This window comes from Cavia porcellus, unplaced genomic scaffold (assembly GCF_034190915.1).
Source record: "Cavia porcellus strain 051 isolate PalLab524CR breed Dunkin Hartley unplaced genomic scaffold, mCavPor4.1 scaffold_18, whole genome shotgun sequence".
In the NCBI taxonomy this organism is placed as follows: domain Eukaryota; kingdom Metazoa; phylum Chordata; class Mammalia; order Rodentia; family Caviidae; genus Cavia; species Cavia porcellus.
The window spans coordinates 65,366,405-65,510,583 of NW_026947501.1; the positions used below are offsets into that span (position 1 = coordinate 65,366,405).

Below are 144,179 nucleotides of genomic sequence, written 5' to 3' on the forward strand. Positions count from 1 at the left end.
GACACAAAGAGGAGATCTGGTAGAGAATCTTATACCAAATTTTGCTCACTACACTTGAAAGATACATTGAATTGTGTCTTCGTCCACTGGGCTGCGGGGACAGCGCGGCGTTTCCTATCTCCTGTTTGGACACCCCTCGCTGCCATTATGGTCTTGCCCGTCCGAGAGACTCGCGATCAGCGCGCTCATCGGCGTAGGGGGCGGTGCAGCCCGCTGACGTCAGGCTCAGGGGCGGGGCCGCGCGCCGGGTCGGGGGGCGGGGAGGCGGGCAAAATGGCGCTGAGCGAGTGATTGTCCTGGATCCCCCAGCGGCTGGAGCGACGCCGGGGCGAGGGTTAGATCCTCACTGCCCATCTTCCTCGCTTCCCTGCCCCCGAAAGTCTCTCCTTCGCTTCTTCCCTCCACGTTGGGGGGCGGGCCAGATTCTCGGGACAACATGTCGGACTCTGAGGAGGACAGCCAGGACCGGCAACTGAAAATCGTCGTGCTGGGGGACGGCACCTCCGGGAAGGTCAGTCCTCGAACGGGCGCGGCCCCGCCGGCCCCGCTGCCTCCCCGCCGCCCAGAGTCGCCTGACCACCCTGTGCCCGGCTGCTTTAGGCCCGGGCCAACCTAGTGGTGGCCGAGGGCGGCCGGAAGTGGGCGCGTGGTGGAGGCCGAGGGCAGCCGTCCTGCGCCCCTGTAAGAAAAACGGAACAGTGGATCCCCAATCCCTGCCTGCATCATGCTTTCCTACAAGACTCGGGCCGGCGTCGCCTCCCGGGGAGGCTTTCCCGCTTCTTCCCTGGAAGGACTCGCGGAGATCGGCCAAAGCTTCTTCCCTCCTGTCCTTGCAGCCCGGTCACACCTGCGCCCCCGCCCCTCTCCCATTTCTGATGCCTGCACTGCACCTTGAGCTCCCAAGAGCTTTGCCCCGGAATCAGATTCCCTGGGCGATTATTAGGGATCCTTTACTGCTCCAGTCACTGGAGGGCACATCGCGGGCCTGCGCGCGATTCCTCTGTAAGATACCTATCAATAGGGGTCCCCACAAAGGGCGAAAAGTGAAAATACGTGAAAATGCACATAAAGCGTCTAGAGTACGGTGTACACTCAATAAATGTTGTTTGGGATTTTAGTACCACGCGTGTTGTTCATCTCTGCCCCCAGCACAGCTCCGGTCAGTACCAGCATGCATTCAGCAGATGTGTTTGGCGCTCGTGTTGGGCTAGGATGCTGAGGGTCAAGTTGCCAGCTTGGTGGAGGCAGCCTTGCCTTCAGATCTAGCTGGCGGCCGTTGTTTCAGCGAACAGCGACTTGAGAATAGCCTGCTGCCAGGCGATCTCCTTAGCTGCTAGGCAAGGAGCACTTGTGGACCTCCTGGAGTGTAATAAACTGCCCTGTCCTTGCTCTAGGGAGAATGTGCGTAGGATCTCAGAGGCGCTGGCACCCAGTGTCCCAGTCCAGTGAAGAGCCTCTGTCCAGGGTGCCTGCACACCTGTCGCTTGTGTCAAGGGCGCCAGTTCCCGTAGATGTTGGTAGCTGGCTGCCTTGTATATATGTTTTCCAGCCTGAGTGTTCAGACGCGCTGGTTCTTTCTGCTGCGTTTCCCATCTTTGGATTCGCATTTGATGTAGTTGGAACTGTGGTTTCTGCGATGCTCACTTTTCTTTGCATCCTCTGGCAGCTAGCACTGCCCATGAGCTGCTGCTGCTGCTTTTGGTTCTGAAATTTGAATTTCTAGTGGTCCTGGGGAAGATGGATTTATATGCAAAATTTGGATGTTCTGTTGACTTTTGTCTTTGCAGTGTACTTTGTTGAGGAAGCAATTTAATATGCTGTGATTACCTTTTAAATATTTTAGGGGAAGAAAAGAACTTGGGGACAGTTTGTGAATATTCTAAGAGGTTTTATGCACTTAAAAACCTTTTAGAGTAAGTAAATTGTTATAAATAAATGATCTTTTTAATGGTTTGGCCAGCAAAAATTTTGTTAGATTTTTATTGTTTTCCCATTTATTTTTTTAGATTTTAATTTAAATTTAATTTTTATTATGATTTGATTGAGGTAGGATCTCCCTGTGTATCCTAGGATTGCCTTTGAGCTGTGCAGTCCTCTTCCGTCAGCCTCTGGAGTGCTGGGATTACAGGCCTGAACCATAATGCCCAGCTTCTTTAGATTTTCTCATGACATGCAGCTAATTTTTTTGTTTTCCAAAATTTATTGGTTTCAATTAATGACTGAGCTTCTTTCTCACTTAAAATTATAACAATCTACAGTACTAATACATTTGTAAAAAGACTCTTAGAATTATCTGTTATCCTATATCCTTTCATATTTCTTTAAACTTTTGTTCATTTTCCTTCTAGTACTTGTGTACTGTACATGTTACTTAGAATTTGTTAATTTTTTCTAGTTTTTTAAAAAAATTTAGACCATCACACTTGTTTTCCCTTTGTTACTAGTTTACTGTGAATAATTACGATTTTTCATCTCTATTTAAATCTAAGTCTAGCACAGAACAAAGCATATGTATTTTTTAATTCCTATATTATTGAATCAGGACTGACATTCTGCACCAAAAGAGTAACAGTGATTTTTTATGGTGCTCTAACTTAAGTGTTTATCTTGTCTAGTCTCTTCAAACTGAAACAACCTTTTCTGCCAGAAATTTACTGAAATGAACATAACCTTCTGTTAGTTATATAGCAAGCATTTTTTCTCCATCCTTTATTCAGCTTTCAAGTTATCAGCAGCTACCAGCATTTCCTATTCCCTTTCTTGTACTGTCCTTTTATGAACAGCTTCTCTATCATTCGTGTATGTATCTTGATTTACTGCACCTCCATTTTTTAGCGTTAGTTTTCCCTGGTGGTTTCAACACTGAGTGTTTTTGTGTTCACTGACAGAAGCAGTGGAGGAAAGTACTGAGATGACCACTGGCTCCTCCCTCCAGTAACACGTGTTTCTGTTTCTTCCTGTTCTGATTCATAACTTTGATTTTAATGTACGTTTTCTTAAGATCTTTTTTGAGGCAAAAGCATTCTTTTTTGTTGTGATATCAGTGTTTGTAAATGTAGTTTGATAAAAAGTTAGAAATTTCCCAAATCTATACAAAAATCAGTTAAAAATGTTTTCGATGTGAGAGCTGTTTGCTTACTTTATAATAATTTTGGAAGATTATTTGTGCGGGGAATTGTGAGAAATTCACTGAATGTGGAAGATGGCATGAAGGCTAGGTAGTTGGAAAGGAAGTGCCAGCTCCTGATTCAGTTACTTCTCTGTGTGATTTCTGTAGCAAGATGTCGAGACAATAAAACAATTTTAATATTCTGTGTGTTCCCTGGACTTTGAGTTTTGACAGTTTATACTCCATTCCCATTAAAAAATCGTGTGATTTTGAGGCTTTATGTTTGCCTCAAACATTTGAGGGAAGGGCTTTAAAAAATCTCATAGTCCTGTTTCTAAGAAAAAAACCTTATTCTGGATTTTTCTGAATTGTAATTTATAGAAAAAAATAAATTTTGACTTCTAAAGTGAAAAATTATCTTAAATGACATTATACTGGTGTTATGTGAACCATGAATTTTGCTTTAACTTTTAAATATCCCAGCCATCTATGTATTAAATATTTGAAATAGCGTAAGTGTTTTTAGTTATTTTTCTGAGATTCTTCACAAATGATTTTGTACGTTAAGTTAGACAAGTTCAATGTCATCACTGAAGCTAAATGAAACCCAAAAGGTATTTAAAAAGAAACGGTAAATTCTTTTATTTTCATTTCTCAGTTTTCATATTGTTATGTTTGAAGAACGTAACAAATCTGTGCATTTATTTCTAAGTGTCTAAAGGAACATCTTTCACATGATAATTCTCAATAAGTACTTGATCATATACAAATTTTGATATTTTAATACAAAAGATTTGGAGTTAGGCTATGCAGATTTGCTGTTTGTATGATTCAAAATACTATCTTGTGTATTTACATTATCTTGGTAAAATGAAGCGAAATTTGATGTTTTTCTTTTGTACTGTTTTACTTACATCATAATTAAAGCTAGTAAGATATCTTAGAAATTGTATTTCAGTTTTCACCATTTTAAGAGTTGACATCTCATTTAACTTTTAAAATAAAGAGTGCCTCCTAATTTTGGCATTCTGTCTTGAGTGTAAAGACTTAGTGAAACTTTATTTTCTTTTCAGAAGATTTTAAAATAAGAATAGTGTACTTAAAATGTTTCAGATGTCTTACTTTACTTATTTTTTGTTTTATTAAAATGATTATTCTTTTGCTTTCATAAAAACGTGGTAGTCTAAAAGCTCTAGAATTTTGGAGTCAAACTTTTGAGTTTTCAGTTTAAAAACTAAATAAATATCTGCTCTGCTTATACTGTGGCCTGTTAGCATTGTAGTTCTTGGATGGGAAATACTTTACTTACATTAATTTAAAAAATACTACCTTGTTATTTAAAAGATGCATATTATAAAGATCATTCTACATAATTGTTTTGTTAATATCTTTTAAGGTAGAGAAAAATTTAAAAATTAAGATGATTTTCCATACAGGAAAAAAAATCCCAAAAGCAGTTCCCCTTCATTATTTAGTGCTTATTATTAGCTGAGAGCACAGCTATCCTCAAGAATATATAATCTAAAAGCAAAACTTAAGAGTTTTCTGAAATTTTTGAACTTATTTGTTAAGATTCAGATGATTAATCATGTTGCTTTAGTTTTTTCCATTGATAATTCCTAAATTCTAATTCCATCAAGGAGAAGGAACTTGACAACCGGGATTTAAAGAGATCTAACTTAATAGTTTGTCTTCCCCATTGCTAGCTGCTTGCAGTTGAAGACTCACTACCTAGTGGTAGGTATAAGGTCCCTCCTCCCCTTGTGCATGATTAGAGCTGTTTACAGTTGTTTGTTGGATTAATTGGAGTGTAAATATTAAGGTTGCTTAATAAGATTTAGTAGTGATGTTTATATTTTTTTAAACAAATTAATTTTGATATTCTGTACATCAATTTTTTTTTAGACCTCCTTAGCCACATGTTTTACTCAAGAAACTTTTGAGAAACAGTACAAACAGACTATAGGACTGGATTTCTTTTTGAGAAGGATAATTTTGCCAGGTAAGAGACTAAAAAGTCTTAATGTAGACAATTGTGTAAGTCTTACAATAAGAGATATAAGTCAGAAATGTGTAAAATATATATTGGGGCTGCTTTTGCATGAAAATATATGTAATTCATCATTTCCTTATGAGGTTACTTTCACTGCCATCTGCTATAAGCATATATTGTGCATGAGTGTGAAAAAGCCACCACCAGCCTCTGTTTTTGACCTCTGTACATTTCTTGAGGATAAACAATTGCTTATGTAATTTTAAAAGTCCTTAAAAAATTAAATGCTATGCATTTGTAGCAGATGTTAACTATATGTGAAAAGATTGGGAAGGATTATTTTTTAAATATTATTTTGATTAGCTTCTGCTTCAGTTTTTTTGTTTGAAAGTTGGAACAGGAGTATAATGTAGCCGTGGAACTTCAGTGCTCTAATATGTGAATGCTGTTTTATGCAAGGCAGCATGAAATTGCTGGCATTTAATAGACCACTAAAATTTAGGGTCCCTAGGCACTCATAAAAATACAGTTTGAGCATTCAAGATGTTTCAGTTCACCATGCAAAGAAACTATTTAGATGCCAGTTGCAGCACATTTTGTGGGAAATACAGGGAAATAATAACATAAAACGAGTGGTTTATGTTTTAAGTTAGTTTCTTGAACAATTGGGGCTTTAAAATGCCCCATCTTTTCAATTTCAATGGTTAAATTATGTTTAAAGTATTTATTAACAGCAGTTTATCTTGATTGACTTTATAAACATCCACCTTCTTCGGTGTGAGAACACATACTTGAATAAAATTGTTCCAAGTATAATGTCAGATTCATATATTGGAATTCAAAGAGTGGAAAGGGGCTTATTAAATTCCAGTATTATTGAATAAATTAACATCTCAAACACCGTCTCATGAAATTATATAGAAGCTAAGGAAAACTCTTTGTAATCAGAGGCATTCTTCAGATTGTACTAATATACTATGTTCTATTTTGTGATCGTTTGCATTATCAAGAAGAATATATTGGGAGATATAGCATGAGGATAAAAGAATTCTGATTATTCTGATTTTTTTATGACTAAAGTTATAGTTCAGCAAGGTTTGATAAGAAATAGAGGTGTATTTTATTTCATTTGTGTTTTCTTTTAATATGTTGAATACTGAAAATATGATTTATTTATATTTCTCTTATTGATAGATTAATGCTACTTTCAGAATAATTACAGCAGTCTGTTGTAGAATGTGTACAAGTTGTAAGATGTAAATGCCAAAAACTTAATTCTGCAATGTTTTTTACAGAAACACTAGTTGTATATGGAGAACTTCCATCTAATATTTAGTTGTCAGCTATTTTAATATTTAACAAATCATCAATTTTTCTATTTAGTTTAATTTTTCTGACTTTAGTTGAAGGGCTTAACTCAAATATGATAAAAAGGGTGGTTTGGGGTATTTTATGTATGTAATATTTGTGATGATTGCTGATATGTTACATCTTACTACCGATTTTAAAATTTTGATTACTTTGTAAAAAATTTTGAAGTTCTCAGAATCCAAACTTGTAGTATAAAATCTTAGAAAGTTTTTAGGTTACAAAAGGAAGTGTATACTTAATGAATATGTATTTTAGTTTTGTTAATGTTTTTATTTTGATATATTGTATTTCAAAAAAATTTTATCTTTTTAAAAGACAGTTGGTTTTCTACAGATGATAGACTGAAATAAACTCAAAATTATGGTAGAAATTTCAATGTGAAAAATTGTTTTAGTCTATCTCAATGTTATACAATTGCCATTATTGAAATGAGATGAATAAATTACAGGGTTCCTAGTCATTATAAGTGTCAGTATAATGATTAATAATGTTTGTACCATTTGCTAAATAAAGCACAGGCAGCATTTTTGTATTTATAATAAAGTAGCATAATATGTAAGCATAGTATTTGTTACTAGTTTAGTAAGCTTGTTAGGGGTGCAAAGTGCCTGTCCACCCACTTACATTCTCTTCAAGCAGATTTTCGAGGTCCTTACTTTGCAGAGACTCATCGTTTTAGTGTGTTTCACGATCTGGCATGCTGTATAGTCTGGATGCAAACACTGTGCAGATTTTACTGCTGAAAGGAGTGTATCTGTTAGTCAGAGATTCTGCTGATAGAGTTTCTTAAGAGCCTTAGTCAAAATACTTTCAGGAAGCTTGTGGGTATAGTCCAGTAAACAGCGTTCTACTGTGAAAAGGATTTCTAAGTCCTTAGTGCAAAAAGTAGGCAGTCTTGTGTTTTTAGTTCCATCCTGACTATGCGGTACTTTAGCTTAGGTTAACCAAGGCACCAGGAGTGTTTTACAGGGTCACTGTAGCAGCCTCTTGGTAGCTTTGATTGTACTAAAGCCAACTACATGTATTTTGTCACCTATTTTTTTTCTAGTTACTTGTTACTTTTAGAGGAGCAGGGTTTTATACCAAACTGTTAGATGGATTCTTGTTTCATTTTTAAGAAATTATAATGTTATTTGATTACTCTTGTATAGCTTTATAGTTATGTCATTTTGAAAATATATAATAGGAGATTTCATATGTTTATTCCTGCAAAACAGAAAATTGACTTGAACTGTATCTTTTTTTGGTTTTATCCTTTAGATTAGAGAATCTTCCCTGTTTTAGTTTTATGTGCTAATAAGCCTAAAATTCAAATGTAAAAGAAATATATTTCTAGGTATATGAAATAACTATGAAGTTCAGATCATTTGTTTGTGGTATAATATTAATGACCTTTTTACTAGAATGCGAGGAAATGTGCATCAGTGACAGTTGTACTGGATTATCATTATGGCGTAGTATTTTCACGTCTGAGTCACTGGAACTTATATCTTTTTTCAGTTAAGTTTATTGGTACATTTTAGGTGTATAATGATCATATTTATCATAGGGAATTCATACCTGGAATTTACATTTTAAAAAGCAAAAACAAGCAAACAATAGTTTTTGTTTGGAATGGTATATTTAAATGTATACCCTGGACATTGAATGTACATCGAATAGTTGATTCAGGGTGTTGGAAGAATTGTAGTCAGAATTGGCAATGCATTAAGAAGTGTTCATAATACCTAATTTTGATGGGATTTGAAGATCAGAACATAAGGAAGGGAAAGAAACTACATGTTATCTTGATACAAAGATAAACAATAGGGATTATACTGGCCCTACGGAAATGAGATTAAATACTTACTAGTAATTATTAAGTATTGCTTAAAATCTTACTCTATAAAAGTTACTATTATTAAGCCCTGTCTTTTAATGGGTACAAATGACACAAAGAGCTTTCCAAATATTTGTTTATCTAGGGGCTTCTGAAACTATTTTAATGTATCCATGCTGATGGCAAGCCTTCTCACCTGCTTAATTTCAGATGATATTGTGGGAGTATAATTTCAGTTTTGAATCTCACAAATTTAGAGTTTTGTTTTTTTTTTTACACTTTTTTTTTTCTTATTATCGGTACAAGGGGTCAAACTCACGACTGCGTGCTTGCAAGGCAGGTGCTTATGCCGCTGAGCTAAATCCCCAGCCCCCACAAATTTAGAGTTTTAAGACATTGTGTTTATTGAAGTTGTTGGACAGATCTTAGTTTGTGACATTTGCTTCTTCAGATTCACAGGGCTCTAACAGCATTTGGTTGTTCTTCTGTGAGCATGGAAGGTGTGGTCATGGGAAATGGCGTTAAATTTCAGTAGCTTTTGTTAATGCTAATTGGAAGCTCTTTCTGGAGTCCTCTGTACTGTGGCAGGTGGAACAGCCCTGTATCTGTGTAATGAAAAGATTGTAATAAAAATTCACCAGACTTACATTTAAGGGTGAAACTTCACTGGTGGATCCAGTGTCGTACTTTCTTTTCAGATGTATAGTTATTGTCTGACTTTAGTGTTTTACACTGGCGTACATTCCCTTTTGCTTTTGAAATGAGATCGTTTTTCCAGTTTTATTTTGAATTTTCCTGATTTGCAAATCACTCAGAAGGTACTAGTTGAGACTTTGGCGAAAACTACATAGTTTTGTGAGGAGAAATAGTTTGAAATATTAATCTAAAATGCACATTGGATATGTTATTTGACTTTTATAGCTCAATCATTAGTTGCATTGATAAAAATAGTTTATCTCTAATATTCGCTTTAGTCAGATATTTTGCAAAATGCACCAATGAATTTTAAAGACTGTCTTTCAGTGTTTTAGAATGCTTTTGTTTTTGCTTATATGGGGAAAAAGATTAATTACACTATTTTATGAGGGCTTTGATAGTCCTATAATTATTTCAGTGTATATTCTTCGAATGGATATGAATGCATCAAATATTTACGGAGATGTTGGGTCTCTGAATCCTACATCTTTTCCGGGCAAGACTATCAAACATGATTTTATTTTAGAGGTTAAATTTAAAATATAACTTTTGATTGTTTACCTTTACATGTCACAGTTAACATTAAAATTAAAAACAGTTCATTCATTTGGGTTGAAATTGTGGGTGCATCTTTGTAATCTGTTACTATTCTGGGAGATGTAGAATTCAGAGTTTAGAGCGGACAGCAAAATTCCTATGTATGGTTGATGGGTTAGTATATCAAGCTTCAGTTTTTATTTTTAAAGTGCATTTCTCACTCCATGCCTATGCGCTTTATTGTTTTTTTCCCCTGAGATTCAGTGTTTCTTCCCTCACTCCCTTTTTTCTCTCTTTCTGCCTGCCTTCTATTCTTCCTTCCTTATTTTGCTTTCTAAGGCATAAGTTTTTAAATTATGGGTAACTTTACTTTCTTTTTTGTTTTGAGGGATGTTGTAAATACTGTTCTATGGACGTAAAAAAAGAAATCTTGATTCCCAACTATGATTTCTTTGACATTATTTTAACAATTGCAAATATATGATCATATGAGTTTGTAGAATAAAAGGCAAATTGGGTTCAGTGTATCACTGTGATGTGGTATTTTTGTGAATACTCACAACTCAGCTGTTGCATTGTTATTTATGTGCTTTTTTTATTTTAGGAAATTTGAATGTTACTCTGCAAGTTTTGGATATAGGAGGGCAGACATTAGGTGGAAAAATGTTGGATAAATATATCTATGGAGCACAGGTATAGTATGAATTCTGATTACTGTAGAATTGAATTCATCCCTTACCAAAACATGTGCGCTTGTGTACATACATACAGGTGCCTGGGCACACACGTTCTTCCGCATCTTAATTTTATCTGATATGTAGAGAGATCATTTTACATTTATGCTAGTTCTTTGGTTTTATTCTCCCCAGATTATGTGTGGGATGGTATTTATGTGTGAATGGGTGGCATTGATTGGTTGGAACTGGAAATCTCTTTAACAGTTTTCATATGCTGCTTATATTACTAGATATTATTTTCAACAGTTGAATAAGTACAATGATAAGTGATATTTTGATGTTAACTGATTTCCTTATAGTGTCCACTGTTAGGTGACTAAATGAAAAATGGAAATTTAATTTCATTTTAAATTGCAAGTGATTTTGGTCTGTGACTTGGTCTGGCAAATAATTACAGTTCTTCAAATTGAGCTGGGCATGGTGGCAAATGCCTGTAATTCCATGTTTGTGAGTCTTAGGCAGCCAGGCTGGGCTATATAGCAAGATCATGAAAAACCCAAAACTAGTTTCCTCTGTAGGAATCTTCCCAAGAGTTCCAAGTCATATTACAGGGATACGTGGATACCCATTTTATAGCAGCATAATTTATAATTGCTAAATCTTGAAAACAGTGTATATGTCCATCAGTAGACGAATGGGTAAAGACAATGTGGTATTTATAAACAATGGAGTACTACTCTGCCATAAACAAAGATAAGCTTGAGGCGTGTGTTGGCAGTTGGATACAACTTGAGAACATAATGTTGGGTGGAATAAATCAAACACGCAAGCTTAAGTATTGCATGGTTTCTCTTATGTGAATATGGAGAGGATGCAAAGTAAAAGACTGATAAGTAGGAATCAGGGAGAGAAGTTAAAATATGTAATTGCACAAATTGTCTATTCTGATGTTTCAAAAATATTTTGAGATGCATGCTAATTTGTTTCATTGTACTACTAGTTTCTTTTTGTTTGCTGGAAAGAAAGATTGGTCCTTTGGTTTTCTTCTTTGTAAGAGTTGTTTTTCATTTCTCTTGGTTATTTTAAGGTCATGATATATATAATGTTGACTGTTGTCATTTTTATTTTGTTATGAAATGTTTTTCATAGAAGCAATAAGCATTTTTTGTATTTTTATTACTTTCTTGCATTATTAAAAGTAAAAAGAAATAACTAAAACCAAAATATATTTAATAGCCATATCTATATTTTATATCAGATAAGAAAGTACTACAATATGTATAAAGGAGATACAGTAAACTAATATGATAATGATGTCTTTTCAGGAGAAAATCTATGTAGAGCAAGAAAATCACCTGAATAATTACATAAAAATTATTTGGCAACATGAGCTTGCAATAGATATAGTTTATAAGTTTTTAGGTAAAATCAGTACAAAGAAACAATATCTATGGTTGTAATGTACTTTAAAAAGTTTATTACTGTGAGCATGTTCAGTGAAGAAGTTGCCATTTTAATGCTTTGACACATTGGTGTTGATTTAATAATTAGGATCTAAGAATACCATAATGCCATTGAGTATAATTATTTGATGAAGTAGAGTACTATATGTGGTGGAAACTGAAAATGAGGTCCACGATGCCTGCTAAGCTCTGTGTTTAATACTGTTTGGTGTGGTCTTTGTTTTTTTCTTACGCTTTAAATTAGTGCACAAGACAAAAAATAAAATAAAATAAATTAGTGCACATCTCTCACCTCATCACCAGACATGTGAGCACAGTGCTCAAAATCTTCATTCAATTTTTTATTGAAGTTTGGTGTTTGAGTAGCAGAAATGTAACTTTGGATTTGGAAGTGTGTTTCTTCATAAAACATGAATCTATAGAACAGAGAAGATGTTGACACTTTCCTGTACAAAATTGGGTTCTTGACAAAAATCAATTCCATACTTTTTTTTTGTTGTTGTCTTTTTTTTGAGATGGGGTCTCCCTATGCAGTTCAGGCTGGCCTTGAGCTCCCTTTGTAGCCCAGGCTGGTCTCGAACTTGCAATGATCCTCCTGCCTCATCCTCCCGAGTGCTGGGATTACAGGTGTGAGCCACCACACCTGGCTAATTCCATACTTTTAAATGGAAAATAGATTCTAATTTATTTTGTAAAATATTTAAAGGATGACAGAGGAGCTTAGTATGATTCTAATCACCTGTAAAGACCCTAGAGATTTAAAAAAATTGTTCATGTACATATTTGACTCTTAAAATTTTCTCCTGTGTCTTTTCTTCTACATTGTCTTTTGTCTCCTACAAAATATTTCCGCTCATATTTAACATTTAAATTTGTGATCAGATGAGTGTGTTTTTATGTATACTTACTTTTAAAACCTATATATCAGACCTTTGTGTCTGAATACTTGCTATTGTTTTAATTTTTAAAAATTAATTGTAGTATATATTATGCTGAAGAAAACTGGACAGAGATGTAGGAAACAAAAATCAATGTTTGACTTACGTGGTTCGTGAAATGTGATTTGAAGATAATTCTTTTTCTTTTTTGTACCATAAAAGTCTTTATTCAGGCCACATATAGGAGTTTTTACTTACTTATTTTTCTTCTTTTTTTGAGATAGAGTTTTGCTATGCAGGTAAGGCTGGTCTTGAACTCACTTTGTAGCCCAGGCTGGCCTCAAACTCCCAGGAACCCTCTTGCCTCAGCTCCTGAGTGCTGGGATTACATGCGTGCGCCACAATGCCTGGCCTAGGACTTTTAAAAAATAAACATTAAGAGTAGTCTGACTTCTGTGATACTTGATTCTAGGTGTCAGATAAAATGACTTTTCATAGTATAGCTAGAGTTAGTGAAAGGGGAGTACTTTACACATTTCAGGGTAAAAATAGAAAATTTAATTAAATTTAGAGGATTATAATGTTCATGAATTGGATCCTGTAATTCTCCTTTACTTAAAATAATTTAAAATTATTTGTGTATTTATTTATTTTGAGCTTTTAAAAGATAGGTTTCAGTAAGTAGTTCAGGGTGACCTTGCACTCACTTTGTAGCTCAGGCTGGATTGAATTTGCAGTAATCCTCCTGCCTCAGCCTTCTGAGTGCTGAGTGCTGAGATTACAGGTATGTACCACCATACCCAGCCTTAAAATTTATTGTTTAATTTATTTAAATTACTTGAAATTTATTTGTAGCATGTAAAAATAAACATTGCTATATAAGTCACATAATGTAAAATAAAGCCATTCAATTTTTCCCTGTTCTCCTACCCTTCCTTCAAACCTTCCCCATTTATAAAAACTTTATTTTCATGTTTTCCTTTTCTCATTTTTTAAAATTTAAAAACATTTTTCTTTATTTTTATCTTCTTTCCTTTCCTCCTCCCTTTTTCTTTATTCCCCTCACCATTTGGACATTTTTCCTATTTCGCAATATCTTTGAATTAACCATTCTGAAATGTATATAATCAGTGGCATTTCGTACATTGACAATATTGTGTAATAATTTTAAATCACTACATATTTGATATTACTACATAGCTCCTTACAATCAGCAGGCATTAATGTGAACTTCAAGACACTTCAAGAATTTTCATGTTTTTTAAGAATGGTGGGATACACTTTTAGTATACTTCGTTTCTTCAGAGAAAGTGAACATTATATTCCTTTGTAGAACTTGTCCTGTGTGGCTTCTGTGTTGAAGTATGTATCGACGTTTTTCTTTTGCTGATTATGCATTGTTTTTAAACTTTATAATTTCTGCGACTTTTGTAAGTAGATGATAATGTAGCATAGTGTTTTGAGAAATTCTTGAATATTTTATAAAATTATCCTAGAAAATTAGGAATTCTGACATGATGAAATGAGGTTGGCATAAATTGATGATGATGCAGTAACTTCTGCTTCCAAAGAGATTACAAACTAAGTGCTGTGGTAAAGCACATGCAGTACATTTGTCACTAGTTTATTTTGTTATGGTGTATAGAGACAGTGCTGCGTGAAGCTCAGTAATAGAATGAGTGGAGCTCTCATTGTTTATAACAGTAACTCAGAGGAAATTGCTGCTTCTCAAAAGCAATGCCTTTGAAAATTCTAATATACTTAATAATTACAAAAAAAAATGTATTTTTCAAGGTAGAACTCATTTGCTTCTAGAGTTGTAGATATTTGGAAATAGAAAGTAATACTGTGGATTTCGGCCAATGTTAGAGCTCATGATGAAATCTTTTACAAATAATGTTTTGACATGCTATTTGGAGAGCATCAGTTTAAAGTATTATTTAAGATTAAAAATTTTTAAATATATATTTTAATTAGTGTGTTTGTAGTATCTAATAGTTAAATTCATTTTGGGATACTGTTACTTGTATATAGTATATCTTGATAGTTTTGGATTCCTCTGTCTGACTCCCATCCCTAAGCCCAGGAATTTTAGATTTTCTATCTTCTGAATTGTGTGTGTGAGAATTATTTTATACATATATGGTCTATTAAAGTAGAAAATTACTTTTTTGAGTCATTTACAAAAGGAAGAAACTTACTTGTAGGTTAGACATTAATTTAGGTCTAGCTAAAGCTGATTATTTTACTTTCTTTACTTTTCTAACTGATAACATTAAACTTTAGCAATAGACGGTTGAACAGTGTTGGTTGAAAACAAATTGAATTTACACCCAAAAAGAATTAGTGAGATATTTTGGAAAGAACTAGTTCTAAGAATTGAAATTTATGCCAGTTATGTTCCTAGATTTTAAATTAACTTAACATTTTCTAGAAGTCTTCAGAAGGATGTTATAGGCTGTTTTTCCTAGCGGTTAGGAGCAAACACACAGTGCATAGTGTTTAGTGCCCTGGAACCTGTGGCTAACAGAGGCTAACAGCACACCTCAGAGGAGGACTGGATGTTTCAGTTTTGTAGGTCTTTCCGTCCTGGAATCTAAGTGGTTTGCAAACACTGCTCCACTGAGCATAAACTCAATGAAGTGCAGTCATTTGTGAGGTAGAACACAACGGCTATTGTGTGCCACTGCCCCACACAGATGAGCCTGTCCCTTAACTACCAACCAAATGGTTTGGTGCCGGTGCGACAGCTGACGTGTTAGCATGTCTGGAAACGACTCCCTGACAACCTCTGTTATTTTTTACTTTGAAGTGTTTAGTTGGGTATTTGCCAATTTATGACTGATTATATTTATAGACCTCTTTCGCATTAGTGTTCCTTATAGTTTGTACTTACACAGGTAAATATTTTGTTCTTATGGCTACTGTATTATATATTCTGTGTGATTTAATTACTCCTTTATGTAACTAAAAACTAAGATATATTATTTCTCTTACAGTTCAGGAAGAAAAAAATTACCTGTATTTTGAAAATGAGGGGATCTTTCATTTTTGTGGTTAAATATTGTATGTACTGGTCTTAGTGCATGTTGAATTGTATAATTAAGTCTGTGTAATATTTTACTGTTAAAACTGTTACGTGTTGCCATCAGTATTTGCTGCTTCAAAGCTGCTATCAATTTAATTTTGAAATGGCCAGTTGGCTTGTTGGTCAGCTCCTCCCAGTCCCAGCCTGTATTTTAATATTTTTAATTCTTTAATCTTTCTGTTTCAGAATTTTACCGTAGTAGTAAAGATCAAAACCAGGACAAATTATGGCTGTAAGAACAATGAAAAAATAGTTTTTACATTAAATTGCATTGAGTATTTGAAGATAATTGTTTAGGTTGGCAGAAGGCAAGATAAATGGGAATTTATCCTCCTGTATTTTTGTATGCCCTCTATCTGGACATGTTGGTGTAGACCAGGGATTGGCAGAGTTTTCCTAGAAAGAACTTGACAGTAAATGCTCTCGGCCTCGCAAGACATACTGTCACTGTTAACAGCTATTGAACTCTGTAGTTGTAGCACAAAAGCAGCCATTGATCATGCTTAAGTAAACATGTATGACTATATTTTAATCAAGTTTACCTAAGTTTATCTACAAATACAGCCTGTGGCCTGGACTTCATTCATGAGGTTTACAAACCTCTTGTTTAGAACAGTGTTTTTAAATTTTCATTCCACGTTACTGATCTAGCATCAGTCATTAGATGGTGGTCATGTTTTATTTCCATATATTTTATCATATTCAGGTGTTATACTGTTGGGATGAAGATTCTCATATATTAATCTGTAAAGTTCCAAAAATCTCAAAGGTTAGGCATCATTGGTCTTTGCTTTAATGACTAAACTATATCTTAAAATTGTTATGTAAATATGAGTATTGTCTATTCAGAAGAATAATAAAAACGAAACATCCTGTGCAGTTGTATGTACATTAATTTTAAGTGAATTACTTAATGTCTGTGCTTTTTTTCCTGTGTGTGCACTGGGGAGCTGGTGATTGAGCATAGGACTTTGTGAATTCTGGAAAAGCACTGCATCATGAGCTGCATGCTTCAGCCTTTCTTATTGTGCATTTTTATTATTTCACTTTGTCATCTCGACTTGTTATTTTTAAAGTGAGATAACAGAATCTTTCTCCAAGGTTGATATATGATGGGTCCAAGACTGGAGTCTAAGAGTAGTGGTCTTTCAACATATATCCATAGCAACTGGAGCAGGGTTAGTAGAAGACTAGTTATCATGAGGTGAGTTTTGGAGCTTTATCTTTAGGTAAAGTGAACTTATGCCCTTATTTCAGATAATTATATATTGGGAATTATTTCTGAGTATCTCAAAGACGGACAGAAATAGGTCCCAAGTTAATGGAATGAATAAGACAAATAGTTTTGTGTAAAAATTATAGAATATTTAAACTGAAAAGAATCTTAGAGACTAACTTAAAACTCTACTTTGAAAGACAAGAAATCTGCCCAAAGAAGATAGTTTAAGGTCCAGTGATTCAACTAAAGAGCATAGTATTAGAGTATTCTAAGAGCTGTATTCTAGAGTCAGCTGTTCTGTCTTCACAAAGGCAGCTGGTAAAATTTCAGTAATTTTTGTGAGCCAATTATTGAATATACTAATGATTAAAATTTTTATATAAATTTACCAGTTATAGTAAAACAAAACCATTTTGTGCCCAAATGCACCATTTACCAATTATTTTGTTATGTATTTTTGTTAATCATAGTCTTGGAGTTATTTCCGTTAGTATATCTGTACAGTAGAAATTCTCTATGATTTAATGGTATCCTCACGAGCTTGTGCTTAGTGATGTCATGCTGATGGCTTGAAAATGGCTGCAGAGCAGTACTTACCCGATGAAAATTGTGTGTGTAACAAATAATACGCACCTCCCCACTGAGCCCAAGCCATTTGATTAATATTTACCAACCTGTTACAGGCTATGATGATTCTGTTGTGTATTTGCCTGTTTATGTGGCTGATTCTGCTGCAAAACTGTGTTCTATGAGGTTTGGAACTTGCATGCTTAGTGTCCAGCCTAAGGATTAGTGTACTGTTGGCAGACAGTGTTTTCAGTCACTTAATCTATGATTTAAGTCTTCTCTCTCATGTAATCTGAATGTGTGATCTTGTTTTTGTAACCTTTGTGTATCAGTTACGTGGGAATAATATTGGTAATCTCCTGTGATTGCTGTGAGGATTAGTAAAAATACATAGATGTACATCTGATGCATAGACTGTATAAAAAAGTGGTTGACTTTTCTTTTTATATCAGAAGTAGACATGAACACCATTTTAGAGTTCCAACTTATATTTCTTGCAGAAGTTAGTATTAAGTATTTGACCACAAACTGGATGAGAATCAAGAATGTTATTTTTGTGTATGTATGTACTCCTTATTCTTTCCCCACAAAATAATGGGATAAATTAAAAGGAATGTGATATATAAGAGACAGGAAACAATCCTTCTGTTGTATTTGGCTCTGCTTAGACTCTTATTACAGTATCATATCCAGTTTTACAGTGCTCATTTTAAAGAGGATGTCAAAAAACTATATGTGGTGTGTCCTGGAAAGAATCAACAACTATGATTAAAGACACAGAAAATAGGCCCTTTGAGGCAAGTTTAAGGAACTACATTTATTTACTCTGGAAAGCAGACTGTAAAGGACTTTCTTAACTATCTTCAAGTATATGAAGGGTTATTATAAAGAAGATACTCTCAAGTTGTCCTCCAAATGCACAGAGGACCAAAAGAGGAAATCGACATTTTATTTAAAGAAAATTGTGTTAAACACTTAAATTGACTATCAAGGGATGGTATGGAATATCCATTTTTGAAAATATTTAAAAAGAGAGCCAGCAGATGGTTATTGAAAAATTTAAATGTTTGATCTCATGAAAGTGAGGATTGTAGACTTTGTAGCTTTTTCTACCTCTGTAGTAGCATTTTCTTACATTTACTGCAATTTATGAAACACATCTCTTGTGTCTTAATGGAAACAACTTATAATGTTGATAAAATTGTGTCTTGCCTACACCTTAATTGCTGGATGTGTCTTGAATGGAACCACTGCAGATCATTTATTTGCTAGGAAATAATTTAAATTGAAGTCAATTTGTATGCAAAAACTCCACAGTTGTGTTTTTACACTTTGCCTGACATACCTGAAACCTCACTTGAGTGTTTATTATTAATATTTTTTCAAGTAGTACATTACAGAATTCTGTACCTCTTTCATGACAGGGAATCCTCTTGGTGTATGATATCACAAATTATCAAAGCTTTGAGAATTTAGAAGACTGGTATTCTGTGGTGAAGAAAGTGAGTGAGGAGTCAGAAACTCAGCCACTGGTTGCATTGGTAGGCAATAAAAGTGAGTACTCTTATTTATGTGAAGTTCATCTGCTGCTGTGGGAGCAATGTTTGTGTCCCCCTGGTGATTTGTATGTTGAACCTCGAAACATCAGGATGGTGGAAATTGGAGGAGGCGCTTTGGAGAGGTAAGTAGGTCTTCCTTGAATGGGATCAGTGCCTTTTTAAGAAGCGGTGCATTATGAGAGAGATGATCTCTGTATCTGCCATGAGAGGATATAGCACGTTGGTGGCTGTGTATGAACTGGTAAAGGGGTGTTCTTCAGCAGACACTGGATCTACCTACTGGCATCTTGAGCTTGGACTGCTTAGTCTCTGGAGTTGGGGAGAAATAATGTTGATTAGGCTGTCAGTCTGAGGTAGTTTGGTATAGTGGCCGGAACAGAGAATTTATTAGGACATTTGCCTATTCTATGTTTTTTATAACTGAGGAAAGGATTTGGTATTCGGAAATATTTTTTTTTTTTAGCTGTTTCCAAATTGAGTTGAGCAAATTGAATAGAAAGTTCTGATGGGTACATACAGTCTTCTCAATAACTTTTTCATAAATGATAGCCTTTGAATTTCATAAATTATATAATGTACATTACATTCTGAGAAACATCTTTTAGGCATGTTAAGCCCCTCATTTCAGGAGTGAGTGTGGTATAGACTCACCTTCACTGAATCTACACTGTTTCGTAACTGTTTTGATGCTTTCTGTCTCATAATACGTTGGTGCTTTTGACCCATTCTTGTGAAGCTAAGTTCCGTTTTGGCAGCGTGTGTTTTGGCTTCCTGTGGCCTAAGGAAGAAGCATAGGCTGTTAACAGCAGCACAGCTGTAGGTTTTATGGTACTGCATTGCAGCGTCAGCTCTGTCCCAGAGGCTTTGAGACAAATTTCATCAAATGATCTTTGGTCTAGAGAAGGAACCAGTGTCTTTGTGGAATTTTATATGCATTGTTTCTTGTTCCCATCTCTTAAACTCCCTTTTTTGAATTTTTGTGGTTTGTCTTAAAATACAGATGATTTTGTAAGAATATATTAAGGAAAGGACTGGTCCTTGGTTAAAAAAAAGTGGATAAGTAATTTTTGAGATCTGGTTTTGGTTTATGATAGCACATAAATGTTTTAAAGTGCAGCTCAGGATTGGGCTGCTATCTGGTTCATAATCTTATAAGCGGTAACTTCAGAAAGGAGACATTAATAAAGGTTTACAAATAATGAAATCATATGATATGACCTAATAGTTCCCAACTTTTTTTGGGTCAGCAAAAGAGACAATGAATTAAAATTATACCATGGAGGATTTAGGTCAAGAATTGCTTCCTGAGTACAAAAATTGTTAAATCAATACCCATGTATACTACCAAGAGAATTATCTTTTCCAAAGTTGTTTAAAAAATAGTATGATTTTTCCTCCCTGAAATTTTTAGGAAATAATATGTCCTAAAGGGCCAAACTAAGATTTAGGCATTATGTGGTTTTGCACACTGAGATGAACGTTTCCTAAATCTAAGCTTTAATTTAAAAGTATTATAAAACAGGTGTGAATTTCTCTGAAGAGTTAGAAACACTGATATTACTCCCAAGAAAACTGTAACAAATCACAGAGTGGCGTGGCTTGGGATAAACTGGTGGTTTTTGTTTTTTAAAGGTTTAAATTTTATTTATGTATGTTACAAGCAATGTTTAAAATAAGATGGTTTTCAATTTATTGAAACCTTCCTTACAAATCACAAGATTTGATGATGTTCTGTTTCTGGATCCAGATTTTCATTTAAGTAGGTCATTTCTTAGTGAGTTGTCATGTTACAAAAGCATTGGCTCATACTCTGGTTCAATTTATGCCTGTTGGACGTTTCCCATCACCTTATGGGAAGTTATTGAGGACGATGGGGAGTTTGACTTTGTTTTCATTCCTTTCAGAGTATAATCTAACCGCCGCCTGAGAAAATGATGTAGTGGTACATGATCATATCCTCTGTGTGTTGTGTTTATGGTGTCCTGTTAGGTATCCACCAATGAACACAATCAGAAGCAGAATGTCAGACTAGAGAAGCTGGTGGACTGGACTGTGGTGTCACTCCTCAGGTTGTAAAAATAAATATTTGAATTTCTGCAGAAAATGAATACAACGTTGTGTATGGTATTAAATAGTATAAAAGTCAAGATTTTTTCGCTTTGGTTTAGCTACTTAGAACTCCTTTCTGACATGTATTTGTAATATTCTCTTCCAGAACAAGATCACAGAGCAGAGTATGCAGTCACATAGAATGTTACATATGTAGAGTGAACAGATTATAGATAAACATTTTCTGAGATATTTGGTACATAATCTCTCACTGGCCCAGTTTCATTAGGTCATATAGTGAAAGAATAGTCTGCTGTTAAACCTATTAGGGCTTTACCTCTGAGTCTCCTGAATATTTTACAGTTTGTTTCTGTATTGATGTTATGTTGTTATAGTATAGTGGTATGCACTCATTTTCTCTTTGAGTATATAACTTCATAAAGGCGGCTTGCAGTAGTAAGATTTATATAGGTATCTTACAGTCATTCAAAGCAGATGAAACACAGCAAGAGATCTGAAACCGGATTATGCTTAGTGTCAAACATAGTCATCTTCTGCTTAAGTGTTTTTAAATCCATTATTGTGTCCTACTTGCAAGTGAAGTAGAAAGCATATATTGAAAACAAATGTGTAGTCTGTGAAAATATTAACAGCAGTACTCAAATTTTAGCTAAATTTAGTAGAAGGAAAATGTGTGTATGCATTTATTCTATACTATATTATTATTTGCGTTTTACTAAAAATATTACACTTAAAAATGTGGGCAGATGATAGAGAATAGTCTGAAATAGAGAATAGAGAATAGATACAAAGATGAATTATGTTTTTATTTTTATGGAAAATTAAGTTTTATTATGTTTAAATGTAACGAGTAAGTGGAGCAAGTTCATGAAGTAGCCAGGAGAGAAGGAACTTGGACAGAGTAATTTGAAGTTAGCACATAAATTATTTCAGTATGCAATTATTAAAATCATAAGATATGTACAATAAAATTTTTTTTTCTGTTGTCTATTCTGAAGGTCTACCAGATATTAGTGATATTTCTTTTTATGATTTGGGATATTAAGTGACATATTAAGTAATAGTTAAGATTACAATGCTTTGAATTTAGATGCATTTTATTTACAAATCCTGTTTCTTCATATAGCAGAAATATGACATCAGAGAAGTTACTTTACATCTTTAAATCTTAATTTCCCTCATCTGGAAATGAGGGTAATAGTTTCTGTTTGATAAAGTTGGTTTAAAAATATAATGAGATACTGCATGAAAAGCACTGACTGTGTGGTTATATGCATGTAAACATTCAATAATGTTTATTATTATTAATCATAATAGCCTTTAAAAAGTACTGTTATTCAGTTTCAGTTTGAATCATCATAAATTACAAATTAGTAGAGCTGAAATGATTTCATGAAGCCAGCTGGGAGGAATTTGTTTCCTAGAGGATTCCCTTGTCACTCTCTTGTTCCTTTGCTTTTTTTTTTTCTTCAGATTGAGTTTTCATAGTATGTTGTGAGTAGTGTTTTACTGTCTGCTCTGCTTATTTAGTAAGCTATTGTTAATTTGCCGAGAGATTTTACCAGAGAAAGTTCTTAAGAACTGATTAGAGTGTGCCAACCCTGGTCTTAATTTTATTCTTTTTCTTTGCCATATTCTATTCTTCTAAAAATTTAAGTCCTTTCCTTTGGAGTGTCTGACTATTGAGGTTAATATATACGGCTATGTCCAAATCTTCTTGGAAAGTCATGCTTTTACTTGGTGAGATAAACAAGAAATTCCTGATAGGGAAGTATCTATCTGTCTATAGCTATGTAGTTTATATATTTATATATTTTATATATTTGCGTAGGTCTTGCTATATAGTTTAGTCTGATCTTGAATTCATTATACTGGCCGGGAACTGTCCACCATCCTCCTGTCTCAGCCTCCTGTGTGCTGTGATTATAGGCATGTGCTACCATGCCTGGCCTTGTAGAGAAATTTCAAAATGGGGAAGAGGTTATATCCCTATTTTGTGCACAGCAGTTGTTCACCTGAAATGTGGTGAGCTCTGTAGCCTCATGTGGATCCCCGGTTCTGCCATGTGCACCTGGAAACAGTTAAATGTTGCTGTATAAGGCTACTTCTGCAGGGGAGGGAGCCGAATCGCCAGGCCTAAGCGCTGGTTTCTGGCTTCGCTCTTCCAGCAGCGGGGTGCTCTCACTTGATCAGAGCCTTAAGGCTCCTGAGTTTATGACCACTTGAGGGTTTCCACAGGTGACCCTGGCTGTGTTAGCACACCGCTGTCACCTCTCGTAGCAGCTGCTCCATACTCTCCTGACTGCCTGCCTGCTCCTCACTGTGTTCCTCTACAGTCCAGCTCCCAAATGACACGTCATGTTACGTGATTCTTCAGTACTTTTTCATCATGTTTACGATGAGAACCAGACTCCTCCTCCAGGTTTGCCGTATCTTCCTGACGTGGCTCTTGCTCCCTCTGGTCTTGTGCATACTCCCACTGTGTGCTCAAGGGTTTTTTTTTCCTCCTAAAACATTGTAAGTTCATTTTTACCTTAGAGTTTTTCTATTTCAGATCCTTTTTCCTCTGACTTTACCTTTGTCTCCATTGTGTCATTTTTATCTCATCTTAATGTCATCTTGAAGTTGCCCTCCTTGACCCCTCATTCTCAGTCAGTGGGCCAGTCCTTCTGGAAGGCCAGTGTATTTCAGTTATGTGCATAGTCTCACTGCCATCTGGTACTTTTTTTGTTGGTCTTTCCCCATTAAACCTAAGCTTTATGAAAGCTAAGAAATTCATCATTTAGAATAGTGCCTGAATGAACAGATTAAAAAGTCTTGATGAAGATGGTTTCAGTAAGAAGTGTTTATGGCCAAGAATTTTTAAACAGAGATCATTTTCTTAATGAGGAAAATGAATATTTAGATGGTATAAGGAGTCTATTAAGTGGCCTTCAGGCCTCACTTGTCCACTGAATCTCACTGTAACGAATAATGTAAGTGACAGCTTCTCAGGAAATATAGCTACATTATGCTGGACTGTTATTGAAATAAGATGCCATAGATTTTATACTATAATTTGAGGTTAAAAATTTAAAAAAGTATTAAAAAGCCAAATAATCCATGAAAGATTGCTTGTTGTTTCTAACTTTTGACTTTTACATAGTAAAGTTAGGCGTGATGGTACACGCTTTTCATTCTCCCACTTTAGAGGCTGAAGCAAGATGATCGCTGTAAATTTGAGGCCACACTAGGCTACATAGTGAATTCAAGAGCAGCCTAACCTACACTGACTCTGCCTCAAAGAACAAGTTACTTAACAGACTTTTGCATAATGTTAGAAACTTAGAGACTTTTCCATTATGTTACCCTTTTTATTTGCACGCCATTTATTTTTATCTGTAATTTAAAAAGCCATGATATGCACTGAAGTAATTTTAATTTTTCTTCAGTGTTTCAGATAAAGGTATAATCAAATGTAATGAAAACATAGGAATATTAACGTTTTAAAGATTAATTTTAAATTGAGTTCACGTTTTGTAACCATATGTCACTTTGGTTTTTCATTTTGTTATTTTTTATCTTTAATCTGTTGTGCCTTTCTATTATCTGATCCATCAGCTCGTTTCCTCCCTGACTAGCCAACATTCTCAGTTGGATAGATTGTAAACAGAATTAACCGGGGTTGCATAGGAGCTGCCCTCTTTTTGATTTATAGCTTCTTAGTTAGTGGTGGGGTGGTGGTTATCAGTAACTTGTACTGGGGGTAGGAATTATCATGCTCCAGTAGAGAGTGGATGGATGAATGATTTCTGCTCTTAAAGATATTAACCAGATCCTTTCCCAAATAAAGACTAATAACTCAGATTTTTAAACAATCTTCATGACAGATGAGGGCATAGAGAAGAGTGCATCAGCACTAATTAACAATGTGGAGTGTATACTCTTCTTAACACTGATTGATTGTTCCTGGAGTACTATCTCTGTCCAGGAAGTGATGTTTTACATTGAGAGGTTTAAAGGTTACATTTTAATGTACCCTGAAAGTTATGTTCCCTGAACTTAGTGGAAATGTACTAGTAAAAGAAGTAAATTTTAACTTGAAAATTTTATTGATGCTCTCAATAAAATTATCACAAGCCTTTTAAAAGACTGTTATTTTTTTCTCAGTAATAGAGGAATATAAGAAATGGATATGTCAAGTTTGAAAATTTCATTGGAATTTACATAATAGTATTTTCCTATACTGTGATTCTTTGGAATTTCAAAAGTTATCTAGAGAGTAGAAATGTGAAGCTATTAAGTAGATAAAATTTAATTTGATTCTTATCTTGAAGAGTTAATATCAACTACTATAAAATTTATCACCTGCCATATCATACCAATGTGAAAAAGGCATTGTTACCAGTTTAAGAGAGCTATAAATTATAAGGCATAAACAACTCTTTTGAAGAATTAAAAAGTTCATTCTGTTTATACATTCTAATTTCTGTTTTCTTTCCCATTTCTTTTGTTTCTCTGCTTCTTTTTTGTTTTAGAGAGTAGTAAATCCAAACTAGGAAACCCATGTGTCCTTTTCAGATGGGCTAATGTTTTTGTTTTTTGGTTGTTTTGTTTCTTTTCCGTTACTTTTTGGACCTATGAATTTTTCAGAAACCTGTGGTTATTTACTTACTGAGAGATGCTGGTAGTGTTTCTATATAATGAGTGAGAAAGTATGTTAGTGTGTACCCAGAACTGTTCTCTTACATGAGTAACTCTGTACATTCTGCATTTAAAGGACATGTTGATAGCATTTCAGGTTTAAGTGGTTGAATAACATCTCCAAGTCTAATGTATAAACTTGTCTTCAGACTGGCATTGTGACTGGTAGTTGTTAGGGAAGAAAATATCAAATGAGTGCTCTTTTATAACATTAATCAAAAACTATTTCATCTAACGGTTGTTGCAGTGGTGTTATTTCATTATTTCATAGTTAATCTTTTTAGATAGCCTACCTTAACCCAGCTTGACTGTAATGTAATTAAAGTGTTACAGTTTATTTTATTTTATTTTATTTTGGAGGAGTTATGCAAGCATTTTGTTCATAACAATCTGCTTATAGCTTTTCTATTCATCTCTATCACAGCATAAAGGGTGGTTAAATATGAAAGAAAGCATAGTTAACCTTATTTTTGTTTCTTTTATGATGATTGTCTAATTTTACCTTTAGAAGAAACTTAAAGGAAACAGCTATAAAAAGATTTCCTTGTCAAAGGATTTGAAATTTTCATTAACTTAAGTGCATTGTAATTGCTGTAATTTGTATTTGTAGAGATTGTGAGAGGAGCCTTAGACTGGGGAGAGGAAAGCTTCAGCTATTCTCTTGGTGCTCTTATTTTCTCTAGCTGTGTGACTTGAACAGTTAGTCTAACCCTTCAGATCACCTTCATCCATGAAAGGAGGGGATTGTAGTGACCAACAGTGCCTAAGCACTCACACTTCTAAAATTTGATGACACAAACCACATTCAGTTGTAATAAGTGGGTTGAACATATTTATTGCCATACAATTTTGGGAGAGTTTTAAGTGAGGTTGAAACTTGTCTTCTTGGCAGTAATGTCTCTGGTTCTGTTTATTATTCTGCTATTAGATTGTTAAAAATCACATTTCTGTGTACACTGATGAACATATGTAGATAATAATTCTAGCTAAGGTTTATTGAATTCTTATTATTTGGTAGGGATACCCCTAAAATATGGCCAATTCTGGAGCGTTTTAGGGGGCTATAAAATAGCATTTAAAAAAATCTTAAATTATTTCTGAACTTACAATTTGAGTGATTTTCATTTTATATTACATAATTTTCTCAAATTCTAAGTGAATGTTCCATCTTTTCTTTTCCTTCCTTTTTCAGTACTGGGGCTTGAGCATAGAGCCCTACATGGTAGGCATGCATTCCTAGGAAGTCAGCAGAGTTACATCCTCAGCCTACATGTCTAGTTTTGCAGCATAAATAAAGAAGTTCAACAGATATTTTGTTTCTTTACTTTCTAATAATCTTTTTTCTGTTCTTCATTAAACAAATAGTGATTGAGCACGTACCAGTGTAGGTATTAAGCATATAGATATGAACAGGAAAAAACCCTTGTCCTCATCTAGCTGTGTTCCATTAGGGAAGACAGGCAATAAAGTAAAATCCTTGCTGGATGCTAGAACTAACATAAAGATAGATGAAACATGAAAGGGAGAAAAAGAAAGTTTGGGGTATGGTGTTTAGTTTTTAAATGATAGAAAAAAAGGCCTTCAATGTCACAAGAGCAAAGAAGTAAAAGAAAGAATCATAGGTGAGTTATAGCCAAGCAGAGGGAAACAGTAAATGCAAAGACTGTGAGGTAGGATTTTGTTTCTGTTTGCTCTAGGAATCACAAAGAAACCCGTCTGTGTTCATGTGCGTATGTGGGTATGTATAGCAGTGTGTGTGTGTGTGTGTGTGTGTGTGTGTGTGTGTGTGTGTAGTTATGTGTAGGGGGTAAAGATGTAGTATAGGAGATGAAGTTAAGCGACGTAGAGAGAAGGATCTGGGAAAAGGCCAGATCAAGGAAGACTTTGTAAGTCACTTAAGGGCTTTGGGCTTTTGCTTGATGAGATGGAAAGGCACCAAGAGTTTTAAGTAACAATGAAATAATTTAATTTGTATTTGAAAGGATTAGTAGAGCTCTTGTTTTGAGAATATGATCTGATGGTTTAAGAGTGAAAGCAAGGGAACCAGATTTTGGAGGTGTTTGACGTAATTCAGGTGAGCATGGTAGTGTGGGCCAGGAGAAAACAGGGGAGGTAATGAGAAATAGTTGATTTCTGTGTATATTTAAAGGTGGGGCTGACGGATTTACTCGTAGGTTGATTGTGTGCCAAGACTCCAGGATTAAGTATGTGGAAACCTGAAGTTTCATTTACTGAGATGAGGAAGACAGTGGAAACAGTAAGTCTGGGTGAGGATCAAAAGCTTGGTTTTGGACATATTAAATCTGAGATGCTTACTAGGCAGCTGTGTAGATTTTAGAAGGCACATTGGATGAAGGAGTGTGGAATACAGGACAAGTGTGGTCTAGAGATAAAAGCTGCAGTCAACAGCATGTGGATAATTATTTATTAAGTTTATTGGTACGATTTAGATACATATAAGGATCATATTCATCAGAGTGTGGGTGACAGTCAAACCTGTGAGTCTGGGTGAACTTTACCACAGAAGTGAGTGTAAACAGAGAAGGGTCTGATCTCAGTTAGACCGGATTGAGAGAGAGGGTGGTAATTGGATGAGGGGCATTGTACTCAGCAGTGAGTTCATTCCCTGGTGTTCACAGCTGAACATGCTGGTAGGAGCAGGGGTCCCTCTGAGGGTGGATCTCTCTCTGTGGTCTGGTTTCTGGCTGCTGTGAGGTGAGCCATTTAACTCTGTCACGCCCTTCTGCCAGTGCTGCTCCAGGTTGCCTTGAAGCCAACTGAGGCTGGACCAAAACTTGTGAACCTATGAACCAAACTGAACCTATCCTTTAAACTGCAGAGTATTTTTGTCCTGGTTATGTGAAAACTGATCAATACACAGTCCAAAGAGTGAGCATTGAGTTACATCCATTTTTAAGAGTTATCTGTCAGCAGGGGAATTGAAAAATAGCAGGCAGAGGTAGGAGGAAAACCAGGAGAGTGAAGTATTGTGGAAGCCAAATGGAAAGGTGTTGTAAAGAAAAGGAAGGGAGTCATCAGTAGATGAGGACTGAGAATGGTGGTTAGCTCAGCTAGTGGGGGTATTGGTGGTGCTTTTCCCATGCGGGTGCACTGAAGTGGGGTGAGTGTGAGCACTGAGTAGAGCCTGGGGAAAAGGAGGAGAGTATTTCAGACAAGGAACACAAGCAACGTGTGTACCGCTGCTGCTGCTAATGGAGCAGTATTTGGAGGGAATGTGAGTTAGCACTTGCTCTCTCCCTGTCCCTGTCCCTGTCCCTGTCCCTGTCGCTCTCGCTCTCTCTCTCTCTCTCTCTCTCTCTCTCTCTCTCTCTCTCTGTCCCTCTCAAGGGTGGGAGATACTATAGCATGCTTTACACTGATGGGACTTAGAGAAGAGGTTGGGGAGAGAAGGGGAGAGTGGAACACCTAATGATATAAAATGCATGCCTTGTAATAGTTTTCAAACTTGTTTCATTTTAAAATATGATTTTGAGTTATTTCTATGTTTTATTTTAAAAAGCAAAACAAAAAAGTGTAGAAATAATACGGAATTTCAAAAAAGAAAAAAATAGGGAATTAGCACTAGGTAATATATTGCATATTGTTATCTCAACTAGTTATTAAGGTTACAAGATCTATACACAAAAGTGATCAGTCAAACAATGACAGTACATGTTCTTTTTGATGAACTAAAGAGTTTAGTAGTATAATTGTCTAGCATACGTATACGCACAGACATTTATATGTTTTCCTACATACATATAGTCCTTTCCTTTCTTCTTTTTTCTCTTTCCCCTCTCCCAGTAGCTTTGTCCTTTTGAGCACTTACTTTCCCTTTCATTATTACAATATATATTGTATATTTTCAATCTTATTACTCTTTCAGATTTTTATTTTTTATACTAGTGAGACAGTATGATATTTATAAATGTGAGTTTGATTTATTTCACTTACAAGTATGATCTCAAGTTGCCTCCACTTCCTATAAAAGCCTCAAGATTATCCTTTTTTATAGCTGAATAATATTCCATCATATAAAAATAGTACATCTTTTAAATCTATTCTGCAGTTGATGGGCATTTTGGTTGTCAGGGCTGTGAGGAAAAAGGAATATGTCTCCACTGATAGTGGTAGTGTAGACTAGTGCAACTACTATGGAAATCAGCGTGGAGATTCCTCAAAAAACTAGGATTAGAAGTCCCATTTAATCCAGCTATTTCCCTTCTGGGTATTTTCCCAGAAAACTTGAAAATATTATGTCACAGCAGTATGTGCACCCATGTTTATAGCAGCATGATTTGTAATAGCCAAATCTTGGAAATAGTCATCTCTATTCTTTTTCTGCATAGATCCAGATTAACTGAGAAGATAGAAATGAGAAGTCTTAGTCTTTCCTCCTTCCTGAAGTAAATGAACAAGTAGAAGCAGGCTGAGATAGCTAGTTCTGTCACTAGTTTTATATAATTCTCAGCTTTTTTTCTTTTTTTTAATAAGCCCTGTGGTTATTCTGAAAAAGTTATCTTTCAGGGATTTTTTTGTGGACCTAGATAGCGTTTAAATTGTGCTCCATGAAGGCAGAGTCGTTCGGCTTGTTCACTGATGTTGCTTCAATATTGAGCTCAGTCTTTGGCTCATAGAAATTGTTCAATAAGTATTTGTTATATGGGTAATTAGAAAATTACTTTTCTATCTGTAAAAGGTGAAACTATAGACTTTATAGATGACAGAGTGAAAATAAAATAGTTCTGCTCTTTTTCTGGATTTTGTGTAACTTTTTTTAATCCTTAAAGGAGTTTAGTATTAGCAGACAGTACTGAAGATAAACTGAGCATATATGTGTGCATTAATTTACATGTTCTTTTACTCTGTTGTGCTGGTCTTTTAAAAATGCCACCATAGTTGAGTATATCTAACTAGAAAATCTGAAACCTGAAATGATCCAAAATCCAACTCTTTTGAGTGCTGACGTGACATGGAAAATTCCACACTATGAAGTTTCCTTTAATGCAGAAAATAATTAAAAACATAATATAGAATTATCTTCAAGCTTTGTATATATGTTGTGTATGAAACATAAATAAGTTTTGTGTTTACACTTGGATACTATCCCCTAGAGATCCCTTATATATGTTATATCCAGATATTCTAAATATCTTATCCCAAATCTGAAATACTTTTGGTGCCAAGCATTTTGGATGAAGGATATTCAACATGTGTCATGCTGTTTGATTATATATAGCTTTGTAATATATTTTGAAAACAGATTGTGTGTTGACTCATTTTTATTTAAGATTGTTTTAGTGTTTTTTTTTTTGTGTGTGTGGTTCTATACAAATTTTATGTTTTTTTTTCAATTTGTAGAAGATGTCATTGAAATTTTGATAGGGACTGTATCGAATCTGTAAATCACTTTGGATACTATAGACATTTTAACTATAGAATTCTTTCAGTCCATGCACATACAACATCTTTCCATTTGTTTATGTCTTCTTTAATTTGTTTCGTCAATATTATACAGTTTTTATTGTACTTTTCTTTCACCTCCATAAGTTTATTCCTAAATATTTTATGTTTTGATGCTATTTTATATTTTTGTTTTGTTGATTTCTTTTCTGAATAGCATGTTCTTGGTATATAATGTAAATACTATTGAATTTTGTCATTTCGTTTTGTATCTTGTAACTTTATTGGATTCATGAGTTGGTGTTTTTTGCTGGAGTTGTTAAGGTTCTTTATATATAAGACCCTGTCATTTGTAAACAGAGACAATTTTATTTATTCCTTTTCCATTGTGATCTCTTTTGTTTCTCTTCTGTCTAGTTTTTCTGACTGTGACCTCCAGTACTCCAGTGATACAAATGGGAAGATTATCTTTGCCTTGTTTCTGATCTTAGAAGAATAGCCTTTAGCTTTTCAATGTTGACTATGCTGTCAGCTCTGGTTTTAGCATATGTAGCCTTCCTCATTTTGAAGACTATTTTATACCCAGGTTTTTGAGAGTTTTTATCATGAAAGGATGTTTAATTTACTTCTATATGTATCAGCATAATCATATGATTTTAATCCTTCTGTTACTGTGGAATATCATACTTACTGATTTACATATGTTGAGCATGTCAGGGATAAATTCTACCTCATTATGGTTTTTTTTTTTTATGTGCTATTGAATTTGGTTTTGCTAGTATTTTGTTGTGGAATTTTACATCTGTATGTTCATCAGGGCTATTGACCTCTGGTTATCTTTCCTTGTAGTATTTTTGGCTTTCATTTCAAGGTAATGCTGGCCTTAGAGAATTGAGTCTGGTAGTATTCTCCCTACTTCAGTTTTTTGGGACAGTTGGAAAAGCATTGGCACTAATTCTTCCTTTAGTGGCTGGTAGTACTCAATAGTGAAACCATTAGGTCTTGGGTTTTCTTGGGGGGCAGATTTTGATTACTGATGAAATTTCACTTATTGTTCTGTTTAGGTTTTCTTTTCTTCATGATTGACTCCATATTTACAGAAATATTTACAGTGTATATTTACAGAAATTTGTCGATTTCTTCTGAGTTACACATTTTGTTGATGTGTTATTGATCCTAATTGCTAATTTTTGGATTTTTATTATATCAGTTGTAATGTCTTCTCTTTCTCAATTTTATTTATTTGACACATAATGGAGAAAGGACACTGTCTTTAATAAATGGTCTTGGGAAAACTATATTCACATACCAAAGAATGAAATTTTACACTATTTACAAAAGTCAACTCAAAATGGATGAAAGACTTATAATAACAGAAACTATAAAGCTACAAGTGGGAATATAGATATAGGTATAGATGTCTATTTCTATATCCCAAAACTTCCTTGCATTCATCTGGTAAGTGGTTTCTTGGCTGTTACCCCCAAAGTGCAAGCAACTAAAGCAAAAATAGAAAAATGAAATTTTATCAAGCTGAAAAGCTTCTTCTCAACAAGGGAAATGATCAATGACAAAGAGATATTCTATAGATTGGTGGAAATATTTGTAAACTATTGTCTTTGTTACTTTTTACTCGTTGCTGAGACAAAATACCTGAAGCCCAAAGTTGGGAAAGGTAAGGTGTATTTCTTTACAGTTTTTTTGGAGGTTTCAGTCCATACTCACTTGGCTCCAAGGGAGGTGGGCATGGCTGGGCCGCAGGTCATGGTGGCTACAAACAGCAAACAGGAACCAGCAAAGAGCAAGACACACCTTCTTCCTGCCATTACATCACATCTTGGCCCCACCCCTTTGCCCCACACTGACACCATCAATCCAAGTACTAGACAATGAACTATTACAAATACACAATGCAAACTCATGAAGCCTGGGGGACACAGACATAAACCATGACAACTATATATCTAAAAAAGAGTTAATATCCAAAATACTTAAGAAACTGAACTCAATACAAGAAAATAAGAAACTTGATTTAAACACCAAGGCAAAGGACCTGAATAGGCATTTTTCTAAAGGGAATATATAAATTGTCAATGGATATGTGAAAACATTCTGTATATCACTAATCATCAGAGAAGTGCAAGTTAAAACCACAGAAAGATGACTTCAAAGGCTCCCTTGTAAGGACTGCTACTATCGCAAAGGCAAAGGTAAGTGTTGGCAAGGAGGCAGAGAAAAGGAAACCTTTGTACACTTTTGTGGGTGTAATTTAGTACTGCTGTTGTGGAAAGTAGCTTGGAAGTCCCTCAGAAAATTAGAAATATGGTCCAATAGCTCCACTTTTGGGTAGTTAGCTAAAGGAAATAAAGTCAGAAGAAACAGTTATATTCCCATGTTCATTCCAATGTTATTCGCAGTAACTAACGTACAGGAGTCAATCTCTATGTCCATCAGTAGGTAAAGAAAACGAAATGTGGAGATCTGTGTGTGCATACACACACACACACACACACACACACACACACAAATACACACAGTGGAATATTATTCAGACTTAGAAAAGAAATACATTCTGTCATTTGTGTCAGCACAGATGGATTTGGAAGGCATTATGGTAAATGAAAGAAGCCAGGTACAGAAAGACAAATATTATATGATATTGTTTATATTTAGACCTAAAAAACATTGAACTCATAGAAACAGACAGTAAAATATTGGTTATCAGGTTCTAGAGGGGAGGAAGGTGGTGAAGATATATTGGTCAAATGTTACAAACTTTCAGTAAGACAGGGTGAATACATTCTGGGATGCTATTGCACATTGTGATTATTCTAGTTAATAACATATACAACAACCTTCCATGTCTGTAAGTTATGTATTCCCAAATTCAACCAACTCTGGATCAAAAATATTCGAAAAAATTTTTACCTGCAATGAACATGTTGCAGCATTTTATTCACTGAGCATCAGCCTATAACAACTACGTCAAAGACATTTACACTGTGTGAGGTATTATAAGTAATCTAGACATGATAGCAGTGTATAAGAAAATATGCATACATGAAGTAAAATACTGCATCTTGTTATATAAGGACTTGAGCATGTTGGGATTTTGGAATCTGCAAGAGGTCCCAGGACCGGTGTTCGTAGGTGCTCAGGAGGCAGGCACTGTGCGTGAATATTGCTTGAGAGAGTAGAGTTTAAGTGTTTTCATCACCAAAAGGTAATTCCCAGTATGTGCTGCGATGGAGGTGTTAGGTTGATTGTATCATTTGCAAGTAGACATATACCAAACATCGTTTTCTGTACTGCATATGTATACAATTTTCATGTGTCATTTACACCTTAATGAAGTTGGGTAAAAATAACCACAGCCGTACTTGATGCTTATGCATTGGTGCCGTGGATGACCACATTTAAAAAACATTTTCCATTGCTCATGTCATGTTTTGATAACTAAACTCTTAGTTTCTTAATTTTTACTCAAAATAATCAAATTTAGAAAAATGAGAAATTGTATTTTTCCTTAAGGATATTTGATTTATAGCATGTTTTTGTCACTTTAATATGTTGTATAGAGGTGGGCAGTATGAATAGTTGTTAAGGGTATAGACTCCTAACCAAGATCACTTAGCTTCAGATGTGGACTCTAGTTTTCGCATCTGTATAATGGCGCTAATAACAGTATCCACCACATAAGGCAGTAAATAGAATCGGTTTCAAGAATTAAATATTTGTAAAAGGCTAGAACCTTGCCAGTAATATAATTACTGCTACACGTTAGCAGTTGTTTTTGTCTTTCCCATTCTCCCTTAAAAAGACAGTAAGAGGAGACCTTGCCAAATGTATGTGTCTTTCTAATGTAAGCATTTAAAAATCACCAGTTGAAAAGTTTAGGAAACATCTTTCAAATACATAATAATTAAAATTTTGGCTATAGTTGAAGTTTGGAAACCAAATCTTTTTAACTTGAAGTTTAGAAATACACTCTTTGGAAAATTGTTTTAAATTCAATTGATAGAAGAGATAGAATTTTGATATGTAATCTGAATGGTGAAAGTTGTACTCTTTATGAATTTTTATCTCGCTTATTTTGCTATGTAGACCTGTGTCTAATAAAAAAAGATGCTACATAAAGCATCGTTTGAGTTTGAATGTGCTTCTGTTTTTGGTTGAGGTATAAATGTTATTTCTGGCTGTGTTCTTCATACTTAACTCTTCTTATAACAAATGGAAACTTCTTAATTGTACCTAAGGGAATAGTTAATTCACGATGGACATATGGTGGACAAAAGCTAAGTCTGATAAATGAAATAAAATTATAAATGGCAAATATGTGAATGCCTGCAAAGTTTGGCAAATATGAAAGGTAAAGTATTTGAGATTAGCAGATTTTGTGTAGCATAATTCTCTTTTTGGCAGTTTGTGTTGTGCATGCATACATAAATTTAATTAAGAGACATGCTGTCAAGTTGTGTGCAAAGCATATACTTCTTTTTTATTGTTTGTTGAGTTCTGAAATGTGACTTGGTTGCCAATAATAGGGGCCGATGATCTCACATTTTTGGAAAGTGACTGCTCTTTGATTGGAAGCAGTTAATTAGTGTTAACCCAAAACAGCTCTTGGACTTTATGGATTTGAGTGTTCTGTGGTTGCATTGCTCCAGCAAAAGGTTAAGTATTAATGGAAAATGGTCACAGCCCTTTTACTTAAAGAAAACATGTTACTTGTAAGTTTTCTTTTGATTTCACCTTTACAGTTACATTGAATGTCTTCTTTCATTTAGCCATCCATAAAGCAAATATTGTTGCACATGCAATGGATAATAAGTCTTTTTAGGACTACTTGTGTGGTGAGTCACAGGTCATTAACTGCAAGTAACCACCTGATTTGAGGGATGCCTGGAAGCATCATTAGAGTGAAATAAGCTTTCATTTAGGTATCATTGCAGCACATTGATTTATAGAAATGTCGTAGATTGCTACTGTGAAAATATATTCTCATTATCATTCAGGGAATAGTAGAGATTAACTGCTGACTATAAAGAGATATATTACTAATAATGGTGAAAAGAATAATAAAAATTATGCTTTATATTTTATCTAATAATTACTTTAAAGAACTATTAATTAGACTATATGAGGTGGTTCTTTTTTATATTAAAGGGAAAACAAAAATCAGCAAGCAAACAATCAAAAAAGAACAACAAAAGCAAACTGACAGCAACAACAAAAACAATAGCAATGTAGGTTTTCAAAACAAGATGGTAGAAATTTAACAATGGTTGTTACATTGAATATTGTTATCTTCAAAATAGTTGCTTAGGTTACCAGATACAGGCATGCAAGATTGATCAAGCAATATAATTTCTGTCTGGGCAGCTTTCCTTTTTTACTGTATCTCTTGTAACTTTTGGGACTTATTTGCTCTTTCAGTTTCTTACACTAGCAAGACAATATGATGTTTACACAGGCTAGTTTGATTTATTTCACTTGTGAGTATGCTTTCTAGTTGAATCCATTTACCTATAAAATCCTTGAGTTTTATGGCTGAGTAGTACTCCATTGTATAAAATACATCTTTTTTTTAAACTACTTTTTTTTTTTTTAATCGGTACTGGGGATCGAACTCACGACCACCTGCTTGCAAGGCAGGTGCTTATGCCGCTGAGCTATATCCCCAGCCCTAAAATACATCTTTTTAATTAATTCCTCAGTTGATGTGCATTTAAGTTGTTTCCAAGATTTAGCTATTCCAAATTGTGCAGCTATAAGCATTGGTGCATGTATATTGCTGTGGTATGAGGTTTTCAGTTCTTCTGGGAAAGTACTCAAAAAGGGAATAGCTGAATTAAATGGAGCCTCTAATCCTTTTTTGAGGAACCTCCACACTGATTTCCACAATGTTGGTACCGTCTACACTCCCACCAACAATGGAGAAAGGTTCCTTTTTCCGCCAGCCCCACCAGCATTTGTTACTGGTTGATTTCTTGATGTCAGCCATTCTTTCTGGGGGTGAGACGATATCTCAGTGTTGTTTCCATTTACATTTATAGAAAGTTTTTGAATTTATGATTCTGTACACATATTAAAGGTATGTTCTGAGTTCTCCATGCTTTGAAGTACATATAAGTTAAGCAGCAAGTAAGGAATAGCAAACTTTACATAACCATTTAACGTAATCAGTGCTTAAGCACTATTTTCTATGTGTCAGTAGCTGGCTACTGTTTATGATCTTGCCTGCAGGAAACTTTAAGTCTTGATATTTGTGTCCATTGTGCTTATCTTCCATAATAAAAACACAAAATAAATGTAGCATTTAATCAACCCTGTGCATATAGTAAGCTTGGACTTCCATCCTCCTGTAGTATAAGAAGGTTAAGTCACTCAGGGGAAGTTGAGAACAGGGAAAAATTATCAACCAAGGATTAAGAAATAGAACTTAGAACTTTGAAAATTAGTAGAGATTGGATAATAAGTGGAAGTGTTGAATTTCAGGCATAATGTTACATTTTAAAATAATAAGAGTGAATGAGAAAAAATCTTGAACATTTCTTAAATATTTGATTCATGAAATAGTCTATGCCAATTATTTACCGTTTTTAGTAACTTTTAAGTTACTAAAACTGTTGTGTTTATGCTGATTTTATTTGGGTTTTATTATTTAAATTATATGGCAGTAAATATCTCTGTCTGTCTATATTAGCACTTGGTACATTGGTACAATTTTTTTCCCAATAGTGTTTGGGTAGCTAGTTTGCTATTTCTTTTAGGCTAGTGCTGAGTTTTTCATATATGATGATGAAAAGATGTCCCTTGTTACAAAGCTTCTGTGATGGACTTCCTGAGAACATGGCGGACAGACAGCAGCAGCTACTGAAGGCTCTCTAAAGGCTCGGCTCAGAGGCCAGGAAGGATGCGGACTAAGGAGATACGAACCAGTAGAGATATGCTCTGCTGACTCAGGAACGAACTGGGCTGAGAGAATCTAACTTAGAATACAGTCCTGGCGCTAAAATAGGAACAGAAAAATCTCGGTGTGGAGGCTCGACCCCGCGCCATTGGAAACCGCGGTTTGGATTTCCCGCCGCCCAGCGGCTGGCTGCCTCCACAGCGGCTCGGCAAGGAGAGACGCGCCGAGCTCTGGGAATGGGAGTCTGCGAATGGAGTCGGAAACAGGACGGACAAGGAGGAAAACTGACTGGTGGCGAGGTGAGCAAGTAACTGATCCCCTACCACAGTTTGACTCCAGCGGAGGTTTTTCTGGGCTCAGGCAGTCCTGTAAGAGCAGGGCGCGGTGACAACTCCAGCCGCACATTCCCCTCTCGGACGGGATTGGTGAAAGGTGCCTGGCCTGAGTGACGCTGCTGGCGGACTCCCTAGGCTGGCCTAACCCAGATCCCAGAGCCTGACGGTGGCCCGGAGGAGCGACCGACTCCCGCGTAGGCTGCCTCCTCCGCAACTCCCTGGGGCGCAGCGGTGGGCGGGAACAACTAGCCCGCGCAATTTGATCAGGCTGTGGCTGACAGGCAGGGAAGCCAGGCCTCCTATGTAAGATTGCATTTTATAAGGAACAGAAAATATGGGGAAGGGAAGCAACAAAAAAGGCTCCTCGGCCCCCAATCCTGAGAAACAGGCAATAGTGGACACCGCACCAATATACATTAAGCGCTATCTAGAGAGCCTCATAGACCAATTCAGGAATGAAGTTATCAACGACCTGAAGCTAGAAGTATGCAGAATAGTTAGAGAAATGCTAAGCACCACCCAGGAAAAAGCAGATGGTGGAATGGAAGAACAGAAAAAGAGGGGAGAATTGCTTGATGGAGAAAACAGAGAAAGCATTGAGTATGTGAAGCAGGTTCAAAGAGACTATCAAGAAATTAAGAAGTCTATCCAAGACTGGCATAACAGCTTGAAAGAAACTAAGGACAGACTATCTGAATTGGAGGGCAGACTTGAAACATGGGAGAATGAAATGAAAAACTTCTTAAAAATAACAAAGAAACACACAGCAATAATACAAAGACAAGAAGATGATAAGAGGAGCCATAACTTAAGGATTAAGAACATAAAAGAAGAAGTAGGGACACAAACAAGTGAACTACAAAAGCTACTCACAGAAATAATCCAGGAGAATTTTCCTAATTTAGCAAAAGGTAAAGATACTCAAATGTATGAGGCATACAGGACCCCAGCTACCTACAACCCTAACAGAGAAACACCCAGGAATATAATAATAAAAATTCCAGAAATTCAATACAAGAACAGAATATTAAAAGCTGTCAGAGACAAGAAACAGACCACTTACAAGGGAACACCCATCAGAATTACAGCAGATTTCTCTGCACAAACCATCAAATCACGAAGAGCATGGGGGGAAATAATTCAAGCTTTGAAAGATAATAATCTCCAGCCAAGATTGAGATATCCTGCACAACTGTCCCTGGAAATTGATGGAAAAACGAGGTGCTTCCAGGATAAAGAGGAACTGGGGGAATTTGCAACCACCAATTCAACTCTACAGAGAGTATTGCAGGGTATTCTAAAAAAAGAAAAATACAAAGAATCCAGAAATAGTGGCGGGGAGGCCACAACGAATGGAGCAGAGAACAAAATGAAGAAGACAAACTGACAGCTACTGACAGAAAAAGAGCTCAACAGAAATGAGGCAGAGAAGATTGGATGATAGGAACAGCTATTTTAGAGAAAATGACATCTTAATAGGTAATACTGATTTAGTATCATCCTGTTTTGAAGTCTCATCTAGCTTTTGTTCTTCTGTCTCCAATGGTCTAAATAGGTTGTATCTTATTGGATTTTATTATGTACGATAGTATAAGCAAAAACCTTTTAAAGACAAGGAGATTATACAGAAACCATTGTTCATTTTCTGTTAGTCGATTCTAAATACTCTGTAATGCTGTCATTCTCTTAAATGGTTTTACATTGTTTTGATATACTTAATGCTACAGTATACGAAGTTGTACTCAAGGATTTCAAGGAAAGAGACAATATGGTAACTACTTTTAGGTCAGGATTATCTGGTGGTGAAACACTATTCTGCTTAAATGGTTGTTTTGATCTGCTCTGTTTTGCTGTTATGCCCTCTTTTATCTCAATCTCCACTCCATTATTTACTTTTTTATTTTTATCCTTTTAATTAAAGGAAAAAAATAGCAGGATATATTATAGTAACCCACTTTGACTTTCCATTATCTCGATTTGAAGCCCTGTATTGCTCTCACCATCTTGTTTTTGACTGATGTTCCCCTATTCTGTTTTGCTGGATAGTATCAGGTTCGAAAGTTTAGGCATCAGCTGTGAAGATAATGAGATTCATTATAATGCCCATTCTCGTTGACTTTTACCTACTTTTGAAGACCTACAATGTCTCCAATGTTTTGGTTTTGTCGGTTTTGTTCTTTACTGTTTTGTTCAATTGTATTATGACTAATGATATAGGCAATTCTATTAGAGATAGCGGGAGGCATTATGGTAACCATTGTTGATCACCTTGTATTGTTTTTACATTATCTATTATGTCCACCCTTTTGACTTGACCGATTCTGTTCTGTTATGTCACATTTGGTTTTACTCTCTTCCAAAAAAGTAATAAGAACCGTGGGAGCAATGAAACCCAAAATGTGTAATAGTCATTGTACAAAAGAGAGGAAAAGAAAGTGCTCTAAACTATATAACTGCATGTATATTTAAGTGTATAAGATAGAAAATGATATCACAGAGTTTTATTGGATCATTGAACAGAACTGTTTGCAGTATCATTGTTGGAATGTCCACTTAACAAGCTTTAATTTTGTGACTTGAACAATTATTTCTAAGATGACAATATGTAATCCACTAACTAGTGATTTCCTACTGTTTATTTTTTTTCTATAAATCTGTATAACTTGTACCCTTTCTCTGCTTTTTTTCTTTTCTCCTTAAATAAAATTTAAAAAAATAATTTGAAAAATAATTAAAAAAAAAAAAGAAGAGCCTGGAGTGAAATATTACAAGCCCTGAAAGAAAATAACCTACAACCCATATTGATATACACTGATAAACTGTCTCTAGAAATTAATGGAGAAACAAGATGCTTCCTAGACAGAAGAACTTGGGAAATTTGCAGCCCCCAATCCAACTCTACAGAGAATACTGCACAGCATTCTAGAGAGAGAGAAAAGTACTAGGATTCCAGGGACAGTAGCAGAGAAGCCTCAATGAATAGAAAACAGAATGAAAAAGATAAGCAGACAATTGATGGCAAAAAAAGAACGTAACAAAAATGCAGCAGAGAAGGTTGGTTATAATCTGTAATATAGATGGCCTTGATACACTAAATTAAAAAAAAATCACACATGGAGTAGATCAGGAGGCAGGCTCCACTGAAATGCTATTTATAGGAAATATAATTAACATGAAAAAGAGTCTATGGACTTAAAATCAAATATGAGAAAACAGTGCTCTTTGTGACAGAACCAGAGTAATAGGGGCAAGTAGACCAGTATTTGTGGATAGGTTGGAAAGACAAGCTTTAATAAGTAAAGGAATACAATTAGAGATCAAGTCCAGTAGAGAAAAGGTTCAGAATCACTTAGGTAAATAGCAGGTTACCCACCCCCCAATTTAAAACCAAGGGTGTTGGTGAGACCCAAAAATGCACAGTGCACCCTGGGAAGTATTTCCCATGAGGTTTGATTCTTGTTCATGAATTCTCTACCTACCCCTATGTCTTTGAGATTTTCACCTAATTTTTCTTCCAACAGATTTAGTGTTTCTGTTTTAATATTCAGATCTTTGATCCATTTAGATTTTAGTTTAGTACATGGTGATAGGCATGGGTCTAGTTTTAGTTTTTGACATATGGAGAGCCAGTTTTTCCAACACCATTTATTAAAGAGATTGTCGTTCTTCCAGTGAACATGTCTGGCCCCTTTATCAAAGATAAGGTGGTTGAGTGTGTTTGTAGTTGTAGATCTTCAGCTCTGTTTTGATTCCAGTACCATGTTGATTTTACTACAGTTGTTTTGTAGTATAACTTCAAGTTAGGGATTGTGATGCCTCCTGCCTTGCCTTTACTGCTTAGAACTGTCCTTGCTACTGTAGGTCTCTTCTCGCTCCAGATGAATTTTAGGAGTGATTTCTCAAGATCTATGAGGTATGTTGATGGTATTTTTATCGAGATTGCATTGAATCTGTATAACAGTTTTTGGAGAATGGCCATTTTCACAATATTTATTCTTCCTATCCATGAGCAAGGGATGTCTTTCCATTTTCTCAGATCATCTTCAAGTTCATTTTTCAGTGTATTATAATTTTCCTTGTATAGGTCTTTCACTTCTTTTGTGAGCATAATTCCTAAATATTTCATTTTTTTGGTTGCTAATGTGAAGGATGTGGCTTCTCTTATTTCTGTCTCTGTTCTTTTGTTGTTAGTGTATAGGAATGCTATTGATTTTTGAGTATTGATTTTATATCTAGCCACATTGCTGAATTTATTATATCTAGGAGTCTTTCAATTGAGTTTTGGGGGTCTTCTATGTAGAGTATCATATCATCTACAAATAATGATAATTTAACTTCTTTTCCTGTCTTTATGCCTTTTATTTCTCTCTCTTGTCTAATTGCTCTGACTAGTATTTCCAGTACTATATTGAATAGGAGCAGTGATAAGGGACATACTTGTCTTGTGCTTGATTTTAAAGTAAAGGCCTTCAATTTTTGGCCATTTAGTATGATATTGGCTGTTGGTTTCTCATAGACTGCCTTTATTATATTGAGGTAAAGACCATGCCTGGGATGAATCCCACTTGCTCATGGTGTATGATCTTCTTGACTATTTGCTGCATCCTATTTGCCAGTATTTTATTGAAGATTTTTGCATCTGTGTTCATTAGGGAGATTGGTCTGTAGTTCTCTTTTTTCAGTTGGGTCCTTCTCAGGTTTTGGTACTAGAGTCATACTTGCTTCTAGGAACGATTTAGGAAGGATTGCTTCCCTTTCAATTTCACTGAAGAGTTTGAGGAGTGTTGGCATTAGGTCTTCTTTGTATTTCTTATGGAATTCTGCAGTGAATCTGTCTGGGCCTGGGCTCTTCTTTGTAGGTAAGGACTTAATTACATTTTCAATTTCATTAATAGAAATTGGGTTATTCAGCAGTTTTACATCTTCATGACCTAGCTTTGGTACTTCATATGCTTCTAGGAATTTGTCTATTTCCTCTGTATTATCAAACCTTTGAGAATAGAGGTTTTTGAGATAGGTGTTGATGATCTTCTGTATTTCTATAGGGTCTGTAGAGATTTTGTCTTTATCATTGCTTATTGCATGAATTTGAGCTTTTTCTTCCCTTTTTAAAAATAAGGTTGGCTAGGGGCTTATCGATTTTATTTATTCTTTCAAAGAACCAACTCTTTGATTCATTGATTTTTTTGGATTATTTTCTTAGTCTCTATTGCACTGATTTCTGCTCATTTTATAATTTCCTCTCATTTGGCTTTGGGCTTGACTTGTCTTTTTTTTTCTAGATGTTTGAAGTGTAACATCAGGTTATTTATTTGTATTCGTTCTGTTTTCCTGATGTGGGAACTCAATGCAATAAATTTTCCTCTGAGGACAGCTTTCATTGCATCCCACAGATTCCACTAAGTTGTATTTGTGTTTTCATTTGTTTGTAGGTATTGTTTAAGTTCTTCTTTAATTTCCTCTGTGACCCACTGATTACTCAAGAGTGTGTTATTCAGTTTCCATGTGTTTCTGGGAATTTTGAGTATCTTTTATCATTAATTTCTAATTTCAGAGTGCTATGATCTGTTGTACTTTACTCAAAAAACAAGGCCCTATGATGAAAAACGGGGCAAGACCCCAAGATGACAAACGGGTCAAGACGTCTTTTTAAAAGAAGTGCTTTTATTTTAGCTGGCCCAGCAACACAGTGCAGATGGAATTTGCAAAGCTCTGCAACTGAGTTAGAGTTTTGACTGATTTTTATAGTTCATTTATGATTAGCTCACTGATCATTAAGTACATAGTGATGTGAAACAGAAATAAGGTGTGCCTTTGTTCCCCTTTGCTTATGGTCAGAGGCATTTCACAGTGGGTAGTTAGCCAATTCATAGCCCTTGGTCTGCCAATTCCAGGAACATTTGTCTCTCATGAAGGGAACAATGGTTGACACAGCATTATTTGTCTCTTACAAGGGGAACAAAAGTTGACATAGCACACAGGTCACTAAGGTGGGGGGGATGACGCATTACAGAATAGCAGAACGACGCGGTCAGTTAATTTATAACTATGTGGTTGGTGCTTGGTTACTAGGGTAATGAGCTCAGTACAGAATGACAGTATTACTAATAACTATCTTTTTAAGTAACTATTTTTGTTAATTATCTTTTAATCAATTATTTTAATTTTTAGCATCTTAGTATAACATGATCCAATAGCATGCAAGGGATAATTTCAAACCTTTTGCATTTATACATGTTCTGTGAGTTAATATATGGTGTATTTTAGAGAATGACTCATGTACTGCTGAGAAGAATGTGTATTCTGTTGTTGTTGGGGGGAATACTCTGTATGTGTCTATCAAGTCCTTTTGTTCACAGGTGTGATTCAGTTCTTTTTTTTCTTTACTGATTTTCTGTCTGGTTGATCTGTCCATTGGTGTCAATGGTGTGCTAAGATTTCCTGTTACAATTGTATTACTGCTAATTTGGTTTTTCATTTCTGTTAATACTTATTTTATAAAACTGGGTGCTCTGGAATTTGGTGCATATATATTTAAGGTAGTTATCTCTTCCTCTTGAAGTTTTCCCCTAACCAGTGTGTAGTGACCTTCTTTATCCTTTCTGATCATTATTGCTTTGAAGTTCACATTGTCTGCAAACAGAATAGCTACCCCCACTTTTCTTTGGGTTCCTGTTGCATGAAGTATTGTTTTCCATCCTTTGACTTTCAGTCTGTAAATATCCTTTTGGGTTAGATGGGTTTCTTGTAGACAGCATAAGGTTGGATTTTGTATCTTGATCCATTCGGCCAGTCTGTTTCTTTTAATTAGTGCATTGAGAACATTTACATTAATGGTTATAGCTGTTATATGTTGGTTTATTGTTGATATGTTATCTTTCTGCCGTTGCATCTTTATCTTTCTGTTCTGTTTAATTGTCTGCTTTGTTTAGTGGTTTTTTCCTGAATGTATCTAGGCTGTCTTTCAGTATTCTTTGCAGGGTTGGCTTGGTGATCATGAAGTTCTTCCGCTGTTCTTTGTCATGGAAGTATCTTATTTCTCCATTGATTTGAAGGACAGTTTTTCAGGGTACATCAGTCTAGGTTGGAAATCATTTTCCTTTAGGATCTGAAACACTTCACTCCATGCTCTTCTTGTCTTTATTGTTTTTGCTGAGAAGTCTGCTGTGATTCTGATAGGTTTTCCTTTATAGGTGATTTGTCTTTTCTCTCTGACAGCTTTTAATATTCAATTCTTTTGTTCAATTTGTGGCATAGCGATTATTATATGTCTGGGTGTAGTTTTATTTTGGTTATGGCTGTTTGGAGTTCTATATGCTTAATTGATCTTGATATCCATTTTCAAACTTATGTTTGGGAAATTTTCAGCTATTACTTCTCTAAATATCCTCTTGACATCATTTATGTTGTCTCTTCTTTTTTTTTTTTTTATCCCTATCAACCTTATGTTGTTTCTCTGCGTCATCTTGCAGGTGTTGAATTGTTATTTCCTGATTTCTTGTTATTTTTAAAAGCTCTTTCCTTTCCTGTTCACTAGCTGCAATCTTGTCTTCGAGGTCTGAAATTCTATCTGCATATTCATTGAGGTGGTTTTTACAACTTTCAATGGAATTTTTGATTTCCTGTATATCTCTTTGCATCTGCTTTATGTATTCAGTTTGTTTCTTATATTGTTCATCTAGGGATTCTATCTTTTTGTTTAGTTCTTCCAATTTTTTAACTGTGTCTTCTTTAGATATGTTCAGAATCTCCTTCATTTCTTTTATCATTTCTTCTTTTACCTGAGAGATTATTTCTAGTTTGAATTCCTTTAAGGCTTCCCGGAGTTGCTTCTTTATTTCAGTTACTATTATTTCAGGTATTTCAGGTATGTGGCATGTATTTTTTTCTATGTACATGGCTCCTAGGCTTTCTTGGGATGGGCTAGATATTTGAAATTGCATTTTTGTCTTTTGTTTTGTCATTTTCCTATATTTCAGAGCTTCAAGTATTATTCCAAGCTTCCCCTGGGCATGTTGGAAATTGTCTCTTATGTCCTGGATTCCTGGGACTACTCTGGTAGTATAGCTCCCTCCTTGGGCAATGAAACCCCCAGATTAAGAGAAGGTTGCCAGGCTCCTCTCAGGTAGAGCTAAAGCCTCCTCAAGCTACACAGCTCCCCCAGGTGGCAGCAAAGCTTCCTTCCTCAGTAGGGCTGCTCCCTCCTCCAGGCGGTGGCAGTAGTGCTTGAGCTCTCCATGTCGAAAGAAGGTCTCAGGCAAGGTTGGAGCAGTTTCCTGCTGCTTGGCTCCTTGAGGTGGGGCAGCTGCCGTGTGCCCTCCAGGTGAGACAGGGTGGTTTGGCAAGGCTGGAACGTGGTCCCAAGGCTTGGCCCACCTCACTCTTCCCTGCAGGCAGCCGCAGGGTGGCCTCCAGGTGAGAGAGAGCAGTCTACCAGGCTGGAAAGGGGTCCCGCGGCTTGGCCCACCTCACTCTTCCCAGCAGGCAACTGCGGCGTGGCCCCCAGGCAAGAGTGAGGCGGTCCACCAGGCTGCCTGTTTAGTCTTTCTTTAAATAAAATTTTTTTAAAAATGTGAAAAAAAGGAAAGAGAACTCCAATAGCTGCAGTGCCTTTATTTAAACACCTGGGAAATTGCATATAATGTGAAACTCCTCTGCCTATGAGTTTATCCACGTGGAGTGGCTTGACTCAGGTGTCTCTTGGATTACAGTTTAGCCATGTGCCTTGCCTCAGGTATTCTCTGTTCTTGAGCTGAGCCTTGCTTTGACCCCACATGTCGTGTCATTGTTCCTCAGCTTCAGCCACAAGTAGACTCGGATTGCTTCCTGCGTCCCTGGGGAAAGGTACTGAGGCAAACGTCTGGCTACTACTATGCTAAAGTAGAAAGTTCCATAGAAAAGTAAGGGTTGAGTCTGTTAGATCCAGTTTTATGCTCCCACTCGTATTAGTAGATATTAATCAAACTAAAAACTGAGTACCATAAAAACGTTGCAAAACAAAAAGCAATGTCTTAGACACAGATAAAGCATCATTTGATATCTTATGAAAGCATGGAATGTTTTTTCACATTGTTTTTATGACAAATCTTAGAGAGTCCTTTCTAAGTATCTGTTTTCATTCCTTCATGAATATTATCAGATAAGATGAGATCAGATAGGAACCTTAAACTCCAAAATCAATGAATTCTGCTCTGCTGCATTTTGTCCAGTAAGGTTTTTCGTTGAATTTTTATGAAAATCTCTTGAAATTTTGTCAGATGAAGACTCTGTGTTGAAACTAAACAGGTAGGCACATTTTTGCCTTCTTCATTTTAAAACATTTTCTCAAGTTTAAATCTCCAGAGATAAACTTGATAGTAGTATAACAAATGTAACACAAGTTGATGTTATTAATGTATCATTTTAAGTCTCCTCTTGCTTCTAACCTAAATTTTAATGTCATTCTTTTACATTTTATTGCTGTAACGTAAGTATTGAACAGGCATGGAAATGAGGGATAGTACCTCAAAGTGTTAACCCTGAGGATAATCACTGGTGAACTGTTGAGAATTGATGGCTCCAAAATGTGATCACTGTCAGATTACTGTCAAATTTTTGTTGCCACAGAACTCTGTAGAAATGAATTAAATTAAAACAAAACAAAATTGCTGAGACCTATAAAAGCTAAGAACTTTGCCAGTTGTTTAAAGTTCCTATCAAATCCTAAAATTTCAAAATTGTCAAGATCTTTAAAAAAATTATTTACACCAAATTTGGCTTTCTATAAGAATTCCTCTTCCTTAATTGCATGTGCACACATGCCCTCATGGAAATATGCACCCAGACAAACATAACATGTATACACACAACTCTGAAGCAAGATCTTGAAGCCTTTCATGGTAACTATAGATTTTATTTACTAATATTGGAGTTTCTGAAATATCTATATTAAATTACACTGGAATAGTAAAACAACAACATAAGATTTTAGTATCATTTTGTATTTCATAATTCATGTAGCTTTCTGCTTTTTAAAAGCTTTATCTTCATGTCTTTTTCTTTTACACATGTCATTAATTCATTTATTATAGTGTATTTGATCTAATTTTTTCACATTATTTTGGTAAATCCATTTTCTTTTTTTTCCCATCCTCTTTCTTGTCATTTGTAGATCAGTTAACATTGTTAAAACTATTTTTTTCTAGAGATCTGAATCTTTTAGTAATTTCCTTATTTTCTAATTATAGTCTAATTTTTTTATTTAAAGAGGAAACAAAAAATACATGGAGATAAAAAGGGTAGAAATAATACAGAATTACAGAAAAATAAATGGTAAGAAATCACCAGTTGATAAGTTACATATTGTCATCTTAGAAATAGCTGTTCAGGTTACAATATTAAAATATGTAAATGACATTCAAATAGTGACACTGCAAACAGTTCTGCTCAATGAGCTAACAAAAACTTAGTAATATGGTTATCAGTCCTACACACTTGTTTTATATCTTAAAGAGGGTAAGATTAAACATATCAAAACAGAACAAAACAGTTAAAAAAAAAAACACTTTAAAGAAATACAGATTTCAAAGCAAGTCCACCGGAGATCTTCACTGTCTATCTAATTGTCTCTAGTTTCTTCCAAATAGTTGTCCCCATATTCACACACATTAAATACATACTGCATATTATAGAAATAATCAAATCATTACAGGATGATGAAGACTTTTTAGGTCTTCCAGATCTGACATTGGGGAAGACAATAATAACTACCATGGCATTTCTCATTCTCTTCGTAGTAGCTGTCCTTATCTTTACATATGCTGATATTGAACTTAGGAGACTAGACTAATATCACTCTGATCATTGAATAATAGTATTGCTAGATTTTATATCATAATGCTACAGAATTAGCATTGGGTTTCTTAGTGTCTCTTCTTCAGAGTATCTGTTCATTACATATTGCATTATATAATCTGTTCCCGTAAATAGTTTTTTAAAAGAATCTTCTCGTGTGAATTTCTACATGTATATCTATCCTCTCCGTATTATAGGGGAAAACAAATCATAACTAGACAGCAAAACAAATTCCTAGAAAAACATGCAGTAAAAAAGACACATAAGACCACAATATTAGATGATCTACTGTAGTTACTATGCTTTCTCTTGTTATTTTCCTTAGTCTCGTCCACATCATCGGGCTTAATATAGTTGAACATAGTATTTCCTAACTATTTTTATAATAACACAACTTTGAAAGCATTGTAGGACTTGAGAGCTGTTAATAATACTGGTATGGATATCTTTTACATCATGTCATCTTCAGAGTAGTTGCCTCTACTTTTAGGGTTGATACTATCAAGCATATCAAATTCAAATAAGATCAGCCAAGGCAAAACCACAGTCTTATGAATCAGATTCAAATAAGATCAGTCATAGTAAGACAATATAAGTAGTACAGAATTTCAGCTCAAGTTAATAGGAAATTAAGGATAGTTACCATGGTATAACCTGCTATGTTTGGGTCAGATGTCTGTGAACTCAAATCCAATATGAGTGGACAGACCAGAACAAATTAAATTCAAACTAAACAGGGCGATAAGGCTACTGTGACTTTTAAATCCTGATACACTATTAACAATGACCTCTACCTTTTTTTTGGTAGTGTATCAAAGCTATCTATACTAAAGCCTATAGCTTACTGTCTCTGCCCCATGTCTGCTACTCCACTTTACTGCTATAATTTGTCCACCTTACTCCCTCTTTGCACTGTCTGCCCCATTCATTGAGGCCTCTCTGCCAGTGTTGCTGGAATGTTGGTATCCCTTCTTCTCTTTCTCTGTAATGTCCTTCAGCACTCTCTGTAGGGTTGGGTTGGTGGCCACGAACTCCCACAGTTCCTCCTTGTCTTGGAAGCATCTTATTTCTCCATTAATTTTAAGAGAGAGTTTTGATGGGTATATGAGTCTTGGTTGCATATTATTTTCTTTCAGGACTTGGAATATTTCTCCCCATTCCCTTCTTGATTTAAGAGTTTGTGTTGATAAGTCTGTTGTTATTTTGATAATTTTCCCATTGTAGGTAATCTGCTCTTTTTCTCTGGTTGCTTTTAATATTCTGTTCTTTTGGTGGATTTCTGGAATCTTGATTATTATATGTCTGGGTGTAGATCTGTTTTGGTTGTAGGTAGTTGGTGTTCTGTATGCCTCTTTTATCTGGATATCATTTCTTTTTGCTATACGTGGGAAATTTTGCTTTAATATATCTGTGAATATTCTTTGTATTTCATTTTTGGTTGCTCCTGCTTCCTCACTCACATTCTTTATTCTTAAGTTATGTATCCTTTTCTCATTTTCTAGCCTTTGAATTGTTTCTTTCTGATTCTTTGCTATTTTTAAGAGGCCCTTTCTTTCACTATCATATATGTTAAATCTCTCTTCAAGTTTCAAAAGGCTGACTTTAGTTTCTGTCAAGGCATTTTGCCAGTGTTCAATGGAGTTTTCAGTCTCCTGGTAATCTCTTTGGATCTGTTTCATGTATTCTAAGTTATGTTTAAACTCTTCTTCAGAAGTTTCTCTTTCTTTTCTGATTTCCTCAGTTCTTCCATCTGTGTTCTCTTGGGTGGGGCTTGTCACTTCTTTAATTAATCTCTTTATATCTTGCCTCACTTGGATTAGGAGTACAGCTTTAAATTCATCTATGAGGTCATGGAGTTATTTTTTTATTTCGGCTGATGCTGTGTCCAGTATTGGATGGTTACTGCGCTTGTTCTCTTCAGTGTTTACTTCTCATGGACTTATTTTCTCATGTTGGGCAGCTGGAGATTTTTTTTATTTCTGTCTCTTGTCATGTTTCTGGTTTCTTTCAGACTGGAGTGTCCTGGGGGTCTCTCCGTATTGCTTAGGGTCTTTCAGAAGTGTGTTGACTTGAGTTTTTGCTGCCTCCCCAATTTGCTGTTATCTGGGGTAGGCAGGGATGCAGGGACAGTGCAGGCTAGCCTCTAGCCTCTGTGCCAGTCAATCTGCAAATTAGGCTGTACTTTGTGGGTGTCACAGAATCATGACTATTTTTTATCTGCTTATTGGGTCCCAGCCAGAGGCTTGGTTCAGCCCCAGCAGGTCCTGCCACTTCTCTCTGTGTCAGAAGCAGCTGGCTAATGTCACCATGGCACAGGGCTCTGCCCAAATCCCAGCTGTCCTCTTCCAGACCTCTCTGTGTCAGGAGCAACTATGTAATGTCCCCACGGCTGCGGGTCTACCCAATTCCAACATGTCTTCCACTAGTCTATGTCGCTGACACTAATACGGCGCTGGGTTCTGCATACTTTCAAGATGTCCTCCACCAGACCTCTCTACGCCAGGGGTGACTGTCTGATGTCACTGAGCCGCATGCTCTGCCCAACTCCAAGATGTCTTCCACCAGACTCTCTGTGTTATTGATGTCGCTATGGTGGCGTGCTCTGCCCAGTTTAAGATGTCTTCTAGCCAGCCACAACAGCCGCGGGACCCAGTCCCCAGTACTCACCAGGACTCAGAGTCTACTGCACTCTACGCCACTTGCCTTCACTGAGTTCCTCACACAGGGCAGAACGGTCAGAAAACTGCACGGTGCCCGGCCTTGGAACTCCGGACCTTTTCACAATCTCCTGCGGCGCAGCCGGGCAGCCCTGCCTGCTTTGCGGAGTCCTGGGTCTCAATTTCCAGCAGTCACCAAAAGCCAATACAGCTTTTCCTCTTGGGTCCACTGGTCAGTTTGCCGCATTAAAGGCGCGGGATTTGGAGACTCCCGTTATCAGCCATCGCAATCTCAGCACGACCTTAAATTCTCTAGCTGTGCTGTCTTGGTTAAAAAGAATCGTTGTCCATTCATCTGGCCCTGTCCATGTTGTCATATTCTAGCATCTAATATGATTTCTCCAGAGAGACTCTCCGCCCAATCTCCTAGCAAGCTGCCATTTTTGAAACTCCCTATAGTCTAATTTTATGTTTAAAGTGTATTAAAAGTTATTCTTAAAAGTTAAATATTTAATGTTGGCCTTAAGCTATTAAATTTAATATTTACTCTAGAATGTCTCTAGTAACATAAACAATCACTCTATCCATTTGACACAAGTATTGTACTTTTAACCCTTCTACTTCTTGATCTTTGGATTCTTTTAACTTTACATTTCTGTGTCAGATTATTATTTATTTTATTTTAGTTTTATAGTGTGCTATATATCATAGTCACATTTCACTGGGGTTTCCCAGCTTCAGTTTTTAAAAACATTTTTAAAATAATAAAAATCAAAAATGATATAGATTTACAAAACAACATAATAGGAAACTAACCATGGTTAATATATTGCATATTGTTATCTTCAAAGTAGTTGATCAGATTACAAGATTTAGGCATGAAAAACTGAACAACGAAAGCACGAACTTCTTTTTGATGAGGTAACAGAGATTAGTAGTATAATTATCTATCATACATATATATTACAATCTTCCCCCTTCTTTTCTCATTTTCCTCATTCTTTCTTTCTGAGCAATTTCTTTCCCTTTCCTTTTCAGAATTTTTTGTCAGCTTTTTTTGCACCTATTAAATTCTTTAATGGACCAGTTTTTTGTTTTGTCTTATTTATTACCTTAATCAGGCATTTATTCACAAAAGTTTTATTAGATGGGAAACCTTGCATCTTTAATGGGTAAAATTTCATTATTTTGCCAGTATTTGAACAGTTTTTTGCCTGTTCTTAATTTCTTTCTATAACTGTTTAGGTTACAACATTATCCCATTGTTTTGATATTTACTGTTGAAACTATCAGAATTGAAAGCAGATATCAGTGAACAGTTCTGCATTTTTCCTCGTCGTTTTTGTAGGATTTTACTAAAAAATTTTGGAGTATTGGAAACTTGTTTAGATGATGGTGATGGTGGCGATGATGATGATGATGATGATGGTGATGGTTACTAGTAGTTCTGAGAATTCAAACTTCAGTCTTTGCACTGAGCTGGATCCCCAAACCTTTTTTTAATTTTTTGAGACATTGCTTCTAAATTGCTAGTTTGCTTTGGCTGAGCTCAAATTTGAGGTACTCCTGCCTCAGTCTCCCAGACAGTAGATTATCGGTTTGTGCCTGATTAGTATAACCTGATGACTTAGATTTTTAAAGATTTGTGGTACTTTATCAACCTTAAAATAGTACTTATTAATAGTTGAAAAATGTGTTTAGTTATTCTTTTCCCTTCCTGTTTTTCCGCTTGGTAGATATTTGAACTGCATCATACACTTTTGCCAGCTTACGTTCTTTTTGTCAGAACCACAGTCTCTTTGGATTTTATCTTTCTTTGTGTCTGAGAGTCACATTTGTTTTTCCTTATGGCTGTCACTATTTAGACAGTTTCTTATTCTGAAAATTGTATTTTAAGCTTTTCAGAATGCTTCTTTACTTTCCCATGTTCTTCCCTGTATCTTAGCCTATTCTTGCTCTGTGTCTAGCACACGGAGTGTAAGGCTACCACATGCACATGGTTGTATAGCTTTTTTCACTTTTATGCTGTTTTGCTCTTTTTTTTTTTTTTTTGCTTATATTTGTATTGTCCATTGTCTTTGTTGCCATATTTTAAAAATCAGTAGCTCTGCGGCCTTGCATTCATACTTTTTATCTTAACCTTGTTCCTATTTGAATTTGAAGACATTATTTAATAATACTAGTTACTGATTTGGGCTTTTAAATTTCTTACAGTTACTGTTGAATTTTCTTAGCAGTGCTTACCTTCAGCATGAATTTTTAAATCTTTACTGTAAAACAATCCTGGATTTCAAATTATAGTACAAAGCTGCTGTGATAAAAACAGCACAGTACTGGTATAAAAACAGACATATGGCTCAATGGAACAGAATAGAGGACACAGGGACAACCGAGGCACATTCACCCGTCTGCTCTTTGACAGAGAAGCCAAAAACATACCCTGGAGGAAAGGTAGCCCCTTTAACAGATGGTGCTGGGACAAATGGCTGTGCACAGGCAGAAGATTGATTCTAGATTGTTACCATGTGCTAAAGTATAATCAAAATGGATCAAAGATCTAAATATTTAAAACAGAAACACTTTGCTTGCTGGAAGATAAAATAGGTAAAACCCCTGGAAACATAGATGCGGGAAAGAACTATCTAAACAGAACCCCTGCTGTATAAGAAATAACCTCCAAAATCAACAAATGGATTACTATTTAATATAAAATGGAAAAAGCTAAGGAAACAACTGAGTGAAGAGGCAGTCTATAGAATGAAAGGCAATTTTTGCCAGCTTTCAAACAAAACATTGATATCTGTAACTTGTAGAAAGAACTAAAATAAAAATTAGACCTCCTCCCCTAAAATAAAAGTCACAGTCAAGAAATGGGCAACTGAAAGTAATAGACACTGCAGGTGAAGTACAGATGGCCTGTAGATACATGAAAAGATGTTTAACAGCTCTGGCTGATAGAGAAACATAAAACAACATGAAGGTTTGTCCTACTACAGAAAGAATGGCCATCATCAAGAAATCAAAAAGTAAAATAAAATAACATGCTGATGAGACTGGGAGTGGGTCAGGGAGGAACCCTTACACATTGCTGGTGAGACAGTAAACTAGTACAATAACTATGGAAATCAATATGGAGATTAGTCATAAACTGAGAACTACAAAGTTACTTCATTTCTCTGTACCTTCTTGAAAGAGTTAAAAACATGCATACCCATGTTACAGCAGCACAGCTCAGAATAGCTAAATTTGGAAATGGTTTGTATGTCCTTCCCCTGGCAAGTGGATAAAGGAAACGTGGTGTTTATACATGGTAGAAACATGCTGTGCTGTAAAAAAGGGTGAAATTGAGTCATTTGTAGGAAAATGGATGTACCAGGAGGCAACAATGTTAAGTGAAATAAAGTTTAAATAATGTATAGTTTCTCTTACATGAGAAACCCAAAGTATAAATAATTTAAAGTGCAAAAGAACAGATAGGGAGATAGATCTTTTGCAAATGATAAGGGGACCAAGAGATGGAGGGAGGGAAAGGGATAAGAAATTAAGATGTGTTATGTGCATGTACCAGTTTCCCACAGTGAACGTCACCACTGGGCATGTATTAATAAAAAAGTTCTGACCTGAATCCAAACTTTGCCTGAACTATACAGTGTCAGTGTTGTGTCGGTACACAGGTTCCCTGCCCGTGAAGTATAGTGTATGCATTTCACACACTGGTTGTTCTTTGTAGATGTAAAGGAACCTTAGACTGAGTTCGGGGATTTTCCTGTTATATCTGTTTGACTTCCTTTCTCTCTTCATACCTCTCAAGGTCGTGCAGAGCATTGATCTGTTCCTTTTTTCTGTGGTATTAGAAATAGATTTCTTCAGATTTCCTTCTTTTGCACGAGATTTGTAGAGAAAGTGATGTATTAGATACACTTTTTACCTCCTAGTCATCAGTGCAGCCCCCTAAGCACAACTTGCAGTGACCTTGAAGGTGTGGGAGAGCCCATGTGGGGAAGCAAAGCATGTGAACCAGCAGTTGTTTAGGCTCCTGTCATGTCCCACCTTCAGCTGGGATACTAGGACCTGCCCTCAGTGTGTGACTTCTTACTGACGAGTGCAGCCTTCTCCCATAGATCACACTTGGCGTTGGGATTGGCATTAGAAACGGCGAGTCTAGCTGAGGACTCCTAGTTCCTCTAGGTTGTTCTTATGCTGTTTGCCATTCCAGGTTATCCTCACCAGTTCCACTTTGTCCTTATCTTCTCTCTTGTCCTGTTCCCTCTCTGAATGCCATTTTGGGTGATCTGCAGTGACTCAGATTCAGTAACAGATGTAGCAGTGGTAGCCTACCCTGGCAGCACTACTGGCTTTCACAGCTGTGGAAGATCTGACTCTCATACTGAGACCTTCTGTATCATTCATGGTGATTCTTGCTTCTTTATTTTCAGGGTTCATATTAGAAGTTTTTCACACTCGATTCCATAGTTAGAGAGTTATTTCCACTGGCTCATTTTATCTTGCAGAAAATTTTTCTATGATGTTCTTCTACGCTTCATACTTTTTCCTTTTATTCTTTCTTTTCTTGCTGCTGTATATTTTCATTAATATTTTATTTGACTTATCAGTAGTATTTTGAACATTTAATAGTTTGGATTAAAAATTTTATTGTGAGTATTAGTTTTAAATATATTTAAACAGACTTAATCTTTTAAAAACAATAGTTGTACTTTTACCATAAAGACTTATTTTATAGACCAGAGAACTGGAGAGTGTTTAAAGAAACCTGAAGAGGTTTTTGCATTTATATGACCTAGGCTGAGCCATAGTGTTATTTCAAATCATCAGTGGAGTAAAGGCATAGCGAGATATGTATGACAACAACATACAGACATCTAGTCACATTATATATAGACACATGGTAATATTATGTGATCTATTATCAAGTAACATCTGAAACTTTTCTTTTAGGTAATTTCTGAGTTTAAACCCTGTTTTAGCCTACATCTTGGTGCCCCCCACAAACTCATGTGCTCATAGATGGGACTGTGAAAACTGGTTGGATCGTGAGGGCAAGATATTGGCAAATTAGTGTGTGGATGAGCTTATAGCTAATCGACCTTATAGCCTGGTTGGAGGAGATGGGTTACTGGGGGCATGGCCTGCAGTGCTGTCTCCCTCCATCCTCTGTTTTTAATTTTTTTTTTATTTAAAGAGAAAAAAGAAAAGAACACAACAGAAAGAGGGTAGAAATAATACACAATTTCAAAAAAAAATAAGCAGTAAGAAATCACTAGTTGATAAATTACATATTGTCCTCTTAGAAATAGTTGTTCAAGTTATAAAAGTAAAGCACACAAAGTGGACATTCAGTGAGACTGCAAACATTTCTGTTCAACGATCCAACAAAAACTTAGTAATATGGTTATCAATCCTACATACTTAAACATACATGCAGTTATATCCTTTTGAGCACTTTCTTTTCCTCTCTTTTTTACAATAGCAATTACACATTTAGGATGATGTTACTCCTACATTTCTGATTTCTTTTTACACTAGAGACACAATGTGATATTTATAACTATGATTCTTATTTATTTCACTAATGAGGATAGTCTTAAGTTGTCTCCATTTGCCTATGAAGACCTCATGGTCATCTTTTTAATGGCTGAATAATATTCCATTGCATAAAAGTGCCACAGCTTCCAAGATTAGGTATTACAAATTGTGCTGCTATGAACATGGGTGCACATATATCACTGTGATATGACCTTTTCAGTTTTTCTGGGAAAATACCCAGAAGGGGAATAGTTGGGTTGAATGGAACTTCGAATCCTAGTCTTCTGAGAAATCTCCACTCTGCACTCCCACCAACAGTGGAGCAGTGATCCTTTTTCTCTACAGCCTCACCAACATTTGTTATCAGATGGTTTCTTGATGGCAGCTACTCTTTCTGGAGTGAGATGAAATCTCAGTGCTGTTTTAATTTGCATTTCTCGAATGACCATAGATGGTGAACATTTCTTCCTGTATTTATTTGCCATTTGTATTTCTTCATCTAAGGAATATGTGTTCATCTCAGATGCCCATTTTTGGAGAGAGTCTTTGAATTTGGGGGGCTTGATGTTTTTCAGTTCTTTATATGTTCTGGATATAAGTCCTTTGAGGGGTTGCTGGCTAAAATTCTTTCCCATTCTGTGGTTTTTCTTTTCACTCTGTTGGCGATTTCTTTTGAAGTGCAAAAACTTTTCAATAATATGAGATCCCAGTTGTTGATTCTTTGAAGTGTTTCCCATGCAGTTTGTGTTTTGTTCATGAATTCTCTGCCTACCGCTATGTCTCCAAGACTTCTACCTACCTTGTCTTCCAGTAGGCTTAGTGTTTCTCTTTTAATATTTAGATCTTTGATCCATTTAGATCCATTTAGTTTCATGCATGGTGATAGGCATGGATCTAGTTTCAGTTTTCAGCGTGTGAAGAGCCAGTTTTTCCAACACCATTTATTAAAGAGGCTATCCTTCTAGTGAACATATTTAGCCCCTTTGTCAAACATAAGGTGGCTGAGTGTCTTTGTAGTTGTGCTTGCATCTTTTAATCTGTTCCTTTGATCCTCAGGTCTATTTCTTTGCCAGTACCATGCTGATTTTATCACTGTGGCTTTGTAGTATAGTTTCAAGTCAGGAATTGCGATGCCTCCTGCCTTACCTTTGTTTCCCAGAATTGCCTTCGCTATTCTAGGTTTCTTCTGGTTCCAAATGAATTTTAGGAGTGTTTTCTCTAGTGAGGTATGTTAATGGTATTTTGATTGCGATTGCGTTAAATCTGTGTAAGAGTTTTGGGAGTATGGCCATTTTCACAGTGTTGGTTCTTCCTAGCCAAGAGCAAGGAATATCCTTCCATTTTCTAATATCCTCTTCAATCTCCCTTTCAGAGTAGCATAATTTTCAGCATATAGGTCTTTTACATTCTTAGTTAGGTTGATTCCTAAGTATTTTACCTCCATCCTCTCTTGATATCTCTTTGCTTCCAGTCCTCCATTTCAGGAGTAATCCTCTCCGGTCAGGCCCATCTGTCCTGCCCCTCTACCACCTCCTTGCCCGCTTTCTGCATGGAGCCAGCTGGTTTGGGACTGAAACCTGTACAAACTGAGCTAAAATAAACCTCTAATTTGCAGGTGTCAGGTGTCTTGTCTCAGCTACTAGAAAGTAACGAAGACAAACAGCTATTTCAATGATGTCTGATTCTTCACCGGATCAGTGTTTCTTTGTGTTTAATACAATTCTTTACAATCAAAAGCAATGTATTTTTGATTTACATTTTATTTTCATCATTTCATATATATTACATTGAAGTGTTCACATAATGAAGTCTTTAAAACATCTTTTATGCAATATATTTCAAGATATTAAAGTAGTTGGAATTTTCCTCAAATTCTGTGTTTTACATACATATATATGCACACATATACTAGGATTTTAAAGTAGAGAATGATTAATATGTATTTATGAAAATGGGAAGATGTAGAAATCAATGAAGAAAAAATTGACACATTTTATCTTAAGGAACTAAACTTTACTTTTTAATACATGAATGTGTTCTTTCAATCTTTTTCCATTTAACTTTTTTCAGTCTATATATTTTTTATTATAAAGTTTTTAAAAAAAAGATTTGTTTTGAAGATCTACCCGAAATATGCATTAATGAGATTGCTTATAGTTTACTGATTTTCTGTTTGTGATTATTTCTGAATTAGAAGTGAATTTTACAATGTCTTACAAGGAAAAATGAATCAGGAGTCAAACAAAGAATAATAGATTTTAGTAAACTGAGAAAGTGAGAGAATTGGCTGCTGAGGAATGGAAAATTCTTGTTAGTGCTATAGCCTGAAAAGCTGTAACACTTATTTATTCCAAATTCCTCTAGTGTAGTCTTCTTCTGTTCTTCAAATAGTGAGCATTCTGAAAAACTGGGAATCAGACTGAAGAATTCTCTTTTCATCGCTGTATGAATTCTGAGCTTATGAGTGTTATCAAGAAACACTGTATTTACCTTGTCTGATTACATTTTTCTAATTGTCAACCAAGGAAGTGTATTACATGGCAGTTCATTAATACAAGGCAGCTGCCTGTCCACAGAGCTGTAGTATTCAGTAATGTCTTTAACACACAATATATTACTCCAGTAGGCTGCCACTTTATTTGCTTCCTTTAGGTGTAAACTCTTATGTTTATTGTTTCAGCTTCATAGATTGTACTATATTTGTGAGATACACTTCTGGGTTTTATTTTAAATAAGAAGTACATATGATATATTAGAATGTATTTCAAAGTTAAAATTTTAGCACACCCCAGTAAAAGAAAGACTGCTGGTTTTAAGTCAGATATTCTTAGGCCAGGTGTTTGGCCACTTTATATTTGTCTCCTTCCAAGTCAAGACACTTCAGTCTTACACTACAGGCGCTTGCTCTTCAAACATGGGCTTAACTTCTCATTAGGAGAGAGAGACATTCTGCACAAAAGTGCTAAATCTTTTGAAAATGAGTACCTGAATGTGGAATTTTAAAAAATCCTCAGCAGTGATTCTGAAACCTTGTTTTAGAATTTTATGTAATTTAGGATTAACCAAAAAGTATAGAGTGGTCAGTTTAGCCTTAAGAAAAACATAGCTGAATGGCAGGTGTCTGAAAATAAACAAAAAATAGGTGGGTATTGTTAAAACTTATCAGCTGAACTCATCCATTTTAGTTTCTAAATAAAAGTACTTGTTGGTTTAAAACTGAATGCCAAAGTCAGTTGGTATAATTTTGTTTCCTTACTTATTCCAGCCTCTTTCCCACCAGTGCCATTTATATCCATAGAGTTATAATTTGATATGCTAATACATTGGGACTGTGAACTGAATCCTTTGCAGTGGAGAATATTTTTGAAGTTTGAAATTAAATTCCCTCTGCAGAATCTCTCCTTTTAAGCACTGAAGTTTCAGATCACTTTTGTTTGGGTCTGTAAGAATTGATGAATATTGATTGAATTTTGTATTTAATCTTCCATTCATTCAAGAATAGATTTTTCTTTTAAAAGAAAATATGTTAGGATTTACATTGTGCCTTTCCTTAAGTACATCTTTGTTTTCTTTTTCTAAAGGGAGCATTTTTTTTGAAGTAGTCATTTTATTTCTGCTGTGTTAGGCTTACTGCCATGTTAGGTTACCACTGGCTTCCAAAAGTTTGTTATGGTTTAACACTAAAATCTTAGAATATTTTATATTTGACAAAAGCGACACTGGTTTTATTAGAGTTAGCATCGGACTCGTGTGTTGTAAATATTTGCACACAGTTTCCTCTCATATTTTAAGTATTTGTTGACTCATTGATTCACTCATGCTGCCCATTTCACACCAAGCACAGTGGTGGGGAGACAGCACGACAGTGGTGTCCTGCCGTGATGGAACAGAATCTCCGGGTGGGCAGGAGTATTCTTCAAAGAGACAATGAAAGAAGGCAGTCCAAGTAGAAGAAGAATGAAAATTGTCTGACTCTGACGTGTAAGAGGAATTTACAGCATTTGCCATAGCTGAAACCTGGGGTACAAGGCAGAAAGAATTGAGAAACAGACAAAATGATCATTAAAAAGTGCTTCAGCTGAGCACTGATTTGAGCAGTGGTGTGGAGTAAAGGTGAAAAACTACAGCTCATAACTTGTTGTATGTGACCCACTATATAAGAGTGGTTTTACATTTAAGAAATACCTGGAAAAGTCAGAAGATGGGCAATAATACATGATGCTTGAAAATTATATGGATTAAATATGAGTGTCCAAAAATAGTTTTATTGGAACAGAACCACATCTTGTCTGTAGCTACTTGTTCTCTAAAATGGTAGTTGAGTAATTGCTTCAAAGAATGTTCAACACACAAGACTGAAATACTTACTAGCTGGACCTTTATAGAAATCATTTGCAGATACTTGGTCTAAATATACCAATGAAAACGTAGAGATAATTGGATTAAAAAATAATCCTCCTTGTTGCGTCTCTAAGGGACCTACTTACACAGATAGATTAACAGTGAAAAGATGAAAAGCCGTGTCTTCCACAAACACACTCAGAAGGAGATACGTTACCATCAGAAACAAAGAATTTAGTAGAGGTAAAGGGGACATTACATAGTGATCAAAGGGTCAATTCACAAAAAGGAATAACAACTCTAAATGTGTGTTAATGCATCAACAGAATTGTAAAATACCAGCAAACACCGATAGACTAAAAAGAGAAATGGGCTGGCCAGGCCATCTGACTAACGGAGGATGACCTTCTCCTGAGAGAATGTATTTCTGACCCAGAAAAAGAAGAATTAACACATTTAAAGGCACTGAATTTTTCTGTGATGGAATTGATTTAGAAACCAGTAGTAGAAAAATGTTTATAGTATCGCCAAATACTCAGAAATTGACCAGCTCACTTCTAAATAGTCTGAAACAGATAATCACAAAAATTATTTTGAATTGAACAAATATTAAAACACCACATATGGAAAATTTATGGCATACAGCTTAAAGCAATGTTTAAAGAGAACACGTTTAACGTGCTTATGTTTAAAAAGTTCTCAGAATCCACCTTACAATACAGAATGAAAGGCAAATTAAAGCCAAAGTAAGCAGAAGGAAGGAGAAAATAAAGATTAAGAGTAGAAATTTAGGTGTTGCACACCTGTAATTCCGGCACTCAGGAAGCTGAGGCTAGAAAATTGCCCTGACTTCAAGGCTGGCCTGAACTACTTAGCAAGATTTGTCTCAAAAATTCAAAACAAAACAAAAATGCAGAAATTGAAAAACACAATGAAGTTAGGGAAACTAAAAGCTGGTATTTTGAAGTGATCAGTAAAAGTGATAAACCCCTAGCCAGATTAGAAAAGAGAGAAGATAAAAATTATGTTAATCAGAAATAAAAGATGGGAAATCATTATAAATTCTTTAGGCATTAGAAGAGAATAATGAAATATGAAACATTTTATCTCCACTAATTAGACAATTTAGGTTACATGAGCAAGTTTTTTTGAAGACACAGCTACAAAATCCTTTCAAGAAGAAATAGGTGTTAATGCAATACTGCTATAATTGTGAAAGATCAGATTCATAATTTTAAATATTTCTGTAAAGAAACTTACAAGTATAGGTAGTTTTACTGGTAAATTCTACTAGAATTTGTGGAAGATACAGTAACAGTTGAATTCAAGCTTTCAGAGGACTTTTATGTATGTATGAACATATTCACAGTACTGAGGACTGAAACTAAGGCCTTTACACTGAGCTACACCTGACACTTTTATGTTTTATTTTGAGGCAGGATCTTGGTAAGTTTGGCCCACCTCCCCAGCCTCACAATTTGAGAGTCCAGGCCTGTACCATCCCTAGGTCCAACTCATTATTCTGAAGTCACAATCTGATATGAAAACTAGTTGACTAAAGAATAGTATCATTCATAAGTAAGACACAATAAAATCCATAACAAAATATAGCAAATTGAGCCCAGCAATTGGTACCAGGAATTGAACGCAGGACCTTGCATTTGTCAGGCAGGCACTGTGTCACTGAGCTATATCCCTGGCCCTGAGTCCAGCAATATTTTAAAAGAATATTATGTCATTGCCAAGTGGGTTTATCCTGGGAACATTAGTTTCACAGTTTCATATTTGAAATCAATTAGTGTAACTTACCATAGGTAGAGGCTAAAGAACAAAAGCCATACTGTGATTTCAATGAATGCATGGAGGCACTGGATAAAATTTAACGCTCTGCAAACTAGAAATGAGAACAACTTAGTCCAGTAAATGGCATTTTGAAACCCTAAAGTTATTATCATACTTAATGGTGGGAGAATTAATGCTTTTTAAGGCAAAGAAATTTACTTTTACCACTCATCTTCAGCACTATTCTTAAGGTCCTAGGTATTACAAACACCAAGGAAAAGATATGTAAAACTTACAGACTGAAAAGGAAGACATAAACTACTGCAGTCATAGGTGATATAATTGGTTACATATAAATCCTATATGGGAAGAAACAAAATACCTATGTGAAAAATAGCAAAGCCACATTCAAGAACACAAAACCTAAATATAAATACGTCCTGCTACCTCCATTGTTTCAATGTATTCCAAGATGGTCTTGAACTCATTTTGTGCCCAGGTTAGCCTTGAATTCTCTTCCTGAGTGTTGGGATTACAAGCCTGCATCACCGTAGTCAACTCAATAAGAATGCTGGTTCTCTTCATTGATTTAGAGTAGTTTCAGTCAACTCCCAAATGATATTTCAGAGATTTCTCAGTTTTCGGAGCTTTCAGTCCATAATCATTTGGCTCCTCTGCTTCTGAGTTCAGGGTGAGGCAGAAGAAATGGTGGAAATGCATGGCAGAGGAAATCTGCTTTCCTCATGGCACCAGAAAGCAGAGAGCATGACAGAGCAGAGATCACTAGAGGGGAGGTCGGGATTCACGGTCACACTCCATGACCTACTCCTGTGGACTGACCCCACCTCCTGTTCCCATCAGTTCCCACTTATGTTACCAAATAATCTCACCACCTGGTTAATCCATATGAGGGTTGAAGCCCTCATGATCCAGTCACTTTGCAAAAGCCTGCCAGCTGCTCACTGAATCTTTTAACATGATGAGAGGATGCATGAGATAACTGTGATAACACAAACTGAGTTCGAAATGTGTATGGACGAGTGCAGGGCCATGAAGTAGCCATTGTATTTCTGCAGTGCAAGGTGAGAAGTGTTTACCAGGCCACTTAGTAACTCATTATACCCAGCTTGTTATAAAGACAATATGAAATTCACCTGGGGGAGTAGAGATGCGACACAGGAAATAAATCTTACTGTGAATGAAACTTATTACAATAATGAAGATGGTATTGAAGGTATTTGGGAAGCAAGAGGTGCTGAACATATAATCCTGGGATTGTTGTTTGTTTTTATAGGGAAAAAAGGAAATGGATCTGTGTATTACTCCATAGATAAAAATCAGGCAATGTATTATAAAGACAGCAGTGTTAGCACAACTTTTCAGAACAGGAGGAAGAGGAAGAAGAAACACAGGCAGAGAAATGTTTTCTACATTGGAGTGTAGAAGAATTTTATACACAGGTCGTCATTACTAAATTGAAGTGTTGAATATGTCCGCCTCATAAGATAAGTACATTTATTTCTATGAAATGACAAAGTAAACAGTTAAAAAAGACAGACTGTGAACTGGGAAAAAGTGTATGTAATACGGCTGACAAAAGATTCTACTTTTACAAGCTACAAGAAAAAAGAAACTCATTCAAAATAAACAAAAACTTAAATGGAATTTCATGAAAGAAAGACAAATAGCCCCAAGACATATGAAAAGAAAATGCAAAATAAGTCCATGGTGAGATAATGACCAGAGCTTTCTAGATTAATCCAGTCGAGAAACCTAAGAATAAAAATGGAGTAATAATGTGAATCTGTTGGAACTCATTCTCAGCTAGATTGATTGTAAATTGTTACAATTACATTAAATACAGTGTAGTAGTATTCTGTAAAGTTGGGCCTTCAAATAGCATGATTGATCATTTCTGTCCTGTGATAGGTGTTAGAGAGACCCCTACACATGTTATGAGGTGACATACATTAAGAATACAGCTTTAATGTTGATAGTAGATAGCTGGATGCAACTTGAGAGTCCATCAAGTGGGAGAAAAGATGTATAGATTGTGGTAAATCCATATAAAGTTATGTCTTAAGCAATCAAAATGAATGAACTGTATTTCATCTGCATGACACATGGGAAACAATACAGTGTGAGAAATGGCAGTCCCGGATGACTGCAGAAGGAGAAAGGGGTGTGGAGTTAAGAATGTGAACTCTGGAGTTAAACTGCCTGGAGGTTCAGTTCTGGCTCTCTACTGACTAGATGTGTGGTCTTACAGAAGTCATTTGTCTTCTCTACACTTGCATTCTCTCATCTGTCACTTCCGAGTATTAAATGATTTAATACAGGTAAAGCGTCTGTGAAACAGAGAGGCTCTATTGTATACAAGTGTTCATTACTACTCTGAATCCTTTTGCTACCGGGAGGATTTTCTATTTACTTTCTACTGTTTGTTTTTATTTTTCGTCACATTGTATTGCTTTCCCACTTTAGTATTTTTATTATGTGATCATTATTGGTAATTGCAAAGTAGGAAATATTAAGGATTTAAAGAACCACAATACTGTTATGTAATCAAGGCAGTTCTTTCTATGACTTATGTTCTTTACAAGATGCCAGGGTTTGCTAGTGTTTGAAGGACAAATACTCTTCTTTTTCATGCAAGTTTTTGTATGTGAGTCTGGATTATTATATGTACATATTATACAGAAATTTTCTGATAACTCTGTACAAAACATGAATTAAAATAAGGAAAGTTTATTAATATTTCAATTCCTTTAGGCTTGTGGACATATGTTCATCCTCATAATTGGTTTGTGCACAGATGTTACAGAAAGCAAGAGTTGTAGTCAGCTGTCAAGATTTTTCTTATTAAATAGTTCTGTGCCTTCATTTAGAACCATGATTTTATTTTTTAAAATCTTTTATTTTAAAGAGAAAAAAAAACCCCAAATCAAGAAGCAAACAATTAAAAAGTAGCAACAAAAGCAAATGATGATAACAACAACAGCAGCAAAATTGGCAATACAGGATTTCAAAACAAGATGATAGGAATTTTTGTTATCCTCAGACTAATTGCTCAGGCTACCATATGCAGGCATGCAAGATTGATTAGACAATACAGTTTCTCTTTGAGCAGTTTCTTTCCCTTTTGCTATGTCTATTGTAACTTTTGGATCTTATTTACTCTTTCTGTTTTTTATACTTGAGAGGCAACTCAAATGTCCATCATCTCAGGAATGGATAAAAAAGATGTGATATTTTTATATAGAGTATTGCTCAGCCAAAATAAACTCGAGGTTTTTGTAAGTAAATAGATTCAACTAGAAATGATACTCGTAAGTGAAATAAATCAGACTTGCCTGTGTAAACATGGAATTGCCTCACTAGTGTAAAAGACATGGTTCCATTTTAATCGAGGTTACGGGAGAAGTAGTTCCACATTACCCATCACCAGAGGGACGTTAGATCATCTAACCAATGCTAAATAAGGTAAGGAAATCATATGAATTCTTACATTCTCCTACTTGTCCGCTTGATACAGGTTAATGTCGATGTTTTGGTGACTCACAGAGTTAAGATTTTTTATTATCCATCAGAATCTTTGTAAATTGGTTTGTGAATATGTATATGACTATACAATATAAGCACAGTGAAAACTGTTTAGGCAAAATCAGTGAAAGCTGAGAGGCAAAGAAATAATGATACCCTAGCATACTTAGCTGATAAATAATTAAAAATTCCACAAGATTCATGATATATTGGTAGGCCAAAAAGAGAATGATTGGATGATTAAAAGATTAATACAAATCATGAGGAAAAAATCATGAAACCTCAGACTATTTTTGCGACAAAGCTTGATCTTTAAGATTATATGACAAATTAGGTTTTAAGAAAATATCATATCATCATAATTTTAATGGAAATTTTTAATGAAATGAAGTAAACATTTGAGAGTATGCAAAATATATGTATAGTTTAAAGATTTGTTCCTAAACTGGCAAATAGAGCACAACAGGGCCTCAGAGGCCTAGCAGGTGCGTTTCTTTATCCATTTTCTTTCTACCCTCAAGGGAACTTTTATCTTTTGTCCTGATCTTTTCTTTACTTTCATTTTGCTTTACTATCTCTATATGCTTCACCAAGTGCTATTTACTTTTGCCATTTTAACTTTTATAAATGTATTAATTTTTGTATAGTCTTTACATCTTATAATGTCACAATTATGAGCTTATTTTTACTGTGGTGTGAAACTACTTCATTAATTTTCAATCCTACATGGATCCCTATAAAAAATAAAAAAATAAATATTATTTTAGACACAAGTGATTGTTTTGTGTTTTAAGACTATAATTTGAGTAGTCACATTATGCATTTTTGTTCATTTGTGTTTTTTATTTTGGTTGCAAGTTACAAAAGAACCAAATAAACAACTGAAAACAATAATAAGCCTATTATCTCAGAATATTTTACTTCATAAAAACAATTCTTGAATTATTTCTCAAAACTACCATGAAATGCTTAAAAGGAAAACCATAAGGGAAATGTTTGGAGCAAATATGGCAAGTGTCCTTTTTTTTTACATACTTGTAAGATAAACACTTAAAACCCAGGAGAAAGTGGAGAGGCAGGAGAAGACATTTCAGAAAGAAATATAAAAGCTAGCTCCATCGAGGTCTTTAAATTTACTCAAGATTTTAGTTTCTTTAATGCTACATTTGGAATCCAGTGATTTTCAGGCAGCTAATTTTTAAAAAAGTTGGTTTGAAAATTTGCAAATTCAAAGTCAAGTTCTGATAATTTTTTATTTTCTTGGATTAGCAATTTTTCTAATTCGACATGATTTACTGTGTCATCATAGAAAGACAGCATTAGAGTGTGTACATGGCAGTGTAAAATTAAACACATGCTCACAATCAAATTAATGTATTTCATCTGTCTTCAACTAATAACAATCTGTCATGTTATCTATCTGAGTAGGGGCATAAACAGTTTATTTTGTGTTTGGAGTAACTTCCTGGAGGTAGTTAATGTGACAAGTAGTTTGTTTGAATTGAGTATAACCAGATCAACACTCTAGATGTTTCCTTGATAACCTAAAAATTACTGTGAAAAATCTCTACAAGTACTATATTTATATTTTGCTTTTACTCCTTTTAAGTTAGACAGCAACATTTTTTACAATCATTTCACTGAGAGCAATTCTGTTCCTGTTGTTATGTGTAGACTGAAGGGCAAAAATTATTCATACTTTTTTTTCCATAGACAGGGAATAGACATGAATAATGTAATTAATTAGCATCATATAGTACTTTCAAAACACATAACATTGTTTGAATAAAAAATCATACATATTTTATATATATTCATACAGAATATATGAATTGAAAAAGACATACTTGGGGAAATGGAAACACTGTAAAGTCTCAAAATATTTAAAATGTGATGGACGTACTATTGTGCTTTTGAATTTGAAAAGTTAAATATTTACATCATTTAGTCTGATCAGCTCTAATTATGATGTATTTTAGGAATCTAGTTTTTAGTCTGTCCATTATTATTGGTAGTCATATTAGGTGTATGTAGTTGAAGTTCTGGATAAGGAATCCTGAATGGCAACAAACAAATACGACTTTAAAAATGAAGTTGTTATATAGTTGGACTATTAGTATTAGAGTGTGCTTTAAAAGTCAAGATACATGCATTTTTAAAGCACATGTAAATCAAACTTAATCCATAGTAAGGAAATTTGACTTGTCATATTTGGGCTAATCATGATGGATGGTTTTTAAACCTTAGCAATTACACAACTGGTGTGTACAGCTGCAAGTACTTTGTAAAGGAATTTATATAATCAAGCGCTAAGGCAAAGCATATCTGAGGTTCTATAGTGCTTATAGGCTCAGTTTTATGACTTCTTGTTAGTAATGCTTCAGAGTATTAACTAGCTGTGTGACTGTTTACTTTTTAAAATAATAGTGACTGTTTGAAGTTGTTTGTCTTCATCATTTTATTTAGAATTTGTAAAGAAAGACTATTAAGAGATTATCTCCAGTGCTGGTGCCTTCTTTGGAAGACTGTGTTTTGAATTGGGTACCATTGTGATATCACTGACTAACTTTGGAATTTTGGTCAGCTCACTCTGAAGGTTTTTTCCTGTTCTGCGTGTGTGTGTCTGTGTGTATATGTGTGTGTGTGAAATTAAAATAAAGCTTATGTGTTCCCTAGGATTGTTTTGATGCCCCCAAAGTGTTTTGTAAATTTTGAAACATAATTTAGTTTTGTAAATTTTGAAATGAAGTTTAGGTTGTTTCAAAAGTCCTCTTTTTTTTTTTTTGGTACAGAGGATAGAACTCATGACCTTGTGCTTGCCAGGCAAGCACTTGCAGTTGAGCTAAATCCCTAGGCCCTCAGAAGTCTTCTGATGTTTTTGTCTGCTGCTTCTTTTGCTCTTCAACATTGTTACTTCTTAAAAAGCCAGAGCATTTTTTCCCCGAATTCAAAGGCAGTCTTGTGCTGTCAGCTACAGTCTCCTGGCGGCTTCCCATTAAGGGCTTGAGGGATTCCCTCATTGTACTGCAGGCTCCCGCTCTAGCTGGTTAGCTTTCTTCATTTTCCTCAGTTCTCAACCCTTTTCTTTTCCGGTTTGTGGTTCTGTTGTTCCAGTGACAAAAACATTCGTTTTCTTCACCCTCCTTTTTTGTGTCTGATCTTTGTACTTTAGATCTTAGATAGAGAAGTTTTCCTATATAAAATTGTAGTAATTTTTATCCTAGTACCTGGTGGTACCTATTCTACTCTGTTGTTCTACCTTGTCACCTTTTTGCTTCCCCATTTCCAGTTGGGAGTGTCGCAATTTTTTTTCATTTACATACACATTTATTATTCTTTCTCTTGCATGTGAAGGAGAGATAATGTTTTATTTTGCTCTGTTTATTGGTTCTTTTTAGCACAGTGCTTGACGTATAATAGGTGCTCATATTGATTCACTTTGCGGTTGTTTTACCTTCTTTAAAGAAGTGCATCAACTTTGTTGTTCTTGTCTGTGATTTTCATAACCTTATATTTAGTATTTAAGGTTGATTAATGTGTAGGATTGTAATGACTTTCAGGAGGAAGAAGAAATCAGCTGCCTGTGCTTCTATTTTAAATTTTGGTATCGATAGTGATAACTACATGTACAACATGGATAAACAGAAAAGTGTAATATTCATAATGTCTTTAGGAATGCAAATTTTTTATCATTTGTAATTTTCTTCAGAGTGAATTTAGAAACAGTTATCTGTATTGGAAGATCTTGGAATCAAGTGAGAAAATTGAAGGTTTTCTTATATATATTTATATATTGTAAAGATCTCACTTATATGCAGTTCTTTTTTCTTTTTTTTTGCTCAAGTGGACTGATTTGTGAGGTGGATGAAAAGGGTAGCAATAACTACCAATGCTCATAGGTTCTTAGTTCTCATACAGCAGCTTCATGCCTGGCCCTTCCATTCACCGGCACAGGTCCTTCTAGATGCTTCTGCACATGGTCTTTCTGTAAGAAATGTATGTCCTCTTTGCCCAAAAGGCTGCTCTAAGTTTTCCTTACCCCTCATAATTGTATTATTACTTTCTGGGGATCTTTCCCATCTTCCCAAGAGGCTTTAGTTTTAGAAATTTTCTTTGTCAGTACTCCTGTTGTGTCTTATACCAGCTAGACAAATCAGATTTCTTGTTGCTGGAAATAGCTGACACCTGAAACTTAATGGAGATGTTTAATTTGACACATGGTTCCAGAAGTTTCAGTCCATGATCAACTGACTCCAAAGGCAGCAACACAACAGAGGGCGTGGTGGGGCAAAGCTATGCACTTCATTGTGACAGGGAGGCAGGACCCAGGGGAGGAGAAGCATCGGGAGAGACATCTCTACAGGAGTTCCCAAGTGAACTACCTCCTCCGGGGGCCTCACCTCCTACAGCGCATTCAGCTGCGAACAGAGATGAGCATATCATCTCCATGGGGCAGCCACTTGTGCAGAACTCTTAATCCAGTCAGGCTGACAATTCAGACTAACTGGCACAGGACTCAGATCCTCTGTTGGTTTCAGCATTTCACTGGATAGGCCTTTTAAACATGTGTTCTTTGCAGCCTTCCCCAAGTGTAATGCTTCAAATTGAGTAGCTGATAAGTGAACACAGGGACAAACTCATACTACTAGCTAATGCTGGTGATGTCTCTGTCACATAGTATACTGCACCTTTGCACAAGCCAGTCACTGTTGTCTTTGCTTTGTATGTATCTACTCTTTTTGATCTACTTTAGCAACCTTACAAAAAAATTTATTAGTGTTACCATTTTACACATGAGAAATCTGAAAAAAAAAAAGCTTAAGTGATTTACCCAAGGTCCCATTGATAGTAACAGCAGGGATCAAATCTAGGCTGTAAAGCTCTGGATAGTGCATTTTTAAGTCTCTATTTGTAATTAGTTTGACTAATAAAAATTATATATATAAACTATTATATAAAAAATTGTATGAATAATATGGTGTATGTACACACAATTGTATAGATTGTGGAATGACTAAATCAAGCTGATTAACTTGTGTATTACCTTGCAAACATCATTTTCTTATGGTTAGAACACTTCAAAATCTACTTTATTAATAATTTTCAAGAGTAGAATACATTGTTATTAATAAAATGAGGAAACATCTTCTGGTGAAGATCTGGAGGGCAAGGAGCCTTGTAATTCTTGGGGAATCTGTTCTTTACTGTCACATCTATTTCCTCTCCACGTGAACCAGTGACAAGAATCTTGACTGTATCCAACCCAAGTTTCTTCTGTAGTCATCATAATAAAAACAATTGAGAAGCTGAGAAAACTTTTCTTGTGTATAGTCATTCTTATATATATTCTACCATCATTCTTATATATATTCTACCATCTCTAGATCCCAAATGTAAGCAATACAGATCTTTTTTTGGAATAGTGAAATTTTTCTGTTGTGATGATGCTTTTTGGTGACATATGATATAATATGATTTTTAATCAGAATTGTTTGTTTATTTATTTGTTTATTTGGTACCAGGGATCAAACTCATGACCTTGCGCCTGCCAGGCAAGCGCTTATATTACTGAGCCAAATCCCCAACCCCGGAATTGTTTATTGTTAATAAACACCATTTACTTTAGTTTCTCATCAAAATCTGGCTGTATCCTAAATATAAGCTATTTTTTTTGAGAAATTATCTATAAAAATGCATTGGAATGTCACATAAACGTAGGACTCAGTGTTCCAGTAGAGTCCTTGGGGTCAAATTTAGATGACAGTGACAGCTTTAAATTGAAATTTCCAGTTCAGTTTGCTGCTTCTGAATCAAAGTTGTAAACCTGAATAAAATAAAATATTGTTTTCGGAATACATAATACTGAAATATTTCAGATGAGGTGATATACAAAGTGCTAAATCTGGGAGTACAGTGGGGATGAAATAATCTTGGTTATGATTTGTCAGCTGTTGAGGTTGAGTAAAGGTGTGTGAAGAGGCACTGTAGTATTTATTTTTCCACTAAAGTAGTTTAGAGTGGCTGATAATCAAAGTTCTAGATTTGGGTATCTGTGTTTGTTTTATTGTGTGATACAGACATACAGCACAGTTTACCACCTTAATCACTTTAAGTTTATAGCTCAATTAGTAATATATTCTTGTTCCTCTAAAACAGATCTCCAGAACTTTTTAATCTTGCAAATCTGGAACTGTGTCAGTTAAACAACTAACCTTTTCTCTGTCCTCACACCCCTAGGAATCACCATTTATTTTCTGTTGCTCTAAAATTTAACTGTTTTTGTTTCTTTCTATGCCTGTAGAGTTGCTGTCTTTTGAGGATTGACTCCTTCACATAGTTGCAATATCCTCAGGATTCATTTATCTTGTAGTGAGTGATAAGATTTCCTGTTTGAGAATGAATATTGATAATAGTTCATTGTACCTGAATGCCACATTTTGTTTATTGCGCATCAGTGCGCATTTGAGTTTTTCCTCTACCTCCTGGCTGTTGTGTCTTGGGGAATTATGAACATGGGTGTACAAAAATTTCTGAGACCCAGCTTTCAGTTCTGTGGGATATATACTTGGAGGTGAGATTGCTGGGTCGTATGCTAGTTCTGTTTCAGGTGTTTTGAGGGTTGTCCACACTTTGTCTATGAGAATTTGTGCCATTTTACAGTTCCACCTGTAGTGCCCAGGGATTCCAGTGCTTGTAATCTCCGCTATTGTCAACATTTTTGTTTCACTTTGTTTTTAATGTTGTCCATTCCACTTGATGTGCTGTTTCTTTATGATTTTGATTTGCATTTTCTGGTGACATATCATCTTGGAAGAAAAAATCTATATAAATCCTTTGCCTGCTTTTGAGGGATTTTATTTGTACATGTTTAACATTCCTAAAGAAAGAATCTCAAGATTTCTCCCTCTTGTGTGTTTTTGTCTTTTATGTATTGAGAAAATTTAATTCTATTTTAAAAAATAAAATGTAATGGGAAAAAATGATATGAGTAGTTCAAGCACATGTGGAAATTAATTCATTATAACAGTGTGCTATCAGACATATGATATATGGATGCTATCAGTAGTTTTAAGAATTCCTTCCTTCCTTAAAAATAGAAGGAAGGTGTTTACCAGTGTAAAGGTCTCAGCATAATTTTGTCTTCATAATTTACATCTCTATTTTCTTTAGAATGAATTACTGTAGTGTCATAGTTGGTTAGTGCCGTGATAGCAAAATACTTGAAAGTGAGTAATTCATAAACAACTAAAATTTATTTCTCATGGTTCTGGAGCCCGAGGCATTTAACAGTAAGGCAATGGCAGGACCAGTGTCTGGTCAGGGTCTCGTCTGTGCTTCCAAGATGGCTATGTCCCCACATTAGAGAGGTGGAAAGGCAAGAAGAGATGGGTGGAAGGGCAGAAAAGAACACACCGAGCCCCTCACAGGTTCTAATCTTTTCCACAAAGGCTCAGTTCTCATGACCCGCCTACCTACTAGAGACCTCACTTCTTAATGCTATCACACTGGCAAAGTTTCTTTGTTAAAAATTTTAAACAGAAAAAGTAAAAGTAACGACAAAACAGCTTCAAAACAGGCTAGCAGGAGAGTAGCATTAATGAATACCTTGCATATTGCTACATTCATAGTGGTTATTCAGAGTATCTGATATAGGCATGAAATACTGTCCAAAAAATTAGCACGAAACTTTCAAGGAGCTAAGAGAAACTAGCTGTATCTTAACTGTCTTGTGTGTGTATGTATATAAATTTTTCTTTTCTTTCCTTTCCCATTTCTCGCATCACAGTTTTTCTTTTCTTTTGAACAGTTTTTCCTCAATCTCTATTGTATATTTTAGATTTTATTTATTATTTCAGTTTCTCACACTAATGAGACAGTATGTCTACTCATGTGGGTCTGATTGATTTCATTTATGGGTATGGGTCTCAAGTTGTGTCCATTTGCCTATGAAAGTGTCAAGTTTATCTTTCTTTATGGTTAAGTAGTATTCCATTATATAAAAAACCACATCATTTTTATCCATTTCTTGGTTGATGGGCATTTGGGTTGTTTCCAAGATTTAGCTATTGCAAATTACATTACTATAAACATAAGATGCACATATCACTGTGGTAGGATGTTTTTAATTTTTATGGGAAGATACCCAGAAGGAGAATGGCTGGGTAAAATGTGGCCTCTAATCCTTGTTTCTTAAGGAATCTGCACAGCAATTTCAACAGTGGTTGCACCAGTGTGCACTCCCACCAACAGTAGAGCAGTGTTCCTTTTCCCCACAGCTCTATCAGCATGTATTATTGGTTGATTCCTTGATGACAACCATTCTATCTGGAGTGGGATGGAATCTTAGTGTTGTTACAATTTGCATTTCTTGAATGACAAATGAAGTTGAACATTTTTTTTATATATTTATTTGTGTTTCTTCATCTGAGAAGGATATATTCATCTCAAATGCCCATTTTTAGATTGAGTCTTTGAATTTGGGGGACCTTATTCTTTTCAGTTCTTTATATGTTCTAGATATAAGTCCTTTGTCTGAGGGCCAGCCAGCCATAATTTTTTCAAACTCCATGGATTGTCTTTGTACTTACTCTCTGTTATTGATTTCTTTTGTTGTGCAAGCTTTTTAATAAGGTGAGGTCTCAGTTGATGATTTTTTGTAGTGTTTCCATGCAGTGTGTGTTTTGTTCCGCCTATACCGATGTCTTTAAGATTTCTACTTAATTTCTCCTCCATCATATTTAGTGTTTCTGTTTTAATACATAGATCTTGCCCCATTTTGACCTGAGTTTAGTGCATGGTGATAGGCATGAGTCTAGTTTTAGTCTTTGGCATGTGGAAAGCTAGTTTTTCCAGCACCACTTATTAAAGAGACTATTTATCTTTCACTGAACACATTGGGCTCCTTTGTTGAAGATAAGGTGGTTTAATCATTCAGAGTTGCATCTGCATTTTTTGTTTTGTTCTACTGATCTGCACATCCTTTTTTTTTTTTTTTTTGCCAATATCATGGTGATTTTATCACAGTAGTATAATGTCACGTCGGGATTGTGATACTTCCTGACCTGACTTTGTTACCTAGAATTGCTTTTGCTGTTCTAGGTCTCTTCTGATTCCAAATGAATTTTAGGACTATTTTCTCTAGTTTTATGATGTTATTTTGATTGGGATTGCATTGAATCTGTATCACAGTTTTGGGTTTATGGCCATTTTCACTGTGTTGGTTATTCTTATTCATGAGCAAGGGCTTACTTTCCATTTTCTGGTATCTTTGATGTTTTTCAGGTTACTGTAGTTTTCAATGTATAGATCTTTTGCTTCTTTTTTTAGATTGATTCATAAGTATTTCATTGCTATTTGCTAGTATGCTATTATAAAGGGTATATTTTCCCTAATTTCTCTCTCTGCTTGATGTTCATGTACAAGAATGCTATTTTTTTTTAGTGCTGACTTTGTATCCACTAAATTTCATTATTAAATCTGCAAGCCTTCTGCTAGATCTTTTGGGTCTTTGACATAGAAGAATGTCATGTCATCTGCACATAATGGTGACTTGACTTCTTCCTTTCCTATCCTTATTCCTTTTATTTTAGCTCTTGTCTAATTGCTCTGCTAATGTTTCCAGAGCATATTGAATAGGAGAGGTGATAGTGAACATTTCTTTTTCCTGCTTTTACAATGAAAGTTTTCATTTATCAGATTATGCTTTTATCAGATTATGATAGAGACCCTCTATTCCATTTTTTTTTAAATCATGAATGAGTGTTGGATTTTGTCAGGTTTTTTTTTTTTTGGTGCATCTATTGAAATGATCATGGGATTTTTGTCTTTGGTTCTGTTAGTATGGTATCTTACATTTATTGATTTACATATGTTGAGCCATCCCTGCATCCCTCAGATCAATTCTACTTGATATTTTGCTGCATTCTGTTTGCCAGAATATTTTTTATTTAAAGAAAAAAGAACAGAAAAAAAGGTAGAAATAGTACAGAATTTCAAAATAAATACTAACACTAAGAAATCACTGGTTGATAAATTACATATTTAGAATTAGTTGTTCAAGTTACAAAATCAGAGCATGAAAAGTGGATGACATTCAAACATTGACATTGCAAACTATTCTGTTCAATGATCCAATGAAAACTTAGTAATATAGTCATCTATCTTAAACACTTAAGCATACATACAATTATATCCTTTATAACTGCATGTATATTTAAGAGGGTAGGATAGAAAACCACGTTACTGAGTTTTTGATGGATCATTGAACAGAACTGTCTGCAGTCTCACTGTATGAATGTCCACTTTGTATGCTTTAATTTTGTAATTTGGACAACTGTTTCTAAAATGACAATATGTAATCTATTAACTAGTGATTTCTTAACTGTATATTTTTTCTTGAAATTCTGTGTTACTTGTACCTTCATACTGCTTTTTTTCCTTTATTTTTACTCTTTAAATAAAAACAATTATATCCTTTAGAGCACTTTCCTTCACTTTCATTTTTATAATATCTATTATATATTTTGGATCTTATTACTCTTTCAGTTTTTATTATTTTTTTACACTAGAGAGACAATGTGATATTTACAAATGTGAGTCATTTATTTCACTTGTGAGGATATTTTAAAGTTGCTTCCATTTACTTTATAAAGGCCTCAAGATCGTCCTTTTTATTAGCTAAGTAATATTCCATTGCATAAAAATAACACATCTTTTTCATTCACTCTGCGATTGATGGGCATTTTGGTTGCTTCCAAGATTTAGCTATTAGAAATTGTGCTGCTATAAACATGGCTCCACATATATCACTGTGACATGATCTTTTCAGTTTTTCTGGGAAAATACCCAGGAGGAGAATAGCTGGATTGAATAGAACTTCCAATCCTACTTTGATGAGGAACCTCCACACTGGTTTCCATAGTGACTGCTGTAGTCTGCACTCCCACCAACAGTGGAGCAGTGTTCCTTTTTTCCCCACAGCCTCGCCAACATGTGTTATCAGTTGATTTCTTGATGGCAGCCATTCTTTCTGGAATGAGATGAAATCTCAATGCTGTTTTAATTTGCATTTCTTGCATTTCTTGAATGACCAGTGATGTTGAACATTTCTTCATGTATTTATTTGCCATTTGTATATTTTCATCTGAGAAATGTATGTTCATCTCAGATGCCCATTTTTGTAGTCTTTGAATTTGGGGTGTTTTCAGTTCATTATATGTTCTGGATATAAGTTCTTTGAGGGATTGTTGGCTAAAATTGTTGCCCATTCTGTGGGTTTGTTGGTGATTTCTTTTGAAGTGCAAAAACTTTTTAATAAGGTGGTATCTCAGTTGTTGGTGATTTCTTTTGAAGTGCAAAAACTTTTTAATAAGGTGATATCTCAGTTGTTGATTCTTTGAAGTATTTCCTGGGCGGTTTGCGTTTTGTCGTGAATTCTCTGCCTACCCCTATGTCTCCAAAATTCCTACCTACCTTGTCTTCCAGTAGATTTAGTGTTTAATATTTAGGTCTTTGATCCATTTAGACTTTAGTTTAGTGCATGGTGATATGTATGGATCTAGTTTCAGTCTTTGACGGTGGAGAGTCAATTTTTTCCAACACCACTTAGTAAAGAGGCTATCCTTCTTCCAGTGAACATGTTTAGCCCCTTTATCAAATATAAGGTGGCTGAATGTCCTTTGTAGTTGTATTTGCACCTTCTAATCTGTTCCTTTGATCCTCAGATCTATTTCTTTGCCAGTACCATGCTGATTTTATCACTGTGGCTTTGTAGTGTAGTTTCAAGTCAGGAATTGAGATGCCTTCTGCCTTGCCTTTGTTTCCCAGAATTGCCTTTGCTATTCTAGTTTTCTCCTGTTTCCCAATGAATTTTAGGAGTGTTTTCTCTAGATCTTATGTTAATGGGATATTTTTTGGGATTGCATTAAACCTGTGTAAGAGTTTTGGGAGTATGGCCATTTTCACAATGTTGATTCTTCCTAACCCAGAGCAAGGGAATATCCTTCCATTTTCTAATATCCTCTTCAATCTCCTTTTTTAGAATAGTATAATTTTCAGCATATAGATCTTTTACATTCTTGGTTAGGGTAATTGCTAAATACTTCATTTTTTTAGGTGCTATTCTGAAAGGCGATATTTCCATAATTCTGTCTTAGTGAATTTTTAATTTGTGTACAAGAATGCTAGTGATTTTTGAATGCTGGCTTTGTGTCCTGCTATGTTGCTGAATTTGTTTATTATTTATTATTTTTGAGTCTTCTATATAAAGAATCATGTCATCTGTAAATAATTATAATTTAACTTCTTCCTTTCCTATCTTTATTCCTTTTGTTTTTCTCTCTTGTCTGATTGCTCTGGCTAATATTTCTAGAACTATATTGAATAGAAATGATGATAGTGGACATCCTTGTCTTGTTCCTGATTTTAGAGTGAAAGCTTTCAGTTTTTGTCCATTTAGTATAATGTTGGCTGTTGGTTTGTCATAGATGGCCTTTATAAGATTGATGGTAGATAACATCTATTCTGATTTTCTATAGGTTTTTTTTTTTTTTAACATGAGCAAGTATTGGACTTTGTCAGAAACTTTTTCTGTGTCTATTGAGGTGATCATGGGATTTTTGTTTTGGACTTCGTTGATGGTGGTGTATTACATTTATTGATTTGTGTATGTGAAACCATCCTTGCATTCCTGGAGTAAATCCCACTTGGTTGTGATGTATAATCTTCTTGATGATTTGCTGCATTCTATTTGGCAGTATTTTACTGAGAAATTTTGCATCAATGTTCGTTAGTGAGACTGCCTATAGTTCTTCCTTTTTGGTTGGGTCTTTCTCTGATTTTGGTATCAGAGTGATACTTGCCTCCTGGAATCAGTTAAGGAGGATTGTTTCTCTTTCAATTTCATTGAAGAGTTTAAGGAATATTGGCATAAAATCTCTAAATTTCTTATAGAATTCAGCCGTGACTCCATCAGGACCTGGGCTTTTCTTTGCTGGTAAGTTTTTAATCACATTTTCAGTTTCAGTAGTGATATGGGGTCACTCAAAATTGTTACATCTTCTTTATTGAGCTTTAGTAGTTCATATGTTTCTAGAAATCTGTCTATTTCCTCTGTGTTTTCCACCTTATATGAATAGTGATTTTCAAGGTATTCATAATCTTTTGAATTTCCATGAGATCTGTAGTAATTTCTCTCTTTTCAATCCTTATTGCATGTGTTTGAGTTTTTTCTTTCTTTTTCTTTGATAACCTTGAAGAGGTTATCAATTTTGATTATTCTCTCAAAATACCAGCTGTTTGATTCATTAATTCTTTATATTGTTTTTTTAGTTTCAATTGCATTAATTTCTGCTCTGATCTTTATAATTTTCTCTCTTCTATGAGCTTTGGGTTTGGCTTGCTCTTCCTTTTCTAGAAGCTTGTGATATAGCATTAGGTTGTTTATTTGTGCTCATTCCATTTTCTTGATGTGACAGTTTATTGCTGTATATTACCCTCTTAAGACCACTTTCCTTTTATCCCACAGGTTATGGTAATTGTATTCACATTTTCATTGAATTGTAGGTATTGCTTTATTTCTTTTTAATTTCACCTGTAACTCACTGGTTGTTTGGAAGGTTGTTATTTAATTTCCTTGTATTTATGCAGGTTTTGTAATTTTTTGCCATTAAATACCAATTTCAGTGCACTATGGTCAGATATTATGCATGGGATAATTACAATCCCTTTGCATTTACTTAATATTTTATGGGTTAATATGTGCTCCACTTTGGATAATGTCCCATGTGTAGCTGAGAAGAATGAACAGTGTGATGTGGTTGGGTAAAACACAACTAAGTCCATTTGCTTACAGGTATGATTGATTCACTTATCTTTGCTGACTTTTTGTCTAGTTGACCTATCTCTTATGACAGTAGGGTATTAAGGACCCTTGTTATAATTGTGTTCCTGTATATTTGGTTTTTCCTTGTCTATTACTATTTGTTTTACATAGTTGGGTGCTCCTGTATGTGGTGCATAAATATTTATAATTATTAGTTCTTCCTCTTGAATGTTTTCACTAACAGTATGTAATGATCTTTATCTCTTTTAATCATTTTAGGTTTGAAGTTCATTTTGTCTACAAACAGAATAGCTACCCCTGCTTTTTTCTGGGTTCTTGTTGCACGAATACTATTTTCCATCCTTTGACTTTTAATCTATGAGTTTTCTTTAGAGTCAGATGTGTTTATTGTATACAGCACATTGTGGGATCCTGTTTCTTGATCCATTCTGTCAACCTTGTTCTTTTGATAGTTGAATAGAGGCCATTTACGTTTATGAATATAACTGATACATAGTGGCTCAACTTTTCCATGTTATGTTCCAGTTGTTTCCTTTCTGCTTTTACCCCATTGTTTTAATTGCTTGTCTGACCTGGTGATTTCTTTCTGTTGTTCTGGGGATTGTGGTCATTTTCATCTCTAGTGTGTCTTTCAGTACTCTTTCTAGGGTTGGTTTGCTGGACATGAATTTCTTAGTTGTTCTTTGTCATGGAAGTATCTTGTTTCTTCATTAAATTTTAAAGACAGTTTTTCTGTGTACATCATTCTGGGTTGAAAGTTGTTTTCTTTTCAGAGCTTGAAATACTTAATCCAAGCTCATGTTAACTTGAGGATTTGCGCTGAAAAGTCTGATGTGATTCTGATGGGTTTTCCTTGATAGGCGAGTTGTGTCTTTTCTGAAGCAGCTTTTAGTATTCTGTTTTTATGTTGTATGTCTGGGATTCTAATTATTACATGTCTGGGTGTAGATTTATGTTGGTTGTGACTGGCATTCTGTATGCCTCACTTACCTGTATATCAGGTTTTTTTCCCCATGTTTGGAAAATTTTCTGGTATTACTTCTGTGAATAGTTTGCCTGTGTCATTCACATTGACTCCTGCAACTCCATTGATGCCTCTTAGACTTACATTGTTTCTCTTGGCTTCATCTTAAAGCTACTGGATTGTCATTTCATGCTGCTTTGTTTTTAAAAGTTCTAGCGTTTCATGATCACTAATTGTGATCCTGTCCTCAAGGTCTGAAATTCGATCCTCAGCTTCATTTAAATAGTTTTGCAAGCTTTCCCTAGAATTTTTTGTTTCTTGGATGTCTCTTTGAATTTGTTTCATGGATTTGTTTCATGGATTCTGCTTGTTTTCTATATTGTTCATTTAAGGTTTCAATCAACTTTCCATGTTCCTGTTTTTTTTTTTTTTTTTGGTCATTACTTTTTATTTTAAAGAAGGGGAAAACAGAAGCAAAAAGCAAAAGAGACAAACAACAACAAAAGCACAAAACAGTAACAACATAGGCTTTCAAGACAATAAGATAGGAATTTAACAATGATGGTTATATTGCAAATTGTTATCTTCAAAAGTTTTGCTTAGAATACTAGATACAGACATGCAAAATTGACTTATCATATGAGTATTATCTGTTCTTTTTGAAGAACTAATAGTAGTAAGATGTATTATTATAATTATTTTTATGCCTTTTAAAAGTGCATCTATTAGAAAGTTTAAAATTATAAATCTGGTTTGCATTATATTTCTGCTGGACACTGGTTCTGATAGCTTCTACACAGGCATTTTACTGAATCGTTAAAGTAACCCAACATGGTAGACACTATTCTTCCCATTTGCTTTACAGAGAAGGTGATGAAATGAAGCCCTCCCCAACTTATTAAAATTTCTTAGAGGTTATAAGGCAAAGTGAATCAAAGCCAGGTCTCCATGGTTCCATCATCTCTTGTTTCTGTGCTGTACTGTTGTTTTCTTTTAAGTAGGTAGGGGAGAGCTTGCAGGCTTTCTCTCTTGCTTCTTTATAATAAATGCTTTTGATAACCCCATTTATGAACAATGGAAAATTGGAGCAAAAACATATCTTTTTCTTCAGATGGTAGCAGAAAGAGTATTTGCACTCTTGACGAGTGAATGAATAAACATTTACATAACCAAGAAGAGTTTTAGAAATTATGTCCAAATGTGATGCGACCTAATCATAGAATGTCAAACTTTGTTTACTGTTTTGAGTTAGTTTTTGTTGCTGCTGCTATTGCTGCTGCTGTTGCTGTTGTCCTTTTTTAGAGGATTTGAAATTCTAGGGTCATGCTGAGACTTAATAGCGTCTCTATTGCATTTTAAAAAATTTTATTCAAAAAATACAGGGTTGATTCAACATTAGGAATTCTCACAATCACATTGAATGGTATTTAAAGCATCCAATACATGATCATTATGAAAGACACTGAAAGTCTATTCCCAAGCATTACTTGTTTTTTTAATTTTAAAGAGGGTAAAACTAAACATAACAAACAAAACAAAGCCGATCAGAAGAAAACAATGTAAGTGACACAGATTTCAAAGCAAGGCAACAGGAGATCATCACTGGCTACCTTAATATCTCTTGTTTTCTTCTAAATAGCTGTCTGTATCTTCACACACAATGAATTAATACAAAACAAAATAGTATTAAACTGATAAGAACAGAATGATGAAGGCATTATAGGCCTTCAAAATCAGACAATAGGAAAATCAACAATGGCTGCCTTAGTGTCTCTTGTTCTCTTTCAAATGAGCTGTCCATATCCTTCATGTATGTTGATATTAAACAATACAAAACAGACTAAAACCACTCTGAACAAAGAATAATAGCATTAATGGATTTCACAGCATGACAATACAGAATCAGCAATGAATACCATAATGTCTCTTTTTCTTCAAAGTAGCTGTTCATTTCGTCATGCATTATATAATCAACTCTCATAAACTGTTCAGGAGAAATTCTACACATGTATAAGTCTCTACATGTATACCTATACTTTCTATATTAGAAAAACTAAACAAAACAAATTCCTAGAAAAATGCGAAACAAAAAAAGGCAAATAAATAACAGTAGCAAAGAGCCCAGAACACTGACAATATAGGCCTTCAAAACAACGTGGTAGGAGCATAACTAGGGTTGTTATTTTACATAATGATCTTCAAGAGTTCCTCAGATCACCAGATACTAACATGTATAATTGTTCCAGTCCTATGAATGTTAACTGTTTTGTCCCAAGAACTTATAGAATTGTAGTACAATCATCTTAGCTATCCTAAGTGTGTTTATATAATTTTAGATATTTTTTCTTTTCCCTTCCTTTTTCGGTTTCCTTTTTCCCCCGAGATATTGTGTTTTCCTCTTTGAGCAGATTCTTATCCTTTCACTGTATTTATTGAGGATTTTGTATCTTATGTACCCCTACCATTTCTTATAGTAGAGAACTATTTGATATTTACACATGTGAGTTTGATTTGTTTCACTTATGAGTATGGTCTCAAGTTGCATCCATTTATTTATAAATATATCAAAGTGATCATTCTTTATAGCTGAGTATACCATTATATAAAAATAGACATTTTTTTTTATCCATTCCTCAGTTGATGGGCATTTAGGTTGTTTCCAAGACTGGCTATTATAAATTCTGCTGCTATAAACATGGGTGCACATATATCACTGTGATATGATGTTTTCAGTTCTTCTGGGAATATGCCTAGATGTAGAATAGCTGGGTCAAATGGGACTTCCAGCCTCAGCTTTTTGAGGAACCTCCAAACTGACCTCTACAATGGTTGCACCAGTCTGCACTCCCACAAAGAGTGCAGAAGAGTTCCTTTTTTCCACGAAAACTCTCCAGCATTTGTTGTTGGTAGTTTTCTTTAACCTGGCCATTCTTTCTGGAGTGAGCTGGAATCTCAGTGTGGTTTTAATTTGCATTTCTCTAATGACTAATAGTGCTGAACATTTTTTCATGTATTTTGCAATTTGTATTTCTTCATCAGAGAACTGTGTGTTCATTTCAGATGCCCATTTTTGGATTGGGTCTTTGAATTTTGGGGGTCTGATTTTTTTTTAATTCTTTATATGTTCTGGACAGAAGTTCTTTGTCTGAGGGACAGTTGGCTAAGATTTTTTCCCAATTTGTCGATTTTCTTTTCACTCTCCTGGAGATTTCTTTCGACTTGCAAAAACTCTTTAGTATGATATGATCCCAGTTATTGATTCTGTGAAATATTTCATGTGTGGTTTGATTCTTGTTCATGAATCTCTGCATTTACCTATGTCCTCAAAATTTCTACCTACTTTGTCTTCCAATAGATTTCAGTGTGTCTGTTTTAATATTTAGATTTTTGATCCATTTAGATTTTAGTTTAGTGCATGGTGATAGGCGTGGGTCTAGTTTTAGTTTTTGGCATATGGAGAGCCAGTTTTTCCAGTACTATTTATTAAAGAGACTTATCTTTCTTTCAGTGAATGTGTTTGGCCCCTTTATCAAAGATGAGGTGGCTGAGGGTGTTTGTAGTTGTAGTTGTATCTTCTAATCTATTCCACTGATCTTCAGGTCTGTTTTTATTCCAGTGCCATGCTAATTTTATTCCAGTAGTTGTGTAGTATAACTTCAAGTCAGGAATTGTGATGCCTCTTGCCTTGCCTTTGTTGCTTAGAATTGCCTTTGCTATTGTAGGTCTCTTCTGGGTACAGACGAATTTTAGTAGTGATTTCTCTAGAGCTGTGAGGTATGCTAGTGGTATTTTGATGGGGATTGCAACAAATCTGTATAACAATTTTGGGAGAATGGCCATTTTAACAGTATTTGTTCTTCCTGTCCATTAAGAAGAGATTTCTTTCCGTTTTTTGAGGTCCTCTTCACTTTCTTTTTCAGGGCATTATAATTTTCCCTGAATAGATCTTTTACTTCTTTTGTTAGATTGATTTCTAAATATTTCATTTTGTTGGATGCTATTGTGAAGGATGTAGCTTCTCTTATTTCTCTCTCAGTGATTTTGTTGTCAGTATACAGGAGTGCTATTAATTTTCGAGTGTTGACTTTGTATCCAGCTACATCACTGAATTTATTTATCATACCTAGGAGTCTTTCAATGAAGTTTTGGAGGTCTTCTATGTAGAGTATCATGTCATCTGGAAATAATGATAATTTAAATTCTTCTTTTCCTATCCTTACTCCTTTTATTTCTCTCTCGTCTAAATGCTCTGGCTAGTATTTCCAACACTATATTGAATAAGAGTGATGATAATGGACATCCTTGTCTTGTTCCTGATTTTAGGATAAAGCCTTTCAGTTTTGCGCCATTTAATATGCTGTTTGTTGGTTTGTCATAAATGGCTTTTATCATATTGAGGTAAAGACCATCTATTCCAGTTTTCTGTAAGGTTCTTATCATGAATAAATGTCGGACCTTATCAAAAGCTTTTTCTGCATCTATAGAAATGATCGTGTGATTCTTATTTTTGGCTCTATTGATATGGTGATATTGATATTAATATGGTGGTTTACATTTATTGATTTACATATGTTGAACCATCCCTGCATGCCTAGGATTCATTCCACTTGGTAGTGAAGTATAATCTTGATGATTTGTTGCATTCTGTTTGCCAATATTTTATTGAGAAGTTTTGCCTCTATTTTCATTTGGGAAATTGGCCGGTAGTTCTCTTTTTTGGTTGGGTCTTTCTCAGGTTTTGGTATTAGAGTAATATTTACTTCCAGGAATGAGTTAGGGAGAATTGCTTCCCTTTCAGTTTCACTGAAGAGTTTGAGATGTGTTGGCATTAAGTCTTCTTTGAATTTCTTATAGAATTCTGTAGTGAATTTGTCTGGACCTGGGCTTTGCTTTGTTTATAAGGATTTAACTCCGTTTTCAATTTTGTTTATAGAAATTGGGTTATTCAGCAGTTTTATATCTTCTTGACCCAGCTTTAGTAATTCATGTGTTTCTGGGAATCTATCCATATCTTCTGTGTTATCAAACCTGTGACAGTAGACTTTTTCGAAAGAGGTATTGATGATCTTTTGTATTTCCACAGGGTCTGTAATGATTTCACCCTTTTCATTCCTTATTGCATGAATTTGAATTTTTTCTTTGCTTTTTAAAATACGGTTGGCTAGGGGCTTATCAATTTTACTTATTCTTTCAAAGAACCAACTCTTTGATTCATTGATTCTTTGTATTGTTTTCTTCATCTCTTCTGCATTGATTTGTACTCTGATCTTTATACTTTCTTCCCTTCTTTTGGCTTTGGGCTTGACTTGTTCTTCTTTTTCTAGATGTTTGAAGTATAGCATCAAGTTGTTTATTTGTGTTTGTTCTGTTTTCCTGATGTGGGAATTCACCGCATTAAATTTTTTCTGAGGACTGTTTTCATTGTGTCCCACAGGCTCTGGAACATTGTATGTATATTTTCATTTGCTTTTAAGTATTGTTTAATTTTTCTTAATGTTGTCTGTGACCCACTGATTCCTCAGGAATGTATTATTGACTTTCCATGTGTTTGTGGGGTTTTTGCAATTTCTTTTGTCATTAATTTTTAGTTTCATGGCACTATGATTTGATAACATGTATGGGATAATTTCAGTTCTTTTCATTTACTTAACCATGTTTCTGTGGGCTAGAATATTGTCTGTTTTGGAGAATGTCCTGTGCTGCGAAGAATATATATTCTGATGTTGTTGGATGGAACACTGTATATGTCCACCAAGTCCATTCATTCACAGTGTGATTCAGTTGTTATTTCTTTGCTGATTTTCTGTCTAATTGATATGTGTTTTGTGTCAATAGCCTGTTAAGGTCTCCTGTTATAATTGTGTTGTTGCTTATTTGATTTTTTATTTCTGTTAATATTTATTTTGTATAGCTGGGTCCTCCCGAATTTGGTATATACATAATGATTGTTACCTCTTAGTCTTGAAGTTTTCCCCTAACTACTATGTAGTGATTTTCTTTATCTCTTTGGATCATTCTTGGTTTGAAGTTCACATTGTCAGCAAGCAGAATAACTACCCCTGCTTTTGGGGGGGGGCAGGGGTCCTGTTGGATGGATTGTTGTTTCCTATCCTTTGACTTTCATTCTATGAGTTTCCTTTTGGGTTAGATGGGTTTCTTGTAGACAGCATATGGTTGGATGTTATTTCTTGATCCATTTCTCCAGTCTGATTGTTTTAATTGGTAAATTGAGGCCATTTATATTAATGGTTATATCTGATACATATCGATTTATTTTTGACATGTTATCTTTCTGCTATTGCTTCTTTACCTTTCCATTCTGTTTAATTGTTTGCCTTGCTTAGTGGTTTTTTTCCTGTGTCTATCTAGAATGTATTTCAGTATTCTTTGCAGGGTTGGTTTGGTGGTTATGAAGTGCTTAAGCTGTTCTTTGTTGTGGAAATATCTTATTTCTCCATCCATTTTGAAGGACAGTTTTTCAGGGTACATCAGTCTGGGTTGGAAGTCGTTTTCTTTTAGGATCTGAAATACTTCATTCCATGCTCTTCTTGACTTCATTGTTTGTGTTGAGAAGTCTGCTGTGATTCTGATAGGCTTTCCTTTATAGGTGATATGTGTCTTCTCTCTAGCAGCTTTTAATATTCTGTTCTTATGTTGAATTTTTGGGATGTTGATTATTATATGACTGAGTGTAGTTTTATTTTGGCTATGGCTATTTGGAGTTCTATATGTTTCACTGATCTGTGTCTGTTTCCATGCCACAAGCCAGTGCTATTAGCACTGATATTTACAGTACATCTTGCAAAGCTATGGATGAACTTATATCGTAGTTCAAAGTTAGAGCAAAGGAAAAAAACAAAAAGAAACAGTGATGATAGTCTTCTATTAAAAAAGACAAATGCAAACAAGCTTCCAATGATACTTCATTTTTTTACAGTTGGAGACACTTCATTGGGGTTTTTCCTAATGAGATGATTTGTTCTTGTTCTTACTGAATTAGGAAAGTATTTTAGTTTCAATATTATGATGAACTAGATATGTAAATATCAGTGCTAATAGCTTAGTATTTTAGTCTTCTACAAATTGATGCTTGTGGCAACTGAACATTTTTTGGCTTGTTCTTGTAAATAAGGCCTTAGTGATGTTTAAGGAACAGTGGCTTGTGGCCAGTAAAGAAAAAAAAAAAAAATCCCTCTCAATTTTCCAAGGTAAGCAACATAAATGTAGCTCAGGAATCTCCTACTAGATCAGAAATCTCCTAGAGAAAGATGTCTTGAGCCTACAGATGGAAAACTTTCAATATAGTTTTAAATAAAGCCTTTTATAAAGTATGAAAGCATTTTTTAGTTGATAATTGCTTCTATTGTGTAGCCTCACTAGATTTGCAAATTTACAAGATTTTACAAGTCATTTGGGTCCCTTCCTCAGGAAATCAATTTAAGGTTTTTTTTTTTTTCCCTCTATTGACCCAAAGAGGTTAGTTGTCCTTAAACCCTGTGAATGTATTTGCTTTATAATTTGATGGCATTGGGTTAGCACCCTTGCAGGGTCTGTAGGTTGTAAAAAGAGAAGCTGCACAATAAAGGATCAAATTTGAAAAAGTAGACTGAGCAAGAGAAAACCAGTATTGGATCTAGGTTCTGTGCTGTGCTGTAAAATACCTACATCTCTTCAGCTTTTCCCATAACTCCCAAAATGAGCACATTAGGTTTGGAAACAATACAGCTGAACTGTATCTGTGAAATTAAACCATGGCTGTAAATAGTCAGTATGCAGTATAATATTGTTCATTTTTAGAAAGATAGTATTTATTTGTGTTAATAGTAAAATTATAAAGATTACCAAACTATCCTAATGAAGTAATTAAACTGTTTCAAATTAATTATGTTTGGGTAAGAATGCCTTATGTTCAGTTAGTCCCTGTGCTTAAATACCTTACACTGAGTAGGTACCTGAGTACCATCTTTGTGTCTAAATTTATGCAGAGTGTGAGAGCTCACACCGTTGTGTAGTGTGCATGGGTCAGTGCTGAGAGAAGTCTGTATAAAGGAAATACATTAATTTATCTCAATTTATAAGTGTAGAAAATGAAGCATAAAGAAATTAAATCAGTTGCCCAAGACTACACAGCTAGTTTTTGAACTAGGGTATGACCCTGGAAAGTAAATCAAATGTAAACATACTAGAAATGCTTTAATTGACTCCAGTATTGAATTTTGTTCTCTCTTTAACACTTTTCTAGTTGATTTGGAGCATATGCGAACAGTAAAACCTGAGAAGCACTTACGATTTTGCCAGGAAAATGGTTTTAGTAGCCACTTTGTCTCAGCCAAGACAGGAGACTCTGTAAGTAAACTAAGGAATACTGTGTATTATAAGTGATGTTTTCTTTTATTTACTAATATAACATGGGGTCTTTAGTGTTGTAAAAAGAGAAACTGCTCAATAAAGGACTACACTTGAAAAAGTAGTCTGGGCAGGAGAAAGTCAGTGTTGGACATGGGTTCTTCCCTGAAAATATGCTTAACCTTTTAGAACAAATTAATTCCTACTGAAGACATGAAAAATTTTAGAGATATTTTTTATATTTTACAATTAATTTAACATAATTGTATTATTCTAGGGAATATAAAATGCAAAAATTGAAAGCATGTGAATCACCCAGGATCCAGAGATGACCATTGATAACCCCGTGTGATTCCTTTTGAGTCTTTATCTGTTGTCACAAGTACTAGTGCAAGCACTTCTTTTTGCAGATTGTGTGTATTGAGTACTTACCTACTCTGATTATCTCTGTTTTATAACAAGTCTTAAAAGAGAAGTTATGTAACACTGCCTGAATCACATAGCTAATAATAATGAAGAAAGGGTTTGTAAATCCAGGTGATGGCTGTTGGGAGCTGTTGAAGCTGGAAATTGAACACAATGTATGACCCAGGGCATGGCCGACTCAAGAGTAAGAGCTCCTGGGGCAGCCACCTAAAGAAGCTGCTTCAGCCCAGGCAAACACCGAGCTCCTAGACAGTCCAAGCCATGGGGTGCTGGGCAGCAGGGATGACATTGACATCCTTTTTCTGAGTGTATAATAAAGGTGCCGTAGTGGTTGAGCAGTTCCTTTCCTCCCCTCAGGAGAGTAAGGGCTCCACCTCACCCCAGCTTTGTCTCTTTTTCTTCCCCTCTCGTAGTCCTTCACCCCATGATCCTCAAGAGCTGCATGGGTTGCAGCAGGTGACATTCCAAGACTCACTGTCTTAAACACTATGAATATTTGCTAAAAAATATTAAGATAATAATATAAAAGTGATTTAGTATTTTCTTTTTCATTAAGTATTTTCATTGGTAGAAAAATTTTTTTAATATTATCACTGGATTTAATAATTAAATGTTTAATATTTGATCATGTTCTTATTGTTGGACATATATCTAAGTTGTTACTCAGTGTTGTTTCTGAGTTCTGTACATCATGTTCTAATGTAAAATTTTGTCTATAAACTTTTGATATTTTGCTTATTTCATTTAAATAAATTCCTTGACTAGGATGGAAATTACCACCCTCAAAGCTAAATTAATTTATACTATCACCAGTATTATATGATAGCCTCTCTGTTACTTTTGCTATGTAGTACAGGCTGCCTTGAACTTACTACATATCCCAGGCTATCTCACAGTGATCCTCCTGCCTCAGACTCCTACTCAGTGCTGGAATTACAATTCTGTACCACCATGCCTCACCACAGTCAGATTAAACATTGAGACTCTATTTACCTATTTTAAATTTTTGTCAAAGGGGTAGGCCCAAAGAAACAACAAAAATTTATTTAAATTTGAATTTCTTTAATTATTTGTGGTTGAAATTTTAAAAATTTTACTAGCTACTCATTTTCTGCTTATTAATATTTTATAGATTTCCATTGACTTAAAATTTTCTATGATCACTTTTATATCAGATATAGAAATTATTTGTTATAATTTTGTAAATATATTTGCTACTTTGTTTTTTGTTTTTGTTGTTGATTGTTTTTTTTTTTTCTATCTTTTGGTGCTAGGAAATGAACCTAGTCTCTTGATCATGACTATTAATTTTCTTACTATTTTTTTAAACCAAAAGAAATTTGAAAATTTTCTGTGATTTAATATTTAATATTTTTCTTTTATAGTATCTTGCATAGATTAAATGACTAGGCTAAATATTAAATTATATAAAAGGAGTTTAAACTTTTTTAAGATTATATTCATCTAATTTGGCTTCTTGGAGCTGTGTATATGGGCATATTCCCATGTACACTTGTAAATATGCTATTTATAAGTACAGTATCAGTGCTTCTTAAAAACTCATCTACAGTTTGATTGGGCTTCTTTGCTCAAATCTTTGTAGGGATCATTTACCATCTTGGGAGTATTTTAACTTGTAATATTTGAGGTTCTGTTTAGCTTAGTATAGTATTCTTTGTGTACTTGTGTTGAACCACCATTAAAAAGTGATTGTATTCTTTGTAGATACTACTTTGAAATTATTTGTTCTTGCAGTTAACAAAGGTCCAGGATGATTCCTTGAAGAGTTAAAAGTATTGGCTTGTTGTGATTTCTAAGATACTAAAACCCCTGATTGTTAGTGGTTTCACTATTTGTCCTCCAACCCACATGTGCCACCCTTTCCTGTGAGTGTCATTACACATCACTACAGCTCTCTTATTGCAGTGTCAGACATCCTCATCATAAGAATCAACCACTATGTCTTTCCTGCTCACGCTGTAAGTGTCCTAACCCAGTCATTCTTCAACCCTAACGTGACCTACGAGGCATAGAGCCTCATGCCTTTATGAAATCCTAACCTTTGATGGCCTTATTTTTCCATTCCTAACTAAAGCTCATGGCCAGTCAGAATCATTGGCATGTGTATGCTCTTGGTTCCCTATCTCTTCTCTTCTCCTCTCCTCTCCTCTCCTCCCCTTTCCTCCCCTCCCCTCCTCTCCTCTCCCCCCTCCCCCTCTCCCTCCCCTCCCTCCTCCCCTCCCCTCCTCTCCTCCCCTCCCCTCCCCTCCTCCCCTTCCCTCCCCTCCCCTCCCCTCCCCTCCCCTCCCCTCCCCTCCCCTCCCCTCCCCTCCCCTCCTCTCCTCTCCTCTCTTCTCTTCTCTTCTCTTCTCTTCTCTTCTCTTCTCTTCTCTTCTCTTCTCTTCTCTTCTCTTCTCTTCTTTCCTCTCCTCTCCTCTCCTCTCCTCTCCTCTCCTCTCCTCTCCTCCCCTCTCCTCCCCTCCCCTCCTCTCCTCTCCTCCCCTCTCCTCCCCTCCCCTCCTCTCCCCCTCCCCCTCCCCTCCCCTTCCTCCTTCCCTCCCCTCCCCTCCTCTCTTCTCTTCTTTGTCAAACTCACTTGGCCAAATCTTAATTTTGCTTTAAATCAAGCCTCTACTTCTGTGGCTGCACACATGGATATGACCACAGAAGAACAAAGAGGTGCTGGAGGGTTCACGTTAAATTTAGTCACTACCTCTGGTGGACCTTACTGCTGCTCGGTAATCACAGGTCTCTGCTCTCATCTGACCTACATGACTGTTTTATAGCTTCTGTTCTCTCCGCAGGTGTTCAAAACAGTCTCCTCTGTGTTCTTAGCTAATAACCTTGTTTCTCATTTTGTAAGAAATATGAAAAAGAGACACCGACCCCCCACCACACATCTACCCAAATGCCCCCCTCCTGTCCCTGCCACATTTGTGCCGTCTTCTGTGTCCCCTGTGCTTACCGCGAGGGCACTGCTCCTGCCTCAGGCAAGCTCTCTGTGGTGCATCACTGCCATCTTTCTTTGTTGAACTGCTTTAGTAATGCTCTCTTCTTCATATATTCTTTTTTTTGTCTACTAGTTAATTCTATTAGCATTCAAAATATTATGATTTTTCTTATCTTAAAAGATGATTCTACAGCTTTACCCATTTACCTTATTTCTTATTTATTTTCTTATCTTAAAAGATGATTCTACAGCTTTACCTATTTACCTTATTTCTTTCCTCATTTTCCAGCAGAATGCTTTGAAAGTCATCTACAGTTCCTCTCTCTCACTTTTTCTTGAACAGTTCCTCCAATGGACTGTTATATTTCACCCAAACTGCTATTATCAAGGTTACTCGTGACCTTTTCTTTGAGGAATTCAGTGATAGCTTCTCAACCCTTATGTATTCATAGCAGCATGTACAATAGTTGATCATCTCTTTTTAGAGATACTTTCTTCATTCAACTTCCAGGATACCCCTGCTCTTTCTTCTGTCTCCCTAATCTGTTTCTCTGTCTCTCCCCTCTTTTTGTTTATTCCGTTTTTTGCTCCAACCTGTAACTATTGGGCTACTGTAAGGCTCCGTTTCTTGGTGTCTCTTTCTCTATACTTATTCCTTAGAATTTGAGTTAGTTTTATGGCCTTGCTACGATCTCACCCCTGAACTCTGGGCTTAGTATTCAAATGCTCACCCACCATGGCCGCAGGGACATCCAGCAATGTGACACATCCAGACCGAGGTGCTCACATTGTCTCCTCAGCTCTCTCAGTCTTCCTACTTCATTAAGTGGCCGCTCTGCCTACCAGTTGCTTTGGTCTCAAAAATTTGGGAGTCATCTTTGACTACTCTTAAAACGCATGCCATCACTGACTAACTTCTGTTGGCTGTAAATATATAAAAAATGTAGTGGCTGTTTCTTACCGCCACCACTGCTACTAGTTTAGTTTGACCTCCACAATCTCTGTGTTCTGTGTTTTGTTCATTGCTTTCTTTACAACATCTAGATTGGTCCTCTTAAAATAAAAATCTCATCAGGCCAGGCTCCCATGGCTTCCATGTTACTCAGAATAAATACCAAAGTCCTTCCAGTAGCCTGCAGGGTCCTCCGTGATTGGTATCATCTTCCTGCTCATCTTCCTTTATACTTCCTTGCTCTATTCCACACATTAGCATTCTTATTGGTTTTTGAACATTGACATCAGTTAATTGAAGTGTCTGCTTTTGAGGGTAAAGATAGTATAAATCTTACAGGCAGTTGTATAAAAATAGCATAAATCAGGAATTTGTATTTCTTTTTTCTCTCCTTTTTATTAATGTATGTTTATAATACATAACAATTGCAGTCATTGTGGGGAATTGGTACATACACATCATATTTTGATCCAAATAAAAATTAAATTATTAAACATGAGTTGGGCTGAGAATGTGTTAGGATATTTATGAGGCATAGATAAATTACACTATAGTAAATGGCAGTACTCGAACTCTAGGAATCATAATAGAACTGGCATAAATTAACAACAGATATAAAAGGCAGTTTATAGAAAAGCACTATAATGATCCCATTGTATTGTTTTTTACTCTGAGTTGATAAAGTACAGTAAAGAGTACCAAGTTGTTTTACTTAAGATATGGAGAACTTGCTGAAATTGATGAGAGCCACAATTATTATTAGTGTGTTGGAAATTAAGATCTTTTAAGATACACTGAAGGTAAGTCAAAAGACCAGTAGTGAATTGGAAGTCAAAGGCTAGAGTAGTAAAGTGTAGATTAATTTATTTTCATTTCTTCACGAATTATGAAATTTGTTATGCTAATAACTGTTTAGATGTTATTTTGTCTTTAATGTGACAACCGTAACTGTCATATTAGATCTTTAAAAATGTCTATTTTAGTGATAAATGTAATTCAGTGAAATGCATGGATTTTGAAATTGTGGTTTAATCATTTAAAATTATTCCATTTAATATGTTGCTATATTTTACAGAGCTATATTTGGAATCACCTGCTGCATCATATTTTTATAATTCTTGCTGTTTATTATTTTTTAGAAAGTTCAATTTATTTAAAGGATACAAACGTGCCTGTTTTAAATCATTTGAATTTATTTTTGTTATGTAGGTCTTCCTGTGTTTTCAGAAAGTTGCTGCTGAAATCCTTGGAATCAAGTTAAACAAAGCAGAAATAGAACAGTCACAGGTGATTATCTTGAGCTTTATAGTTTGAAAAAATAATGAATTTCTTGCAATACATTGACTGTTGCCCAGGAATCCTTTCATACTTATGCATTCTGTATATGTACACTTGAAAACTTTTGAAAATAAGACTGTGTATATAAATCACTGTTGATTGAAAAAGACAGAGAATGTTAACTTTTAACAAAATAAGATAATCCTGTAACTCATTTTGTCCCCTGTGTTGGGAAATTGATAAAATTTTATCAGTGGTTAATTTGTGGGTTAACTTTCTGGCTGTCTTATATGTTTTACTCCAGTTCTTTTAGGGTTTTCTAGTCATCTTTAAAATACTTTCAGCTATAATGATAGCAATTCTTGGGAATCTAATAGGGGTTTTGATACTCTAGCTGATTTCTTTTCTTTCTTTTTTTTTTTCCAGTACCAGGGATTGAACTCACAACCACCTGCTTGCAAGGCAGGTGCTTATGCTGCTGAGCTAAATCCCCAGCCCTTGATACTCTAATAGTATTAATTATTGAGGATTTCTGTGTTCTTTCACTATTGTTAGACACTGTTTCACTATTGTCTTTGAGAACTTATGAATACCATGGGTTAAGAATTTGAAGATGTCATAATTTCATTCTTATTCTATTTGATACAATGAAAAATTAGAACAAGACCCTGTAGTTTAAAGTTGAGCTTCAGTAATGCTTTCATTAGAAGCAAGAAACGAACATTCCCCTTACTGTCTTCCGGGGCACCCTTATTCCATGTAGCTAAACAGGTATAATGATCTTGTTGTATCTTTAAATTCTTTTGCAGTTAGTTTTATGTCATATTCTCATAGTCACACTTTGGATGTGTGTTTATGTGTCAGAGTAACCAGAGGCAATACCAACTGAAAATTGTTACAGTGCAGTGACCAGGACTTAAGTCATTGGGAACACTGGAGGTTCACCACTTTTATTTACTGTCACTCAGACATTCATCTCAGTGTTTTCTATGGGCAGACAGAACAGTCGGCTGTTTTATGCGTTGTAACACCTCCCACTGGGAAAGTAGCTACTTGCCTTTGGCCTAGGAGCATACAAGAAAGGAGCTGCCATGATTAATGCAATCACACAGACTCCTGTGACCTCAGCGCTCAGCTGATTCCTCAGCGTTTTAGCTTCTGTTTCTAAATGATATTGCCTCTGGTTAGTTGGAGAGTCTGTAAATGATTATGAAGCTCCAGTAAGTTATTTACTGATTATGTATTACATATCATAAGCAGTGTAGTGGAGGGCCCGAAGGAGACTTAAATTTGAAATGTAGTCCCTGTCACCAGTGAAGGAATTTATTATGAATGGTATCACATCTAATTCTCATAGTAACTCTCTGGAACAGGAGGCATTTATCAACTTGCATTGTCATAATCCTGAAACTGTGGAAACACTAAGTAACTTGATCACTAAGCCATTGTTGTTAGGTGAGGGAGTCAGTATTGGAGCCCAGATCTGCCCAACACAGGACCTCTACTCTTTTACTCCGCCCTGTGAGAGACAGTGTACTGGGCAGTTTGGCTGCAGTAGAGGAAAACAGCTGAAGGAGTTGCTGGCATGAAAGTACCTGAGTCGAAAAGCTGAGGTTGTATTTTATTTTATTTTATTTTATTTTATTTTTTGTACTGGGGATCGAACTCACGACCTCACACTTGCCAGGCAGGTGGGTATGCCACTGAACTAACTCCCTGGTTTTAGGTTGTAGTTTAGCAACAGAAGAGTGATTTGATTAAAATACCATTTGTATTGCCATAAAAAGAGAATATGAGAACAGATTCTGGGGATATATGAATGTCCAGCTGATTTTGCTCTGACCTTTTGTAAATGGAAAATCCATGTTTAGATAGGGAATTAAGTGAAAGAAGTTTTTAGCTAGAATTAATCTAATGGAGTATTTTTGTGTGTGGTTGGATGGGAGGGAGATAGAGGTAAGGAGCTGGGGTTACTGTTATTGTGAAAAATACCAGAGTCAAGGCAGAAGGGAAAGAAAGGCTGGATTGAAGAGCCATTTAAAGACGAATCTGTAGGTTTGTGGAATGGGTTGCATAACAGGAGATAGAGGTAAGCCTGAGATTCCCTGCCCAGAGGACAGAGGCATCGCCGCAGGCATGGTGGGCTGTGCCTGTGGGGGAAGACGGGCTACACTGAGGAGATTTGAGCCTCAGGGGCAGCACGCAGGTGCAGGGAGCCCTCCAGAGATTCAGCCCAGTGCTAGGCAGGAGCTGGTCACTGAGCTGTGGCCCCAGCCTGTTTTAAACTGAGGCAGAGTCTCACTGAGTTTCACAGAGTCTCACTTGTTCAGTCTGGCCTTGAACTTGTGATCCTTTTGCCTCGGCCTCCCAGCGTTCTGGTATTATAGGTGTGTGTCGTCATGCCTGGCTTCTATTCAACTTTAAGTTTGTTTTTAAATAAAATTTAAAAATCAGATGGAACTTTAGATATTGACTAGATAAACCTTGTGTTTATGGATTAAGATATTGTGAAGACCAAAGAGCTGAAACAACTTACCCAAGCTTCTGCGTGTTATTGGCAGCATTTTCGACTCATCGTGTGGAGGAATAACTTTTCCATTTTAGCTCCTACTGTGTACATTGTACTGTACTTTTTAACATGCTGTGTCTGTGCTTCCTGTGGTAATCTGTGTACACTTAGAGTGCCTATCAATCAAAGTATCCTTTTTTTTTTTTAATTTTTTTTTTTAAATTTTATTTAAGGAGAAAAGAAAAAAAGCAGAGAAAGGGTACAAGTTATACAGATTTGCAGAAAAAAAAATGAACAGTAGGAAATTACTAGTTAATGGATTACATATTGTCATCTTAGAAATAATTGTTCAAGTCACAAAATTAAAGCTTGTAAAGTAGACATTCCATCAATGATACTGCAAACAGTTCTGTTCAATGATCCAATAAAACTCTGTGATATCATTTTCTATCTTATACACTTAAATATACATGCAGTTATATAGTACAGAGCACTTTCTTTTCCTCTCTTTTGTACAATGACTATTACACATTTTGGGTTTCATTGCTCCCATGGTTCTTATTACTTTTTTGGAAGAGAGTAAAACCAAATGTGACATAACAGAACAGAATCGGTCAAGTCAAAAGGGTGGACATAATAGATAATGTGAAAACATAATACAAGGTGATCAACAATGGTTACCATAATGCCTCCCGCTATCTCTAATAGAATTGCCTATATTGTTAGTTACAATACAATTGAACAAAACTGTAAAGAATAAAACCGACAAAACCAAAACATTGGAGACATTGTAGGTCTTCAAAAATAGATAAAAGTCAATGAGAATGGGCGTCATAATGAATCTCATTATCTTCACAGCTGATGCCTAAATTTTCGAACCTGATACTATCCAGCAAAACAGAATGGGGGAACATCAGTTAAAAACCAGATGGTGAGAGTAATACAGGGCTTTAAATCGAGGTAATGGAAAGTCAAAGTGGGTTACTATAATATATCCTGCTATTTTTTTCCTTTAATTAAAAGGATAAAAATAAAAAAGTAAATAATGGAGTGGAGATTGAGATAAAAGAGGGCATAACAACGAAACAGCACAGATCAAAACATAACCATTTAAGCAGAATAGTGTTTCACCACCAGATAATCCTGACCTAAAAGTAGTTACCATATTATCTCTTTCCTTGAAATCCTTGAGTACAACTTCGTATACTGTAGCATTAAGTATATCAAAACAATGTAAAACCATTCAAGAGAATGACAGCATTACAGAGTATTTAGAATCGACTAACAGAAAATGAACAATGGTTTCTGTATAATCTCCTTGTCTTTAAAAGGTTTTTGCTTATACTATCGTACATAATAAAATCCAATAAGATACAACCTATTTAGACCATTGGAGACAGAAGGACAAAAGCTAGATGAGACTTCAAAACAAGATGATACTAAATCAGTATTACCTATTAAGATGTCATTTTCTCCAAAATACCTGTTCCTATCATCCAATCTTCTCTGCCTCATTTCTGTTGAGCTCTTATTCTGTCAGTAGCTGTCAGTTTGTCTTCTTCACTTTGTTCTCTGCTCCATTCGTTGTGGCCTCCATTATTTCTGGATTCTTTGTATTTTTCTTTTTTTAGAATATCCTGCAATACTCTCTGTAGAGTTGAATTGGTGGTTGCAAATTCCCCCAGTTCCTCTTTATCCTGGAAGCACCTTGTTTTTCCATCAATTTCGAGGGACAGTTGTGCAGGATATCTCAATCTTGGCTGGAGATTATTATCTTTCAAAGCTTGAATTATTTCCCCCCAAGCTCTTCGTGATTTGATGGTTTGTGCAGAGAAATCTGCTGTAATTCTGATGGGTGCTCCCTTGTAAGTGGTCTGCTTCTTGTCTCTGACAGCTTTTAATATTCTGTTCTTGTATTGAATTTCTGGAATTTTTATTATTATATGCCTGGGTGTTGCTCTGTTTGGGTTGTAGGTAGCTGGGGTCCTGTATGCCTCATACATCTGAGTATCTTTACCTTTTGCTAAATTAGGAAAATTCTCCTGGATTATTTCTTTGAGTAGCTTTTGTAGTTCATTTGTTTGTGTCCCTACTTCTTCTTTTATGTTCTTAATCCTTAAGTTATGGCTCCTCTTATCATCTTCTTGTCTTTGTATTATTGCTGTTTGTTTCTTTGTTATTTTTAAGAAGTTTTTCATTTCATTCTCCCATATTACAATTCTGCCCTCCAGTTCAGATAGTCTGTCCTTAGTTTCTTTCAAGCTGTTATGCCAGTCTTCGATAGACTTCTTAGTTTCTTGGTAGTCCCTTTGAACCTGCTTCACATATTCTATGCTTTCCCTGTTTTCTCCATCAAACACTTCTCCCCTCTTTTTCTGTTCTTCCATTCCACCATCTGTTTTTTCTTGGGTGGTGCTTAGTATTTCTCTAACTATTTTGCATACTTCTAGCTTCAGGTCGTTGATAACTTCATTCCTGAATTGGTCTATGAGGCTCTCTATATGGCGCCTTATGTGTAATGGTGCGGTGTCTGTTATTGCCTGTTTCTCAGAATTGGGGGCCGAGGAGCCTTTCTTGTTGCTGCCTCTTCCCATATTCTCTGTTCCTTATGTATGCAAGCTTATATGAGAGGCCTAGCTTCTCTCTCTGTCAGCCACAGCCTGATCGAATTGCGCCGGTTAGGTGTTTCCACTCACTGCTGCACACCAGGCAGCCTAAGCGGGGGCCCGCCCCTCCCGGCCTCCGTCAGGCTCTGGGATCTGGGTTGGGCCAGCCTACGGGGTCCGCCGGCAGCGTCACGCAGGCCAGGCACTTTTCACCAATCCCGCCCGACAGGGGAATGTGTGGCTGGAGTCGCCAGCGCGCCCTGCTCCCGCAGGACTGCCCGGGCCCAGAAAGTCCGCTGGAGTCAAACTGTGGTGGAGTGTCAGTTTCTCTCACTCACCTCGGCACAAGTCAGAACATGCCTCCCTGCCTGTCCTGTTTTCGACTCCGTTCACAGACTCCCGTTCTCAGAGTTTCCGTGCGTCTCTCTCCTTGCCGAGCCGATGTAGAGGCAGCCAGCCACCGCGCGGCGGGAAACCCAAATGGCGTGGGGTCCAGCCTCAGCAGCGAGGCTTTTCTGTTCCTGTTTTAGCACCAGGACTGCATTCTGAGTTGGTTTCTCTCAGCCGAGTTCGTTCCTGAGTCAGCAGAGCATAACTCCACCTGCTTATGTCTCTTTAGTCCGCACCATTCCTGGCTTCTGAGCCTAGTTTTCAGAGAGCCTCCGGTAGTTGCTGTTATCTGTCCGCCATGTTCTCCCGGAAGTCAATCAAAGTATCCTTTAATAGTTACACCTCCTTACCCATCTCAAGAACAGAGACACTACTGTTTATCTGAATTTCCGCAGTAAGTAAGTAGTGACTGACTTTGAAGGAGTGGCAGCAGTGGGTGTGTCAGCTTTCACTGTGTGTTTACCCTGCACAAGGTAAACAGTGGCGCTTGTAGTGGTAGATTCTGTCTAGATTAAGGCACAACTGAACAACCGACCAAATTTATTTTAACATCTTCCCAAGAGCTTCCCTGCATTCTGCACACTTTCTCACCCTCATCCCGATGCTGCTTTCTTGCTTATGCTTTGGGTCTCTGCCGCTTCCACGTCTGCCTATAAATGCTCCTGGATGGGACCAGATGGAGCTGCTGTCCCCCGCGCAGCTCCTTTCTCTTAAGGCGTCTTCATTAGTTTTTGCTCCTTTTACCAATAGGAGAAAATAATTGAATATGCTTTCTGGCTCATAAAATGAAGATGGGGGTTTGTAGGAATATTTTCTCTGAAATGGTCAATAAATGGTTTTTAACCAAGCCAACTATTGTGAAACCACCTACCAAATGTTTATGATACAGAAACTGCTCACAGAAAACAAAGTTTGGAATCTAAAGAACCTTCGCTATGGTTTCCAGCTTAGAAACTTTGTACCAGAGTTTATGACAGTTAAAGTCCCCAAAAAAGACACTGCTGTGTTATTTTTAATTTGATAAAATGAATGATGAAAACCCATTATTTATGTTAGTACTTTGATCAAAATATCTGGAGCACACAGGACCCTAACCTGTTTATGATAGGCTTTGAATCAGCATTTTGAAGAGTTAAGGAGTTGCTGATTATGAAAATCCCTTCTCTTCATTGTAACTGGTAGTTTAACAGTCGGATTAAGGAAGTCAGATATTGGTATAGGACATTTTACTGTGGGGCCATCTCATACCTCCCCTGGGGTCACACCTGCTTTTGCTGATACCATCAGGCTATGTGTGGAGTAAATCATGAATCTTGCCTAAAAGTTAACACTCCTGCTAGAGATTTTAAATAGAACCTACCTGAACTTTTACTGTACTTTGATATATCTTAGCAACTTCTTCACTTACTCTCAACTACCTACCAAATACTTATAGATAAATGTCTTCATAAACAACAGCCTCTAGTAAGATGTTTTCAATATGTTGATAAGTTAATGGATGCTGTTATCAAGGCAGGATTTTCTAAAATAAGGCATTTACAATCATATGGAATGTCAAAGAAAGCTTCGAGTAAAAAATGGGGAGCATGTTACTGCTATCATCTGTGTTTGTCTTCTGTGATCTTTTCATCCTAAGAGTTACTGCAATTAAAAGTATGGCAGTGTGGTTTTAATTTTTGTTTAGCAAAATGCTTAAGTATTTGCAAGCAACAACTGTTGTGCTTAATGTATTTCATGATTTTTTTTTATGTGACTTGCAACTACATTTTGAACTTCTTTAATTTAGAAGTATGAAGGTTAGAGTTTGGAGGAATGGGAAAGTGAGCGTCATATGAAATCTTGGACAAGTAAAAGCATTAAGTATGAAAACTGCAAATGAAATATGTCTGCCTCTGATTCTTTCATTCCACTCCCCACTCAAAGATAGGCATCCCTTCCTCTGTGTTCTTGCAGCATGAGCCTGCTCACTAAGTTCTTCTGCCTGTGTACTGATCAGTGGTGGGCCCAGGGCAGCTCGGGAACGGATCCTGTGTAGCTGACCTGGGCACTGTCAGCAGAGGGACTGCACAGAGCTGGGCTTTGGTGATGTTTGTCTGAGGAAATGGAATCAGTGTTTTTCTGTACTTTGGCTATGTTGTCAAAAATAGAACTCATAATTCATCTGGAAAGTTCAATTGGCCTATGTATTTCAGTAATTAAATAGTATTATAAAGAATAATATTTATTGGGCCTCTGTTCCTTTTCTTTCCTTTTCTATGTATGTATTCTGCTGTTTCCTCTGTATCATGTTTAAATGTATATGTCAATTTTCTTTTTTTCTTTTTTTTTTTATAACAAGGATTGAACTCATGTCCGTGTGCTTGCAAGGCAGGCCTCTATGCCACTGAGCTAAATCCCTGGCCAATTTTCGCCATTGATTTCCCTATTGTCTCTTTCTGTTTCTTCTTCTCCTCTACCTCCCCCCCCTTTCTCCCTTTCTCCCTTTCTCCCTTTCTTCCTTCTTATTTCTTCTTCCTCCTCCTTTCTTCTTTCTCCATCTTGTCTTTGATGTCTGAAATTGACAGCATATTGTCAGGGCAGAAATAGTGAAGCACCTGGAAGAAAATCAACATGCCAGCTCTTCCCAGAGTAGAATCTGTTCAGTACAGTAGTGCAGGTATTAATAGATAAATTATTGCAATTTGGGGAGAGAGAGGACTAGTAAATGCTATCTTGTTCTTTATTCTTTATGAATAGAGAAATTCATATGATTATTGTACATTTTTGTCAATTAATATTGCATAAATTCTGTTAGACTTTGAAAAATTGGTTCTTTGCCCAGAGAATTACAAATGAAGTAAGAAATAGTGAACAAATTAAAATAACACTTGAGTTACTTTCAACCATATTTGTCTTTATAGTTGTGCTCATTATGCTTGTAGTGAAGTGGAGAATTGGGGCAGTTATTTCATTATTCATTCTTTACTGTTTTTCCTGAAATAGCCTGGTAATTGAGAGTATTTGAAAAATTTGTCTTGAATTGCCTTTTTTTGTCTGCTTTTATGCAGACTTCGTAAGAATTGAGAGCAGTAAAGTGTTTGTTTTAATTTAAACTATTTCTTAGAGATGAATTTTAGGGCATTTTGCTAAATTTATTGCTTCAGATACTTATATAAGTGTGAATTAGAGGGAAGGAGGAAAACAAAAGTGTCTTTTGTTTAAACTATTTTTAAAACGTGAATATTAGGTTGATTTTCTAAATGCCTTATTGTACCATAATGTTTTAGAGTCATTATTCATAACCCAAATGTGAGCTCTTTGGAAGTAAATTAGGGTCTTAGGAGTGAAGTTTTAGAAACGGGAAAAGTTTTTAAAAACTAGTTTGTTCAAAATATTCGTTTTTTATGTGTGAGCCCTCATGAGCGTTCCCCTCTTTACCGATTCACTGCCGTAAAGATTCTAAGAAAAGTTAGGACTGATATAATGGCTTATAGAAATATTCGTAAGCAGGGGAAAGTCTTCACTTTCACACGAGGCAGTTTTATCTATGAATTAAAACATGTAGGAATGATTAATTTTAACTCTTTTGCTTTAAATTGTAACAATAGCAATTGCCTCCTTTAAAAAAGTCAGACAACCAACAAAGAAATTCAGCTCTTTAATAGTTCTGGTTGATTCTTTTAATAACCACTTCTGCTTCATTGTGATGTTTATCACCAGGAGTTCACCAAAGTTCAGAAAATAAAAATATACTGTAAGTAGCTCTTTTTGATGTCCTGATAACACCCCCCTTTTTTTATGACAGAGGGTGGTGAAGGCAGACATTGTAAACTACAACCAGGATCCCGTGTCAAGGGCTGCCAACCGGCCTAGGAGCTCCATGTGTGCGCTTCAGTGAGGTTTTCCTCCCACCTGCCAGGCTGCCTGCCTCTCCCTCCATGGGCCCGGCTGTCCAGGAACTGGCTGGATCAGTGACTCTTCATCCACCCCTTCATCAGCAAGTATTGCCCAGCACCGCAGGCAGCTCTGGACTGGAAGCATTTCAACGTGGGCACCACGCACTTGAAAATCAAAACGGGACGCCCCTGGTCTGGAATTAGACTGCTTCACTGAGAAAATATGATGCTGGCCCTTTATGTCCTTGCTTCTTTTCCCCGATGTGAGATTTTAAAACCAAATATGAAACTGTCCAAGTCTTCATCATTGCCAGGATATTGCCATTGCACAGTTTAATTTTCTTATCTGAATTCATGTATGTCACACTATGCTTCAGAGTGCAAATACTGAAATAATATATTTTACTTACCGTTACTTAAAGAGGCATTCTTTTGTTGTCTATTCGAGTGAAAACTTAAAAGCTGTATCTAACTGAAAATGCTTGAAATAAGTTGTAACAGAAATATTTTTTCATTTTTAAAAAAGAGGCCTAAATTGTTTATATTATAGTTTATAACTCACAAAGTAGTATTTGATATTGTATTTTTATTACTGTATCATGGTCATTGCATATTGTATTATACTTCGCTTAAATGGCTTTATGAATTTTAATAAATGTTGAGCTGATATTCCAAGTGGGATTTTTCGTACAAACTGCATAAAAGCACACCCAGAGGAGTTTTCACATCTGTTGGGTTACAGTGAATCATACTGTACCTGATGTTCAGATGTTTTGCCTTCACAAATGTATTTCTGTTGCTTTTTCGGGGGGAATTTTCTTTTAGCCCTTTTCCTTTTGGTCACAGGAGAAAAAGCATTTTTGGGTACATGGTGACCCTGGGAGGATTAATATGTCGTCAGTTGCTCTGAGTTGTTAGCTTGTTGCATTGGTCTGCTAGAAATGACCCATAAAACGCAGTGGACGTCAGGGGCCGAGTGCCAGCCACTCCCGTCTTTCCACTCCCCTGCCACCTTATTCCTGTGAAGGGGAAGCTGGGGACCCCCTCCGTCTGCTCCAGGCCCTGCTCCTGGACCCAGCTCTCCCTCCTGTGTGGACCCCAGGTGGGAGAGCCGTGCCTTTTGTCCTTGCCCTAGTCCTGCTGTGTGTGTCTGTGCTGCGGCCCTGGCCCAGCCCGCCTGGTGGCTGCTCTGGCTCTGCTGCACGGACTCAGCATTGCGTGCCGCCTCTGCAGTAGGCCAGGTCTCCTCTCCAGAGCCCGGACACGCTTGGTCGGTTGCTCTCGGGTGGCCAGCACCCCTTCCCGGCGTGAGTCACAGCGGCTGCTTCCTTGCCTTTTATTGTTTTCTACATGCATTCATTGGGGTCAGCTCTGGCTCTTTTCTCTCTCATGCCCTTCGTGGTGCCTGACAAGGTATCTTTTCCCTAACAGGTTTGCTACAGGTATCTTCCTGTGTAGAAACAAATACTTTACAGCTGCAAGGGATTTTAGGAAACTTGCTCCACATCCTTGTGTGGCTAAGCAAACTGAAGTGTGGAGAGGAAAGGTAACTTGCCTGAGCGCATAGATTCTCAGAGATAGACCTGATAGAAATCTAGTAAATTAAAGAAAATACAAACATCATGACTCATGAAGCAGTGGGTCCAATTTCTTAAATTTATATTTAACCCTTGAAAGGCCTTTGAGAGGGTAAGCCTTTCACAGTGGCTCAGTTTACGCTTGGGGCATTCTCCTGGAACATACAAGCTGGGGTCTTCGTGAGAAAATAAAGTTAAATAAGCAAGATTGCAACCCTTGAGGATTTCAGGTTTGCTGCTGCTGCTGCTGCTGCTGCTGTGGTTGATTGAATTCTGCTGTTAAGTTAAATTTGCCCAACTTTTCATTCCTTAAGGGATGAGGCCATGTTCCTTCTTCTCTGCGTGGTGGTCTTCTATTGCTGTGAAAACCGTGGGGCTCTCTAAAGTTCCTCCCCAGGAGTATAGCTACTGCAGTTCTTCGAGGCAGGTCTTCACATGTCCGTACGATTCTCCTAGGGGATTTTCAGTGGAGATGGAAACTTTTTAGTTGTGTTTATGGAGTTAGAGCACAGAATAGGACTGAGTGAGGGCAGGGGAAAGAATGGCCTTGGTCCCCTTGGTTTGTCCTTGTCACATGAACTCTTTTATTTTCATGTCCCCTCTCATAAAGAAAACCAGAGGTCGGAGAACTCTATTGAGTCTGTCTCTGGGTGCGTGTTGGGGCCACACACAGTGCTGCTGAGAGGGAGTAGAAGGGGCTGGTGCTGGTTTTGTCTGCTTTCTAGCTGATGCTGTCCGGAGTGGACCAGGTGGGTAGAAGTGGTTCCGTTGAGTGCCTGGGCCTCTGCTGGCCCACCTTGTTGCACCCTCAGCGTGAGCAGCAGGCAGTCTCTTCCTCCAGCAGGGCCACAGTGAACACGCGGGGCAGTGTACTGCACGAGCAGACTTCACAGTTCCATATTACAACTTTCCCTGTGCCTCGGCTTTTATTTTGGAAACAAAAATGTAGGATTTGTGCTTATTTTACTTTGACTGTCACCTCTACTGTCTACAGTTTTTAATTTAAAAAATTACAAGTCTTTCCATCTAGTTTTAGGTACTTTTTCTCCTGAAGACACATGCTATAAGGTTTCAAACACATTGTGGTCACTTCCTCTGCTTATTGGGCGTTTGAAAAACACAAAAGTCTTCAACTAGAACTGGTTATTGGATGCTGCCTTTCAAGTGCACCCTCTATTATGTGTGGCCAGCCACTCTGGGGTGGTTTTTGGAGTGGCCAAGACGACGCCTGTGACTGCTTTATTATTCAGGGAGGAGGTAAGCCAGGGTGAAGCTGATCACTGAAATGATGAGACGGACCATAATAGTATGCGTGTGATTTGAAAGTAGTTTCTGCTGTAACCTGTGTTAGTGATTACTGTGATGTCTGATGTCCTAAATGGTCGCAAGTGCCAAAGAAAACGGAAGTGCAGCACGACGGGACGCATCCGCCAGGCACCTCCCCACACTCACGTCCCCACTTCTCCCTGCAGTTTACTGACTTCCTGATGCACTGCCTCCCCACCCCCACTGACTTCAATACAGAGAGAAAAGAAATTTCCAGAAAACTCTTTACTCATTGGCTTGGGATGAGAAAGGAGAAAGCTCTAGCAACACTGGCAGCCAGCCCGAGGCCACACAGGAAGAGCCAGATGAGGACGGGGCTGTCCCCACAGGGGCAGAGGTGGAGTGGGGACAAGGTCACAGACCCTCTCAGTGTGTTTGAGCTCTGGATCAAGCGAGTCTTGGATGGTTTAATGGCATGAGTCAATTGTCCTTTATTATTTATATGAATGTTGATTTATTTTATTTTCTGATTACTTTTTGCATAAGCAACTGTTAAGTACTGGGACCAAACTTTACTTGGCACCAAGAACAGAGATTAACAATCTTTGCTCTGCCCTTAAGATCTTGCTCTAGACACATTTGTAACTCATCACAATGTGACCGGACTGTTGCCCACTTCAGTAAAACTAACTGTAAGAAGATGTGGTTTAAGCTGCAAGTGTGGAAAAAGTAAGGATTGTAGATAAGAGGACAGTCAGCAGCGTGACATAATCATTTCGAAAGCACTCCTGGGCGACATCAGTATAAGGGGAGTCTCTGGTCTCCCCAGAGTAGGGGTGTACCTATGAGCCATCTGCATAATCTCCATTCATTAGGTCTGCAGGAGTTCCCAGGGCATTAGCATGCGCTCCCAAGTGATACTAATGCTTTTGGATTGGAATCTGAATTGTAGGGGATTAGGCCAGGGTTGTGTTTCCCCCTTATCCATGTTCCTCTTGGGCAGGATAAATTGCACATTCATTGTGGTCAGGGCATTTGGTGTCATGAAACAGTTGAAGACATATACTTAACCTATATGGAAGCAAAAACGAAGGGTAGTAGGTTGGGTTGGGGGAGCTGGTGTCCTGGCACTTGCTTTGCATCAGCTCATCTGGCCCATACCTTAGATGCCCCTTTAATCCTTAATTGACATGGGATCTTGGGTTGAAGATGAATGGGACTCTTCAGCACCCTGTCTCTCAGCCCCTTCTCATTGTCTGTGACAGACGCCCTTATCCCCTGACACCTGGATAGGTCCAACAGCCTCACCCTCCACGGCAGTCACAATCCACTGCACACACAGCTGTGAGGTGGAGTTTACCCTTGGGTTTGAGTCATTCATTCAAAACTCCTCTGTGGACCCAGAGGACCTTTTGCATCAAAGGCAAGTGAATTCCTCAGGCGACATTCAGAATCCTCTAAAGGCTTTCCCATCCTTTCTTTTAAAGCATCTGTTCTTCCTCAACTCTGGGGGGTACTTTGTTCTAGCAAGGAGGCTCCCACACTCTGTCTTTACAGGGATTTCCTCTGTGAGAAGAGAGGTGTGGGAGACGCCAATTGGAAACCTGCTGCCCACCTGACCATCCAGACTATTTAACCTCTGGCTCAGTTTTCTCATCTGAAAGACTGGAGGATTGGACCACAGTGGGGGGTGGGGGGTGGCTGGGTCCCTTGGATGGGGTGCGGTTCTGTACTCTTAATTGTCAGGGGGGCTGTGGCTCATTGTGGGTGCAGAGTAGGAATCCGAGCTCTTTGTGAGCATTTCCACCCCCGCATGGCCCCTGGGGCTCTCGCTTTTTTGTTGCTCTTCTCATTAAGTCAAAGCTGACTGGATGCTGTGTGTTTGCGATGCTGTGTGCTTTTTATGGCCGGGCCATAAAAGGCACTGCAGCTTCCACCTTGATCACCTTGAGTTAATCCTTCTGGGAGAAGCCAGCCAATGTGCTGTGAAAGCAGGGTGAACATGCAGAGAAGACACCCTATCAACTATCTGCACCCATTCCCAGTCCTTTGGAACAGCTGGTTTGCAAGCACATTCCCCAGCCCTAGCCGGGTTCTCAGATACTTGCAGCCCTGGCTTTTTAATCTGGAAAGATGGAGCTGAAATTATCCTTTTCCCCCCTCAACAAAAACTAGGAGTGCTAATAAATCATTGTAGTTATTTTAAGACTTAAATTTTGGATGAATTAGCTTCACGGCAATAACACAGTGGACATTAGTATTAGTGTTATCACTGACAAATGAGGACACAAGTGCAGAGCAGTTTGAGGATTCATCTGAGTTTTTAGAGCCCTGATGAGTTATGGGCCAGGGATGCAAGCACAGGCTCAGAAGCCTGCCGTCCTGACTGCCCCGCTGCTTGTAAGCACCTGGCATCCCTGTGCGCAATCAGAGCAGGGCCTGCTACACAGTTTCAAGTGCATAGGTGGACTTAATGACTGCACACAGGAGAATTCAATGGGTAGATATCTTTGGGGATGCCTGTAAAGACAGTATTTGCAATCTCCATTGTTAGCTTATAGTTTTGTATTTCTCAGGACTAATTTCTTCAAAAATGTTAACTTCCAAAGGAAGACCCTCTCACTTGTCCTCATTATGTCAGTATTGTAAAATAGTATAAAGAAGGTGAAATCAGTACTCATTACCTTTTGATGAGAACCATCTTCTGGACACACACATAAATGCATGTCTCCAGGAGCTGTGTTTATGTATAAGTTGCATTACATTAAATAACCAATTTGAAATGTGTACTTTTAAATTAAGTGATTACTATAAACAGTTTTTTACTGTTTATAGTACTGGAGAATTGGACCACAGCGGGTCTGGGTCCCATGGGTGGGGTGCAGCTTTGTACTCTTAATAAACGTGAATGTCCATCATTAGTGACTTCAACTTTCAAGTACATAGCCATATAATTTATTCTGTAATTATCCTGTCTATGGGCATTCCCCCCAAGTTTTCACTATTGTTGTAAACTGTGCTTTATTGAATACCCTATGTATATCTTTCTATATTTGCCTTTACATGTTTTCCCTTAGGATAAATTCCTAGAAGCAGGATGATTGGTAAAAAAAGGTATTTTTGAAAATACTAGACATTTTCTTAAGTTTTGCCAAAGTGTCCTTCAGAAAAGTTGCCAATCACAACTGAAGTCATCTGCCCTCCTGTGGTCTTGTAATTCATACTAGAAACAATGAATTCCAACCCTTCTGGTGCCAGCATTAGGAATAGTAAGTTTCTCATGTAAATTTGGTGGACAAGTCGGCCAGTCTGTCCTGCTCAGCACGGATGGGGACTCATGTTTGTCAGCCATTACGAGCAAGGACCAATCCTCCAAGTGGTAGTGAACATTCACCCAGATTTGCCTGGGTCTCTATTTTGGTCAACATAGTGTCATTACATTGATTCATACATGTACTATTAATAAGTATCCTTAGAAACTTTCATTCAAAACTGTTGATTCCACCTTGAATTGTATAAAATCACAGCATGTGAGTGGTTTGTTAAAACAAAAGCAACCAACCTACCACGTGAGGAGCCTTTTTCTTATGTTTCTGTCCCTTTCTCCAGAGCCTCCCAGGTGGAAATTACTGAGCCCTCTTTTGGTATGTATCCATCTCTTACTCTCAAAGCACTGCCGTGGCAAACTGCTGCCATGAATCATCTGAGGCCTCAATTCCAGCACTCATCACCAGGCATGCATCTGTGACAGGTATATTGAATGAGGGAAACCTATTTATTTGTATATGTTATCACAAGCTGTCAGACAGATTATAGGGTAGGCTGCAAAGAGCTCTGTCCTGTAGCTTATAAACTGAGGGACTAACTAACCTTGTTACAGCCAATAACCAGCTAGCCTCCCCCACCTCTGTTGGACTCTGTGTTTATGTGTATGAGTTTGTTGGTTAATATCAGTGGTTCCCAAAGGTGGCTGATCAATCAGCATCTCTTAGGAAACTTAAAATCTACCAGTTCTGGGGCTCCAGCCAAGATGTGGGGCCCTGAAGTCTGGTGATCACTAGATAGACTCATCTCTCTGTTTTTCCCTTTCTCTTATTGGACTGATAGCGTGTGAGTTTCACAGTGGACCAACTGTGAGTTTCAGCTTGCAAATCTGTGAAATGGCCACAGTGAACTTGTTGACAGCCTGAGAAGCTCCTGGGGCTGAGATGAGGATCTGACAGTGGGGCAGTGTCTCAAAAACATGAGAATTTCAGACAAATGTGAACCATGGTCTTTTAGTTTGCTCATGACTGTGACTTGGAGTCTTCTTGTGATTGTGGATAGGCTATCCCCTGCCAAGGCCCTGACATTTCTGTCTCTGGATAGCTGTCCAGATCCCTTTTAAAATGCGTCTTCCTTTTGTTGAAGTCCACTCCCTGCTAGCCAGACGATTATTTCTTCCCAGCTTCCCAGAGACCTTGGCCCCAGAGGCACCCCAACCATTTCCTCTCATGCAGCCCCAGCCCTCACTCCTACTGTGGGCTTATGCCTTTTCCCAAGTTGTCTTCCACGCTGGCAGGTGGCCCACTAGCAGACTGGCTCTTGGCCCCCTGTTGGATCAGGGGTAGGTAAGAGGCTATAAAAAGCTGCCAGAAAGTGAGAAAACCAAGATGCAGATGCTGTCTCATTGCTCCATCCTCATGCAGCTGGAGGGGACCTGCACTTTGGCTTGGCTGCTTTCTTGGGAGGCCCTGCCCTGCACACACTGGATGACGAGAAAGAGATGAGCGAAGAGAGAAGGAACCAAAGCTTTACCATGTAGTTGCTTCATCCCACGAATCATTCTATGCACTTTGTGTACATTTTTAATAACGGCCAACTTTATAGAACACCCTGCTCTGCCATTAGATCAATTAAGGCATCTGATTCCAGCCTCCTCCCAGGCCTGCAGGGAGAGCTGTGATTCTCATCTCATAGACCAGGAAGCAGAAACGTGGACGAGTGAAATGGGTCACACCACATGCAGGATGCAGAACTGGGATTTGAACCTTGCTCTTACCAGCTCCATAGTCTGACCTAACTGGTGGTGTTTATTCAGGCTCCGTATTTAGCATTTAAATTTCCAGGGAAATGCTTGAACCTCGAATGAGATTTCTTTAAGGTTCTGGAGCCAAAATTATTTTAATTTTATGGCTGGGAAAAATGTAAACTCATGTTTTCAACAGACCAGAGATGATAAAGTATGCATTTGTCAAATAAAATTCTTTGCCGTGATAAAGTAAATCATTCCTTAGTTTGTAAAAAATGAGGCCTCACTTGAACTGTTTTTCCTTCAGCCTTTGCTAATATTTCTGTTATCTCCATTAGGGATTACAATGATGAATGCCTTTTATTCGCATCGTTAAGCACTTTGGTGAATGTGTGAACACACAGGGCTTCATAAGTCACAGGGAAATGAAACAACATGGTCTCCTGGAAAGAACTATCTGGAGGTTCTGACGGATTGGGGATAGCATCCTGGCTGTGCCACGCAGGGGCCCAGAAACCTTGGTCAAATTCCTTAGCTTCTCTGGGTCTGAGTTTCCTAACACAAAACATGGGGATAATGCCGGTTATCTCCCTGGATGAGTGCAAGCCCGGGATGAGACAACATTCCAGAGCACGTTGCTTTGCACAGCTCCTGGTCTGAGGTGAATAGATACCAAATGTCATGGAGATTGTTGGAAAAGCTATCAAGGTAACCAGGTATTCAAAGACAATGCTTGGGGTTCACTGCCTTTAAAGTCCTCTGGGCAGCAAGACAGAGTCTACACCTCGCCCCCTGGTGAGCCCTGCCTGCCGATGCCCTGGTTAGAAACAGCTCAGACAGTAGTCAGGAGACACTCACCAGCAAGTGCACCTGTTGAGATTTTTCTGGCTTTAAATGGCATAATATTCACCTTAATGTGTCTTAAACCATTTGTGATCGTTAATGATCTAAGAAGTAGTCTCAGGGTGAGGTGACGCCAGGGTCTGTTTAAATCAGTTGCCCCCAAGATATCATCACGTTCTCAGGTTCTTTTCTTTCTCCTCTGGCATTGTCAGGCTGTGGCTCATAAGCTGCCTCTCTTTTGGTTCCAAGATGTCTGTAATAAATCCAGGCTTCACATCTTTACATCACAAAATTAGAAGTCAGTAAAGTGGAAGAGTTCATCCTATTCTTATATCTCTTTTAAAAGAGAAAAAAAAATTCCTAAAGTTCCACTTCCCAGAAGACCCTTTTTGGATAAAATTTTATGGAATTATCCCAGATCAGTGGTAAGGAAAATGGGGTTAGGGCCAAGATTCTCAACTCTGACTGAGAACAAGTAGGGACCCTTAATATATACACATACCTAAATTTCATCCTTAGAGGAGATGCAGTAGAATTAACCCATGATAGGCACACACAGCAGGAAGCTCTGAGGAGCACCATGAGTTACAAAGAATCTTTGTCTTAGACTTTTACTCTTGAGTGGGGACCACTTTACTCTTCGATGAAGAACATGGCCAAGGGTATTGGAATCCAACTGGAGTTTTAGGGAGAGGAGTGTGGGTATTGGGTAGACACTCAAAAGCACCATGCAATTCTGGTACGCTTCCAGGGGACAAGAGAAGCTCTGGAAATGGGAGCAGATAACCCCTCTCACTTGAGCCTCTTGACTTCTGCATGGAGTAGGACTCTCCTGCCATCATAAAATACTTTCCTGCCAACCAGTATCATAATAAATACTCCTGCTCTTTACTGACAGTACAGTTTCCTGCTGCACTACAGATCCAGTCTCTAAATCTCTGCAAGTTTGCACTTGCAACAAATTCTCTAGTTCATTATTATGCTTGCTGATGACTGAAAACAATCATTAAGTTTCATATTGTCAGACTCATCTGCCACAAGGATTCTGAAAGTGACAAGTATTTCCTTTCCCTACAGTAAGTTAGGAGAGCTGAGTGAGGCCATGAGTGAGACTGGCACCCACTGAAATCTGGTCCTGTGGGACCCTTCAAAACGAATGTCAAAGCATAATGGCATTGTGACAATACGAAGAGGTAGGACCTTTCAAGAGGTGATTGGATTTGATTGGAGTTGAGGGCTTTCTCCTCTTGAATGGTGGTGGCTTAATTATTGTAGGTTTCTGATAAAAAGAATGATTTCCTCTGTTTGTCTCTGCCATCCAGTGTATTAGACATGCTCTTGTCACTAGGACAAAAAGCCAACACTTGCAACTTAAAGGAGGACAGGTTCATTTCGGCTCATGGTTTCAGAGGTTTCAGTCCATGAGCAGCTGGCTCTAGGGAAGAAATGGCACAGTGAAAGGGGCTGGCAGGGCAGAGCTGCTCAGCACATGGCAGTCAGGGGACAATGCAAGAAGAGAGGAATGAGAACTGGAAATACACCCTTCCATGTCAGACCCCCAGCAGTCTATTTCTTCCAACCAGGCTCCACCTTTTAACAGCACAGTCAGCTATGAAATCATCAGTGGGTACCTACAGCACTTCCATGACCTTATAATAACCTTCCCCAAAACCCCACATATGGACACATGAGGATTCTGGAGGATGTTTCAACCTCAACTCTAACATTCTGCCTTCTGCTATGGCATTTCACAGCGGGAAGGAAATACCGATGTTGCGCTCCAGAATCCATCGGCAGATCAACATCTACTCTTCATAAATTACCCAGTCTTTGGTGTTCTGTTACCACCACACAATGCATTATAATATGAACAAACCTGAGTCTGAACCCCTATTCTACCACCCGCAGTCCATCACCTTGGTTTTGTCTGAATGTGGATTTCCTTCCCCACACAAGGATGAGAACAAAATCTGCCTCTTAAAGTAGATTTGAGGATAAATGAGACTACGGAAATGAGCACAGCTGACAGATGAGGGCACAGGGCATAGTGTGTAAGTTGACTTCCAGGGGATGGGGCAGATTTTTGTAGCCTAGATAAGAAAGGGTAATTGGGCAGGCCCGGGGCTTCCTTTGGTGTATTGGATGTCATGTGACCTAAGCACTTGACTGATACTTTTTTTACCTGGACACCAGCTTCTACTTGGAGTTACTCAGAAAAGGAATATAGGCAGGGTTTGTTTGGGAGGCTTCCTGTGTCGATTTAGGAAAGACTGACATGGGTTCTGGCTGGACTCCACAGTGAGCAGAGCCCCGAGAGCCCATACTTAATCACCTAATGGAAGTTCTGGACACGGCCGGCCTCCTCCCCATCAACCTACTGGCCTCTTTATCTGCCTTACTATCCAGGCAAAGAGTCAAGTGTAAACTAACAGTTCATGTAAATGGGCTGTCAGCTCACTGAACCAATATGTTATGCTTAATCTGTTAAAAATAGCAAGGTCTCCCCATTTGTAAACACCCCTTGATAAGCTCTTTATAGCATATACAACCTAGGAAAATGAATGGCATCCCACCAGCTGCCCTGGAGTCTCTGCCACAACCCCCATAGATCATCTGGATGACCCCCAATTCAGCTCAGCTCAACCCAGCTGGACTCCTGTGGTCTTACTGAGATGCTGGTGCTGCTTCTGGGCTGGAGGTAGGATTTCCCAGGAAGGAGCAATGGAGGACTCTTTACCATGGAGAATGGGAGATGAAGTGCATAGCTCCAAGATATTGTCTGGTGTAACAGGCACGAGTGTGGACTGAAAATTCTGGCATCTCTGGGATTGATCCCCAGTTCTCAAGTTCAGTGCTCATGGCTTCGGTAAGTTAGTGGGTTACATCCCTTAAGTGTTTCATCACATAGATTTAACTCAACACACACACACACACATACACACAGAGTAAGATGGAGAGAGTTCTATACAAGGCAAAGTTGAACAACACAGTGAATGTTTAAATTTTTTATTTAAACATTTATTCCACCATTCTTACCACTTCTTGAAGCTGTTTGAAAGTCCTCTTTTGTGAGTGTCTCTAGTTGCTCTGTCATGCCTGACTCAATGTCCTGAGTGGGTTCAAAACACTCATGGTCATTTTGACCTTGAGGAAAACCCAGAAGTTGCACGGTGCCAGACCTGGTGAAGAAATGAAGGTGGACACACTGTAACGTTTCTACCAGCCTGATTTCTGTTGGATGGTGCTTGACAGAACCAGTCACTGCATTTTTGGTTATCCTTCATGATGATATTTACAAAAGGAGACTTCGAGAATTGCTTCAGAAAGAGACAAGAATGATGGGATAAGTGTTTTCAAACCAAGGAGGAGTATTCTGAGGGAGATTAATGGCCACGTGTCTTTTACTGTCATCATTTACTTATTTAAACACACACGGACTCTTTGGTCAGCCCTTGTAGATGAAGTGGGGTATTCTTCCTGCTGTTCTATTCAGGGAGTGAGAGTCGCTGTTGTGTGAGTGTCTCGGTTCTGTTTCTCTTTCACACCATAAGTACCTTTTTGTGTTGGGTGTAATTGAAGTAGTTAGGGCATAATTACTTGACTATAGGGCTTTTTCTGCTTGCTTTCTAACTTCATAACCCAAGCTACATAACTACATAACCCCATGTAAAATCGAATTCCACCCGAGCTTCCTAACAGGGTGGTGGCATATCCTGGGCCATACCATATCATTTTCCTTTCCAGAGTGAGAGGCTCCTTTGGTTATTCTCCAAGTTTTTGGTCCTTGACTGCCCTTCTTTCTCAGAATGAGTACAGACTTCCATTTAATAAATGCTAAAATTAGCACTTTAGTGATTCTCTGCCCCCCACCTTGTCCTTCATTGGAAGCGGAGCCTGGAACATTCCAGCATGACTCGTTCTCTTACCCAAGATGTTCAACTCCATAGTGAATCTTTCTCTAGGATTACCAAATTTAAGAATGAAACAGGGACTTAGAAATAAAAGATAGAGACAGAGTTTTAAATGACATTCGAATACATGCTTCCAATATGTCCTAGAGTTCAAACACATGTCTGTCTTTGAGTTCCATGGGACCTAATGTTTTTGTATGAAGCCCATGGGCTTACCTAAATGTTCAAGGTATGTTTTAGCCGCTGCAACCACAGCACTGGGTTGCTTAGGACTAAAATAAAATGCAATCTTTTAGATTAGAAAATAAGCTTGTTTATGTCAGTTGGGTCAAAGTTTTACGATGAGCTCATTGGTAGAGACTCTAACAGACAGTCCAGACATAAGAGGGAAGCCTGTTTGGAGATATGGGGGTGGCTACAGAGCTTAAGGCAAGTCTAACATAGGTATTTTTTTATAGAAGCAAATTCACACACTGGTTGCACATCTTCACACACAGCTAAGGCATCAGATGAAGGGCTCAGATTGTTAGCTTCGCTTCCCTGGGAGGACTTTCCTCAACCAAGCAATTGAGGAAATAGCTCAACCTCAGTACTTTGGTTCATTACCATGTAGGGCACAGCACTCCCATTCTATTGCTTTTGGAAAAGGCACAGCAAACTATTTTGGGAGGCAGTGTGGGCCTGAAAGTTAGAAGACCTGAATTCCTGTTTGCTCTGTGATTATGAACAATTTGCTTCATCCCTCTTGGTCTCCACCAACTGGTTTGTAAAATCAAGGCTTTCAGTCAGGAGTGGGGCATAAACTTGGTTGTACCCTCTGCTTCCACATTTGCCAGCTGACTCCCTCTGGATCTTTCTATTCAGATCACCATGTGCAGAGTCAGAAGTGAATGAAACACACCTTCATTTTTCTTAAGCTCTACTTACATCTGTGTGGTCTTTTCCCACCCCTCCTTAGGGTCATGAACAAGACGAGAAGCTTTTTAAAGAGGCTGTGTGTTTGACCCAGTATCGCCTTCTCCCCCATTATTACAATCTTGTCCACAGTTATAAGTCAGATGCTATGGAGATGAGATGTCTCCTTGCTGTGTATAAAAGACCCTGTAGTCATCAACTCTGGTCCCTCTACCCTGGTACTGTTGGGCACTAGTGTTTCACTTGGTGCTAGCAAAGCAGAATATGATGGAGAGGTCAGTGTGTTGCTTCACCAATCAAACAATAACCATGTCTATTTGGGAACTTTGCAGGTAGGCTGGGGCACACAGACCCAAAAAGAAGACCTTGCAATTCACTGTTTCCTTGGAGATATTTCTCAGGGAGCAAACCCTTTTTATGGATACCTCAACATCTGTGCACTCTTCACTTTTCTTCTAATTCACTGCAATTTCCTAAAATGGAAAATTTTTTCATGCAGGATGTGCAAGAAGATTCGCTTGCCTGTTCCACTGGCTCTTCAGTCTATTATCTTTGCTTTAAAACTTAACCATTCCCCTTCTAACCTAAGATCTTAAAACTGTGAAGGCAGGGAGACCCACTCTTTTTCTTTGCCTTTGGTTCTGCATGACTTCCCTAAAATAATAGACAGGAACAGGTGCTGTCAGGCTGGAACATAAGGGCGAAAGCTTGTGTGCAAAAATGAATACCAGAGCAAAAACTCAGTTACTATTTCAAATTATTATTCATGATGCAGAAAGATGCTACGTGACATGTATTTTGACAGAAATACTCTGTCCATGTTAGTGCGCATTCTCAGTTGCAAACAAGTGAGTTAAGTGGAAAAGGCTTTCCTGGAGTTGCTGCAGAGTGGGAGGGCCCAGAGGGCTGTGCTTGGGCGTGGTTCATGCCCTCCATGGTGTGCAGATGTGATTCCACAGCAGTGCAGTCCATGTCTCATGGTAGGCACCATGCGAGATGAGAGCAGACCCCACAGCTAAGGTCTCCGCCACAGGGACTTACCCTCAGATGGGTTCTGGTGGTGCCTCCTTCTTTGCAGTGTTCCCTTCTAGGTAGATGGAGCTGGGGTCACATGCTTATTTCCAAAGTGCACAAAAGCCTAGGAAGGGAAACTTTCTGTCTTCTGGCTTGGACAATGGGCCTCATGATGTAGGAGGTTATGGTACATTGGATATTCAAACGGCAATGAGTGGCATTGATAACAAAGTCCGTGTTGCTCTTTGCATTCAGGCTCCAGTATTTCACTTTCTCTCGGGAGATCTCCCTGCAGAAGCCTGTGCTCCTTGCTTCTTTTTGGTTTATCATAGTGTTAATGTTTGACACCACAGGAGCCATTCTCACTGCTATCTGATTAGTAGCATAAATGTTGGTAAACAGCAGTCACTGTGCTGACTCAAACAAACGCTGGGAGAAGCTTGGAATGCCAGGGGTGTCTGGAGAGTCTTGGGGCGGGGCAAGGTGAGAGATGCTCCTGGTCACGATGACATTGCTTTTGTAAAGAGGCACAGTGCTGCGGTGCTGCGTTTTCCTTGCTACTGTGTGGTAGGTACTTTTATAACAATGAAAGCCATTTACTGAGCAAGGTCTATTTCTAGGCACTTTCTTTAAGCACTTAGAATCAAAGGAAATAACACTCTTGCCATTGCAGAAATGAGAGAATGGAGAGGGAAGGTGGTAAAATAACCTCCTCAAGATCTCTCTTGCAAATGCAAACCTCTGGCTGTTAGGTTCCAAGGCCTGTATATATGTAGATGTATGTATCTTATATGTATATAGATACAGAGTCATATATAGATTTAATAAGACAACTACACACTGGCGTGGTTTTCTTACTTCCCAGTGAAGTATGTTTCTTTACTGATAGTTTACAGATGCAGAAACTAAAGCTCAGTTTTCATAATTCTTTTGCCCTATGAAGAAGAAGGTTTGAAGATTACAACTCAGTCCTTCCTTGTCCTAATCCCTGGGTTCTCCCTTGAAATCCCTGTCTGGATTACATTTTCAGAATCAGGTGAGACCTTAGGCAAAATGTCAAATGAAGCATGCCTTGACTTCAGACCTGGTTGGTATCTGGGCCACTTGTCCCAGGGCAAGGACAGGAACATCCTTGGGATGCTTCAGTTCTCTGGACACACAAAGTGAAAGCCTGCATTTTCCAGGAGCAGCTTTGCATCTTCTGGGGAGCAGCTGTGAAGGAAAAGGTGAAAAACAAATTGAGAGGCTGCAGGGAAGGGCACAGTGTGACTACATGGGTGGGAGGAGGATTTCTAGCAGGAGAACATGCCATGAGGCTTCTGATTTTTGTTAAGGTTAATGCATAACAACGTAAATTACCATCTATGGGAAAAGTTAGCTATTATCAAGTCAGTCCTATTTTAACTTTCATTTTTTAAAAATTTCAAATGAGATCCAATAAAATGGTAATTTAAAAGAATAACATAGTAGAAGCATCACAAAATCTCTTTATATTAACATGATCATAATTAGTATTAAAACTTTTGCTCTAGAACTTTTCTGAAACTCCTTCTAAAAATAATTATAGATTTCACGTTTTGAATCTTCTATCCTTTATATTTAGCACTGTCTTATAATGCCTTTTCCACTTACCATACCATGTAGTTTCATAACTGTTGTTTTCACCATATACTAAATGGTTCTTCAAGTAGATATACTATGATTACAGAATCACTCCCCTGTTTCTGGACATGGGAGGTTTCCTGGTTTGCTGGTGATGCCAAATGGGGTAGCATCATTCTCTGCACGACAAACGAATCCCCACACCCAACCTGTGTCTCCTCACAGTCTCAGGAAAGCTGCACCGCTTACCCTGTCTCAGGCCACTCCTCCTGCTGGACCACCACTGTCCACCCAAGCACTTCCTATGGGCTATCCCAGAGTACAGGGACCCATCTCTCTCTGTATTTTGAACTCTTTAACAGTTCCAGCCGTGTTGCTCCTCGGGACACCTCCTGTTCCATCTCAAGGTATTCCAGCCTAACTTCTCCATCAGCACCCCCATCTACTATAATGTTGGCCCCCTCAGGGCTCTTTAGGCCTTTGTCAGGGTGTAGCTTAGGGCTTGATTTCTCTATGATGTCCTTGTACCCTTGGCCTCTGTGCCCATCTACCCTCTCTTGCACAGTCTTTGTCTGCTTGTACCTGTCTGCCTCGCTCATTCTTGATATTCTGGTTCATCTAAGGATCCTGTTGTTGATTGGCTCTCTTCTCACTTGAAAGCCTTTATCACATACTCTGGAGTTTCATTCATTCTCAGTTTTGAGCATGTTTGGTGTATTAGAATTCTGTAGAGTAATAGAACCAGCAGGAGAGATAGAGGTGCTGATACAGATATAGATGATAAAGATAAATAAGAGAGATTTATTTTGGGAACTGGCTTATGAGTTGATGGAGGTCAAGAAGACCTGAGATTGCTGTCTTCACAATGAAAGATCAGACAAGGCACTGGGGAAAAGCAGATCAGGCCAAAAGTTCAATAAACTGATGGCCACTGGTGTTCAAAGGCCCAAGGACCAGGAGCTCTGATGTCCAAGGACAGGAGAAGATGAATGTCCCAGCTCGAGAGAGAGAGAGAAGAGAGAGAGAGAGAGAGAGAGAGAGAGAGAGAGAGAGAGAGAGAGAGACAGAGAGACAGAGAGACAGAGACAGAGAGAATTTACTTTGTCCTGCATTATATTATTACCTGGCTGTCAGTGAATTGGCTGGTGCTTCACATCAGTGAAGTTGACTTCTCTACCCAGTCTACTGATTCAAATTTTAAGCCTTTCTGAAAACTCCAGTATAACGTCTTGGCAGCTGTCTATCTGAGCCCAGTCAAGGTGACTCAAAAACCCACCATCACTTTCGGTAAATTGAGTTCAAAAATGCGTCTTTTGACAACTAACCCTTCTCTTGAGCATTACGTAGGTTCCTACCTTCCATTCTGCTAGCATGGGTTGAAATGTTTTGTGTGCTAGGACCTCCTCTAGATTGGAACGAAGACATCTCTGTCCATCTGCCGTCCTACAGCTCCATTTGGGCCATGAACATCCAACTTGTACTGAACTCAGTCTGCAACCTTTCCATTATCTAGATCTGCTCCACCACTCTTGTGTATTTAGCAGTGCCATCCTGTTAGTTACCTTAGCAACTCAGGGATTACTCTAGGCCAGCTCTAATTTCAATCCCTATGTCTCATAATTTTTGCCCCAAACACTTAATCTGTTCATCATCTCCCCTTGACCACTGCTCTGTCCTTGATCTTCCTCTCCTCCTAGGCTTTTGCAATGAGCTCCTACTGAATCTTGAGACTCCTAGGATGGTTCTGAAACATAGACGTCTCTATGTGATCCCCTGATGTAAACTTTCAGGGACCCTAGTTGATATCCAGGCGACACAGGTCTTTCTTTTCCTTCTATTTTCTGCCATTCCATGTTGTATACTTCTTAATTTTTTAAAAATTTAAAGATATTAAAACCAAACCAAACAGAATAAAGTCAACCAAAACAAAGCAATGAAAGCCATACAAGACTTCAAAACAAGATAGTAAGAAAAATAAAACAAGTAAACAAAAAACAAACAAACAAAAAGCCCCCTAGGTAATAGGAAATCAACAATGGCTAACGTAATACTTATTATCTTCAAAATAGCTGTCCAGATCATCAGATATAATAAAATTAAACCAAACAGAGCAGAATAAAACCCAACCAGACCAAACAATAAAAACAAGACAACAGAACTTAACAATGGCTGCCACATTGCATCTTGTTTCTTTCAAGTAGCTGCCTGGGTCATCAGATGTAGGTATGTCAAATCAACCAAACAGTACAAGAACTAAGTTGAAATTTCATGTGTGTGACCTCTAATTTCTACTATGCCTGTGTCTCCTGAATTTGTTCTGTGTGGGCTGGAGGTCTGAGGTTGTATTTTGCTCCTTCATCTTGACATTTTCCTGTGTTTCTCCAAGTCATCCTATTGCTACATTTTGGATGCTGCCTGCACTGGCCTTCAGTCCCTTGGTGTAAATGACTGGATGAGGCATCTGGGTTTCTATGATCTGGGGCTCATGGAGTGGTGGAGAGGCATGGGGTGGTGCTTCACGGGTGCTTCCCCAGTGCTGGACGGGCCTCGGGTCATGGTTCTTTGGGGCTGTGCTGAGCTCTAAGCTATTTTTTTCTAATGGCCGACAGACCCCAGAAAGACTTCTCTTTAGGCTCCTGTTTGAAACCCTAAATGACAACAATTTGCTGGCTGATTCATTAAGGGACACTGTGTTTTCAAAAATAACATCAAATTGCTTGCAGTTTAATCATCTTGCTTAGCAGGTATGTTGTTTCCTTATCTGTAGTACTCTCTGATTTAACTGGATTCATTTTTTTTTAAGACCAACCTCAGGTGTCTCCTCCTGCAGAAAACTTAGCTTAAACTCTCCCTCCCCACTTTGCTGGGCCACATCACCCTCAAGCTCTAGTCATAAGTTTTTCCCTACATGTGTCTCTTATGTATACGTTCATATGTCTGTGTTCCTTAGGAATTCACATACATGTTGAAAAATTATTTAAAAAAACATCATATGTGCCAAATGTGGTGGTGCATGCCTGTCATCCCTACACTTAGGAAGCTGAGGTAGGAGAGTTGCTATAAGTTTGAGGCCAGCTTTAGCTATATAGTGAGTTTAAGTCCAGCGTGACTTACACAGAAAGGCCCTGTCTCAAAAAAACCACTGCCCCCCCAATTAAACCTCATGTGCTTTGCTGTTCTTGGTTAGTTGCAGAATAATTTGTGAGGTTACCCATCACAAAAACGAGGGGAAGGTGTATTTTCAGGGTCACTCATGGTTCTTAAACAGGACCAAGAACTGGAATTTCACCTTTGAGCTCTTGACCTCTCATCCCAGGCACTGACTTGGAGACCACAGCAAAGCTCCCAGAATTTCAAGGCACTGGACAAACTCTGCCCCACAGATTAATTTTAGAGTCATTGAAATTCTGCCAACTCTGGGAGGAATGATTGGGAGCCAGGCTGACAACCAGCAAAGGAGGAAATTGCTCTCTGTGTATTTCAAGATGAGAGAGTTGTAACCACGGTGCCTCCCCCAGTGATGCTGTTCGAAAAAACATAAATTTAATACTTTTATGAAATTCAATCTTCTGACCATAAGTGTTTCAGGACTCGCTTTGATGTTCAGGAAAAGCAGCCCTGTGCCAGCATCTTTTGCACATATGGTGAAGACAGCGCCCTGCACAAGAGCTGAGAAGTTTGGGTCCCCCAGCTCCCTGGAAAAGCTACTTTGTGCTAAGCGACTCAGCAAATATTTATTCAGTGCCTCCTATGTTCAAAAACATCGTGCTTCTAGAGAATGAGTGCAGATTTCAGAGTCAGATAAGAGTGTTTTCAGATCCTACCTTGGACGTTAACGGGACTCAGGTCTTTGGTGTACCCCATGATCCCTCTATATGCTGGTTTTCTCACCTGTTAATGGGGTCATATGATTTAATGTAAAGAAAATAGTAAACATTATGTAAGTGGAATAAGAAAGAACCTGCCTTGTACGGTGTCTGGGACCTCTGTCTGCTTAAAAGGGAAACTAAACTAGGGGACTCTAGTTCTTTATAAATGTAGTGATGACAAGCCACGGCTTGAGTCTTACTACAAGTTGTGTAATCAGTAAGGAGACTTTAAAAACCACTATGGGTGCATTGTTTAGAAATGTATTTGACTAAAAAATAGAACTCCCATGTGAAATGGCAACCCCAGTACTGGGTATTAGCCATAGGAAATGACAGAGGAGTGCTAAAGAAACACCTGCACTTGTATGTTTACGGCACTGTCTAGCAACTGATGAATGGATAAAGAAAGTATGTATACATGCCATGGAATATTACTCAGCCATCAACACAGGATATCTTATAACTTGCCATAATGTGGATGGAACTGGAAAACATTATGTTAAGTAAAATAAGCCAGTTACAGAAAGACATGTACTATATACCTCTCTCATATGTGGGATTTAACAAAGTTGATCTTGTAGAAGTTGGGAGTAGAATAGTGGTTATCAGAGGCTGGGGAGAATACAAGGAAGAGAATGATGGGAAAGAGGATAAGTGTAGATAATAATGTGTTACATATTTTAAAAAAAGAAAATCACTATGGAAACCACTATAGGGAGTTCTCAAAATACTAAAAATAGAAATTCCATTCAACCCAGCTGTTTCCCTACTAGATATCTTCTTCAAATATCTAAAGACATCACAGTACAGTGGTACATGCATAGCCATATTTATAAAAGCATAAATCATTATAGTTAAATCCTGGAAGCCACCTATAGGTGCATCATCAGAAGAGTGGGTAAATAAAACATGATATGGGGCACTGCTCTGCTATAACCAAGAGTGGCTTTTGAGTCATTTGTAGAAAAATGGATGCACATCCAATCCATGATTTAGGTGAAATAAATCAGACATACAAACCTAAATATTGCCTAGTTTTTCTTCTATGAGAAACCCAAAATGCAAATCAGTTTAAAAGCAAAATGAAAGAGAATACGTAACAGGAAGGTGGATATTTTGAAAATGATCAGGGGACCAAGACATGGAGGGAGGCACTGAAAGGCTGCTTTGGTCGTAGTCCGAGGGGGCCTGGCTGCTGAGCATTAGGAAACCATAAGCCACCTTCTTTTAAATTGTGGGTTTCAGATGCTTTTTCCCAACAGCAAGAAATCTGATTAATACAGATTTCAAAGGGAAATCAGCCAGGCAAAATGACCTGTCCCATCTTCTCCTCCATGAGGAATAGTGGATGTTTCAGTCATATTTTCCACTGCTGGGTCAAATATCCACATCTTCTAGATTTCTATTTAGAACTTTTTCATGGTCTTTAATTGTTTTCTTTTTCTTTTTCTTTTTTTTTTTGTCTTTTTCATTTTTATCGGAACCAGGGATCGAACTCATGACCGCCTGTTTACAAGGCAGGTGCTTATGTCACTGAGCTAAATCCCCAGCCCCTCTTTTTCTTTTTTTTGGTCTTTTTCTTGGTACCAGGGATCGAACTCAGGACCACATAGTTGCAAGGCAGGCGCTTATGCTGCTGAGCTAAATCCCCAGTTCCTCTAATTGTTTTCTTAACTGGCTATTTATGTTTGCTATCTTTTTTGTTGGAGGTATCAGGAGTTAAACTCAGGTCCTTGTGCTTGTCAAGCAGGTGCTGTACCACTCATCAATATCTCCAGTCCTGCATTTTCTATCATTTTGTTTAGAACAAGTGACTTTATTAGTGTTCTCTGTAAACTCCCTGATCATTTTATTCCATCCATTATATGTTTAATTATATCTTCTGAAATCCTGATGAACAGTTTATTCATTTTTTTTTTTAATCTTCTGTCATTCTTTCAAATAATTTGGTCCTGTGGCTTTTGCTTTCCTTCCCCTCAGTGCCCCATGGAATAGTTTTGGGGGAACTCAGAATTTTGGGAGGCACTTTGTTGTTTTGTTTTCTTATATTTTTATTGTGTTTTTGTTTGCTTTCTTTATGCTGTGGTTCATGGGTACTCATGGTAGAAAGACTTATTGCTAGTTTGGAGATTCCTTTCAATTTTGCTTTTTAGTGATGCACTCTAGGCATGGCTAACCTATAGTCTTTGGCCTCTGTCCCAAGATCTGACCACTCTGTTAATTTGGGAGAGGGAAGATGCAGTGTAAATGGCATGGAACCCAATTCTCTGGGAATGGACCACAGTATTATTAATGACACAAAGATAGTCTAGGTATTGGCATACAGGAAAAGCCTACTAATAGCAAACTCTAACTGACTCTGATAGTAGAAATTAAGTCAGCAACAGTCATTGTCCAAGACAAGCTGGATATTGATATACCAAAAGAACTAATAATGTAACCCTTAACTATAAAAAGTGATCTATAATTATATTATTAATACTAAGACAAGCCAAATATTGACATACTGTAGATGTATACTAGATATGACAACTATATCTCCAACAAAATATAAAAGAAGTCAACAAAAATAGCACTAATAGCTATCTAATCATTAATAAAGTTAACAGTTATACTCATGAAGATAAAGGAGCTTAGGAATGGAAGAATGAAAGAAAAAAATGTGAAAAGTTAAATAGGAGATGAAGAGAGTGTTATGATTTGTGTCTGGATGTCTCCCCAAAGCCTCATGCCATCATGGGAGCAGACTTCTAGAATTTGTGATTGATTCATGTTCCAGAGCTGGGACTGTGGGGATGGGTGGTACATCCACACTAGAGTGGGTGGTCTACATACCAAGCAAGGGGCATAAAGAGTCTTCTCTCTAGGATCCTCCCTTTTTCTCTTGTTCCTTTTGCTGTCTTCCATGTGCGACTCTGCCTTGGAGTTAGCAGATAATGGACTGAAACCTCCACAAACTGTGAGTCAAATAAATCTTTCCTTCTTTAATTTTGGGTGTTGGGTATCTTGTCTCAGCAATGAGAGAAAAGTAACCAAGACAAAGAGAAAAGTGAGACAAAACATCCTCTTAAGGAATAGAAGAATATTTATAGAATTAAATGATGGTCACAGAAAGAACAAACAATAAAAAGGATTTTTAAAATGGAAGACAAAAAGAAAAAAAATATAGAGAATAAAAGAGAAAAATAGGAAAAGTTTAAAAGGAAAAAATGAAAAAAAAAAAAGAGAAAAAGAGAGAAAAAGGAAAAGGACAAGAGAAAAGTGGCAATTGTCCAAATTCCAATATACCAGAAGGAAGAGCAAAACAGTTTTCTCTGTATTTTTGAATGAACGGTTTCTTGCCAGGACCTGAAGTTTTGGAATTCAGCAATTCATGGTATTCTTTGCCTAGCTTTGGTTTTGTGAATGCCCTTGTGTTCCAGCAGCCCTTCTCTTTATTTCGGGCTGTGGCAACTATCCACATGGAGATGTGTCCTTACATCGGTAGATGAGGAAGACCATCAGACCTCAGACCTGTGCAGATGAAAGCTGCAGGGTGAAGGTTGAAGTACTCCACAGGCACTTCCAGACCCAGCTCTCTCTGCATGAAACACAAGGCAAGGCCCCATTCTCACCTCAGCAGGTGAAGCCCAAGTCCTTGGCCTGCTTTTCAACTTCTCAGTTCTCAGTCTAGCTTCTCCCCATCCACAACTCTCTCACTGTGGGAGAGTTACCCTGGGAGGTGAAACTCTGTAGTTGTTCTGAATTCCAGACTTAAATAATCATCACTTTGCCAAAATGGCCTCAATTATGCACTCTCTGGCTTTAAGGGAGGTGCCCCTCCAGAGTTTCTCCCTGGCTGTTGTCTTCTGGGTAGAAGTAGTCACCTTGGAGCAAAACCCTGGGATGCTTTTGCACTTCACCGTGTCCATGGGTTTCTCCTGGGGTGTATGACACTGAGGTGCTATGCTGTTTCTCCCTGGAGTTCCCAGACCTGGGCATGCACTTTGTATCTACAGGGGCAGCTTCCCCTTTCTCAGGCCTGGGGTGAGCTTCCAGGCTGCTCCATTCTTCTCTCTGCATTGCAATCCATATCTCTAAATTCTCTGTAGCTCCTAATTTTCCTTTCAGCCCCCTCTCAATTCCTGATAATTTACTTCTCTTTTCTTTTTCACCAAATTGTTATTTTCTGGGCATCTGGATTCTGAGTATTGGAGTTGCTGGACTTAGTTGCTGACCATACTTCATCATTTTGGTTCCTGCCTCAAGAATCTCAGTCAAATAAGTGTCGTCAAGGATGCAGAAATCAACCTGTTGCATTTATAATGACTGTTATAGTCTTTTCTTCATTTCTTTCTTGGTCTTCAGTATTTCTATTTTTCTAAACTTTATGAGTAAATATACTTCACCAAATCTTTTGAGCAAATAGGTAGCATAAAAATAAAATTGAATTCTAAAGGAATGAGCAAATAAGGAGTCTAGAAAATTAACTGAGTCTGAGGGAAGCAAGGACACTGAACCAGTCTGGGGACTGAGAAGCTACACCTAAAGAGACAGGCCAAGGTAAAGAAAATAGGAAGTGCTTTGGATAGGCACTTGCTGTCTGTATGCAATGCTGAGATTGAAGACATCTGGAAAGGATTTTTGGGAAAGATATTACAGACCAACCACTACTTTATAAGCCTCTCTAACCAAGGGTTATAAACACATGGAAAAGTATCTCTTCCCTTCCCCTCCCTTCCCTTCGTCTCCCTTCCCTCCCCTCTCCTCCCCTCCCCTCCTCTCCCCTCCCTTCCCTTCCCCTCTCCTCTCCTCCCCTCCTCTCCCCTCTCTTCCCTGCCCTGCCCTGCCCTGCCCTTCCCTCCCCTCCCCTCCCCTCCCCTCCCCTCCCCTCCCCTCCCTTCCATCCCCTTCCCTTCCCTGCCCTTCCCTTGCTTTTTCTCCTCTTTCCTTTCCTCCGCTTCTTCTTTCCTTTTCTAATTTCTTTTTTACATGCTGCATACGTACAGCCAACATGTCTGAGGTGGGGAAGAGCAGACTGAGGAGTCAGCAGGTGAGACACTTGCCCTTAGGGTGGGCAGGGTGCCTCTCTGCACCTTGTGACCTCTTAAGACTGCAGCGTTTAGTGTTTTAACCCTGATGTCCAATTTTTCATTGTCTCTTCCTGTTTTTGGCAACATGGTAGTAGCCTGGGTCACAGGAGGCCATGTGTGTCCACTTAAGCATGTCTGCAAATGAGAATCCTTGGAGTGTAAACTAGTCATCAGGAGATTTATTGCACATCTTGGTGACAAGTCATCCATCCTAGCAAATGATGTAGGGCCAACAAAAGTCAGAGACTCAAGTTATACACATGACCGTTGTTCAAAAGCATGTGAAAAGTGTGAAAAGTAGGCTTTTTCATGACTAAATACATTTAACATCAAATTTACCATTTTGACTATTTTTAAGTGTACAGTTCAGTGATGTTAAGTACTTGGGATGATCAAAAACATGGTAAATGTTTACATTTTAACAGTATTACAGTACAAGACACGTGGCCATCGATCTAGCTCGCTGGGAACAGGCTCATCCCTTGCTGCTTTCTAGAGTAGCTCTGGAGGTCTCCTTTCCTGAGTGTCTTTTTGAGTGTGATCAGCAGGAGGGTGAATGCCGCTGCGGAGTGCCGTCCAATGAAAGGCAGACCCCTGAACATTTTAGGGTGTGGCCTCATCTGCCTCACTCCCTGGGCTTGGCCCTGTGCTACTTCTGGCTGTCTCTGAAAGTCAGCATTAACATGAAAAGTAAACATTTTGCCAGGCATTTTTTTTTCTGTACTGCGACTTAAACTCAGAACGGACCTCACATTTGCCAGGGAGGTGCTGCACCACTGAGCTGTCCCCCAGGAAAAGGAAACATTTTGAACTGATTCACAACGTCAAGGCAGCCCAGCAGCATAACTGAAGACACTCATGAAAGAGAACTTCAGGAACTGCTTCAGAAAGTTGAAAAAAAGAATGAGATAAGTGAGTTTGAAGCAAGGGGCAGTTTTTGAGTGCCCCATTGGGTGAATGACAATGTGTATTTTTATTTAAGCACTTGTCATGTGAAGTATATGAAAATAGAATATGAAAGGTAGAAAATAATAATGGTATATGAAAAATACCTCATACACTAACCTTCTTTTTCAACCAAAACCATCCAGCTGCAGAACTTTTCTAGCATCTCAAACTGAATCTCGGCACCCATCAAACAGTGCAGCTCTCTAGTTCTCTCCCCAGCAGTCTGTGCAGAATCTATTCAGTTCTCTGTGTCCCTGTGAATCTGACTACTATGCTAGGTGCTTCATATACGGGGAATTGTACAACATTTGCCGTTTTATGTCTGCTCGATTTCATACCTCACCCATGGTGTAGCCTATGTCCGACTTCCACTTTTTATGAATTAATGGTACAGAATTCTATCATAGGTGTTCGGCATATTTTGTTTATCCATTCCTATACCATGAAGTGGTATCTCATGTTTTGGGAATCTTTTCTTTTTGCTAGTCTTAAAATTTAGATAAAATTGTATGTATTTAACATAGATCATGATGTTTTGAAGCATATTTATATTGTGGAGTAGTTCAATCTAGCTACGTAACAAATGTACTATCTCATTGTTATAGTTTTTATGAGAACACTTAACATTCACCCTCTATATTTTTGGAGAATACAATGTATTGTCAGCAAGCATAGTCATCATGTTGTAAGACAGGCCTCTGTCTCTTGAAATTGTTCCTTTTATTTAATCAGAATTACATATGCTTTTACCAACATTTTCTTTTTCCCATTGACTTTTAACAATCCCAGCTTCTGGTAATCACTGTTCTATTTTCTACCTCTGTGACATTAAATTTTATATTATTTATGAGTGATATCAAATAATATTTGCCTTTTGGGGCCTGATTTAATTCACTTAGCATAACATCCTCTGGGTCCATCCGTGTTTATGGTTAATAGTATCCCACTGTGAGGTCTACTGCATTTTCTTTCTTTATTCTCCAGTAGATGGACATTTAGGTTGATTCAATATCTTGGCAATTGCAATAGTGTCAATCAACATGGGGAAGTAGATAATGAAATACTGATTTTATTTCCTTTGGATCTCTACCCAACAATATGAGTGCGGAATCATTTTGTAGTGGTTTTGATGTTCATGTCCATAATGCTTGGTGAGACTGAACATCTTTGCCTGTGATTATTGACTACTTCTTTAGAGAAACATCTGTTCACATCTTTTGTCCATCTTAAAATTAAGGGTTTTTTTCCTCATCAATTTACATAAAGGACAAATTCTTGGATTTATAAACTAAGTAACAGTAATAACTTTTAGAATATTGTATTGCCAGCAAGCAGGACTTCCCCTCCTCTCATATCAAATCTAGTATTTTCTTTTTTTTTTATAAATTACTTTATTTGTTAATATTAAGAAGAAAAGGTAAAACAAATTTTCACAACAAAATAATGAAAAAGTAACAATTGTTGATTGTTACACATCAATTACACATCATTATCTTTAGTCAATCAAGTACAAAATATGGGCATTAAAATTTCTTCAATCAATATTAGCACAACCTTTCCTATTCAGTGAACTCAGTGACACTAATGGTATAACTAACTTGCATTTTTTTCTTTTCCCTTCTATCCTTTCTCTTTTCCCCTATCTTAGTTTCTTCTTTTTATTGAACAGTTTCCTCCCATTTCACAGTCACTATTGTATATTTTGAACCTTATGATTTCACATATGTCACTGTGGTGTGATGTTTTTCAATCCTTCTGGGAAGATACACAGAAGGGGAATACCTGGGTTGAATGGGACCTCTAATCCTAATTTTTTGAGGAATCTCCACACTGATTTCCACAGTGTTTGTACTAGTTTACTCTCTAACCAACAGTTGTAAAGGGTTTCTTTTTCCCTACAGATCCAGGAGCATTTTTTATTGGTTGATATATTTTTTTAAAAAAATTAAATAATTTTTTTAATGAATAAGGGAGAGGATGAGATAAAAGGGGGCATAACAACATAACAATACAGATTAAAGCATGACACTTTCAGCAACCTAGTGCTTCACCACCAAATAACCCGACTTAATAGTAGTTACCATAGTGTCTTTTTCTTTGAAATATTTGAATATAACTTCATATGCTATAGCATCAAACATATCAAGACTGTGTAACACCATCTAGTATTTTCAAGTTTGTATCTGGCATATTCTAATCTCTTCTTGTCACTTTGACAATCCCTGGGTGTTCCAGTCCACACGCATTCATGCAAACACTGGAGTATCTGGTCAGAAACAGGGAATTCCGAGAAAAGAGAGTTGTAAATCTGGCAGCTGGTCTGTCTGTCTCTACTGTCAATTTGGGTACAGGACCTGAAATATAGAACTCAACTAGGGCTTCCATACTCCATCTTTCAACTGCTGTTGGACACAGCTCTGCTTGGCCTGCTTTACTGGCATTTCTAATCTCAGGCTGTACCATCCTGAGGGAAAACAGGAGCATCCAAAGCCTAGTAGGTCTATCCTACCCAGCTCCTCAACACCCCTCAACATCTTCTGAATGGTTCCGAGGGTCCCAAGCAGCAGGTTCACTGTGTAGCTCTGGGTCCCAAGCAGCAGGTGCACTGTGTAGCTCTGAGAACTTGTCCTGTTGACGTTGCCTGGCTCCAGAGGTGTTCCTCCACCACACTTGGTTCCCGCCAGGGCCTGCCACTAGGCTGCTGACCCTGGATGCAAACACACCACATCTAGTCAATGCCTGCGCTGTTGGCTTCAAAGCTGCATGAACTTCATGCGTGGCTCATTTTGTTCTTTTAACTTGTATTTGCTCTGTGATAGTAGCAAGGTTACTACCAGTCAGGTGTAAGCCATATAGATAGGAGTTAGGAGCTGTCTGATGGGTAGCGTGCATGAGCTGTCCCCGGACTAACTCTCCTGGTTGAACACAACGGCCCAACTGGTCAAAAGCAGCATATTCTCCTTAGGGTGAGTTTTTCCCTACCTAGATTATCTTATTTCTCTCCTTCACTAAATGTCTCGTCTGCCCATCATTGCCAGCTGTGACTAAATCTCAGGGGTGGGACATATTAAGCTCAGACTCAGATTTGAAGAGGAAAGCCCTATAGGTCATCTTCAGCTACTTGTCTACTCATTTTCCTCTTGAAATGGTTCCTGAGGGGTTTTTCCATGTTACAGATTGCAAGATCTAAATTCTATTCCTCCAATAAGAATATTCCCATGGATTTTATCATTTTATCTTCAAATATTTTGCTGGGTTTTAAAAAAATAGGTTTACATATACATATTCATTTCCAACCCTCCCAAGGAGATTGCTGAGCCTAGAGAGTTTAATTGAGTCTGGACTCTTCCTGGAATAAGTAAAAGAACAGCCACTAACCGGTAACGTGATACATTTACTATTCTGCTAGACGCCTCTACATACTGTTCTAACAAATTCCTTGGGTGGAGAAGAAACCAAGGCTGGTTTTTATAACAGTGGGACTCACAGATGCAGGATGGGTGAAGTGCTGTGTTCCTGAAGGAAATATTTCCTTTTTTGACTTGGCTTACGTTTGTATTATGATCAAAAATGAGAGAAGCACTTATGGTTAACTGAACAGAGCCATTAGTGAAAGGACCCTTGGAAATCCATCCAAACCTTTCATTACATAAATAAGGGAACTGAGATGGGAAAAATGTCTCATCCAGCTGCAAATCGTAGGAGCCAAGGGCCACTTGTTCATCATCTTGTGGTCAAATAATTCTATGTAGGTAATTCTGAATCACAGTTCTCACCCCCTGCCGGAATCATGGCCATTCTGACTAGTGATGGTTCATGGTATTTACTTTTCCAGGATTAATATTTTAATGTGTAGCAGAAACCCAACACATACAAAGAAGAAAGCTTGGCTGGTAAAATTAGCTCTGCTCCAGCGTTATCTATGGAACTTGATGGACAGGGGCTTTTAACCTAAAAGGGCTTTAACTCTGTTATTTTATGATCTCTTGGAGTCACATGAGTTATTTTATGCATGAATAGGTATGTGCATTTTTATTAAGGATAGGACATGGTTTTGCTTGGGCTTCCTTTTTTTGGATGAGACAAAACTGGAGAATAATAGTAATTTTTTGGTTTATTTTCCAGGAGCTCATACCCAGGGCCCTTATAGCTTCCACAGTGGTTTTTCCATTTCTGTCTCTCTCCATCTCAGTTTCCTTCTGACAGGGTTCAGATGTGGGGTACTTTTCACTCTGTGGGAAGGAAACTATTAAGGATGGCTCAAAACTCACAACTCCCAGTGACAAAGGACCCTCCATCTCCACATGGCTCATGTAGACAATCCTCATCTACCGTTCACAGGCGCGAGGGCTGGCATTGCTCTGGTTGATCAGCTCAGGTCACCACTTCACCCATCCTGATAGTCACAGCCTCGCACAAACCTATGGTGGTGGTGATGGTGGGCAGAGGAGGGATGAGAAAGCAGACGAAGCTACAGCAAACCAGCCACTGTGGGGCCATTAGCCTGACTCTAAGAATCGGTGAGCAGAACGATTAAGAAAGGTGTTCTGCGCAGTAAGGGCCATGGTATGGATATCCTTAATAGGACATCCAAGGTGACATCCAAGGCTCTCCTGGTTTAACTCTTCTAACTCAGGGAAGCAGAATGCCTGGATTACAAATAGGAACACATATTTTGCTTCATCCACACAAGTGTACCTTGAGTATTCGTCCTATAATATAAATGTGTTTGTGCTTCCTCTATTTTATTGAGACACATTGTGTTTGGGTTCATTTCAACTTTGCAGGCTACTGATGGAAATAGCAATTCATTTGGAACAAAACCAATTCTATTCTCTGCAAAACAGGTTTTGTATACTGTGTGATTAGATCATGGAGTCCCCTTCTGTGAAGGCACATCTTCACTGACTACTGCATTTCATCAGCCAGAGCTCAGGCAAGTGCCCACCCAGGATGATCTCAAACCCACCATGATGGTTCCTTTCCTCAGTCTCAGCAGCTGAGAGTGCCACTGTGCACTGTGGACTTGAAACCTTTGCAGAATTGCATGGACTCCAAACTTTGTCTTTCTTTTTGAAATTAAAAGAAGCAATATATTGAGACATTGTAAAGGAAGTAGTAATCTCTCCTAAGACTCAGACAAAACATCTCACTAGGAGGACACAAATTAGATAACATTTTGTGCGGATAAGGCCTTTCAGAAGAAGGGAAGGAATCTGCTTTCACTGTTATCAATTTCAGAGCCTTCTTTAATGCTTTGCTGAGGCTCCTGATGGCACCTTGCAGTCCTAAGAAGGATGGGAAATTCCAGAGCATTTCTGTGGAAAGGTCAAACGCAATCAGATGGGGTGACTGTTGCAAGGAGGAGCAGAAAAGCAGGGAGGAACTTGAAAGTTAAGTGTGCTGGTGCCAGTTCAGCTTAGCTTCTTGTCTGGGGGAACCAGTGCTGGGTAGTAGTCTACCAGTTGACTCTGTACCCAGAAACGAAGTCCTCATTCTGGCAGAATTCCACCAATCTCCCCATAGGTCGACGATCAGATTCAGGCAATCTGTAGACATCTAGGAGATAAAAGCTATATATCTGTCTTGGAGCACTAAACAGAACACCTAAGCAGACTTACCCTGAGCTGGGGCGGTGGAGAGGGACTCCACCATTCCGTAGTGACATGTGTAAATCTCACAGGGAGTTGATGGTGCCAGAGAGTTAACTGCCATTGTCAGCAGCTTTCCCACTCATCTGTGGTCAACACCTCATGCTCTTCCCTGAATCCTAGGAGACAGAGCCTGGCATGACATCTCCCAGAATTACTTGCAGCAGATGGTTCCAGATGAGATTCCAGAAGGTGGGCACAGGCAGAATCAATATTATTGCTTCTCTGGCAGTGGTCATCGGATGCTGGAGTTCTCATAAGTGGGAGGCTTTGCAGCGGGTGGCAGGTGTGATCCTGAAGTGACCTGACTCATCACTGTTGGCAGTTGTCAGCAGTTTGTTCTGTGACTCCTTCAGCTTCTTGGTCCTCTCAAAGCTGCTGGTCAGTGTCACAGCTGAGAGAGTGCTCTCCAGTTCACTCTCCATCTTAATCTTCAGTTCTCCAACAGTTAGTTGGTACCTATCCCATTTCTTTTCTTGTATGAAATACTTGGAGTGTATTTTTGTGGCCAATACTTGACCCCTGCTAAGAAGAGGATAGATATGTAGACATGTCCACCAGTGACAGAGAATGTGAAAGCCTATTCTTTTCAAAAAGAATAGAGCCTGGAAGTATGCTTTTATGGACTATAAGCTGCCATCGGTACTGCTTTTGATAAGACAGACATTTGGCCACAGAGAGCCTAAGAAGTTCTGCGCAGCAGTTATTTTATTTAAATGAGCATATTTAATTTCTTAAGATAATCTTTGAAATGCTGAAGAACAAAGCAATGAATTCAGGTAACTGTTTTGCTACTGTGCGTTTCTGAAAAGTAATGCGTCACACTGTCTGCGGTGTGTTTTCCGTCCTGCTTCACGGTTTCTCTCTCCTCATTGAACTTCATGAAGTTAGACATGTTTGTCTGTCATGGTAGTGACAGGACTGTCAGCCTTTGAACCTTTTCCTCCTACACTCTTCCCGACTGAGCCAGAAGGTCTCTCTCTGGTGTTCCCTGTGCGCCTGAGAATACACACAGCCGTAGACTCGGCTGTCAAAGCCTCTGCTCCTAATGGCGACGCTCAGGTAACATCATCTGCCACTTCCTGCTCTAATCACAGGGTGCTCTGGCTCACAGCAGGTCCCTGAGGGCTCCTCCAATCCTGCAGAAGCCAGGTTGCTGCCTGTTACCTAGGAGTAAGACATCTCTACTACATACCTGGCTTTGTTTTATTCCATTCCATCTTTCAGAGATTCCTTCAAGCTAAGTGGTGGGAAAATGCAAACTAAAAAACAAGAATATAATATTCCTCTTAGAAAACTATATATATATATATATATATAAAACTATACAACTATATATATATATATATATATATATATATGTATAACTGATGCCTTGCATTGGTCGATTCATGGGTTCAACCGTGGATGGAAAATATTTTTTAAAATGTTTTGTACTGAACAGATTATTTTTCCTGTCACAGCTCTTTAAAGAATACAAAATAATAACTTCATACAGCATTTACATTGTATTAGATATTACAAGTACCTAGCAAAGGTTGAAAGTATGCAGGAGCCTGTATGCAGGCTATATGGAAATGCTGCATCATTTTAAGTAAGACTTGAGCTCATGGGGATTTTAGTATCAGCTGGGGGTCCTGGACCAAACCCTCACAGGTGCTGAGGCCACCATCTGTAAGAAGAGGGAGAGGGCACTGTTGACCGAGCTGTGTCAAGGCAACATGCTCGCTCAGCAGGTGTCTATTTGGTGTCTTCCAAGTGCCAAGCACAGGTTGCTCACAGAAGGCATAGCAGGGACCATGACAGACAAACATGTCCAACTTCATGAAGTTCAGTGAGGAGAGAGAAACATGCAAATGGAGATGCTTCTTGGTAAATGGAGAAATTGGCCAGAGGACATAGAAAACTGCAACAGTCAGAGTTTGCTAGGGAAATAAAATCAATCACTATATGATATGTAAGGGAAGAGATTTATCATGAGTGATTGGCCCACATTATTATACAGGTCAAGAAATCCCACTATGCATCATCTGGAGACCGAGGAAATCCTCTGGGGTAATGCAGTTTGACATCAAACATCTGAGAAGGTGGGAAGCTGATGATGTAAATCCCAGCTTAGCTTTGAAGGAAGCATGCAATTGGGGAAAACTCTTCTTTCCTCTGCCTTTTTTTTCTATGCAGGTCCTTGATGGATTAGATGATGCCCATCCACCCTGGTGATGGTGATTCATTTTACTGAGTCCACTGATTAAAATGCCAGTCTCACCCTCCATCCCGTGCAGAAACACCCAGAAATGGTGTTTAATCTGAATACTCCATGGAACAGTCAAGATGTTATGGGTTATGTCTAAATGTACTCCAAAGCCTCCTGTGCTAACAGGTGGGGCCTTTGGAAGGTGGAGAGATGATGAAGGTGTCATAGGCTTTAATGAATTAGTACATTGATGAGTTAGAGCTAAATATGATGTTGGGAGTTGAGGCCTGGTTGGGGGAAGTAGATCACTGGAGGCGTGGCTTGAAAGAGTGTGTATCCCTGTCTCCTCCCTTGATCACTTTCTCTGCTTCCTGTCTGTCATGCCATGAACAACCCTCCTCTGCCTTGCCACATGGCCTAGGAGCCAGAAGGCTATGAACTGAAATCTCTACAAATGTGAGCCAACTGAATCTTTCCTCCTTGGAGTTGTGGGCAATGGGTATTATGTCTCCAGCAAAAAAGTAACTAAGATACAAGGTGACATATAATTAATCACACACCATCTGTCTGGTATATCAGAAAGAGATGGACTCATCTGGTCCTCCAAACCAATTTCTGAATCTCCAAAACTGAGGCTCAGGCCCTGAGTGGTGATGCATTTCAGAAGGTGATGCTTCCTGATGGTCACCAACTGACTGGTCACCTTCTGAGGTCACCACACCCTCACTGTGTATAATTTAGAAAAATTGGTGGTAGTCACTACACCTGAGAAGATAGGTAAACATACTGAACAGCCATGTTGGTCTGGGTTCCACGTAAGGTGTTTTACTGTTACTTTATTTTTTGTTTAATTCAACTATGCATGAGTAGCATTTTCATCCACATTTTGTGTAACACAACACTGAGCCAGTGTTCTCTGTTCTCACAGCTAGAATGAGGCCCTCAGCTTTGAACTCAGGGCTCTGCTTCCCAAGGCAGAACTTTTCCTCCGTGGCCACCAGAGCTGTGCTTGGAGGAGCTAGAGAAGGACAGGAAATGTAGTTTGAGGCACTTGTGTTGAAGTGAAAGAGCTCTTCTTAGGCACAAAATAGCAACTAGGGAAATTCCCCTGAAGCATGCATCCTCTTGGGCTTTGGGCTTCCATTTTATAGAGCATGTGTTTAAAACCAAAATCCCTCCAGAGTCGTCTGGTGAGCGCTTTTTCTGTCTTTGAGAGATCTGTGAAAAGACACTTGTTCCTGTTGGGATCTTGTCCACAAAGGAGTGCCTTGTTCTCCCTGGACTCCCCACTGCAGGAGCAGAAGCTGATCCTCTGGGCACATATGCTCCATTTGGGCCCAGCCTTGGCTTGCTTGCCTGAATGCCAGAGCAGGGATGGTGGCTCTTCAGGCTGTCCAATAAAAGAGACGCAAACCAGATATTTGATTTGACTAGAGATAAGGGGATGGAAGTTGACATTTTCCCACCATTCCAGCCCCAGGATTGTTGACAAGAAGCAGGAGATGCGGTTGAGAAGAGGCATTCCAAGAGCATCTGATGTGGTGTCTTTCTTTGGAAGACGCACTTAAGTTTCTGGGTCATCAGCCTAGGAAGAAGTCTTTCTTTGATATTCCATGCCATCATGCTCTTTTGAGCTTCCTCTAAAGAGATTCTGGGTGGTGCCCTTGGGAGTGCTTCTGACTCATTTTACTCAGTAGCCATTTGAATTCAAAGGGATTAGGGCTTTATATAGATTAATACATGTATCAGCTAATAACAGCTTTAATATTTGCAACAATGCAGCTAGAGAAGGACATTATTGTCTCTATTTCACACTTGAAGAAATGGAGAGCAGACAGGCTAAGTGAATTGCTCAGGGTCCTGGGGCTGGTGAGACTGGAGAGATTTCCAGCCACGGTCCAGACCCTGTGGACTTCACTGCTAAGAAATGAAATGAGTGACTCTAGAATCTCACTGAGGAGCTGTAATGTGGAGTGTTGCAGTGGGGATTGAGACTGCTGGAATAGGTAGTATTAGATAAGCAGAGAGGGGGAGGGAAGGTGTTGTGGATTAAAACTGGTGGTCAATTTAACACCAGCTGAATTAAATCAGCATGGTGCTGCCATGTAGATGGCCCACCTGAAGAAAGCTGCCGGCATAAAAAAAGACATGGAGCAGAAGAGCAGGGCATTGTAGGTTCTCCTAAGCATTGTTGTTTGGAGCCATTGGTTCTCTTGGAGGAGCTTGTCATGCTGGCTTCCCTGATATGAATTTGGGCATTATCATCAGCTTGGGACCTTGTTGCTGAGAATGGATGTGGCTCATTTTGGGGGAGCTTTTGTCTTATTTTGCGTATTGCTTTCCGCCTCTAAGAGGTGTGCTGTTTAATCTCCAGAAGCTGTTGTGCTGGTTTTCTAATATAAGAACCAGCCCACAGAGTCAGGTATGTCAGGGTGCAGAAGGACTGTCTGCACATTGCAGAGCTTATGGGTCCAAAGGAAGGCCTGGAGCTCCCTGTAGTGTACCACGCAAGTCCATTTTCAGAAGGCCAAGGAGTCTGCACTGGAAGCCAGGAGACAGCATCCAAGGTGAAGGTGAAGGCTGGAGCTCCTCCCAAGAAACAAGCAAACTGCCCCTTTTCCCTTTTACACCATTTAGGCTGTCTTAGGGTGGGTCTTCTGTCTTCATGAAATATGTCAAACCCCACATTACTTTGAGGGGCACAATCACTGTGCATTTTGGGACATGCTTACTCCTTTAGTGATGAGGTGATAAAACATTGTTTTTGCCACTTAGGAGTTAGCAATGTGATTTTTTTTTAAAAATGAAAAGTGTAAGATTTTAGGACATGGGCTTTGAAGTATGATATCAAGATAGAAAGATTAGAACAAAGGGGTGACCAAAGGTAAAGGACCAGTGTTTGCCTTCTTCTGTGACCATATGAAATCTTTGCTACAGATTCTCTTCACAACCTTTACTGATGGTTCGTGTATTCACTTACCTGAAGAATTTACTATTGAGACATATTGATGGCTAAAACAAGTACCTTCTTATCTTTTGCGCTTTCACTCTAGTACACATTAAGACAGACAATAAACAATGAACATAAAGAATCAGCAAACTGTACCATGTGTTAAAGGTGATGCCTTCGGGGAAAGGTAGCACAGGCTAAGGGACACGGGTCCTCCTGGTAGAGCAGTGAGCGGGATGCATTTTAGACATGGTCCTCATGGCAGAACTTGTTGAGACTGGGTTTTCAGCCAACATTCAGAAGAGACAAAGCAGGTGATTTCAGTGTTGGGGGGAAGAATGCCCAGCAGGAGTGGAGCAGTCAGCATCATGGTCCTGGTGAGGGTGGTGACTAGAATTTTGGGCAGCATCCAGGGAGGTGATGGAGTGGGGGGTGAGCAGGAGGGAGGGTTCAATGTGCAACTGGAGGAGAGACAGGAGGAGTGGGCAGCACAGCCTGGGAAGGGGAAAGGTCATGCAGGACTTTGGAAAATCACACAAAGGGTTTTGGAAATTTGTTAAAAGATTGTGGACAGGACAGTGACAAAATCTAACATATGAAGTTTTTGGTGGCATATTTTACATATGGTAAAATTTATAAGTCATAAGAATATTATTTGATAAACTTTGGGTAAATTGCCCAAGTCAACTACAGTATATTTCCCCTGCTCTTGGAGTTTTTCTCAGGACCTTGCTATACACTAGTGTATTTATGTCTCCTTACAAATGTATATGTGGATGCTGAAAAACTGAATGCAAACGTGAAGAAGTGAGGGGTTCAGGAGGAGGCAAGGGCAGAGGTCTTTATAAGGGATGAGGGTCTAGGGAACCTGTTTGTCCCTTTGTCATGCTAAGACCCAGAAGACTTGATTTATGGGGAACCAGCCCTCACAGGACTCCGAATCTGTTGACATGTTGACCTTGGTCTCCCCAGACTCCAGAGCTGTGAGCAATACATTTCTGTTGTTTGTAAATTACTCAGTTTCAGAGCTGTTTTGCTATAACAACAGGAATGGACCAACATAACCTTTCCTTATTTCCTATCTTATTATGTATCTTACTATCTTCTGATTTCTTTGGTTTTGATTTGTGCTTCTTTCTACATTCTAGAGGTAGATATTCTTAGATGAGGAGTTGGCAAATGTCTTTTGCACAGGAACAGACAGTAAATATCTTAGGAAGAAGGGACTAAAAGCAAGGTAGCATGAAGGAGTCACGGACACATGGCATCCTTTCATATGACACACACGATATTTAATCAAGTGGGCATGGCGTGTTCCAGTAAAATCATTAATAAAACAGGAAGCAGATTGGATTTGGTGTAAAGGCCATGGTTTGCTGACACTGGATTGGATTTGTGATTTTGAATCTTTCTTTTGTCCCTTCTGACTCTTTTTTCTGTCTTCTGCTGATACTTGTTTTCCACTTATTTTAAGACAGCTTATAAGTGCTCACGGAAGCATTTTATATTGGCTGGTTTAAAACCTTGGTTTTATAATTCCATCACCTGTGTCAGCCTGGTGTGGGAATCTATTTGGTCACTTTTTTTTTTTCCATTCAAATTGAGATTTTCCTGATCTTGGAACAGCAGGTGATTTTTCAGTTGAGACCTGGGCAACTTTGGTACCACGCCACAGGAGTCCGGGTGTTATTTATATCTTCTAGTGCAGGAAAACTCCTTCAGCATCTCTGACAGGGGAGGTGGGGTACCACGCTGTAATTCCAGATGGAGGTGGAAACCTATGTGGCCTCACTAGGTTTCTTTGATACCACCTGTGCTGAGAGAGGCTGGGGTACACTGTGGTCTGGGGTCCTCTACTGACACTGTGGAGAGCAGCCAGTCACTGCTGGGCAGTGTGCAAGTCCTGCTATCTGCAAGGTCTTCAGGGATGAGGAGCAGAGCTTTTCCTTTATTATTTTTTATTTGGTAGCACTGGGGATCAAATCCAGGGTGCTCCACCAGGGAGACAGATCTTTGTTACCTTTTACATTTTCTTTTGAGAGAGGATCTTGCAAGTTTCCCAGGTAGCCTCAAACTTGTCATCCTTCTGCCTCTGCTTCCAAGTAGCTGGGATAACAGGCATGAGCCACCACGTCCT

The 144,179-nt window shown here is 37.6% G+C and overlaps 1 protein-coding gene across 4 annotated transcripts; it reads left to right on the forward strand.

The window, feature by feature from the left end:
• The first annotated feature begins 231 nt into the window (after positions 1–231).
• Rab28 (RAB28, member RAS oncogene family) lies at positions 232–105,888 on the forward strand. 4 transcript variants are annotated; one of them, XM_023562661.2, is made up of 8 exons: positions 232–511; positions 5,015–5,111; positions 10,130–10,218; positions 18,842–18,971; positions 90,130–90,233; positions 95,771–95,848; positions 96,266–96,305; positions 105,129–105,888. In XM_023562661.2, the coding sequence occupies exons 1-8, from the start codon at positions 437–439 to the stop codon at positions 105,194–105,196; spliced, it is 681 nt and encodes a 226-aa protein (XP_023418429.1). In that variant the 5' UTR covers positions 232–436; the 3' UTR covers positions 105,197–105,888. The 4 variants fall into 4 exon arrangements, with proteins under 4 accessions (XP_023418429.1, XP_013002024.1, XP_003464405.1 ...); XM_013146570.2 differs by having other exon boundaries at positions 96,266–96,301; XM_003464357.5 differs by lacking the exons at positions 96,266–96,305; positions 105,129–105,888 and adding an exon at positions 103,909–104,010.
• Positions 105,889–144,179: the final 38,291 nt, after the last annotated feature.

Excerpts from the sequence above, each read along its gene's own strand:
- Rab28 (XM_013146570.2), top strand. The coding sequence starts at position 437 with ATGTCGGACTCTGAGGAGGACAGCCAGGACCGGCAACTGAAAATCGTC. Across the intron at positions 512-5,014 it reads GGGACGGCACCTCCGGGAAG|ACCTCCTTAGCCACATGTTT; the intron begins GTCAGTCCTCGA and ends ATTTTTTTTTAG. Across the intron at positions 5,112-10,129 it reads GAGAAGGATAATTTTGCCAG|GAAATTTGAATGTTACTCTG; the intron begins GTAAGAGACTAA and ends TTTTTATTTTAG.